Genomic DNA, 140,865 nt, shown 5'->3' with positions numbered 1-140,865 from the left:
CATAAGCCGCCAGAACTGGAAGACTCCCGATTGATTTATTTTACATATGAGGAAACTGAGGACCAGAGACGAGATGGGTCTCGCCCAAGGTCACACACAGCCAGGTAAGGGAGGAACCCTCAGGTCTCCTGAATTGTAGAATGTTCTTTTCCACTAGGCGGTCCTCAGGCTTTATTTTAATCGTTGTGTGTTTTGGGGGGCGGCCGGGGGGGGGGAGGCAGGGGCGCCCTGGTTGAATCTAGGGTAGAAGAAGAGCCGTGGCTCCCTGCTCCCGGCTGAGCAGCTTCCCCGGACGGTTGCAGCAGCAGCAGCGGTAGGAAAGCGGGGCCCAGTTAGATCAATGTGCGGTAATTATACTGTGCAGCCACTCGGCTCGGGGCGGGGCGGGAGGGGGGGGAGAAGGATGTGGGAGAGAGAAAAACCCGAGACCCACGTTACTTTGATTGACAGCCCGGGAGGGGCTGGTTCGCATGGCCTTGTGGGGCTTGTAGTCTTTCGGGCTTGGGCCAGCCCAGAGCAGAGGTTGGGGTGCAGAGGAAGCGACCCCGTTTTCTCCCTCTCCCCTCTCTTCTGGCCGATTCTGTGCGGCTGCAAGGAAGCTGGGAGCCGAGGACGTTCGAATCCTCAAGAGTTTAGAAAGGCAGGGCTTCCCTTAGCTATCTCCAGCCCGCCATGACTGGGCCCCTCCTGCCCCCTTCCCCCAACCCTCGGTCTCTAGGATTCATTCTAGCTGCCTGCAGCAGCCCGTAGTTAAGCCTAGGCAGCTTAGAGATTCTCCTCCCCCGCCCGCGGCTCCCCTAGGGTCACATCCTTCAACTCTGAAGTCCCACTGGATTGGCCCAGAAGACCTGAGATTTGGCTCGTCATTGGCTGGCCGAATTCTACCTCTCATTGGTCAGCTTCCATTGCGGTGTCACAGACCCATGTGGGAGCACTGCCAGCTGATTGGCTAGTGCGGTTGGCCAACCGCAGCCCAGGGATGGAATTTCCACAGTAGCTAGGGTTGCAAAGCTCTTTTAAGGTGGTCCCTCAATCCGTCTCCTGGGTTCCTTCTTTCTTCCTCCCCCCTCCTTTTTTTTCTCTCTTTAAAACTGAATCCACATAATAAAGTCTGGGTATGGAGCCAGGAGGAGGCCGACAGCCCAATGTACTAGAGGGCTCTAGGGCCAGCGGGGAGCTGCCAGATGGAAGACCCAGAGAGGATGGGTGAATCTCTCAGGGTCACACGCCTACTTAGGGGCAAGGCCTTTCCCCTCTCTGGGTTTTACCTCATCTGTCAAATAAAAGGAGTTGCAGGAGCAAGAAAGGGTAGAACGATCTGAAAGACTGTCTAGACACACTCAATGTGAGGGGAAACTTCCTAACAATTAAAGCACAGTGCAATGGGCTGCCTCAAAAGTAGTGAGCTCTCCATCGCTAGACATATATGCAGGCAGAATTTGGGTGACTCTTTGTCGGACACGTTGTGGCTCTAGAGGACCTGTTCAGGTATAGGTTGGACTGGATAACTTCTGTGGTCCCTTTAATTTCTCAGATTCTGTTATTAGGAAAGTTCATTTCTCCCTCCAGCTTTGACATTTTGCAAGACTTCCCCGGTCTGGGCTTTAGTTTCTCCATCTGTAAAATCAGGGAGTTAGACTAGATGATCTCTAAGATGTCTTCCAACTCTGATTTTGTATTCCATGTTATGCTAGTTTTCCCCCCCCAACTCTTAGCAGTTCCATGTACTATATTTTTAAATTCCATCCAATGCTATCATTGTGTTCCTTTAAAAGGAGCCCCCCCCCCCAACTTTGAAATGTGGTCTTCTGTATTCTGAATATTAAGTTCTTTTAGGTCAGGAGCTAACCCAGCACCTAGGACAGTGCCTTGAAGTACTAGGCACTTCATAAAAAGCTTGATGACAGCTCTATGGTGTGCAGAGAGCACCAAACTTCCTTTAGATAAAAAGGTGAGCTACAATCCTCCCTTCAAGGGGTGTATAGTTGAATATAAGCACAGAAGGTCTAAAGTCCCTTTCAGCCCTGACCTATTTTTATGAGTCCTTCTTGCTCTGACGTTCCTTTGTAAAAAGTATCTTATTTTTAATATTTTGTTACCTTCATTTCCGAATACATCCCCCTGCTATTCCTTGTGACAAAGATTTTAAAAAGAGAAAAAGGAATTTAGCAAAACTAAATAAGTCTGATGTTATATGTGATGTTTCACTACCTTCACCCATTTCTGCAAAGAAGGGAGGGAATATTCTCATCTCTTCTTGGAGACACTCCACTCTAATAACAACAGCTAGCATTTATTTATTATTGGGCTCTTAGGCTTGCAAAGCACTTTATATGTGCATGGTTTCATTTAATGCTCCCAGCAACCATGTGAAATAAGTACCACAGATATTATTACCCCCATTTTAAAGATAAGAAAATGGAGACTTAAAAAGATAAAATTATTTTCCCAACATCACATGGTTAATAAGTGCCAGAGACAGGACTGGTTTTTCAACACTAAATTCAGCATTCTATCTTCTACCCCTCCTAAAATTCTTCCCAGCTCTGACATTCTGTTTGCTCTTCTAAGGTTCTCTCCACCTTGGACACTGTGTCATCTAGAGTTTGTGTTTTGATGTTCTAAAGGCCTTTCTGGTTCTGTCATTCAGTGCAATGCAGTTCAATCCACAGAAAGCCATTCATGCTGGTTGAATTGAAGTTAATTTAATTTGTAGAATCCTAACATATCAAGATGGAAAGGAACCTCAGAGGTCTCCTTGTCCAACCTGTACCTGAAATAACATTTTGAACAGGTGGCCCAATTAGATCCTGCTTGAAGCTAAACAAAACCTAGCTAAACAAAGCCTACTATACATCTCTTCATCACCAATGAAATTCAAAGGTTTTATGTTCAATGCTGAGGCAACCAAGAAGGATTCAAATAATTCAGCAAACATTTATTGATTGCCCTTTGTGTGTAAGCCATAGTATTTGGCACTAGGAAACCAAGATGAAAAACAAAGCTGTCCCTGCTGTCAAGGAGCTCACCTTCTACAGTAAGGATGCAACATGTAAACAGATAAGGCAATCTGAGGAGGAAGAGACCAATATAATTGGAGCTATCAGAGCAGGCTTCACCAAAGAGGTAACACAACTGTGTGAACCTCTGAGCTAATAGCAATTTTACCTCTCTGTTTCTCTGTTTTCCAATAGCTGTCAAGTCAGTAAGCACTGATTAAGCACCTACTATGTGCCAGGCACTGTATTAAACACTGGGAATGAATGCCAAGAAAAGGCAAAAATAGTACCTGCCCTCAAGGAGTTCACAGTTTAATGGAGGGAGTGTGGGAAGAACCAGAGAGGGTTTTTAAGGAGAAAAATGATGTAGTCAGATTGTCAGACCTGTGCCTTATTTAGGAAGATTATTTTGGCAGCTAATTGGGGGACAAATGGGGAGGGAGAGGGGGAAAGACTGGAAGAGCAGACCATTTAGAAGACTGTTTGGGCAGTTCAGGTGAAATATGACAAAAAGCCTGAACCAGGATGGTGACTGAATGAGTAAAGAGAAGAGGATGCAAGTTCTTCGGTGTTTGGGAGATACAATTTTTGAAGCCTCACCTTCTGTCTTAGAATCAGTACTGGGTATTGATTCCAAGGCAGAAGAGTGGTCAGGGCTAGGCAATGGGGTTAAGTGTCTTGTTGGGAGATAGATTTGACACAGCTCTTGCTCTAAAGAAGCTTACCTTTGAATGGGAAGGAGAGACAAATAGAGAAACAACAGTGGTACCAGGGAGAGGGTGATCAGCGCAAAGAAGTGGTTGAGATTCTGAGCAGACAGAGCTGATTTTTCAGCTCAAGTTTCAAGAAAGGCTGTAATGGAGGAGATGGCACCTATCTTGGGCCTTGAAGGAAAGGAAGGACTTCAGTGGGAAGAATTAGAGGGAAGAAGAATCTATTTCAGGCACAAGAGAGGTTAGGAAGAGAATGAAGGATGGAGAGACAGCTTGACTGGAGCAGGGCACAAGAAAAAATAGTAACTAGATAAAACTGGGGGGAAATTGACCCTGGATCAGTCAGTCTCTTACCCTTTCACTTGCTCCTAGGCAGTTCTCTGAGCCTATAAATTGCAGATCAGGTGCCAAACCCTCATTAGCAGAGGGAGCTGTCTTACTAGGCAACTCTCTACACTCACAGGTCCAGATCAAAACAAAAATAAAGAAATAAATGAGTTAAAGGCAAATCGTATGGTTGACTGTAAGGCAAAGGAATATCTACTTTATTAAGTAGGCAATGGGGAGCTCCTGAAGGCTCTTGAGCAGAGGAGGGACACAATCAGAATACTACATTAGGAAAATTGCTTTGGTAGCAGGAGAACGGATTGGAAGGAGAAAGACTATAGGGGCAGTGAGGTCAGTTTGGAGGCTGGTGCATAGTTAACCAATATAGGTTTCCTATCTGGAAAGGACCTTAATGACAATGTAGTCCTACCCCCTCACTTTGTGGATCAGGAAAAGAAATTTATTCTAATCCAAATTAACAAGCATTTTTATTTGAGCACATACTATTTGCACTGTTTTGTGCCAGATTGGATATAGATACAAAAACAAAATGAAAAACTGACTGCCTTCAAAGAACTCATAGCGTATTGGAAACCTTGAGATTCAATGACTAAAGGTTTCACACTCAGGCAGGCCCTGGTCCACGAGCTCTCATTAAATTATGATAGTATTATATTAGGTGCTAGGGATGCAGCCATGAAAGGCACTCAGAGAGGACTTTGAAAACCCAGATCTTCTGATTCTAACCCCATTCTCTCTAGAGGAGAGGTAAAGACTGAGCCAGGGAGGTGGCAGGAGAACATGAAAGAATTGTACTGGGACCAGCTAAGTAGCTCAGTGGACGGAGAAACAGGTCTGGAGATGGGAGGTCCTGGGTTCAAAACGCACCTCAGACTCTCTTTAGCGATGTGACCTTGGAGAAGTCATTTAACCACAACTGCTGAGCCCTTACTACAATTCTGCCTTGGAAACCAATACAAAAGTGCTGATTTAAAGATGGAAGATGGGAATTAAAAAAAAAAAACAGATTGGATTGTATGAGGGAGGGTTGTCAGATCTAGAACTGAGTTGGGATGAGGGACATGAACCAAGCCCAACAAAACCTCTCTCCTGAAGTTTCAAATTCATGGGTGTCACCAATGGAAATATGAAAGTTGGGGTGGAAGGGCAGGTTTAGGGGATAACTAATTCAGTTTTGGATCAGAGAGATTAGTGACTGGTCCAAGGTTGAGCAAGTAGAAGGCAGCAGAGCAGGCATTTGAAGCCACATCTTCTGATGCTAAGCGAATGTCCTTTCTGCTACATCATACATCTCCTACCTAAAAATCGTAAGGAAGACTCTTGCCCCCTTTTCCCTTCCTCTCTTCCTTCTTTCCTCTATTCTCCTGTGAACAGGGCACTCTTGGATCCCTGGGGATGTTCTGTTCAGTGTGGAGTCTACTCTGCGTTCTAAGATTCATGCCAGATCTGACAAATTTGTTCTAGGGTCCCTTCTGGTGCTAACATATTGTGTTTTAACATCTTTCCCAACTCTGGCATCCTCCCTTCCAACAGCCCTTCCAGGTCTGACATTGTATAGGTTTTTCATAAAGACTTTTTAATTGAATGATCCTAATTTCTAAGTTACTTCCCAGTTCGGACACTTTGTGTTCTAAGGTCCCTCTCAACCCCCACAGAATGTCGGGATATTCTTCCAAGATTCTTAGGTTTCCATCCCCACCCCCACAACCCCCAGCTCTGGCATTCTGCATTTTAAGGCCATCTCACAGGTGGGGATGGATGAAGAGTTCACAGTTTATGAATCCCAATAAAAATCAGGGAGGGCTTCCTGGAAGAAGTGAGATTGGGCACCAGTCTTTTGAAGACTGTAGGGGGGGAAAGCATTGCCAAGAAAGCAGATCCGTGTCTCAGTCTCCTGGGCTCAAGCGATGCCTGCTTCATTCCAGTGAGCCCCAAATAGCCTCCTCAGCACCCTTTAGACACGCCCCACTCCTTAGCTCCTCTGAGGTACCTCCCAAGGTAATAGATGGAGGAGGCCCCCATGCCCGGGCAGCACCCAGTTCCAGTGGGGTTGTTGGCAGGTGGAGGCTGGCCAGGGTAGGGGGGAGTGGAATTGGCTGCATTGGGGTAGGCACGGGATAGCAGGACTAGGGAGGCGGGCCACCTTAAGGCCTCGATGCCAGCGGCGTCTCAGATAGAGCTGAACCCCGAGGCGGCTAGAGTGGGACGGACCGCGGCCCCTGGTCCTGCGGCTGCCTGTGGCGCCCGAGATCCACACCTCGCTCCTGACCTCCCCCACCCCACCCCCAACCCCGCGCGCCTCGATCTCCTCCTCCCCCCTTCCTTCCCCTCCCCTCTCTCCTGCCCAGTTCCTCTGGCACATCTCGGAAAAGAGGCAGCTGAGCTCACTCTCCCTCCCGAGCCGGAGCCCCAGGGCGCTCTCTCATCTCTCCATCCGCAGCCGGCCCCCAGGAGTCGGGGACGCCTGGGTTCTTGGGCCCTTTGCCTGTCTTCCCCGTGGCCCTTTCTCCTACTCCTGCTTCCCTCCCCGCCACTTTCCTTCCCTTCCTCCTCCCTCTCCAGCCCCGCTCTCACCGCAGAGACGTGGACTCCTGGGTCCCTCTGCGGCACCCCCTTTTTCTTGTCCCTCTGGGTTTCTCCCTAGTCCTGCTTTTCCTCTCTCCCTCATTCCTTTGGTTCTCCCCAACATTGGGCCAGGCCGGGGCTGGGGGCCCGGGGCCCGGGGTGCCCTCGGGCGCAGGGTGGAGCGGGCAGGGCTCCGCAGGATGTACCCCCAAGGCAGGCCTCCGGTGAGTGGCTTCCCGGGGGACCCGAGGGTCAGGAGAGGTCCTCGGGCTTCTGAGTCTGGTCCTGAGACCCATGTCTCCTTATCCTCCCGCCCCCGACCGTGCTCCCCTCCAGACTGGACAGCCCTTCAAGTTCTCTATATTGGAGATATGCGACCGCATGAAGGAAGAATTTCAGTTCCTGCAGGCTCAGTACCACAGGTGAGGCGGGGTGGAAGAGCTTGCTGGGCGGGAGGGCGGCGCCCCCTCCCTAGGGAGCCTAAGCCTCAGAGGGGGAGGTGAGGGCGGTGCCTCAGAAGGCCCAGGGCCAATGGGCTGGAGAGTGGAAGAGGCAGGTGAGGGGAGAACCTCGGGGAGCTAAAGGCCAATAGGGAGAAGAAACGGGGGGGTGTGGTCTAGGAGTGGGAGCAGCCAGGTGAGGAGAGAAGGGGCGTGGCCAAGGAGGGAGGGCAGGGCTGGAGCCTGAGGGCAAGTGAAGGGAGGGAGGCGCCAATGGGGAGGGAAAGAAGGCGGGACCCCCGACTCGAAGGCCCAATAGTGAAAGAAGGAGGCAGGGCCAAGGTAGGAGTGGCCAGGTGAGGGAAGTAGAGTCGGGGACATGCTAGGAATTGGCTTCGTGGTCGGAGGCATGCCCGGCCAGTAAGGGCTGGGAGCAAGACGGTTCCTGGTCTGGTTGAGGCCGGGACTGGGCATGGGACACTTCCTGACGCTGGGTCTGTCCTCTCCTTGGTCTCCCCAGCCTCAAACTGGAGTGTGAAAAACTGGCCAGTGAGAAGACTGAGATGCAGCGTCATTACGTCATGGTGAGGAGGGCGCACTGAGCCTTCTCCCCAAACCTCCAACCCTACCCTCATTTCTACTGATCGTTTTGTCTAAAGTCTTGGATTCCAGTCCCTGACTCTGCCATGAGCTTATGACGAGGCCTTGTTCAGTTGGACTCTATGACTCCATTTGGGGTTTTCTTGGCAAAGTTACTGGAGGAATTTACCATCTCCTTCTCTGGTTCATTTAACAAATGAGGAAACTGAGGCAAACAAGGTGAAGCGACTTGCCTAGAGTCTCACAGTTTCTGAGGCCAGACTTGAACTCATGAAGATGAGTCTCAGGCTCTCTATCCACTTAGCCCCTGAGCCACCTAGCTGCCCCTGTAAAGGGCTTAGGAAAGACCCTTTCTTCCCTCAGCCTCTGTTTCACTCTTTCTAAAATGAGGCAAGGAAGGGGAGTTAGACTTAATCATCTAAAAACGACCTAATATTCAAGCTGGAAGGGACCCTAGAGACAATCTAGTCCAACCTGCTGCCCCCAACACACACAAACCTACTCATTTTTCAGAAATGAAGCCCTGGAAGGAAAAGACCTTGGTCCAGAATCTTGCAATGACTGAGCCAAGACACCCTCTGATCCCAGGCACAGAGCTCTTTCCTCTGCACCCAGCTGCCTGCCAGTGCTGGCTCTCTGAGATTATCATCTAGAATAAGAACTGAGATTTATATAGTGATTGAAAGTGTGCAAAATTCTTTGCACAGATGACATCACTGGCCCTCCTTTCCCCACCCCTGCAGAAGACCTTGGGCTCTTTGAGAACTGGGAATGAGTCGTTCTAGAAGGGAGCCCCAGTGTGCCTTTATGGAGGATCTTGGGACATAACTGGGTTTTCTGGGAGGTGTTTGTGATCTCCCCAGGCTAATGGAGTAGGAGCTTAAGGTTAGAGGGAAATAGGAAGAAATAGGAAGTTGGGAAGCCAGAGACCTGCCTCAAGAGAATGGGCATCTTTCTCTCCCAGCCCCAGTGGGTCCTGGGGTAGGGAAAAAAGGGCTCAGTCCATGGTCATTAATGATGGAGGGAGAAGGTGTTAGGAACCTCCCCCTGCTTTTGGAGGTGATGGTAGGGGGTTTCCCCCCAATTCAATCTGGGGGGTGAGTGGGGATGAGCTGCTCCAGCAATGATGTCAAGATGGACTAGGCTGGAGACCTCTAGCCCCCAAGGATCCCAAGATGGGATAGTTTGGGGGATCAGTGGTGCTTTGGGGGAGATTTCTCTAGAATGTGGTATAGAACTAAATTCTATAAATGTGAGCCTGGTGGGACCTATAAATATGTTGTTGGGGGCAGGGGAACGGGGAGGGCAGTATCACAAGCTGCTCCTGTTAGTTCTGACCCAACCTTTGGTTTGGAATGATCTCATGGAACCGAAGGGAAGGCAGGAAAGGACATCTCCGGTGCCTTGTGATCCTGATGACTCTTCCTTGCCTTCCAGTATTACGAAATGTCCTACGGCCTCAACCTGGAAATGCATAAGCAGGTAAGGAGAGGGAGCAAGTGGGCTGTGGATTTCAGGATCCTAGCCCTACAGCCAGAGAAACCACAAGGAAGAGACTTTGAGATGAAGTATCTCACCCTAGAACCACGGATGGGATTGGGGTTGGAGCTAAATGGATTACTTTCAGCAGACCTGGGTCCCATTTCTGATTCTGCCTGAGCTTGATGTATGACCTTGGGCAAGTCCCTTCCCCACTCTCAGCTTCAGTTTTCCCCAGATATAGCTTGAGAACAGAGCCCTAGAAGGGGTCTTGGAAGAAGATATGATGCAGAGGAAAGTAAGGTGTCTTGGGCATGAAGACTGGCCTCTGACACAATATAGCTGTGTGATCCTGAACAAGTCACCTACTCTCTCCCCCCATGCAATTTCCCAAGACTAGAGGAAGTCTCACTAGGACCTCCTTTCAGCAGTGAAATCACAGTTCTGGTTTTATTTTTTCATTTTTATTTTTTCAAGGAGCTCGATGTCACCTTAGAGATTGCCTGGTCCGATTCCTTCATTTTACACGGGGAGAAATTGCGCGCTGGCTATTTGCCAAAGGTTACAGGGAGCCTGATGATCTCTAAGGCCCTTTGCAGGCCCGACATTCTCTAAAAGGAGACCGAGCCCTGCCCAGCCTCACTCTCTGCCCCCGCCTTTGCTCCCTCTCCCCCACAACTCCCCCTCCCCACCTCCTGTCCTCCTTCTCGTGGCTGCCTGCTTTGTTCCGGCAGTAATTTGCTGTCACTCTTCAGATTCATCAATCCCGTCATCGCGGGGCTGCCTGCCAGAGAAATTAGTTTGGAGCGGAGCCCGATGAAGTGGTGAATCCAACAGCCATATTTCTCCAGCTGGAGAGGCCTCCCTCCCAGTTTGCTCCTTTTATGATCGTGGGAGTGACACACACACACACTCATACACACACACACACTCACGGAGGCACAGACAGGCAGGTTCAAGGGCACAAATACATACCTACGTCCACCACCGACTCCCCCCCACCCCATCCACCACAGCTCCCCTGGGCACCTTCAGCCCAGGCCCTTCTCTGGAAAAAGCCAATCCTTTCTGGCTCTTGAATTGGGGGCTGGCCTTCTTCATCTGCCCTGCACTCGCCAAGGGAAAGCGATGGAGAGGAAGGGGCAGAGCTGGGGCTCCGACACCGGTCTCCCCATTGGGATGGAGAAGACATGGCTTCTTCTCTCTCTTTTCCCCCTGCCTCTAGCTTTCCTTGTAAGGGATGGCTGGGGGCCTGGGAGACTCTGCCTTCTTCCCCATGCCTCCAGTCTAACCCTGGTCTGTGTCTGTTTCTCTGCCAGGCAGAGATTGTGAAAAGACTCAGCACCATCTGTGCCAAGATCATCCCCTTTGTGAAGCAGGAGGTGAGCATGTTTGGGGCTTCTGGACAGGGAAGAGAGGATCAAAGATCTTCACAGCTGGGAGGGACCTTTGAGGCCGTCTAGTCCAGTGACTTCATTTTATAGATGAGTAAACTGAGTTTCAGAGAGATCTCATGGGTGCAAGGTCCCACAATCCCTCCATGCCAGAGGAGAGATTTGAACCCAGACCTTCTTGATTCCAAGTTCAGTGTTCCATCTACATTTACTCTCTGTTGCAGGTTTCTGGGGTGCTGGACTGTGGGAGGAGGGAGACTGACAAGGGACAGGAACCTTTATCTCTGATGCTATTCTGAAATTCCATAAACATTAAGCATCTACTTGGTTTGCTGCTGGACTAGGAGATCCTGAACTCATCAGTCTACTTTGAGGGAGGGGATTCAGGCAGTGGAAAGACATTCATAGATGGAGGGGAGGCTGGAGGGTCCTTAAAGTCCTCCAGTTCCAACCCACTCGTTTTACAGCTGAGATTCTAAGCTCCTTGAGGGCAGAGACTGTCTTCTGTCTCTTTTTGTATCCCTAGAGCTTAGCCCAGAGCCTGGCACATAGTAGGTGCTTCATAAATGTTGTTTGACTGATTGAAGAGTAAACTGAGGACCAGAGAGAGTATCAGCCTGAGGTTCCTCGGATAGTAAGTGGCAAAGCTAGGATCCACAGACACCTGGGCCTGATGGCTGGCTCTGGCCTTTGGCAGGCATCTACTGTTGAATTTAGCCAACATTTGGCTTTTGTGCTAGATCTGAGAGAAGGCAGGTAGGTGGAAAGGGAGGAAGGCGAGCAGAGACTCTGTCTCTGGTAAAGACCCATCTATTCCATCTCCCCCACTTTCTCCCACCTCAATGGGCTTCCTGTCCCAAGCACCAGCAGCACGTTCTTCAGGCTGTGGAGAGAGCCAAGCAAGTGACCACAGCAGAGCTCAACAGCATCATCGGGGTGAGTCAGCATCCATCAGGCTGGGGCTTTGTCCAGAGCTTGGAGCCAAGTCAGGAAGTTTTATACTTGGTTAGGTCAGACCTGGGATGCCTTTGAGTCCCTCTGTTCCCTTCAATACCCAAGACTTGCTGTAGATCTCCTTCTTCCTGTGCCTTAGTTTTCCCTTCTGTGAAATGGGGCCTCAAACTTCCTTGGGGCTGTCATCCCCCTTCCCAACTTGGACCCTTCTCCAATCTAGCAGCAGCAGTTACAGCACCTGTCACACCACATTCCACCTGTACCCTTGACCCCCCACCCTGCAGCAGGGCTGCTAGCCCTGTCTGGAGCCCTGGCCACCCAAGCCCAGCTGGCAGCTACTACCACTACCACTGATACTACTACCAAGGAGGATCAGAGGATCCCAAGCACTGGGGAACTTTCAGGTAAATGGCTTATTCTGAGGTTGAGAGAGAAGGATGGAGGGGATGAGGAGAGGGCTATTAGATTAGGAAGGGGCAGGAGGGTAGAGAAGGATGACAAAAATAGCGGGGGAAAAAGGACATGTTGGAATGGGAAGAAAAGGAAGCTGTCTTCACTCACAATTCCTTGTCTACCTCTCCTCTCTCTCTCCCTTTCTCCCTCTCTCTCTCCCTTTCTCTTTCTCTCTTCCTCCCCCCCTCTCTCTCTGTGTCTCCCTCTCACTATCCCTCCCTCTCTCATTTTCTCTCCCTCCCTCTCTCTCTGCCTCTCCCTTTCTCTTTCTCTCCCCCTTTCTCTCTCTTCCTCACCTCTCTCCCTTTCTCTCTTCCTCCCTCTCCTCTCTTTCTTTGTGTGTCTCCCTCTCATTATCCCTCCTTCTCTTTCTCTCCCTCCCTCTCTCTCTCTGTCTCTCCATTTATCTTTCTCTCTCTCCCCCTTTCTCTCTCTTCCTCCCTCTCCTCTCTTTCTTTGTGTGTCTCCCTCTCACTATCCCTCCTTCTCTTTCTCTCCCTCCCTCTCTCTCTCTGTCTCTCCATTTATCTTTCTCTCTCTCCCCCTTTCTCTCTCTTCCTCCCTTCCTCTCTTTCTTTGTGTGTCTCCCTCTCACTATCCCTCCTTCTCTTTCTCTCCCTCCCTCTCTCTCTCTGTCTCTCCATTTATCTTTCTCTCTCTCCCCCTTTCTCTCTCTTCCTCCCCTCCTCTCTTTCTTTGTGTGTCTCCCTCTCACTATCCCTCCTCTCATTTTCTCTCCCTCCCTCTCTCTCTCTGTCTCTCTCTGACTTTCTTCCCTTCTCCTTTCCTTTCTCTTCCTCTCCTTTCTTTTCTTTATCTCTCTCTCCCTCCTCCCCCTCCTCTGTCTATCTCATTCCTCCTCCTCTCCTCCCCTGGGCCTGAGAACAGCAGGCAGAGGCCACAGCAGCCGGGTGAGTGATGGGGCTGGGACTGGGACTCTCTCTTTTCTCCCAGAGCCACCCCGAGCTGAGATCACTTGGGGATTTGCTGTGGTATTTCCATCTCATTTGCATTCATCTGGTCTTTGGGCTTCTCCTTGGGCAGCTTTGACCCATGTGTATGTGTGTGTGTGTGTGTGGGGGGGTAGCTAGGATCTTGGCTCTGGGCTCCAAGTCTCCCCTCCATTGAGCACGGCCTCTCCTCCCTTCCCCACCCCCCTACCAGCAGGAGAGATGACTGAGCCAGTCCTCCAGAAGGAGCAGTCAAAGTTGGGGGGAAGTGAAGGGTCTCTCTGGGGATGGTGGAAGATAGCAGCTATAAGCTGACAGCTCGCTTCCCTCATCCCCTGTCAGGCTGGCCTCAGCTCCAGGCCCCCGTGCATTTGTGAGTGGAGGGCAGGTTGGCAAGGGAGGGATGGAGGCCCTTTCTGAGGTCCTTCCAGTGTTCCTACCTCCAAGAACTCCCACAACCCCCCTCTCGCCCCCATGGCCCATTGCTGGGAACAAAAGCTGAGACTGTCCTGGCTCCTCCCCACCTGAAAGACTGTGCCCAGGTCAGGAACCAGGATAGAAGAGAGCCCCTGACACCCTGGAGCTCACCCAGAGGAGACGGGGACAGGGCCAGAGAGCAGACCATTCAAGAATGGGCTGGAGGAGCTAGGAACGTTTAACTGGAGAAGAGAAGACTCAAAACTTTGTTCAAATATTGGAAGGCCTCTCATGCTGGAGAGGGATTAGACTTGTTCTGTTTGGGTCCAGAAGGGCAGAACCAGGAGCCATGGGCTGAAATGGTAGAGAGGGAAATTCCAGCTCAAAGTAGGGAAAAACATTCCCCAATGGAATGGTCTAGGGAGGGAGGGACCGAGCTCTCCATCACTGGAGATGTTTAAGTGGAAACTGTCAGAGATATTGTTGGGGCAGCTGGGTGGCTCAGTGGATGGAGAGCCAGGCCTAGAGAGGGGAGGTCCTAGGTTCAAATCTGGCCTCAGACACTTCCTAGCTGTGTGACCCTGGGCAAGTCACTTGACCCCCATTGCCCAGCCCTTACCACTCTTCTGCCTTGGAGCCAATACACAGTGTTGATTCCAAGACAGAAGGTTAAAAAAAAGAAAAAAGAGAAAGAGAGGAGTAAACAGGGTTGTGTGTGTGTGTGTGTGTTTATAAATAGGCTGTGCAGGGAAGTAGGCATGGCCTGGCACCCACTTCCCTTGACACCTCGAGAGGACACCGTGGCCCCCTCAAGAATCAGGGAGCACACAGGAGCTGAGGCCCCTTCCTCGAGGCCTCTATCTCTTAGAGAGAGTGAGGGTGATTTGGGGAGCTGAGAGACGCCCCGTGTCTAATGGATGGCCACATCCTCCTTCTTTTCAATTCCAGGAACGGGGGACACTTGTTGAGAGACTTGGGGCAAGGGAGGGATGTGGACTCCTTCCCAGGGCGGGCTGAGCCTTCATAGAGGCTTCCAGGATGCCTGATAATCCTGTTACATTTTCCTGCAGAGCCCATCTCCTTCACCCTCAGACAGCCTAGTGGAGGAAGAGTGGCTCATTGGTCAGACACACAAACAGGAAGAGAAAGACCTTCTGGGAAACTATGTGAGTGAGGCTGTGCCTTCTTGCCTCTTGTGGAGTCTCAGTTTCCCCATCTGTAAAAACAGAGGGCCAGCATTACAAGGCTCTTTAAAGGCCCCTTTCAGCTCTGACACTCTCTGGTCCTTATTCTTTTTTTGTTTATTTTTGATGTCTTTTGTGGATGCTTCAGTTTCCTTTCCAAATGGGTTCCCTTCCTTCTCAGAGACCGGTCCCTTGTCACAGAGAATAAAAAGAAGGAGAAAACGGATTTAACACAAGTCCTCAGGCTATCCTAGGTTTGGAGGGCTTCCCCCCCTCCCCCTGCCGTTTTGTGTTCTGGTTCTGATGGTCCATGTTCTATATTCTAGACTTTCTATGGTCAAGAGGGGAGCTGGGCTTCGCCTCTGATGCCAGCTCCCATCTAGTTTCCTCCCCCCTTTCTTTCTGCCAGGACAGTGACGGGGACAAGAGTGATTATAATCTGGTGGTGGATGAGGTGAGTCTGGCCCCAGGGGAGTGTGGGAGATGGAGGAGAGCTGGGACTTCCGGCTGGGGCAGGGGAATAGGGTTTGAGGCATCATCAGGAGCAAGATTTTTTTCTGGGAGGATGGGCTTCCCAGAATCCTGATGGGGATGGAGATACAAGTCCCATTTTCCTGGACAGGAAGGACCTGGAACAGGGGTCTCCCCCTCCTTTTTCTCTCTACCATTTCCCTAGAGGATCGGGGAAAGCTCAGTGACTTCTAAATGCCCCATCTTACCTTATGATCTCATTAAGATTATAAAACCCCAGAGCTTGAAAAATCTTTAAAGATTATCTAGTCTAGGGGGGTTTAACCAAGGGGTCCATGAACTATTTTTTTTAATTGGAGGCTGTAATTCAGAATAATGAGTCTCCTCCACAATCATATATTTTATTATATGTATTTTTTTTAAACCCTCACCTTCCCTCTTGGAGTCAATACTGTGCATTGGTTCCAAGGCAGAAGAGCGGTAAGGACTAGGCAATGGGGGTTAAGTGACTTGTCCAAGGTCACACAGCTAGGAAGGGTCTGAGGTCAGATTTGAACCTAGAACTCTAGGTGAGCCACCCAGCTGCCCCCTTATTATATGTATTTTAAAACATTCTGAAGGGAGGATCAGTGGAGTAGAATAAGTGATCTCAGCAAGAGAGTCTGTGATAAACCCAAAGACCCCAGCTTTGGGGACAAAAATCCACTATTTGACAAAAACATTCTGAGAAGGGCTTCTTAGACTTCTCCAAGCAGACTGCCAGAGGAGTCTGGGACACAATACTGTTAAGAATCTCTGATCTACGATGATACACGTAAAACCCAGTGGAATTGCACATCAGCTATGGGGAGGAGGGGAGGGCAAGAACCTGACTGATGTAACCAGGGAAAAATATTCTAAATTAATTAATTACATAAAAAATTTCAATAAAAAATAAGAATTTCTCATCTAGGGGGCAGCTAGGTGGCTCAGATAGAAAGGAAGTCTGGAGATGGGAGGTCCTGGGTTCAAATTTAGACTTGGGTATTTTCACACCCGCAGAGGTCCAGTCTTCAGTTTTACAACCATTTTTAGAGGTCTCAAGCAAGTCCCTTTTCCTCATTGAGCCTCAGGAAAGTTTCCCCCTGTGCCTCCCTTTTGGGGCTGAGGTGAGGAAGTGAGGGACAGGGGTGAGGGTTCCTCCAGGCCTGCAGAGACACCCTGAGTCCCGCTTTAGGAAGGGCAGACTCCCCAAGCTCTCTGGCCTTCTTGTCCCCAGGATCCTGTCTCAGAACCCCTCAGCCTGGTGCCCACACCCAGCCCAAAGCTGCTGACCCATGTGGATCTGCCTGACAGCCCAGCCTCTTTGGCCTCGAGCCAGGCCGGATCGACCCCCAGAGGCAAGGATCCCAGCCTGGTAAGGAATCAAAGAGCCATCCCTAGACACTCGTTCCTAGCTCTGGATCACTGCCCCCCACTTTGCCCAGAGCGCCAGGGCCAGGGAGGTGGCGGCGCTACCCCATAACAGGGGGAGTCTGTGCAGGAATCAAGACATCTGGATCTGAATCCAGACTTCCCCTCCCAAGTTCTGTGACTGGACAAGGGACTTCCCTCCACTAAGCCTCAGTTTCCTGATCTGTAAAATGGGGAGGGGAGTTCTCATAGCCGTGTATCACACATGTCCTCCCTCCCAGGGATCAGGAGGGACCCCAGAAATGGCAGCTGGGACTGCGCTCAGCTCTGCTCTCCTCCCACTCCCCACCTCAGCGTTTCAAGCCTGCATGGTACACGAGGGGTTAATGTGCCGTTCCTGGCACCGGGGCCCTGCAGGCCTCCCTGCCTGGCTGCTGCCTGAATTGCTTCCCCGGCCCTGGATCGATTGGCCAAGTCAGATCCTGGATTGAAACATCATTGGGAGGGCTGCCTTTCAGAGCCAATCAATCTGAGTCACACCGGCTCAGGCAGATGAGGGAGGAGGGACGGGGAGAGAGATGCTGAGGGGCGGGCGGTGGCAGGGCTCCCCAGAGATCCCTGGAGCTCCCCTACAAAATGGGGCCATGGAAAGTGAGGGGGGCTGGCCAACCAAAGGGACACCCCCATGGGGCACACCGGTGCCTCCCCCCTTCCCTATCCTGTCTATTCTCACCCACACAGCATTGGGGTGTGATAACATGTGAGATGTTCACAGGTGCACACACACGCACACACACACACACACTCCTGGGAAATGGTACCCTCCTGCATCTCATCCAGCGAGGCTTTTATGCTTCTCTGTGTGTGTCCATACACACATTCAGCGCCCTCACGTAGACGTGTATGTGGATATATGGGCCGTATGGGACCACCAGGTACATCCAGGGATGCAGGGCCTTACACGGGCACGGTTGCTGACATGTGTGCAGCGCACTGTCACACACATAAGCACACGCGTGTGCTCGCTCATACACATCCTTCCTGCCCAGTGCATTAGCTCTAAACGGTTCCCGACTGCTCCCCGAGCTCTCTCCCCCTACCCTGAATCTAACCGCTCTTCCCCATTCCCTTCTCTTTGCAGAAGGTACTTTGTGTCAGCTCGCCTCCAATGGGCAAGTCCAGCAGCCCCTCCTCCTCCCCAGACACTGCCACAGCCGGCTCCAGCTCTGGCAGCCACCTGGGCCAGCTTGGTGCCAAACCACTGGCTACCATGGACAGCGCTGGTGAGAAACCTGCCCTCCCCCAGGCCCTGCCAGGGCAGTCACCCTGCCATAACTGTCTGGTGGGGGCAGGATCACAGGCCCCTGCCATGGGCTAATAAGGGAGACTGACAACGAGGAGACCAGAGTTCTACTCTCAGTTCCATCCCTAATTCTTTGGGTCATCTCATGCAAATGTACTCCCTTCTCTGGACCTCAGTTTCTTTCCCTGTAAAATGGTGGGGCAGGGAGGAGAAGGAGGAGAGGTCTTTTCTAGTTCTAGCATCTCGTGTTCTGGGTGGTGAGGGTTCATTCAGCTCTGGCTGTGTTCTCAGGGCCCTCCCAGCTCTGACATTCTCTGTTCTAAGGTCCCTCCCAGCTCTGACATTCTCTGCTCTAAGGGCCCTCCCAGCTCTGACATGCTCTGTTCTAAGCTCCCTCCCAGCTCTGACATTCCCTGTTCTAAGCTCCCTCCCAGCTCTGACATTCTCTGTTCTAAGCTCCCTCCCAGCTCTGACATTCTCTGTTCTAAGCTCCCTCCCAGCTCTGCCATTCTCTGTTCTAAGCTCCCTCCCAGCTCTGACATTCTCAGTTCTAAGGTCTCCCAGCTCTGCCATTCTCTGTTCTAAGGCCCCTCCCAGCTCTGACATTCTCTGTTCTAAGCTCCCTCCCAGCTCTGACATTCTCTGTTCTAAGGACTCTCCCAGCTCTGACATTCTCTGTTCTAAGCTCCCTCCCAGCTCTGACATTCTCAGTTCTAAGGTCTCCCAGCTCTGCCATTCTCTGTTCTAAGCTCCCTCCCAGCTCTGACATTCTCTGTTCTAAGCTCCCTCCCAGCTCTGACATTCTCTGTTCTAAGGACTCTCCCAGCTCTGACATTCTCTGTTCTAAGCTCCCTCCCAGCTCTGACATTCTCAGTTCTAAGGTCTCCCAGCTCTGACATTCTCTGTTCTAAGCTCCCTCCCAGCTCTGACATTCTCTGTTCTAAGCTCCCTCCCAGCTCTGACATTCTCTGTTCTAAGCTCCCTCCCAGCTCTGATATTCTCTGTTCTAAGCTCCCTCCCAGCTCTGCCATTCTCTGTTCTAAGCTCCCTCCCAGCTCTGACATTCTCTGTTCTAAGCTCCCTCCCAGCTCTGACATTCTCTGTTCTAAGCTCCCTCCCAGCTCTGACATTCCCTGTTCCAAGGGTCCTCCCAAATTCCATGGTTTGAAAATTCCCAGCTTATAAGGTTCTAAATTCCTCAGATCATTCTAGGAGTAGAGTATGCTCTGAGTGGCAAAGGCTTGAAAGACCAAAATGAATACCATCTGTTGGTTGTGTTGGGCTATGGATTTGGAGGGGTGCTGGGGAGGGTGTGTGCTGAGGGCATTCAAGATGGGCCCTACTGAAGTGTAATGTACGTGGTTGGGAGTAATGAAAAACAAGATTGGCTAGGCAGGAGGGAAGGGGGTGGAGCATTGGAAGTTGGGAATGTAGACTTTTGATATATTAAGCAACAGAGGCAGCTTTGAAAGTTCTGAAGCAGAGACGAGATGGGAAGAAAATGTTATTTGAAGAGGATTCTAGGCAAGAAAGATTAAGTCTAGAGGCTAGGATGGCTCAGTGGATGGAGAGTCAGGCCCAGAGAGGGGAGGTCCTGGGTTCCAATCTGGCCTCAGCCACTTCCCAGCTGGGTGACCCTGGGCAAGTCCCTTGACCCCCATGGCCTAGCCCTGACCACTCTTGTGCCTTGGAGCCCATACACAGCATTGATTCTGAGATGCAAGGGAAGGGTTTATCAGTTTTCCTTCAAAGGATAGGAAGGCTAGTCATGGTGCCACACAAGGATGACGAGGTGGGCTGTCAGAAGACCTTTGGACATCTGACTAGACCTAAGTGGGAAGCTAGAGCTGGAAGGGAACCGCAGAGACCTAGTCCAATCCAGTCATTTGACATTTTGGGAAATTCAGGCGTCCAGAGGGGAAGGAGGCTTACTAAGACCCCGTAACCTCGGGGCAGTTAGGTTGGATGGCGGAGACATCAGAGGATGGCAGTGCCAATGAGCCAGGAAATTGGGTCAGGTCAGCTCAGTTGGAGAAGAAGGTGGCGAGTCTAAAGCAACCGAGGCCCGGATGTGGGCCCGGAGCCCCCCGGGGAGCCACGTTGCAGGGGGAATAAAGGAATGAACCGGGGGGAACGGGAACGGGGATGGAGAGGGGAGTCTGGGCAGACTTCCCTGACCTCTGAAGGGTCCAGGAGTCTCTGCTGAGCCCTCCTGGGGGCCCGAGTGCTTAGTTTAGAGGATGGAGTCCTTGGCGGGAGGATGCAGAGATCTGGGAACCCTGGAGAGAGGGGCCGGGAGTTCTTGGGGCTGGGGGAGGAGAGGATGTCTGAAGGCCTTGTCGCCTCCCCGCAGCCTTGAGGAGCCCCCTGCCCCTGCCTGGCGCCTTCGCGGCCTCCCTGGGCGCGGGAGCCCTACTCAGTGGGGACGCGGCCGTGCCCAGCTCCTACGTGAGCCTTCACCTGTCCCCACAGCTCAGCGGCCCCGTGGCGTACGGCCGCTCCCCCAAGGTGAGTCTGGGCATGAGCCACTCTAGATTCTCTCGGCCGGGCCAGGCTCCGTCATCAGGGCACGGGCGGCCCTGCTACCCTTCAGGACCAGGAGAGAGCGGAGGCTCTCCCCAGCCCAGAGTCTGTCCAGCTGGGGGTGACCGGGAGGAGCCTGACGCTCCCTTCTTCCTTCTCCCCTGAGTCAGCAGATAGACGTGGAATCTCACTCCCACCTCCGGGCGTCTGTCCTCTCCTCCACCTTGCCTGGCATTCCTGGGGGAAAGTCGTGAGTGCCCTGTTGGGGGATTAGGGCCAGGGGAGGGCAGGGGGCTTCCTGGAAGAGGCGGCTGCCTCTGGGAAATGCTCGGATTCCTTTGCCACCTCCTAGCTGAGGATACTTGGAGATCCTTAAAGGCTGGCAAGGGACCTGGGGACAGTCCCCCACCCAGGATCTGTTCTGGGAGGAGCCTTCCCCTGCCCTATGCGTGGGCGCAGCTGCATCCCAGGAATGGGGCAGGACCCGGGGAAGAGTCTCCAGGCGGTGCCACTGGTGATGGCCCAGTGGGGGCTGCTGGCTGCGGGATGCCCACAGGCTCCCCTCCCCCTCCAGGGCTTACTCTTTCCACGTGTCTGCGGATGGGCAGATGCAGCCGGTGCCCTTCCCCTCCGACGCCCTCCTGGGCACGGGCATCCCCAGGCACGCGCGGCAGCTGCACACCCTCACCCACGGGGAGGTGGTCTGCGCCGTCACCATCAGCAACTCCACGCAGCACGTCTACACGGGGGGCAAGGGCTGCGTGAAGGTGTGGGACGTGGCCCAGCCCGGCACCAAGACTCCCGTGGCCCAGCTGGACTGCTTGGTGAGGGGGCTGCTGGGAGCCGGGCCGGGCGGCTGGGAGGAGCCCCGCCTCGTGCCCCTTCCCTGCTCTGCTGCTCTGAGCCTGGGCAAGGCGGGGCGGGGGCCGCCGACTGCTGCCCGCTGGCCTGTCCCCACTGACTGCCCTGCTCTCGCCCTCGCACCCAGAACCGGGACAACTACATCCGCTCCTGCAAGCTGCTGCCGGATGGGCGCAGCCTGATCGTGGGCGGGGAAGCCAGCACCCTGTCCATCTGGGACCTGGCGTCCCCCACCCCCCGCATCAAGGCCGAGCTCACCTCCTCGGCGCCCGCCTGCTACGCCCTGGCCATCAGCCCCGACGCCAAGGTGTGCTTCTCCTGCTGCAGCGACGGCAACATCGTGGTGTGGGACCTGCAGAACCAGGCCATGGTCAGGTGAGGCCGCGGGGCCGGCGCCGGCGGGGGGGGGAGGCCCCGCTGGAGCCCCGCGAGCGCCTCCTCTCCCTTCAGGCAGTTCCAGGGCCACACGGACGGGGCCAGCTGCATCGACATCTCCAACGACGGGGCCCGGCTGTGGACGGGCGGCCTGGACAACACGGTGCGCTGCTGGGACCTGCGGGAGGGCCGCCAGCTCCAGCAGCATGACTTCAGCTCCCAGGTGCTCCTGGGCCGGGGCCTCCCAGCACCGGGGGGGAGGTGGGATGGCGCTGGGCTGCCCGCGTGACGCCTTCTTGGGCCCGTGGGAGTCTCTGAAGCACGGAAGGGCGGATCCCCAAATGGCAGCCATCGCTGCATGGGAATTGTGGGCTGGTCACATGACCTCTCTGAACCTCAGTTTCCCCATTTGTCAAGTGGACCAGATGACCTCTAAGGCCTCACGAGGCCTCCCCCACACTCTGCTCCAAGACTTTCAGGGCCACCAGGAGCAGTGCTCATGGTCCCCTCTGCTGCGAGTTCTGGCCTCTGTCTTCCCCAGGACAGGCCTCCATGGGATTGGGGACAGTGAGGGAGGCCCCCACAAGTCCGCTCTGGGCCGACCGTCCCCAGCTCCGCTAGTCCCTCTGTGGCTGGGGTTAGGGGCCTCCTTCACCCTCTTGGCCAGTGTCCTTCCTAAAATGGGGGCAGCTAGGAGGTGCCAGGGATCGAGCCTGGAGTCACAGACTCATCTTCCGGGGTTCGGCTCTGGCTCCAGATATGTACCCGCTGGGTGACCCTGGGCCAGTCTTTTAACCTGTTGGCCTCTGTTTTCTATTATAAAATGAACTGGGGAAGGAACCGCTCCGCTATCTTTGCCAAGAAAACTCCAACCAGGGTCACAGTCATATACTTGCTAGCTGTGTGACCCTGGATAAGTCATTTAACCCTGCTTGACTCAGTTTCCTCATCTGTAAAGTGAGCCGGGGAAGGAAATGGCCAACCCCTCCAGTACCTTTGCCAGGAAGACCCTCAACAGGGTCACAAAGAATCAGACGCGACTGAACAATGACTGAATTGCTAAAATTCAGGCCCCCAAGATCGAGGCGGAGGGCAGCAGGACCGTCCCCTCCCTTGGCCTCCCTCTCCACCATCTAAGACGGGTCTAGTTTTCTGGATCTCCCTCCCCCTGGGGGCAGGAGGGGAGTGTGGAAAAGTGGGGAGTCGGGCGTGCTGGTGGCGGGGGTCGAGTCAGTGTCCGAATGGGGGGGTGGGCTACTGGGGGGCCGGAAGCACGTTAGCCTCCACTCTGGCCCTGAGCCCCTGCTTTCTCTAACAGATCTTCTCCCTGGGCCACTGCCCCAACCAAGAGTGGCTGGCGGTGGGCCTGGAGAGCAGCAGCGTGGAGATTCTGCACGTGCGGAAGCCGGAGAAGTACCAGTTACACCTGCACCAGAGCTGCGTCCTCTCTCTCAAGTTCTCCTCCTGTGGTGGGTCAGGGGGCTGCCCCGCCCCGCCCCCCCCCCAGGGCAATTGCTTCCCTGCTCCGGGCCTCCTCTCCAGCTCTGGATTCTGAACAAGGGTGACAGCCTCTGGGGCTCACGGGAAGGCCGGGCCTCTCACGCCCGGACACTCCCGGGTCTCTGCCTGCCCTGGTCTGGGGGGGGGTCCCAGCCAAGCCCCTCGGCTCAGCCCTCCCCCTCTGCCCGCCAGGGAAGTGGCTTGTGAGCACCGGCAAGGACAACCTGCTCAACGCCTGGAGGACCCCCTACGGAGCCAGCATCTTCCAGGTGAGGGGGGAGCCCCGGCGTGCTCTGGGACACCCCAGGGACCCCGGGGGCCGGACCAGCTCCATGACTGGGGCGGCTGGGGACACGGAGGCAGGGAGTCCGGGGGCTCCTCTCACCCTCCTCCCCCCCTTTTCCTCTCCGGCCAGTCCAAAGAGTCGTCCTCTGTCCTCAGCTGTGACATTTCTGGCAACGACAAGTACCTGGTGACGGGCTCGGGCGACAAGAAGGCCACCGTGTACGAGGTGGTCTACTGAGCCCGGCCCCTCCTCCTGCCCCTCCCCCAGAGCTGGGGCCGGAGCCGCTGACCTTCTCCAGAGTAAATAAAGGCCTCCATCCCATGTGTTTGTCCTCCCTGGGCGCCTTCTCTTCCCCAGTCCGCCCTGGCCCCCCCCATGGACACAGAGTGCCTGCCGTGGGGGAGGGGACTCCAAGTGGCCACTTCCTCTTCGGCTCTTCCTGAGGCCAAAAGCCGCTGCCCAGAGGGACCCCCCCAAGCCTCGTGCTCTGGCCAGGAGCCAGAGTGGCCGAGGGGGAAGGGAGCGCGCCTCACCCACCCCTCACAGAGGAGGGGGTCCGGGACTCGCCCACACTCACACAGGGAGAGCCAGGACAGCCTCAGAGGTGAAAGCTGAGCCGATGGGGGCATTTCGGAGCTGGATAAAGGATGGACGGAGGGGGGAGGGGCTGCCACCTCTTACCCAGGCTGGGACACCTTCGTTGGGGACACCAGGGTGTGGGGAGGGAAGCATTCGGGTCTAAGAGCCCAGGAGGAACCCGGGGGCGGGGGACCCCGAAGAAGCTGACCAAGCCCCACGTGCCTCTGGCATTTTATTAAATACAACCTAAAAGACGGGGGCCTACAAACCCTCCCACCAAAAAACAGAATCCATGGAGTAGAAAAATAAACACCAAAGACCACACGAAATGTCCAGAGTTCCCACTGAGGGGGGCGGGAGGGGGCCGGGCCCCGAGCTTCCTCCCGAGCCCCCGAGATTCTTTGGGACGTCGCTGGCGGACGGGCTCGGGCGGGGGGCCCGACGCGGAGGCCGGCGCCTCAGTAGATGACTTCATAGACGGTGGCCTTCTTGTCCCCCGAGCCAGTGACGATGAACTGGTCGTCCGTGGAGATGTCACAGCTCAGGACCGACGAGGATTCTTTCGACTAGGGCCGGGGAGAGGAGGCAGGAGAGAAAGGGACGGAGGTTACTGGGCCGGGCTGGGGGGCACGGCTGCGGGAGGGAAGGACCCCCCAGACAGCGCCTCGGTCAAGAGCCCCAGGGGGCCCTCACCTGGAAGATGCTGGCTCCGTAGGGGGTCCTCCAGGCGTTGAGCAGGTTGTCCTTGCCGGTGCTCACAAACCACCGCCCTGGACAGAAGGGGGAGACAAGAGATGGGGCAGTGACGGGGGACAATAACGAGAACAGCTGGCATGTATGGAAGCCTGCCCGAGGAGGCCGTGCTGCTATCCCCATTTTACAGATGGGGAAACTGAAACAGGCGACACGTCATACCCAGGGTCAGGGTCACAGTTAGAATGTGTTTGAGGCTGGATTGGTCTTCCTGATTCCAGGCCCAGAGTTCTATGCTTTGAGTACCCTACCTAGCAGTGGGAAGAGGTCTATGGAAGGGGCCAGAAAGCTGGGATCTAGCTCTGTCAATGCCATTTACCCTGTGTGACCCCAGCTTCAGATTCTCCATGTGGAAAAGAAGGGTTTGACATCAAAGCTCTGAAAGCCCTTCTGACTCTGGCATTCTGGGCTCTGAGGAGCCCCCCCCACCTTCTCTGTTCTAAGGACCCTCCCAGCTCTGACATTCTCTGTTCTAAGCTCCCTCCCAGCTCTGACATTCTCTGTTCTAAGCTCCCTCCCAGCTCTGACATTCTCTGTTCTAAGCTCCCTCCCAGCTCTGACATCCTCTGTTCTAAGCTCCCTCCCAGCTCTGACATCCTCTGTTCTAAGCTCCCTCCCAGCTCTGACATTCTCTGTTCTAAGCTCCCTCCCAGCTCTGACATCCTCTGTTCTAAGGACCCTCCCAGCTCTGACATCCTCTGTTCTAAGGTCTCTCCCAGCTCTGACATTCTCTGTTCTAAGCTCCCTCCCAGCTCTGACATTCTCTGTTCTAAGAACTCTCCCAGCTCTGACATTCTCGGTTCTAAGCTCCCTCCCAGCTCTGACATTCTCTGTTCTAAGAACTCTCCCAGCTCTGACATTCTCTGTTGTAAGAGTCCTCCCAGCTCTGACATTCTCGGTTCTAAGCTCCCTCCCAGCTCTGACATTCTCTGTTCTAAGCTCCCTCCCAGCTCTGACATTCTCTGTTCTAAGCTCCCTCCCAGCTCTGACATTCTCTGTTCTAAGCTCCCTCCCAGCTCTGACAGTCTCTGTTCTAAGCTCCCTCCCAGCTCTGACATTCCCTGTTCTAAGGACTCTCCCAGCTCTGACATCCTCTGTTCTAAGGACTCTCCCAGCTCTGACATCCTCTGTTCTAAGGTCTCTCCCAGCTCTGACATTCTCTGTTCTAAGCTCCCTCCCAGCTCTGACATTCTCTGTTCTAAGAACTCTCCCAGCTCTGACATTCTCTGTTCTAAGCTCCCTCCCAGCTCTGACATTCTCTGTTCTAAGAACTCTCCCAGCTCTGACATTCTCTGTTCTAAGCTCCCTCCCAGCTCTGACATTCTCTGTTCTAAGAACTCTCCCAGCTCTGACATTCTCGGTTCTAAGCTCCCTCCCAGCTCTGACATTCTCTGTTCTAAGCTCCCTCCCAGCTCTGACATTCTCTGTTCTAAGCTCCCTCCCAGCTCTGACAGTCTGTTCTCTATGTTAGCTAGGAATATACAACTCATCACAGACAAGGCCACAGGCTTTTTTCTCCAGCAGCTCACCCACTGATGCCACTCATTCGTTTAACAAACGTTTGCTGACGCAGAGCCAGGCTCTGTGCCAGGTGGGGAAGGGTCAGCACTTCCTGTCTTGCTAAGCCAGAAGCTGCTAGGAGCTGGGGACAGGCCAGAGACCCCAAGGCAGGGCTGTGATTTCGAGCCGGTCTAAAGGCCTCCCCTGGCCCCCTCCCACAGCCCCGGGCACCGGCGGCTCCTACCACAGGAGGCAAACTTGAGGGAGAGGACGCAGCTCTCGTGCAGGTGCAGCTGGTACTTGTCCGGCTTGCTGACATGAAGGATCTCCACAGTGCTGCTCTCCATGCCCACTGCTAGCCAGTCGCCTGTGGGGCAGTGGCCCAAGGAGAAGATCTGGAGGGCGGGGGAAGGGCGGCTTTCAGAACTGGGGAGCGGGAGGCCCATGCGAGAAGCCCGCCCTGGATCCCGGCCCGCCCCAGGCCCAGAAGAGCCAGAGGGCTTCGTGCGGCTCCGGGCGCCCTACCGTCCCTCCCAGAGGGAGCCTAAGGCCCGGGGGTCTGGGGAGGGGCTGTGCAGGCGCGGGTACCTGGGAGCTGAAGTCGTGCTGCTGGAGCTGGCGGCCCTCCCGCAGGTCCCAGCAGCGCACCGTGTTGTCCAGGCCGCCCGTCCACAGCCGGGCCCCGTCGTTGGAGATGTCGATGCAGCTGGCCCCGTCCGTGTGGCCCTGGAACTGCCTGAAGGGAGAGGAGGCGCTCGCGGGGCTCCAGCGGGGCCTCCCCGTGGACGTCCGATCGTGCCCCCCGCCGGCGCCGGCCCCGCGGCCTCACCTGACCATGGCCTGGTTCTGCAGGTCCCACACCACGATGTTGCCGTCGCTGCAGCAGGAGAAGCACACCTTGGCGTCGGGGCTGATGGCCAGGGCGTAGCAGGCGGGCGCCGAGGAGGTGAGCTCGGCCTTGATGCGGGGGGTGGGGGACGCCAGGTCCCAGATGGACAGGGTGCTGGCTTCCCCGCCCACGATCAGGCTGCGCCCATCCGGCAGCAGCTTGCAGGAGCGGATGTAGTTGTCCCGGTTCTGGGTGCGAGGGCGAGAGCAGGGCAGTCAGTGGGGACAGGCCAGCGGGCAGCAGTCGGCGGCCCCCGCCCCGCCTTGCCCAGGCTCAGAGCAGCAGAGCAGGGAAGGGGCACGAGGCGGGGCTCCTCCCAGCCGCCCGGCCCGGCTCCCAGCAGCCCCCTCACCAAGCAGTCCAGCTGGGCCACGGGAGTCTTGGTGCCGGGCTGGGCCACGTCCCACACCTTCACGCAGCCCTTGCCCCCCGTGTAGACGTGCTGCGTGGAGTTGCTGATGGTGACGGCGCAGACCACCTCCCCGTGGGTGAGGGTGTGCAGCTGCCGCGCGTGCCTGGGGATGCCCGTGCCCAGGAGGGCGTCGGAGGGGAAGGGCACCGGCTGCATCTGCCCATCCGCAGACACGTGGAAAGAGTAAGCCCTGGAGGGGGAGGGGAGCCTGTGTGAGAAGGGAGGCTTCCACGCAGCCTCCTGATAAGGCCTCCTCGGCCCGGAAGGCCTCTTTCAGCCCCCCCTTATCCCCCAGTTCTTCCACAGCCTCAGGGCCAGCACTGCTCTTTTCCCCTTCTGGCCCCCAGGACCCCCCTCGGCCCCCCACACTTACGGTTTTCCTGAGGAGCTGCTGGGCAGGTTAGCAGAGAGACTGGAAACCCGCATGTGGGAGTGAGGATCATAGCTGACCTGGAGACACAGCCCAGGGCAGGGGTGGGTGTGGGGTGTGGCTCACCAGCCCCTCCCCCCTCCCTCCCACCCCCGAAACTGGCACGGGTCAGAGGGGAGCCTCCGGAGGAGGCTAAAACCCAGATGCCCTCACCGAGGCAACGGGGAGTTCAATAGGGAGAGTCCACGTGCCGAGCCCCAAGGACAGGCCCGGAGCGTCCAGCCTACTCACCAGGGCAGGACGGCCATAGCCGGAAGTCCCTCCCATGGTGGCGGCCCCGTTGAGCTGGGAGGAGGCCAGATGGAGCCCGGTGTAGGCCCCGGTGCCGGCCAGGTCTCCATTCACTGCCGAGTGCACCATCCCCATCCCGAAGGGGCCCGTGTAGGAGCCGGCCATGGCCAGGGGGCTCCGCAGGCCCAGCGCTGGGAGGGGACCCACAGCCCGTGGTCAGGTGTGTGTACAACATGGAGGCGCCGAGCCCCGCCCCATCGCCCCCAGGCCCTATCCCGGCCCCAGCTCTGCCCCAGAGCCGGCTCACCCAGAGAGTCCACTGCGGCCTTGCCCAGGCCAGGCCGGAAGGGCTGCGTCCCGAGGCTGCTGCTGCTGCTGCTGCTGCTGCTGCTGCTGCTGCTGCTGCTGCCGCCGCCGCCCCCCGGCCCCAGCCCGTCTCCCTGGGATGTTGGGGTGCTGGACTTCAAGCCCGGAGTCCCGGCCTTCTCCACCTGCAGCGGAGGGTCAGGCCGGCTCTCTCCCACTCCCACAGAAGCCTCTCGTTTTTGCCATGGCCTTTGGAGCCCCCCGGCTGGCTTCTGCTCACTTCCTCGGCGCGATGCGCCTCCTGAGCTCTACTTCTGGGCGCTCGAGGAGGTTTTTGAGCACAGCAGCCTCCTTCAGGGAGCCCCCCAGCCACCCCTCCCCCCACATACCGGGGTCAGGTCCTTGCTTCGAGTGGGCGAGGCGCTCCGGGACGACGAGACGGACGGGGGGCTGCCAGGAACGGCCTCCTTCCGAGGCAACGGGGTCTTGTCCAGCCCGTTCTCCCTCGAGGAATAGGAGTGAACGCTGTGGGGGGACTGGGGGTCCTGGAGAGACAGGGGAGAAGGCTCGGCCTCCGCTCCCCCCCGCCCCAGCCCCCCCCACACGTGAGGCCCCGGAGGAGGGCAGGGAGGGCCCACTGACCTCATCGACCACCAGGTTGTCCTCACTCTTGTCAGCATCGCTGGCCTAGAGAGGACGAGGGGGAGGCCCGCGTCAGGCTGCCCGGACCCTCGCAGGGGCCGGCCCAGCCTCCCGGCCCACCCCCTTACATAGTCAGGAATAAAGTCTTTCTCCTCGGCTCTCCTCTTCTTGCCGCCGCTCAGGTACTCCGAGATGTTCCGGACCCGGTCGGTGCTCGGGAGGGCCAGGGAGCTCTGACAGAGACACGGAGAGGCACCCTCAGACAGGCAGAGGGGACCGCGGAGGAGGGCTCTCACAGGCCTCCTCGTTGGCCAGAAGGGGAAACAGAGGCAGACCAACAGAGGGTGACGGACTTATCCAGAGCCTTACAACAACCAAGTGTCTCAGATGGGATTTGAACCCAGGGCCTTGCGGTATCGTCTCCCCACCGTCCCCACCAAGGGCAGCACCGACACCAAACACCTACCGAGCCTGCGTCTCTCTCTGCGTCCAGGGCAGCGGCACAGGGTGGGGGGAAGCGGCCGGCGGGCGGACCAAAGGAGACAAGAGAGGGCCTGGTGAGGGCAGGAACCCCAGCGCTCGCCTTCTCGGCCTCCCCGCCGACCCAGCCCACGCAGACCTACCTCGGTGCTCCAAGTCCGCCAAGCCTCGGTCGTCCTTGGGCCCGGCCTGGGCCGGAGCCGCCAGCGCCCCCGTTAACGCCAGCAGCCCCGACGCGCTGCCCAGGCTGGCCAGGCCCGAGGGGTGCGGGGTCAGCGGAATGGGGGGCGCAGAGTGGGGCAGGTGCTGGGCCTGCAGCTGGTGCTGGGGAAGAAAGGGAGGCAGGTCAGGGCGAGCTGGGGCAGCGCGGGGCCGAGGCGAGGATGTGGGGAGGCCTGGGGGGGAGGGGGAAGAGCAGCGAAGGGGGAAGCAGCCTGGGAGGGGGCCTAATTTAATTTAATCCTTTCCGCTCCTCGGTGGAAACGGAGGCCCGGGGAAGCTTGGGGACTGGTTCCAACGGCAGGACTAGTGAAGGGTGGCGCCACCAGGCTGGTTTTTGCCCCCAGTTCCCTCTTTCTACCAGGCCTCATCCCTCCCCGCCTGTGAGCATCCGCCTACCCCGATGGCAGCATTCAGCTCCGCCATGGTCACCTGCTTGGCTCTCTCCACGGCCTGGACCACCTGCTGCTGGTGCTGGGGAGAGAGGTAGACCGGGTGGGGCGCGGCCCGAAGACCCCTCCCCTAACCCCCAGGCTGGCCAGGAGCCCCACCGGCTGCCCTGCCGGCCACCTACCTCCTGGGAGAGGAACGGGATGAGCTGAGCACAGATCACGTTCAGCCGTTTGGCAATCTCTGTCTGGAAGAAGCACAAAGCCAGCTGTGGGGGCGCCTGAACCACGTCGCTGCGGCTCAGGACCTCAGAGCTAGAAGGGCTATCAAGGACACAGACGACGCCCTCATTCTGGAGATGGCAGAGAGGAGGCTCCGGGAAGGGAATCGATGGCCAACATCTATTGAGTCGAGTGGCCGAGCCAAGATGAAGGCCTCATCTCCTTGAGGGCCAGCCTGTCTATAGCTCCCGGCTCGGATGCTGTCCTAAGGGCCCTCAAAGCCCCGACATCCTCTGCTCTGAGGGTCCCCCCAGCTCTGACATTCTCTGTTCTAAGCTCCCTCCCAGCTCTGACATTCTCTGTTCTAAGGTCTCTCCCAGCTCTGACATTCTCTGTTCTAAGCTCCCTCCCAGCTCTGACATTCTCTGTTCTAAGGTCTCTCCCAGCTCTGACATTCTCTGTTCTAAGCTCCCTCCCACCTCTGACATTCTCTGTTCTAAGCTCCCTCCCAGCTCTGACATTCTCTGTTCTAAGGTCTCTCCCAGCTCTGACATTCTCTGTTCTAAGCTCCCTCCCAGCTCTGACATTCTCTGTTCTAAGGTCTCTCCCAGCTCTGACATTCTCTGTTCTAAGCTCCCTCCCACCTCTGACATTCTCTGTTCTAAGCTCCCTCCTAGCTCTGACAGTCTCTGTTCTAAGCTCTCTCCCAGCTCTGACATTCTCTGTCCTAAGCTCCCTCCCAGCCCTGACATTCTCTGTTCTAAGGTCCCTCCCAGCTCTGACATTCTCTGTTCTAAGGACTCTCCCAGCCCTGATATTCTCTGTTCTAAGCTCTCTCCCAGCTCTGACATTCTCTGTTCTAAGCTCCCTCCCAGCCCTGACATTCTCTGTTCTAAGGTCCCTCCCAGCTCTGACATTCTCTGTTCTAAGGACTCTCCCAGCTCTAACATTCTCTGTTCTAAGGACTCTCCCAGCTATGACATTCTCTGTTCTAAGGTCTCTCCCAGCTCTGACATTCTCTGTTCTAAGCTCCCTCCCACCTCTGACATTCTCTGTTCTAAGCTCCCTCCTAGCTCTGACAGTCTCTGTTCTAAGCTCTCTCCCAGCTCTGACATTCTCTGTCCTAAGCTCCCTCCCAGCCCTGACATTCTCTGTTCTAAGGTCCCTCCCAGCTCTGACATTCTCTGTTCTAAGGACTCTCCCAGCCCTGATATTCTCTGTTCTAAGCTCTCTCCCAGCTCTGACATTCTCTGTCCTAAGCTCCCTCCCAGCCCTGACATTCTCTGTTCTAAGGTCCCTCCCAGCTCTGACATTCTCTGTTCTAAGGACTCTCCCAGCCCTGATATTCTCTGTTCTAAGCTCTCTCCCAGCTCTGACATTCTCTGTTCTAAGCTCCCTCCCAGCCCTGACATTCTCTGTTCTAAGGTCCCTCCCAGCTCTGACATTCTCTGTTCTAAGGACTCTCCCAGCTCTAACATTCTCTGTTCTAAGGACTCTCCCAGCTATGACATTCTCTGTTCTAAGCTCTCTCCCAGCTCTGACATTCTCTGTTCTAAGGACCCTCCCAGCTCTGACATTCTCTGTTCTAAGCTCCCTCCTAGCTCTGACAGTATCTGTTCTAAGCTCTCTCCCAGCTCTGACATTCTGGGTTCTGTGGTTCTAGACAGGTCACTTGAATAGTGGATGCTGCCAGGCCTGGGCTCAGGGTGCCCCCTCCTTCCCCTGGCTCAGAGGCTGGGTGCTGAGTGCTAATTGATGCTCTCAAGGCTTGTCAGGAAGCCCTAGAGAGGTCCCTCTTCCTCCCAGCTGTGGTTTTCCCTGCTATACCACTTGTGCACCACAAGCAATCAGGGCCTGGATTGGCAGCAAGGATGGTTGGGGGCGGTGAGGGTCGGGAGTGGAAAAGGATCTGAGCTTTGCTCAAAGCTTCTGGCGGATGAAGGGTGTGAGAATTAGCTCTCACTTCCTCCCCTGCTACCTGGGCTGGAAGATAAAGGGAACAGCTGGAAAGGGCAGCAAGCAGGGCTGAGGGGGGCCAGAGGCCCTTGGCTGCTTGTACCTGGGGAGGGGGGAGGTATAGCCCTGGGCAGCCCTCACAAGGCTAAACAGAAGCTCCTCTGGGGTCGCCATGGGAGCCCCTCCACTGGCCCCGCCATCTCTAGGGGAATTTTTCTCTGGGAAGGGCTAAGCAAGCCAACAGCTCCCAGCTAAAGGGAAGGGGGGGGGGGTGTTCCCAGGCCTCAGCCCCTCGGCCAGAGGCAGGCAGCCCCCACTGGGTGGTTTCTGGGCAGGCGAAGGCTGTCTCCTGGGGCGGGCAGGCGGGCAATGACGGATCCTCCTGCCTGATGCACTGATGGGCAGGGCCCCGGGGGAGGCAGCCTCCAATTCACTGGGGCTCGTTAATGTGCAATTTACGGGCACTTTAACGCTCTCAGCATGAAAAATGATCCTGCTGCTCTGGGCTCCCTCTCCCTCACTCCCTCTCTTCTGCTGTGCACTCAATGGCTCCCCCCCTCCTCTCCCTCCGAAGGAGGTCTTTGAGGAGGAGGCAGGCAGGCAGGCAGGGGTGGGGGGAGGAGGGGTGGGATTTTTGTTCCTTTTTTAAAGGCCAGGAGAAGCAGGGATGGGGGGGCAGGGCAGACCAGAGACAGGCCTAAGGAACAGGGCCCCCCAATAAAGCCCAGAACGTCAACCTCAGCAAGGCCTTTAGAATTGAGTGTCAGTCCTAGAAGGGCCTCAGAACATAGACAGTCTGGGCTGGGAGGGCCCCCAGAACAGGGTCAGAACTAAGAGAACCCTTAGGGCTGGGAGTATCAGGGCTGGGAAGGCCCCTAGAACAGGGTCAGAACTAAGAGAACCCTTGGGGCTGGGAGTATCAGGGCTGGGAAGGCCCCCAGAACAGGGTCAGAACTAAGAGAACCCTTAGGGCTGGGAGTATCAGGGCTGGGAAGGCCCCTAGAACAGGGTCAGAACTAAGAGAACCCTTAGGGCTGGGAGTATCAGGGCTGGGAAGGCCCCCAGAACAGGGTCAGAACTAAGAGAACCCTTAGGGCTGGGAGTATCAGGGCTGGGAAGGCCCCTAGAACAGGGTCAGAACTAAGAGAACCCTTAGGGCTGGGAGTATCAGGGCTGGGAAGGCCCCTAGAACAGGGTCAGAACTAAGAGAACCCTTGGGGCTGGGAGTATCAGCACTGGGAGGGCTCCTAGAACAGGGTCAGAACTAAGAGAACCCTTGGGGCTGGGAGTATCAAGCACTGGGAGGGCCCCTAGAACAGGGTCAGAACTAAGAGAACCCTTAGGGCTGGGAGTATCAGCACTGGGAAGGCCCCTAGAACAGGGTCAGAACAAAGAGAACCTTTAGGGCTGGGAAGGTCCCAAGAACAGGGTCAGAACTAAGAGAACCCTTAGGGCTGGGAAGGCCCCTAGAACAGGGTCAGAACTAAGAGAACCCTTAGGGCTGGGAGTATCAGCACTGGGAAGGCCCCTAGAACAGGGTCAGAACCAAGAGAACCCTTAGGGCTGGGAGTATCAGCACTGGGAAGGCCCCTAGAACAGGGTCAGAACAAAGAGAACCTTTAGGGCTGGGAAGGTCCCAAGAACAGGGTCAGAACTAAGAGAACCGTTAGGGCTGGGAAGGCCCCTAGAACAGGGTCAGAACTAAGAGAACCCTTAGGGCTGGGAAGGCCCCTAGAACAGGGTCAGAACTAAGAGAACCCTTAGGGCTGGGAGTATCAGGGCTGGGAAGGCCCCTAGAACAGGGTCAGAACTAAGAGAACCCTTGGGGCTGGGAGTATCAGGGCTGGGAAGGCCCCTAGAACAGGGTCAGAACTAAGAGAACCCTTGGGGCTGGGAGTATCAAGCACTGGGAGGGCCCCTAGAACAGGGTCAGAACCAAGAGAACCCTTAGGGCTGGGAAGGCCCCTAGAACAGGGTCAGAACTAAGAGAACCCTTAGGGCTGGGAGTATCAGGGCTGGGAAGGCCCCTAGAACAGGGTCAGAACTAAGAGAACCCTTGGGGCTGGGAGTATCAGGGCTGGGAAGGCCCCTAGAACAGGGTCAGAACTAAGAGAACCCTTGGGGCTGGGAGTATCAAGCACTGGGAGGGCCCCTAGAACAGGGTCAGAACTAAGAGAACCCTTAGGGCTGGGAGTATCAGGGCTGGGAAGGCCCCCAGAACAGGGTCAGAACTAAGAGAACCCTTAGGGCTGGGAGTATCAGGGCTGGGAAGGCCCCTAGAACAGGGTCAGAACTAAGAGAACCCTTAGGGCTGGGAGTATCAGCACTGGGAAGGCCCCTAGAACAGGGTCAGAACCAAGAGAACCCTTAGGGCTGGGAGTATCAGCACTGGGAAGGCCCCTAGAACAGGGTCAGAACAAAGAGAACCTTTAGGGCTGGGAAGGTCCCAAGAACAGGGTCAGAACTAAGAGAACCCTTAGGGCTGGGAAGGCCCCTAGAACAGGGTCAGAACTAAGAGAACCCTTAGGGCTGGGAGTATCAGCACTGGGAAGGCCCCTAGAACAGGGTCAGAACCAAGAGAACCCTTAGGGCTGGGAGTATCAGCACTGGGAAGGCCCCTAGAACAGGGTCAGAACTAAGAGAACCCTTAGGGCTGGGAAGGCCCCTAGAACAGGGTCAGAACTAAGAGAACCCTTAGGGCTGGGAGTATCAGGGCTGGGAAGGCCCCTAGAACAGGGTCAGAACTAAGAGAACCCTTGGGGCTGGGAGTATCAGGGCTGGGAAGGCCCCTAGAACAGGGTCAGAACTAAGAGAACCCTTGGGGCTGGGAGTATCAAGCACTGGGAGGGCCCCTAGAACAGGGTCAGAACTAAGAGAACCCTTAGGGCTGGGAGTATCAGGGCTGGGAAGGCCCCCAGAACAGGGTCAGAACTAAGAGAACCCTTAGGGCTGGGAGTATCAGGGCTGGGAAGGCCCCTAGAACAGGGTCAGAACTAAGAGAACCCTTAGGGCTGGGAGTATCAGGGCTGGGAAGGCCCCCAGAACAGGGTCAGAACTAAGAGAACCCTTAGGGCTGGGAGTATCAGGGCTGGGAAGGCCCCTAGAACAGGGTCAGAACTAAGAGAACCCTTAGGGCTGGGAGTATCAGGGCTGGGAAGGCCCCTAGAACAGGGTCAGAACTAAGAGAACCCTTGGGGCTGGGAGTATCAGCACTGGGAGGGCTCCTAGAACAGGGTCAGAACTAAGAGAACCCTTGGGGCTGGGAGTATCAAGCACTGGGAGGGCCCCTAGAACAGGGTCAGAACTAAGAGAACCCTTAGGGCTGGGAGTATCAGCACTGGGAAGGCCCCTAGAACAGGGTCAGAACAAAGAGAACCTTTAGGGCTGGGAAGGTCCCAAGAACAGGGTCAGAACTAAGAGAACCCTTAGGGCTGGGAAGGCCCCTAGAACAGGGTCAGAACTAAGAGAACCCTTAGGGCTGGGAGTATCAGCACTGGGAAGGCCCCTAGAACAGGGTCAGAACCAAGAGAACCCTTAGGGCTGGGAGTATCAGCACTGGGAAGGCCCCTAGAACAGGGTCAGAACAAAGAGAACCTTTAGGGCTGGGAAGGTCCCAAGAACAGGGTCAGAACTAAGAGAACCCTTAGGGCTGGGAAGGCCCCTAGAACAGGGTCAGAACTAAGAGAACCCTTAGGGCTGGGAGTATCAGCACTGGGAAGGCCCCTAGAACAGGGTCAGAACCAAGAGAACCCTTAGGGCTGGGAGTATCAGCACTGGGAAGGCCCCTAGAACAGGGTCAGAACTAAGAGAACCCTTAGGGCTGGGAGTATCAGCACTGGGAAGGCCCCTAGAACAGGGTCAGAACTAAGAGAACCCTTAGGGCTGGGAGTATCAGGGCTGGGAAGGCCCCTAGAACAGGGTCAGAACTAAGAGAACCCTTGGGGCTGGGAGTATCAGGGCTGGGAAGGCCCCTAGAACAGGGTCAGAACTAAGAGAACCCTTAGGGCTGGGAAGGCCCCTAGAACAGGGTCAGAACTAAGAGAACCCTTAGGGCTGGGAGTATCAGGGCTGGGAAGGCCCCTAGAACAGGGTCAGAACCAAGAGAACCCTTAGGGCTGGGAGTATCAGGGCTGGGAAGGCCCCTAGAACAGGATCAGAACTAAGAGAACCCTTAGGGCTGGGAGTATCAGGGCTAGGAGGGCCCTCAGAAGCCAGAAGGTCAGGGCTGGGAGGATCCTCAGGCCCAGAATGTCCGCTTGGGGACCTTCCTCGGAGACCCCAGCCCCTCTGTAGTACAAAGGGCTCCGGGTCCGGGTTCTCGTTCCTGGCTCTGCAGCCGCACTGACAGAGCCTGGGTAAGTCCCTGAGCTCGTCTGGGCCCCCAACGCCCTCCTCATCCAAAGGAAGGGCCGGCCTCCCAGTCGTGCTCCATGCCTGTCATTCAGGAAGCCCCTTTCCACTGTGAATGTTGGGGAGTTTAGGAGAACTTAATTATAGGCTCTGGAAGCCCACACGGCATGCCAGGGAGGGGCTGGCAGCAGCCGGCCCTGAATCCCCGACGCCCTCGGGCACCCCTGCGCTAAGCAGCCCTACACAAAAGCCCTGGGGAGGGCTGGGAGCGCAGCACCCCGACAAGGCCCAGCTCTGTCGCTGCCTCCCTCCACTCTCCCTCAGCAGCCAGTGCCTGTCAGCCCAGCCTCGTCTCAGGCCCCAGTGAAAGCACAGACAGGGCCCTGGCAGGCAGCCAGCAGCACCTGGGATCGGATCTCCGTAAATGCTGCTGCCTGGGAGCCCCTGGGCCAGATGAGACAGGGATGGGCAGGCAGGGGAGGGAGGGGATGGGGGGAGATGGTGTCAGCTCTGCTGGAAGGGGAAGCCACAAGAAGGCCCAGGAGGCCCCCTACCTGCACCCCCTCTCCAAGAGGCTGCTGGGTGGGCTGCCGCCCACCCCCAGAGCCCTTCCCGGGGAGGGCCGAGGGCCAGACGCCGGGCTACTCACCTGCTTGTGCATCTCGATGTTGAGGCCGTAAGACATCTCATAGTACTGCAAAGAGGGGAACAGGGAGATGGAGGGAGGACAAAGGCTGGCTCCAGCCCCCGGGCCCCCCAAGGGCTGTCGTGAGGACCCCCCACCCCGGCCGGGCCGCTCACCATGACATAGTGCCGGTGAATCTCAGTCTTCTCGGACGCCAGCTTCTCACATTCCACCTTCAAGCTAAAGGGCAGATGCAAGTGCTGAGTGAGGGCGCCAGAGGCAGCCCAGGCTCGGCGAGGGGCCCCCCCCAAGGGGGAGGGGGAGGGGCTCAGGGAAAGTTCACCGCCATCCTTCTAAAGCTGGAAAACCCTGGGCCAGAGAGGGAAACGCTCTTCTCTGACATCACCCAGCAAGGCAGCAGCAGCTTCCCAAGGGGAACTGACATTCTGTCCAGGGCTCTCCACTGGACCACACGAGGCTGGATCAGGGAGGGAAGGGGAGTGGAAGGGAGAAACGGAGGCCCTCGGGAGCTTGAAGACCCCAGGATTAAAGCTGATCGGAGGATCGAGGGGGAGAAGAGGCCCTGGCCCCAAATCACAGGGCTGCTATCAAGAGTCAGGCGGACAGAAAGCCAGGCCTGGAGACAGGAGGCCCTGGGTTCAAATCCGACCTCCAACCAAGTCACCTTAGCCTCAGTTGTCTAACCATAGCTGCTCTCCTGCCTTGGGCCAGATACTCAGTACTGATTCTAAGGCAGAAGGTAAGGGGCTCCCACCCCCCGAAAACGTCATCGCACTCAAAACAACTCCAAAATCCAGGACTTCTCCCAACCCCAAGCAGCTAGAGCTCAGCCAGGATTCCAGGCCAGAATCTTCCTTCTCCAAAGCTGTACCTGTGGTATTGGCTCTGAAGGAACTGGAATTCTTCTTTGATCCGATCCAAAGTCTCTGGGTAGGTGAGTTTGAGGGTCTGGGGGGTCGTGGCCGAAGCATTGGTGGTCACAAGCACAGCTGCGGCGGAGGCCACTGGTGGGGCCTGAAGGTGGGTCTATGGGGAGGCAGGAAGGGGCACAGTCAGCCAGCGCCCACTCCCGAGAGACTGGGAGATGGAACTCTGGTGCCAAGAGGGCAGAGGGTAGAAATGAGAGTCTGGGGTCTCCCCTTCCCTCCTCTTCCCATTGGAAAAAGAAATCAACAGTCTCAGAGAGGAAGGGACTTACCAAAAATCATACCACTCTTAAATGAGTGAGTCAGAATTTGAACCCAGTGCTCACCCTAAATTAAAAATCTTTAAAAAGACCATTTTGGGACACTGGGTTACCCAAGGCCAGAGCTAGAATTTGAAAATGGTTGATGCCAGGAAGTACGTGAGCTGGAACGCAAACCCACCGCTTATGTACGTTGCCTGAGCTAGGAAAGGGTCTTGGGGACCCTCTAGGTCAATGTCTTTATTTTACAAATACCCAGATCCCAAGGGGTGGGGAAGGGATTCGTCTGAGGTCATAAGAGCCATTTATTACTCCGAGTTGGGGTTCCTTTTCTTCTCCCCCCTATTACTACCTTCCAACCCAACGGGAGTCGCGCACCGAAAGTGTCAGGGATTAACCAGGGGTCCCCAGAATGGCCCCGAAAGCAGGACTCACCAAAGGCGGCCTGTTCTGGGGAAACATCTTCAGCCAGAGTGAGCAGCCCTCCGTCTTATCCACCAGCCACCTCTCTGGTTACTAGATCCAATCTCTGGCCCTTCGCCCAGGCCCTCGGACAGGCTCCAGCTCGAAACCGCCAAGGCGGCTGCCAACGGGTTCTGAAAGGCAGCCGGCAGCACTGGGCTGGAAGAGGGAAAGGGGAAGGGGGGAGGTGTCCCTGCTGTGCCACCCTCAGTGCCTGGGCCTAGGTGCTGTTTGGGGACAGCCTTTGAGATAATCACCCCCCTGGCTGCACTCTGAACTGAACTGGGAGCTTTCTTATCCCCCTTCCAGCTCCTGCCAGCAGCCTCTCCACCTGCTGTCCAACTCCAGCCTGGCACAGGTCCACGGCTGGCCAGCCTGGGGCTAGCAGGCCACTTTGGCCAGCATCCCTCTTCCCCAGCTCAGCACTGCTCTCCCCAGTGCCAACCCACCCAGCTCTGGCTCCAGCCAGACAATGGGCCCTCCTCCTTCCCTTTTTTCCCTTTTTCCTCCCCCCTTTCCTCCTCTCTTCCCTTCTTCCTTCCTTTCAGCTTCCTTTCTCCTCCCTTTCCTTTTCACTCCTTCATTCCTTCCTGCTTCCCTCTTTTCTTCTCATCCCCACCCTTCTCTACTCCCACCTGTATCTATCTTCTCCCCTTTCCTCCATTCTTCCCCTCCCCCACTCTCCTCCTTTCCTTACTCTCCCCTCTCTCCATTCTCTAGCCTCTTCCCCAGTCTCTGCCTCTTTCCCTTACTCTCTCTCCCTCTTCCCCCAGCTTCCTCACTCTCTCCCTTCTCCCTCATTCTCTCCATTAGTCCTCTGCTCCCTTCCTCACTCATTCTCCTCAATCTCTTCTCCCCTCCTCACCCATTTCTCCCCTCTCCCCCATTCTCTTCCCTTCTCCCTTACTCACCCATTCTCCCCCACTCTTTCCTTTCCTCCTCCGCTTCCCAACGCACCCCCCCCCCGGCCCCGCCTCCTATCTCCCTCTCGGGGAGGGGAAGGAGCAGGCAGTCGTCCCCGCTCGCTCCCCCAGGACTCACCGGGCAGGCTGGGGCACGAGGGGAAAGCAGGCACCGCCGTCGGGGGGCGGAGGCTTGGCGGCCCCAGCCCAGCTCTGCCGGGTCCGGTCCGGCCAGGCCCGCTCAGCTTGGCGCCCGCAGGGAAAGGGAAAGGGGAAGGCGAAGGCCGAGGCCAGGAGCGCTCCCCCTCCCGCCCCCGGGCTGGCCTGCGCCGCTCGGCCCGCTCAGCTCCGCCCGGGCCCGGTCCCGGCCCCGGCCCCAGCCCTAGCCCCAGCCCCAACCTCGGCTCGGCCTCCCCGCCCCCTCGGCCGCCTCGGCCGCCGCTGTCGCCGCCGCCGCTGCCTCCTCCTCCTCCTCCTCCTCCGGGCCGCCCTCCCCGCTCCGCTCCGCTCCGCCCCCGCCCGCCCCGCCTCCCCCGCCTCCCCGGGCAGCAGAGGCAGCAGCGGCTCTGCGGGGAAACTGATCAATGAACGCGCGCCAGGTCCACGTGGGCCGGGGCTCGTGCGGGCCAGCGCCGAGCCGGGCCGGCCAATCAGGGTGCCGCGGGGGCCACCGCGCCCCCACGTGGGGCCCCCGCGCCGCCGCCGCCGCCAGCGCCCATTGGCCAGCCCCGGCGTTCCGCCCCGGGAATGTGTCAATCAGCCCAGAGCCTGCGGAGCGAGCAAGCCGGGCTGGGGCTTTAACCCTTGCCTGGACGGTCTGGGCTGGAGGTGTTTTGTTCCAGGAAAAGGGAGGAGGGGGGTGGGTGGGAAGGAGAGAGGATTGTTGGACAATTGTGGGAGGAAGCCGGGGTGTGAGCCTAGCACTGGCAATGTTAGAATCGAGATCCAGGATGGGCCCTTACTGGGAATCTTAGAAACCAACCCATTGTTTTTCTCTCTGGGGAAACTGAGGTTCGGAATCCGGAAACGATTTACCCGAGGTTGCTCGGCTACTGAGTGGCAGCTTCTGAGCTGGATCTCCTGGCTCCTGGCTCTGGGCCCAGAGTTCCCACTCCACTTAATCCTCCCCCACAGCCCTGTGAGGTCCTGAGGGCAGGGATGGCTAATCCGTTTGACAGAGAGGGCAATTGAGGCCAGGAGCCGGGACGCGCCTGGGCTCAGGTCGCCGAGTGTAGCGGGAGCGAAGCCCGGGTAGAACTCGGGTCAGCCTGACTGCGAGTTCGAAGACTTGACTCCTCCCCAAAGGTTGCCCCTCCGCAGAGAAAGAGAGAGGAGCATCCCGCGTTCAGCTTTTCCTTCTGGGCTTTCCTTAAGAACTCGCGCGGCGCTAAATGAGTCCGTCCCGGGGGCGGGGGGCGGGGGAGCCGTGGAGGAAGGGGCGGAATGGGAGGGGGCTGGGTTTCCAAACGAATTAGCCCCGAGATGGCCAGTCCCACCAGGGCCCTGTTTCCCAGGGCTAAGGCCAGTCCTTCCTCCTTCTCTGGATAATTACTGCTCCCCAGGGCCAGGGCTGGGCCAGGATGGATCGGGGGACGGATTAGGGAGGGGAGAGGCAGAGGGAGGAAGGGCGTGCTCCGTGCCTCGGTCCAGGCTCCATCACCTGCCCTGGCTTAGGCCGGCTGGAAAGGCTGGCTCCCAAGATGAGCCAGCCGGGCTACAATCCCCAGTTCCCTGGCGGGCTGGGGCTTTAGGCTTCCTCGAGATGTTGAGAGACCCAAGAACAACAACAACAATTTCAAACCCTTACCACCTTCTCTGTCTTGAAATCAATACTATGAACTGGCTCCAAGGCAGAAGAGTGGTAAGGGCTAGGCCATGGGGGTCCAGTGACTTGCCCAGGGTCACACAGCTGGGAAGTGTCTGAGGCCAGATTTGAACCCAGGACCTCCTGTCTCTAGGCCTGGCTCTCCATCCCCTGAGCCACCCAGCTGCCCCCACAACATGCAATTATTAATCCCCTACTGGGTGCAGGGACTCTGGGAGAAATGCAAAGTTGTTCTACAGCCAGGAGTCCTGGATTCTATTCCTTGTTCTCTCTCAAATGCTGATCCGTAGGATCCTGGACTGTGTACATACCATCTCCCTTTCTTAGGGTTACTTTATTACGGATTAATTTTCTGGGTGATCTCTAGCCAATACTTCCCCCCTTGGGGGGCTCTCCTCTGGAAGATGAGGGTGACCGAGGCAGCACAATGCACTGGAAAAAGCTTGGGGGAATTGGAATCAGGGAACCTGGGGTGGAATCTCACCTGGGATACTTGCCACCTTCCTTACCTGCTGCCATTTTCTTCACCCGGATGGATGCCCTTTTCTTCTGCTGCGCAAGGAAAGAGCTGGACCGGATGGTGTCTGACATCTCTCCTGGCTGTGAACCTCTGAGCCTCATCCTTCCCATCCTTCCCATCCTTCCCAGGGCCGGTGTAGGGAAATGACTTCATGAGCCGCTGTCTGTCCAGTTATTATCTGGTAACAGGACCCAGGCCCCCCAAAGGGCCCGGCTCCCCGATTCCTGGCCCGTCTCACAGTCAGAATAAGTCTGAGCCCGGAGCCACCGGACCTGGGCCACAGCAGGATGGAGTTGGAACAGCATTTGCTTTTTTGTGGCTCTTGGAGGCAGCTTGGGACCACATAAAGGGCACCGACTCCGGAGACAGGGAGGTGAAATAAGTCTCCTCTAGGCCTGCTTCTAAGATAAAATAGGGCCAGAGGGAGAATTTCAGGCCATTTTAAATGGGTCTCAGTGCAGAGTTTTCCAATCATCGTTTTAAGTTCTTTGTTCATTCTTTCCTCCTACTTGGAGAGGAGGAAAAAAAAACCGAAAAAGGTTAATTAATATACAGTCCTGGGTTCAATTCTAGATCCTTCCTAGCTGTGTGACCCTGGGCAAGTCACTTAATCCCATTGCCTAACCCTTCAGTGATCTTGGAACGGATACTTAGTATCCATTCTAAGATGGAAAAGGGTCTTTTTTAAAAAAATTCTAAAGATATTTTATTTTACCAGTTATGCATCATAACAAATTTCCACCCAAGTTTTCCAAAGTTATATGATCCAAGTTGTCTCCCTCTCTCCCTTCCCTCCTCCCTCCTAGAACTGGCAAGCAGTTCAATCCGGGTCATTCATAGATTATCACGTAAAACATATCTCCATGGTGTTCATTTTTGTAAGAGAATACTCACAGAAAACCAGAGCCACCAAAGCAAAACCTAAAAAAACTAAAGTGAAACACTGCATGCTTTGATCTGCATCCGACTCCCACAGTTCTTCGTCTGGAGGTGGAAAGCATTCTTTCCTGCATCCTTCAGAGCTGTCCTGGATCCAGGGCATCTGGGTGGCTCAGTGGATGGAGAGGCAGGCCTGGGTTCAAATCTGGCCTCAGACACTTCCCAGCTGTGTGACCCTGGGCAAGTCACTTTGTTGTGGGGGGGCTTGAGGTGAACCCCCGGGGTTCGGGAAGGGTACCCTTTGCCAGGATGTAAGACCCCGAAACTTAGCTTAGAAATAAAAAGAGAAATGTATTAATTTAGAAGGCGATGTTGAATGTGGCCAGGAGGGTAGCCTGGATGGAAAGCTGCCTCCTAGAGGACATCAGTTCTGGGTTTTTATCCTCTTTACAACAGTGAAGATGTGACTTCAGAGTGGTGTGCACTGAGGCCCAGGGGAGGGGGAGGTTTGCCTGAAGACACAGGGGTGAGCCTCTAGTTTATGGGACAGATGGAGGTCTGAGACACAACCTGGTGGTATCAAGGCATAGCCTGGAGGTGTCCCTCTTGTCCATCTCCAAGCCAAAGGACAGTCCAAGGAGGGAAATCCTCTCAGGGGCTTACCCCAGTTTTCAGCTGTTTGGGGCTAGGAGTCCCAAGGATGAAGGGAGCAAAGGAATGTATAATTTGGGGGTACAACGTCCAGGCCAACTTCACCCCCCTTGCCTAGCCCTCACCACCCTTCTGCCTTGGAACCAATATTCAGTACTAATTCTAAGACAGAAGGGGAGGGTTTAAAATAAGAGAGAGAGAGTTGTCCAGGATCACTGGAGTAGCTAAGTCCATCACAGCTGACCATTCTACAGCACTGCTGTTAGTGAGGGTTTTTAAAAAACAAGGGAGATTTAAAAATGTAGTAGCAACTCTAAGACAGAAGGGCCAGGGCTAGGCCACAGGGGCCAAGTGACTTGCTCAGGGACACACAGCTGAGAAGTGTCTGAGGCCAGATTTGAACCCAGGACCTCTCCTCTCTGGGCTTGGCTCTCCATCCACTGAGCCACCTTGCTGCCCCCAAAGGTGACTTTTTAAGGAAATGGAGAAGGAAGGATGAATTAAACAGGCAGGAGGAAAACCAAGAAAGAGTAGCAGCAACAGCAGAACTCAAGGGAGGGAAGAGGACCCAAGAGAAAGAAGGAAGAGATCATCAATGTTGGAAACTTGTAGAAGAGTCAGGACAGATAAAAATTAAGGGAATGACATGGAATTTAGCAATGGGGACCTTGAACTCCTTGGGGAGAGCAGTTTCAATAGTGCTGAGGTCAGAAACTCCATCATGAGGGATAGAGAAGTGAAGAGGTGGTAAGAAGCCTGGTATATATAGGGTCTTGTCCCAGTTGGACAAGACAACCCAGTGGTCTTGGGTTCCAATTCCAAGTGACTCTTTGCTGGCTTATTATCCATGTCAAATCCACTAACTGTGGATGTCTTTTAAGGAGTCTACCTTGAGCCTTCTTCTATCATCCCTCTGTAATCTCCCTTGGTCATCTCATGGACTCTGGGTTCAGTTATCATCTGGATGCAGATGACTCCCCTTTCTCTGTCTCTGTCTCTGTCTCTCTGTCTGTCTCTCTGTGTATCTCTCTCTCTCTCTTTGTCTCTGTCTCTGTCTCTGTCTCTGTCTTTCTCTCTGTCTCTCTCTCTGTCTCTGTCTCTCTCTATATATATATATTATATAGATATAGATTTAGATATATAGATATCCTGGCCTTCCCTGTCCCAAATAACCAGCCACCTATTGGACATTTGGAACTGGATTTGTTTTTAATTGTGTCTGACTCTGTGACCCAATTTGGGGTCCCCTTGGAATTTATCCTTAAGTAGTTTGCCATGTCCTTCTCCAGCTTATTTTACAGATGAAGAAACTGAGGCAAACATGGTGAAGTGACTTGCCCAGGGTTACACAGCTAGTAAGTATCTGAGGTCAGATTTGAACTCAGGAAGATGAGTCTCCCTGATTCCACGCCTGCCACTCTATGCCCTAGTTGCCCCAGATATATAGTACACATCTTAAACTCAAAATGTTAAAAAAGGAGTCATTATTTTCCTCACACACATTATTTTCCTCCCCTTTTCCTGACTTCCCTATTTCTGGTGGGAGCACCTCCAGCCTTCTCCTTACCCAGATCCACAACCTCCATGTCATCCTCAGCTCTTTGGATTCTCACTCAGCCCATCTATCAGCCAGTCGCCATATTGGGCCATTCCTGTCTCCAGAATGTCTCTCCCATCTGTCCTCTTTCTCTATATACACCCACTGCATTGCTTAAGTCCTTCCTTATAGCTTGGCTAGACTTGACTCCTTTTCATGTGGGGTGTTCACGGAGGACCAGAGGCTCTGGTGTGAGACCCTGCCAGACCCTTTTCAGGACTGCTCATCCTCTTTGGTGTCCACCTGCCCCCCAGCTCTCACCTGTGGCTCCAAGAAACTGTAGCATGAGCAGCGGCCACAGCCTGGAAAAACTGTCTTGGCAGATGGACTCAAAGCAGGCTGAGCCTAACCAAAGGGCCTCACACCCATCAGTGAGTTGGGGGATCTCCTAGCCTGAGCATGTGAAGACTTCCCCTGGAATGGGTGGAGGAGAACAATTTGTGCCAATGGCCACAAAGGCAGCTGAGACAGGTGCTGTGGAGCCCTTAGAGCTTGGTCAGACCCAGAAGACTCCCAGATCACCCGCAGCATCCTGAGCCAAAGCCAGCTTCCCGATTTTGGTCTGGCCACTGGACTTTGATGACCGAAAGCCAGAGAGGCAGACAGCTTCGTCCCTTTCTGTCTCACTGTAATCCAATTCGTGGCCCAGTCACAACATCACCCCATGACATCATTGGTCCTCTTGGAAAACAAAGGAAGACAACAGCAGTCTGCTCTGAACTTATCTTGAATGTGTGCAGCCTTGGTTTCCACCACTAGAATATAAGCTCCCGAGGGCTGGGACTTTGTTTACCTCCTACCCCCACCCCCTTTTTTTGTATCTCCAGCACTTAGCACAGAGCCCTGCACATAGGAAGTACTTAAAAGATGCCTATTGACTGACCCATTGACTGTCTAGCCTCTAGCCTCTCCCCACTCCAGTTCATCCCCCATACAGCTCCCAAAATGATTTTCCCCAAAGCTCTGATCTATGTCACCCCTTCTTAATAAATACCAGTAGTTCCTTGTTACCTCTAGGATCAAAGAGAAATTCTCCTATTAGGTAGTTTCACAACCTGGCCTCATCCTACTCTTTGAGTCTTGTTATATACACTAACCCCCTCCATGTAACCTTCCTGCTATTCCTTTATCTCTCATCTCTCCTTCCTTCCTTCCTTCCTTCCTTCCTTCCTTCCTTCCTTCCTTCCTTCCTTCCTTCCTTCCTTGCTTCCTTCCTTCCTTCCTCTCTCTTTCTCCTCCCTTCCTTCCTCCCTCCCTTCCTTCCTTTCTCTCTTTTTCTCTCTTTTCTCCTTTCTCTCTCTCTTTCTCTCTCTCTCTTCCTTCCTTCCTTCCTTCCTTCCTTCCTTCCTTCCTTCCTTCCTTCCTTCCTTCCTTCCTTCCTTCCTCCCTTCCTTCCTTCCTTCCTTCCTTCCTTCCTTCCTTCCTTCCTTTCTTTCTTCCTTCCTTTCTTCCTTCCTTCCTTCCTCCCTTTCTTCCTTTCTTCCTTCCTTCCTTTCTTTCTTTCTTTCTTTCTTTCTTTCTTTCTTTCTTTCTTTCTTTCTTTCTTTCTTTCTTTCTTTCTTTCTTTCTTTCTTTCTTTCTTCTTTCTTTCTTTCTTTCTTTCTTTCTTTCTTTCTTTCTTTCTTTCTTTCTTTCTTTCTTTCTTTCTTTCTTTCTCTCTTTCTCTCTCTCTTTCCTTTCTTTCTCTCTCTTTCTTTCTTTCTTTCTTTCTTTCTTTCTCTCTTTCTCTCTCTCTTTCTTTCTTTCTCTCTTTCTTTCTTTCTTTCTTTCTTCTTTCTTCCTATTCTTCCTTCCTTAATTCTTTTTTTCTTTCTTTCTTTCTTTTCTTCCTTCCTTCTTTCTATTCTTTCTTTCTTCCTTCTTCCTATTCTTTCTTTCTATTCTTCCTTCTTTCTATTCTTTCTTTCTATTCTTCCTTCCTTCCTTCTTTCTTCCTATTTTTCTTTCTTCCTATTTTTCTTTCTTTCTTTCTTTCTTTCTTTCTTTCTTTCTTTCTTTCTTTCTTTCTTTCTTTCTTTCTTTCTTTCTTTCTTTCTTTCTTTCTTTCTTTCTTTCTTTCTTTCTTTCTTTCTTTCTTTCTTTCTTTCTTTCTTTCTTTCTTTCTTTCTTTCTTTCTTTCTTTCCCTCCTGTCCTAGTATCAATTCTAAGCCAGAGGAACAGCAAAGACTACACAATCCAGATTAACTGACTTGCCCAGGATCACATAGCTAGGAAGTGTTTGAGGTCACATTTGAACCTAGGTCCTCCAGACTCCTGCCCTTGAACTCTATCCACTGTGCTCCATAGCTGCCCCTCTAAATACCTCTTATTTTTATTTTGTAAACCCTTACCTTCTGTCTTAGAATTGATACTTAAGGGCTAGGCAATTGGGGTTAAATGACTTGTCCAGAATATGTATGAAAGCACTGGTATAACCTATAACAGGCCATTTACCCCCTTAGGGAGTTGGGGGGAGAGAATCTATATAACAAAATATCAGAAAACAACTGGGAGAAATTATTTCTTTTTGTAATTGGAAAAAAAATAAAAGAAGTCTATAAACAGCAGTAGCAGCCAGCTATGAAGTGTCTGAGGCTAGATTTGAACCCAAGACCTCCCATTATAAGTCATGGCTCTATCCACTGATCTGCCTGGCTACCCTAAACATTCCCATTTCTATCAAAGGCATCACCTTGGTTCCTAACTCCATCAGCCTTGAACACTGATTACTAATCAGTGAGATTCCTGAAGCCCCCTAGCTTGGGTCAGGCACTGTGCTAAGCAATCAGTCTTATCCATGCTGGCCTCTCTACATCTCTCCTGTCTGTGCCTTTCTCTCTATTCATTTGATTGGTGAGGCCACCAACAGGCATTTATTAAATGCCAACAGTATACCAGGCATCATGAAAAATGCTAGCCATATAAAACAGGCAAAAGCACAGTCTCTGCCCTCAAGGAGCTCCCCTTCCAATGGGGCAGAGGGAGATGCAACCTCAGTGGATTGAGTGTCAGGCAGAGAGTTTGGAGGTCCTGGGTTCAAGTGTGGTCTCAGACTTTTCCTAGCTATGTGACCTGGGCAAGTCACTCAGTCCCCCTTGTCTAGCCTTATTGCTTGTCAGCCTTGGAACTGATACTGGGGAGTTTGGGAAACTAAGGCTGAACTCTGGGCGTGGAGGCAGCCCATACAAATTCAGAGTTGGGAGATGGGATTTGAGGAACTGCTGACCAGTTTGTGTAGACAGCAAAGTGGGCTACTGGTACTCAGTTTGCCATTTCCCACCTCCAGGCATTTTCATAAACCTTCCCCTGCAGGGTCACCCCCCTCCACTGCCTTCTCGAAATTAAGGCTCCACTCAGGGGCCACCTTCCTCTCCAAGGCTTTTCCTGATCCCCCATTCCTACTTGTAACGTGCACCCCCTCCACAAGTGATCCAATATTTACTTTTTTCTGTTGACTTTTTATAAGCCCAATAGGAAATGGCAAACCACCCCAGTGTCTTTGCCAAGAAAACCCAAAACATGGTCACAAAGAGTTGGACACTGCTAAAAATGACTGTACAACAGCACTTACTGGAGTTGCCCACCTTTGCAAAAAAAGGAAAGGAGGCACATTTTCTTTTACTTTCCCATATTAATTTCTTTTCTTTTCTTTTTTTTTTGCTTCATAGGACTATTTTTTTTAAGTTTTGGAAATTTTTATTTGATTAATTAATTTAGAATATTTTTCCATGGTTACATGAATCATGTTCTTTCCCTCCCGTAGCCAACGAGCAGTTCCACTGGGTTTTACATGTATCATTGATCAAGACCTATTTCCATATTATTGATATTTCCACTAGCGTGATAATTTCATATTAATTTCTATCTGTTGACCATACTTGATTTTCATTTTCAAACCATACCCCCTCTATTCACTTCCCAGGTAGCCATCTTTTATATTAAAGATTAAGAAATTATAATAAAAATTTAGAAAGAAAAGCAGTAAATCAGCCAAGTATGACAATGTATGAAGGATTCTGTACCCACAGTCCTTGGCGTCTGCAAAAGAAGGAGGGAGGAGGATTTTCCTCATCTCTCCTTTAGAGCTGAGATTGGTCAGGGTGAACACAATAACTGGATTTCACTTTTTTCTTTGTTTCTACTTAGGATTTTATATTTGTTCTTTCTGATTTTAATGGCTGGCATTTTTCTGGTTCTGATCACTTCATTCTGCATCACCTCATATAAGTCTTCCCATGTTCCTTCCTCTGCATTCTTCATATTCACGTGTTCATAGATCTAGAGTCCCAGAGGTCATCTTTCCTTCCACAGATGAGGAAACTGAGGTCTAGGGAGGTTCAATGACTTGCCCAGGGTCATACAAATAGCAAGCATCATTTCTCATAATGCAGAATCTTTCCTTACATTTGAGTACTGCAGTTTGTTTAGCAGGTCTCCAATCAATGAACATCTATTTTGTTTCCAGGTCTTTGCAACCACCAAGGAAAAAAAATGAAAAAAAAACATCCTCCTGAGAACATTTTGGTGCTTGTTGAATCTTTATATCTGTCGGGGAAACTAAATATACTCACATTTTAAGAAAATCAGCTTTCCAAGGACAAACCGAGGAGCTGTAGCTTGTCTGCTCTTGGTTTGGCAAAAGGATGTTGTGGTTTGAGAACAATGTAACCTCAATACAAAGCAAAGAGTGGGATATGCAAAGCCACTAGGGGACGCCATAGTGCACAGAGCAATGGGATTGGGAGCCCTGGAGCCTTGAGTTCAAATAGACAGTTCCTAGATGAAGGGATCCAGGACAAGCTATTTAAGGGACTCATTTTTATATCTGTAAAATGGGGATAATCGTAGCCTCTGTATGCAAACCTGGATTCTAGGGTGGTTGTGAAGATCCATTGGAAATAATATTCCTAAAGAGCTTTGCAAACTTGTGGTTAGTCCTTCATTTCTTTCTTTCTTTCTTTCTTCTTCTTTCTTCTTCTTTCTTCTTTCTTTCTTTCTTTCTTTCTTTCTTTCTTTCTTTCTTTCTTTCTTTCTTTCTTTCTTTCTTTCTTTCTTCTTCTTCTTTCTTTCTTTCTTTCTTTCTTCTTCTTTCTTCTTTCTTTCTTTCTTTCTTTCTTTCTCTTCTTTCTTTCTTTCTTTTCTTTCTTCCTTCCTTCCTGCCTTCCTTCCTGCCTTCCTGCCTTCCTTCCTGCCTTCCTTCCTGCCTGCCTGCCTGCCTTCCTGCCTGCCTTCTTGCCTTCCTGCATTTCTTCCTCCTTCCCTCCCTCCCTCTCTCTCTCTTTCTCCTTTCTCCCTTTTTCTTTTCTCTTTCTTTCCTTCTTTCTCCACCCTCTTTTCTTACCTTCCATCTTGGAATCAATACTGTGTATTAGTTCCAAGGCAGAAGAGTGGTAAGGGCTAGAAAATGGGGGTGAAGTGACTTGCCCAGGGTCACACAACTAGGAAGCATCTTTGAACCCAGGTTCTCTCTGGACTCCAAGCATGGCACTATATCCATTGAGCCACCTTGTTGCCCCTTGGTCCTTTGTTTTCAACAAGGACCAATGACATCCCAAAGGTGATGTCTTGATTTGTGCATGAATTTAATTTAAATGAGGTGAAATTGCCAAAATGGTCAGCTTCACTCTCTTTCAGAGTCATGGAAGTCTAGGGTCAAGACCAAAGTCACGATACTTGTGATGGCCCCAGGATGCAGTGGATGACCTTGGCATCTTCAGCGTCTGACCAAGCTCAAAGTGGTCCACAGTGCCTACTTCAGCTGCCTTCATGATTGAAACAATTTGTTTTATCCACCTAATCTGCCTAAGGAAATCTTCACATGCTTGGAGTAGACGTCCCCCGAAGTCACAGATGGGTTAAGGCTTGTTGGTTACTCTCAAACTGAATTGAGATGGTTTTCTTGCAATGTGGTTGCTGCCCATGCTACAGCTTCTTGGAGCCATAGGTGAGAATTGAGTGAACACCCAAAGTGGATGAGTAGCCTTGAAGAGCGATGGGCAAGCTCTCATGACAGAGGTACTGGGCTTCCCTGGGAAGCTAGGTGGCACCATAGAACATGGGACACTGGCCCTCCCACCAGAGTTGCTGCTCCTCCCTGAACACCTCATACATCTATGCAAACCTTAAAAATAGAAATAAACATTAGTTATATTTTTATGGCAGCAAAAAAGGTAAGGTGAGACCAAGAGTTAGAGGAGCCTGTGTTCAAATCATTCAAATCATAGCTCTGCCACTTTCTTTGAATATGTCATTTAATCTAGACAAGAGGCATCTGTCCAACCCTCTCATTTTACAAATGAAGAAACTAAGTTCTAGGACCAGGATTTGTGATTCCCAATCCATCACGCATTCCATAGTACCATCCAACCTCTCTAGGCCTCAGTTTTCTTATTTTGTAAAATGAAGTGTTTGATCATATTTGAGGTATCAAAGTCTTAAAGTCAATACTCAAGTATTCCCTCAGATTTCTAGTGTTAGTCTGATCTAAATTAAATGTAATTGGGAAATGTTTAGCAGAATTAAGAAGAATACAGTTTAGATGTTAATTTGTGGTTTTCCAAGTCAATATGTGGCACACTGGGTTCCTTTTCTCTTTCTTTCTTTTGTTTTAACTTTTTTCTATTTAAATTTTTATTTTATTTTCCTCAAGTTACTTGTAAAACTGTTTCTAATATTTTTCAAAGATTTTTGAGTCTCAAATTCTCCCCTCCACACCCCAGACAGTAAACAATCTCATTAGATTTTTCATGTGCAGTCATGTTTTCTCTTCCTCCCTTCCTCCTTCCTCCCTTCCTCCCTTCCTCCCTTCCTCCCTCCCTCCCTCCCTCCCTCTTTCTTTCTTTCTTTCTTTCTTTCTTTCTTTCTTTCTTTCTTTCTTTCTTTCTTTTCTTTCTTTCTTTCTTTCTTTCTTTCTTTCTTTCTTTCTTTCTTTCTTTCTTTCTTTCTTTCTTTCTTTCTTTCTTTCTTTCTTTCTTTCTTTCTTTCTTTCTTTCTTTCTTTCTTTCTTTCTTTCTTTCTTTCTTTCTCTCTTTCTCTCTTTCTCTCTCCTCTTTCTCTCTTTCTTTCTCTATTTCTTTCTCTCTCTCTCTTTCTTTCTCTCTCTCTCTCCCTCCCTCCCTCCCTCTCCCTTCCTTCCTTCCTTCCTTCCTTCCTTCCTTCCTTCCTTCCTTCCTTCCTTCCTTCCTTCCTTCCTTCTTCCTTCCTTCCTTCCTTCCTTCCTTCCTTCCTTCCTCCCTCCCTCCCTCCCTCTCTCTCTCTCTCTCTCTCTCTCTCTCTCTCCTCTCTCTCTCTCTCTCTCTCTCTCTCTCTTCCTTCCTTCCTTCCTTCCTAAAAAAAAAAAAACCTAGTGGGCAGCTGTGTAGCTCAGTGGATTAAGAACCTGGCCTACAGACAGGAGGAGGTCTTGGGTTCAAATCTGGCCTCAGACACTTCATAGCTGTGTGACCCTGAGCAACTCACTTAACCCCAGTTGCCTAGTCCTTAACAGTCTGTTGTTTTTTTTTCAAAGCCTTACCAATGCTGTGTATTGGTTCCAGGCAGAAGAGTGGTAAGGACTAGGCAACTGGAGTTAAGTGACTTGCCCAGAATCACACAGTTAGAAAGTATCTGAGATAAGATTTGAACCCAGGACCTCCTGTCTTTGGGCCTGACTCTATCTACTGAGCCTCTCAGCTGCCCCTGGGTTTCTTTTCAATGTCACACTGGACAGGATGATTTTCCAAGGTCCTTTCAGATCTAAATTTAGGATTTAGTCTCCTAAGGGAGGCATGGTATATACTGAAGCAAGGTGGTGCGGGTCCCCACCATACTCTGCCCTGACCAGGCCACACCAGGATTGGTCTGCATCTGCAGCATCCAAGAGGCAACATCTGCAGGATACAGAATGCTAGAGGAGGTGTCCTTGTCCTCTGAGGACCGTTTGGGGGAGATGGAGCTTTTTCCCAGATGGAGGAGAGAAGATGGGGGGGTGGCAGGCTATTTGAGAGGCTGTCACATGGAAGAGGGAACCAGATTGCTCCACTTGGCCCCACCAGGAAGAACTAGGAGCAGTGGGTAGAAGTGTGAAGAGGCCACTTTAAACCTGATGGCAGGCAAAGACCTTAACAACTAACAATCAGAGCTGTTCAGCAGAGGAAGTGGAGGTGCTCCCTCGGCAGGGGGTGACTTCTCCCATTCGGAGAGCTTCAAGCGGGGGCTGCTGACTCCTTGTTCAGCAGATTGTGGAGGGTTTTCTTGGTGGGTCCAGGTTGGACTTGAGTCGTGGGATCCATTCTCCAGACTAGGGTTTTTTCCATTCTATGAACCCCCGTCCCTTCCTGAATTCCCACCCCTTTCCAGGATCCCTATTTGCACATGGAGCCTCCTTTCCTTTTCCTGATGTTGATTTCTCCTCCAGTGAATCCTTATCCACTTCACTGACAAATTTTCACTGAGCCAGGGGTGATGTGTAGTAAATATGTAGTAACCAGGTTCCCCTTCCTCCCACCCACATATATATTTAATTTTTAAAAATTTGGTCATTTTAATTTAATTAGTTAATTTAGAATATTTTTCCCATGGTTCCATGATTCAGGTTCTTTCCCTCCCCTCTCCCTCCTGGAGCCAACCAGCAGCTCCACTGGGTTTTACATGTCATTGATCAAAACCTATTTCCATATATATATATATATATAACAGACTTGTAAGTTTGATACACATGATTAACATTCTCTATCACTTTCTTAAGTCTCAACAATCAACAAAACAATAAATCAAACGCTGATTTGTAGTTTACTGATTTCTTCCCTATCCGTGCTCACAAAGAAAAATTTAACCATTGGCCCTCCAGTTGGAGCGGGCTCCTTCTTATCCTTTTTGCTATTTCTTATATTATAGAAGCATTCCATTCACATACCATATTGTGTTCCGCTATTGCCCGACGGACAGGCATTGCTTTTGTTTCCGACTCTTTTGCCGATAAAAAATTGTCACTATAAATATTTTTGTACATATGGGATTTTTCCTCTTTCTCTGATCTCTTTGGGAAATGATATGTTCTCTACTGAGGAACAGCAGGCAGACCCATGAAGGGACAATAATGGGAAATCATTCTAAAAAAGGTGGGTAGGAGCCAGATCTAGAAGGGTTTAAAAATGCCAAAGAGAAGGATTTATATTTTATTCTGAGCACAGTAGGGAGCCAGAAACTTCTTGAGCAGGGGGGGTGACTTGTGCACTAGGAATACTAATTTGGAAATTACATGGAGCTTGGTTTGGAGAGAGGAGAAGCTGGAAGCAAGGTGACCAATTAGGAGAATATTATGGTAATGTAGGTTTAGAAGTGATGAGAGCTTGGGAGCAGCTAGGTGGCTCAGTGGATAGCGAATCAGGCTTAGAGATGGTAGGTCTTGGGTTCAAATGTGACCATAGATACTTCGTAGCTATGTGACCCTGGGCAAGTCACTTAACCCCAATTCCCGAGCTTTATCACTCTTTTGCCTCAGAACCATATTGGTTTCTAAGACAGAAGGTAAAGGTTTTTTGTTTGTTTGGTTTGTTTTGAAAAAAGAAGAAGAAGAAGAAAGAAGAAGAAGAAGGAAGAAAGAAGAAGAAGAAAGAAGAAGAAGAAGAAGAACGAGAAGAAGAAGAAGAAGAAGAAGAAGAAGAAGAAGAAGAAGAAGAAGAAGAAGAAGAAGAAGAAGAAGAAGAAGAAGAAGAAGAAGAAGAAGAAGAAGAAGAAGTAAGAAGAAGAAGAAGAAGAAGAAGAAGAAGAAGAAGAAGAAGAAAGAAGAAGAAGAAGAAGAAGAAGAAGAAGAAGAAGAAGAAGAAGAAGAAGAAGAAGAAGAAGAAGAAGAAGAAGAAGAAGAAGAAGAAGAAGAAGAAGAAATGAGAACATGGACTACAGGAACAGAGGACAGGTGCCCAAGGTGTTGGCAACTGATTGAATATAGGAAGTGGGAAGAGTTCAGAATGAATCTGAGGGTTGCTGTAATCATGATTGGCTATTGGGATGGTGAACTCAGTAGAAAGAAAGCAATTAAGAAGAGGACTGGGGGTTTCTGGAAATATAACCAGTTCTCTTTTGGACTGGATGCCTCTGGAACATCCAGGTGTAGATGACAGGCAGGGAGTCAGCTGGAGGGGGAGGACTAGAACTTGCGAGATAGAGGTCACTGTCTACCCTGCTTGGTTTCAATTCCATCATCATTTTCAGTAAGCCATTGGACCCTCTTCCTTTTTGACTTTTGTATATTGCCTTCTCCCCCTAGATGGTAAGTGCCTTGAGGGCAGGCACCATCTTTCTTTTGCTCATTGTATTCCTACTTGCTTTGGCACAGTGCTTGGAACATTAAAATAATTAAAACCATTAAAGATTTTTATTGAAGTCAAACTCAGATCCTGTGACCCCAAGTTCAGTCATTCCGTTTGTACTACACTGCCTCCTTTCAATCAAATTATGCTATACAGAAGACTTCAATACATGCCCAAGATGAAGTGAACGAAATAAATTAAAGTTCAGTTTCTCTCTAAAAAAACATGTTTGTTGAATCATCTTTAAAGACTAGATAGATACACAGGTATCTAGAAAGATAGAGAGGGCAAGAAAGATAGATAGAAGTGTCATCTCTCTTTTTTTTTTTAAACCCTTACCTTCATCTTAGAATCAATACTAGGTATTGTTTCTAAGAAGAACAGTAAGGGCTAGGCAATGGGGGGGTGAAGTGACTTGCCCAGGGTCACACAGCACAGCTGGGAACTATCTGAGGTCAAATTTGAACCCAGGACCTCAAATCTCTAGGCCTGACTCTCAATCCACTGAGCCACCCAGCTGCCCCCGAATCATCTCTTTTTGTTGTTGTCCTTGAGTTGTTTTCCACTCTTCTTGACCCCATTTGGAAGTTTCTTGGTAAAGATCCTAGACTGGTTTGCCATTTCCTTCTTCAGATCATTTGATAGATGAGGAAACTGAGGCAAACTGGGTTAAGGGGCTTGCCCAGGGTCACACAGTTAGGAAGTGTCTGAGGTCATATTTGAGCTTCCTGACTCCAGGCTTGCTGCTCTGCACTGTGGTGCCACCTGGCTGCCCATAAAAACAACCTCTCCAGGTGAGGAGTCATCTCTACCTAGCCACATCAGTGATAATTTAGTACATGGCAGCTGATGAGGTGAGTGTAGGGAGAGAAGGAAGAGGACCAAAGATACAGCTCTGAGCCTCCCTATACCAAGGAGGGGAAGATGAAAGGTGGTCCAGATAAGGAGTTTGAGAACTGAGAGTACAATCAAGAAAACCCAGAAAGGAAAGAATGGCTAGGAGAAAGGGGTGATCAGCATCAGATGCTGCAAAAAGGTAGAGAAAGATGAGGGCTAAGAAAAGTGAAGTGATTGGGGCAGCTATAGTAGCTACAGTAGACAGAGCACTGGGCCTGGAGTTCAGAGGATTTGACCTCAGACACTGCCTAACTATGTGACAAGTCATTTAGCCCTAATTGCCGCCTTTGCTGGTCTTCTGGTTTAGAATTAATACTAAGGCAGAAGGTAAGGGTTTGTTTTTAGAAAGAGAGCAAGAGGGAGAGAGAAAGGAAGAAAGAAAGGAAGAAAGGAAGAAAGAAAGGAAGAAAGGAAGAAAGAAAGAAAGAAAGAAAGAAAGAAAGAAAGAAAGAAAGAAAGAAAGAAAGAAAGAAAGAAAGAAAGAAAGAAAGAAAGAAAGAAAGAAAGAAAGAAAGAAAGGAAGGAAGGAAGGAAGGAAGGAAGGAAGGAAGGAAGGAAGGAAGGAAGGAAGGAAGGAAGGAAGGAAGGAAGGAAGGAAAGAAGGAAAGAAGGAAAGAAGGAAAGAAGGAAGGAAAGAAGGAAGGAAGGAAGGAAAAGAAAGGAAGGTAGGAAGGAAGGAAGGAAGGAAGGAAGGAAGGAAGGAAGGAAGGAAGGAAGGAAGGAAGGAAGGAAGGAAGGAAGGAAAAGAAAGGAAGGTAGGAAGGAAGGAAGGAAGGAGAGAGAGAGAGAGAGAGAGAGAGAGAGAGAGAGAGAGAGAGAGAGAGAGAGAGAGAGAGAGAGAGATATGAAGAGACTGTTGGTAGCCCTAGAGAAGGGAGTTTCAGCAAAGGGGTGGGGTTGAAAGGCATGAAGAAACAAGTGAGCTTTCTTAAACTCCAACTATGTGCCAGGCACTGTGCGAAGCACTTTATATATCCTCAGAACAACCCTGGGAGGTAGCATTATTGTAACCATCTAAAGGAGGGAAATAGAGGCAGCCAGAAGTCAGATGATTTCCCCAGGGTCACACAGCTAGTCAATGTCTGAGGTTGGATTTGAACTTAGATCTTTCCATTTCAGGTCCTGTGCTCTACTGCACTAGCTAGCTGTCTCTTAGGCAGGGTTAAAAAGTGAGCAGAGTAAGAGGAGGCAGGTAATGCAGGAAGCTTTTTTTTCCTAGAAGTTTGGCTGAGAAAGGAAAGAGAGATAAAGGATTACAGCTTGAGTGGATGGAATAATGGTTAAGATATTTTAAGGCCAGGGAAGGGGCAGCTAGGTTGTGGCTCAGTGGATGGAGAGCCAGGCCTAGAGATGGGAGGTTCTGGGTTCAAATTTGACCTCAGACACTTCCTAGCTGTGTGATCTCCATTGCCTAGCCCTTTTGGCTCTTCTGCCTTGGAACCTATATTTAATATTGATTCTAAGATGGAAGGAACGAGTTTTTTTTTTAAAGGGTGGGGAGATCTGGACATGTGTTTGAGTGGCAGGAAAAGTCCAGTATATAAATATATTGAGAAAAAATGATTAAAGAGGCAAGCTCCTTGTGAGTGTGTCAATACCCCTTCTAGGAGCTTGCCTCGTTTAAATGAATTTTTATTATATGATATATTCATAATATAGAATAATTATTATATACTAATGGCTACATGCGCACATACATACATGTTGTTCAGTGGTCATTTCAATCACATCTGATCCTGTTTGGGTTTTTTTTGGCAAAGATACAGAAGTGGTTTGCCATCTCCTTCTCCAGTCATTTGACAGATGAGGAAACTGAGGCAATCCACGTCACCTCCTCCTAACTGCCCCAGCACATAATAAATGTTTCTTGATTCGTCCTGAGGGTCACTAGTTAACAATCACAATATCTGGATGGGGTGAATCTTGAGAGAAATGAAGTTCCTGCATATGGGGCGGAGGGAGGAGGGTCTGGAATGGCCTCCTGACCCAGTTGGGGAAGGGAAGGCCTGAGTGTGGGAGGATGGGACAGAAGCCAGGCCAGTTAGTTAACCACAGAACAGGGCTTCCAGTGGGCACAATAGAGAGGGAGGGCAGGAAGGCCCAGGAGAGCACAAGTGGACATGAGAGAGGGGAGGAGGGGGCTGGCGAAGTTCCCCCCTCCACAGCCTTCGCTCTGGCCCATCAGAATCCCTAAGGAGGAGACGTCAGCCTGACCCAGGCTAGCCGCCCCCTCTCCAGTTAGCTCGGCCCCAGGCAGATGATGTGATATTAATTTTTTATTAATTGTATTTTCTCATCAGTTCTGGAGGAGGGGCAGGTCCAGATGGCCAGGCTGGGAGGGTCCTGGTGTCTGGTCTCACAGAGCCATGGTTTCCCTCGACTTCTCTCATCCCTTCACTGACCCCAGCCTTCTTCCTGAGCCTTTAATCCCTTCTCTGAGCCCTCATTCTTCACTGACCTCCCAGGCCTCTCTTCTGCCCTGCTCCCTCGAGTGAGCCCTGGTCCTTCTCCCTGAGCCCTCTCCCCCTTGCCTACGCTGGGCTCCTTTCACCTACCGAGGGGCCATTCCTCTGAGCTCTCATCTTCTCAGGGAGCCTCTGTGTTTGTAAAAGGAGGCCCCCATTTCCCCTAAAAGGCACCCCTCTTCCTTTTAAAGCCTGATTCAAACCCTGGGCCCCCAAGTTCCTCCTGATCTGCCTTACTGCCCCTCCTCCAGTTTTCATTCCTTTATTAAAATTCTCATCTTCTAAGTCCTTCGTACTAGACCTTCATCTTCCAAAGAGCCCCCATCCTCTTCGTGGAACTCTCAACTGGACCCCCTGACTCTCATTGAACTCCCATCCGTTTCACTGACCCTCATCTCCTTTGTCGAGCTCCTATCCTCTTCATTGGGTCCCTACCCTGACCACTGAGGCCCCATGTTCCTCACTGAGCCCCCATCCTCTTCACTGAACCCTCATTCTCCTGACTGAGCCCCCATCCTCTTCACTGAACCCTCATTCTCCTGACTGAGCCCCCATCCTCCTCACTGAACCCCCATTCTCCTCACTGAGCTCTCATTCTCCTCACTGAGCCCCCATCCTCCTCACTGAACCCCCATCCTCCTCACTGAGCCCCTATCCTCCTCACTGAACCCCCATTTTCCTCACTGAGCCCCCATCCTCCTCACTGAGCCCCCATCCTCCTCACTGAACCCCCATCCTCCTCACTGAGCCCCCATCCTCCTCACTGAACCCCCATCCTCCTCACTGAGCCCCCATCCTCCTCACTGAGCCCCCATCCTCCTCACTGAACCCCCATTCTCCTCACTGAGCTCTCATTCTCCTCACTGAGCCCCCATCCTCCTCACTGAACCCCCATCCTCCTCACTGAGCCCCTATCCTCCTCACTGAACCCCCATCTTCCTCACTGAGCCCCCATCCTCCTCACTGAGCCCCCATCCTCCTCACTGAACCCCCATCCTCCTCACTGAGCCCCCATCCTCCTCACTGAACCCCCATCCTCCTCACTGAGCCCCCATCCTCCTCACTGAGCCCCCATCCTCCTCACTGAACCCCCATTCTCCTCACTGAGCTCTCATTCTCCTCACTGAGCCCCCATCCTCCTCACTGAACCCCCATCCTCCTCACTGAGCCCCTATCCTCCTCACTGAACCCCCATCTTCCTCACTGAGCCCCCATCCTCCTCACTGAACCCCCATCCTCCTCACTGAACCCCCATCCTCCTCACTGAGCCCCATCCTCTTCACTGAGCCCCCATCCTCCTCACTGAGCCCCCATCCTCCTCACTGAGCCCCCATCCTCCTCACTGAGCCCCATCCTCTTCACTGAGCCCCCATCCTCCTCACTGAGCCCCCATCCTCCTCACTGAACCCTCATTCTCCTCACTGAGCCCCCATCCTCCTCACTGAGCCCCCATTCTCCTCACTGAGCTCCTGGTTCAGGCACTGATTATCTTTTCAGACTGATTTCTCGGAAGCCCTGGAAGAGCTTCTGGCCTCCAGTTCTCCTCAGGCCACAGCAGTCCCAGACTTCCTCTTCCCCAAGTCTGATCCCTCTGGAGCCCTGGGCCTCTGTGGTCAGGCCGGGGAGAGAGCCAAGGGCGGGAAGAGGAAGGAAAACTTCCCCCTGTTTCCCTGGGGAGCGGATGAGGCATCAATCATTGGTCGTCAGGAAGCCGCTGACCTCAGGGCTGGCCTGGCAGCCCCAGAGCCCAGCAGCCTCTGGGAAGGGCTGGGGGCCAGCAAGCTGGGATTCCCACTGGAAACAGGGCCCGGATGGGCAATCTTTCCAAGCCTTGGCTATTCAGGAACGAGCCCCACCCCAGGAGCCAAAGGAAAGGGTGCCGGGCCCTGCTAAAGAGGCATGCCAAGGGGGCAGCTGGGTGGCTCAGTAGATAGATAGCCAGACCTGCCAACAGGAGGTCTTGGGTTCAAATCTAACCAGAGACATTTCCTAGCTGGCTGACCCTAGACAAGTCACAATCCCTGTTGCCTAACCATTTTCACTCTTCTGCCTTGGAACCAATGCACAGTATTGATCCCAAAATGGGAATATAAGAATTTTTAAAGCATGCCAAACCAGAGAAGCTCCCAGGGCCCAGAGGTGGAGGGGGAGGGTAGAAGAGGATGAGAAAAATACTCCCCCACACTAACCCCTTCCTGTGTCTGCTCCCATGTGGAAACCTGGGAGATGGGACATCCTTAGCTCAAGGGAGCAGAGCATGAAGAAGGGAAGGTAATCTCTCTCTCACTTCTACCTTCTTTCTTTCTCTCTTCCTCCCTTTTTCTTTCTCTCTTCTTTCTCCTTTCTCTCTTCCTTCTCTTTCTTCTCCCTTCTTTCTTTCTTCTCCCTTCCTTCCTTCTTTCTTTCTTCTCCCTTCCTTCCTTCTTTCTTTCTTCTCCCTTCCTTCCTTCCTTCCTTCCTTTCTTTTCCTTACACTCTATCCTAGAATTAATACTGTGTATTGGTTCCAAGGCAGAAGAGTGGTTAAGAGTTAGGCAATGGGGGTGAAGTGACTTGCCCAGGTTCACACAGCTGGGAAGTGTCTGAGGTCAGATTTGAACCTAGGATTTCATGTCTCTAGGCCTGACTCTCCATCCACGGAGCCACCCAGTTGCCCCCAAAGGTGATATTTGGAGAAAGCCTGGGACCCTGGACGCAGGCACTTTGGTGATCCAAAGCTCCAACCTCCTCATTTTATAGCTGACCCCAGTGGAACTCCCTAAGCATCATGGTCTCCCCACACTTTCCTCCTGGGGCTCCTCTGCTCCTCCACCCTCAGGGCTGGCACCCCAAAAGGCCCAGGGCCCCACAGGAGCCCCCCCACTTCAGGGCTTAGGCTTATTCCAATCTTTGTACTTGTCCGCCCTCAGCACCTGGGACAGGGTCAGGGACTTGAGAGCCCAAACTGAGGGGAGAAGAGGGGGAGAGAGTGCACCAATACTCTCTCCCCTTCCCACTCCAAGGCAAAATGGGGTTTGATGGGGTAGGGGGAGGCTGCAGCAAAAGTGCATTTTTTGGAGAGGCCATGATGCTGCAGTCAGGAAGACCTGGGTTCAAATCTCATCCTTAGACACTTGCTATTCCATCCCACCCCCACCTCCCCATTCAATAAACATTAAGAGTACACTATGGGCCAGCTGGGTAGCACAGTGGATAGACTACCAGACCTAGAGATGGAGGTTCTGGGTTCAAATGTGGCCTCAGACACTTCCTAACTGTGTGTCTCTGGGCAAGTCACTCCACCCGCCATTGCCCAGGTCTTACCTTCTGTACTAAGTATCGATTTCAAGGCAGAGGTAAGGATCAAAAACAAGAGCTTACTCTGAGCCAGGCACTGTGTTCAATACTGAGAGTACAAATAAGGAAAAAGGCAGTCTGTGTCCTTCAGGATCTTTCCATCTACGGGAGGAAGAGGGAAGGAGGCTGGCAGGGGAGGGGAACCCGATATTCCCCAGAGTCCCCACCCAGCAGAGCTTCTGAGGGGAAGTTCGGATTGTAACCCTCTAGAAAGGAAAGCTTGGGGTGGGGGGAGTTGGCCAGCGGTGAGACCTTGGGCAAGTCACTTCACGCTTCCATCATGGTGATGTATGATGACCTCTGAGGTCCCTTCCAGTCCTCCATCGATGACTTTTATTCCTACAAAGTCCTTTCTGAACGTACATTAGCATTATTAACCCTATTTAAAAAGCAAGGAATTGGGGGCACTGATTGGCCAGACCCTTTGACTTTCTGTTCTAATGTCCCTTTGCCTTTGGGAAGCCCCCTCTTTGGGGTTAAGACAAAACCCTCATCTCAGGGAGCTTCTGCTTTTGGGGGAGATGCTGCTCCCCCCATCTTAGATCATATGCTGCAATACAGCAGGGAAAGACCTCCCATTGTATATGTTATGGGGTGAGGGTTCCAGAGACAATCAGAGGGGACTTGCTGGAGGAGGTGGGCTTCTGATACCAAGCATGGAATTTCTAAGGGCAAAGAGTTGGGGTGCTCACGGGCCTCCCACGTGGGGCCAGAGAAATATCACAGGACGGAAGGTTGTTCAGGGCCAGTCTTAGGCAGTCCCCAAGGGTCGAGCACAGGAAACGGAAGGCTGAGTCAAGAGGCATCTCCAGGCTTGGTTCAACCCTGCCCGGCACGGCCCAGAGTCCCGAGGATGGAAATCTGGGCTTTTGCTGCCCCCTCCTGGCTCTCTTGCCTCTTTCTCTAAGAAGGACCACCCATGGCCTGATGGGCGAATCCTAGACCAGGGCTGAGACATCATAGCCTGGAGCTGGCCTCAGTCTCAGCCTCTCTTCCCTGGGGGGGTGCTTTCCTTCCACCCTCCCCTCTCTCTAGCCCTTCGACAAGCATTTAGCCACCTACTACATGGCAGGGAGCGTCTCACTGCCCAGATCTCAAAGGAAAAAAAATAAAACGAAGCTGTTCTGGTCATCAAAAGAACTTGTATTCAACAGAGGGAGACCCAGACATATCAAAGCAGGTTCCAAACAGCTGATTTATGACTTTCATTCTGTCCTCACAACCACCCCGGGGAGAGGTAGGTGTGACTATTATCTCCACTTTACAGATAGAGAAACTGAGGCAGAAGTCGGGTCATTGCCTCATTCCTATAGCTAGTGCCAGTAACTGGAGTTGAACTCAAATCTTCTTGACTACATGTCCAGCATGCTATCCACTGTGCCTTATTTTATACATAAAATATAAAAGGAAATTTTGGATGGGGAAGGGGAAGCATTAGCTAATGGAGGGAACAGGAAAGCTCTCAAAAAGGTCAAGTATAGCCTCTGACTGGTCCCTGATGATGGGGCTCTCCTTGGTCAAGTCATTCAAACTTCAGCCCTCCAGGAAACTCCCAAGAAGGCGAGCCCTGCATGGGTAGGGACATGCCCTGAGAAGCACAGGTCCCAGCAGATTCTGAAGGAAGTGAGCTCATTCTTTCTGGGGCTAGGTGGCAGCCTGTGTCGGCATGAAGGTCTGCCATGGAATTTGAAAGGTAGAAGGGGCCTCGGCAGTGATCTAGTCTTATCTAGATCCTGGGAAGGAGCCTCATCTTCTATCATTCCACTCTGGAAAGGTTTCCTGAAACTCAGCCTCAGTTTGACCTTTTTGCAGGCTCCAGGCCAAAAAGAATAAATCTAATCTCTTGCTGAGGACAGACCTTCAATCCCCGAAGCAAGCAAGCTAGTTAGCTAGCATGGCCACCGTCTGCTCTCCAGCTTTGTAAACCTCTTTGGGTGCTTCAGATTGATTCTTCTCATGTGGCACAGACTCAAGGCAGGCCCTTTACCATTCTGGACCCTATTCAGCTCATCTGTATTTTTAAACTGTAATTTAAAAGTGAACTTGGTCCTCCAGACGTGCTCTAAGGCAGAGTATTACCCCTCTTACCCCTTCTCAATGTAGCCCAGGATGGAAAAAAGGTTTCTTTTACCATCTTCTCCCTCTGCTGATTTATTCCATTTGTGAGACACTCTAGCCTCCTAGGTTTCTTCAGGCCTTTTGTCTATGACTCTCCCTATCCCAGAATTGGGAAATCCATTTTTTGAACCCAACTGTAATACATTACACTCACCCCTAATGAATTTCATTGGATTTGCTTTGGACCCAATGCCCTCAAGATCTTTTTGCATCTTGTCACCTGATGGATTACTATCCTTCCCAGCTTTGTTTTGGGGAAGTCTGACAAGCAGGCCATCAAGGCTATTAACTACCATTGATAAAGATGTTGAATGGCACAGGGCCACAGATGTACCCATTGGGCACTCAACTGGGCACCTCTTGCCACAGTGACATGAAATCATGACAGCCAGTTTTGGCCCTAATTGTGTGACCACCTAGTCCACATTTCTCCTTATCCTCCAGAAAAAGCATGTCAGGGACTTTCTCAAATTCTGCCAAAACCTAGGTTAATCATTTCTATAGAATCTCCTCAATGACCAACTTGTTCAAAAAAAGAAAATGAAGCAATTTTGGCATGAGCTAAAGCCTTGTTGGCTCAGATAATCACAAACCATCTCTAATGTACATTCTAGAATTTCCCTGGGAATCATTCAAGACCCCTGGCCTACGTTTGGAGGTTCCATTCTCCCTTTTCTAAACTAGAACATTTATACTTCTCTTGTTGGCTGTAATTGTCCAAATAGTGTAGACAGTGGCTCGACAACCTATTCTTGCCATTTTGTTCAGTGGCAGAGGATGTCATTCAACTTGGGTTAGGTGAGAAGGGTTGTGAATCATATTGGCAATAGTAGGAAGGCCAAATTGGCTGGACATATCGGAGATGGGAGCACTTCCCTCCCTGAAACTCAACCTCTCAGTCTAGAGGGGTGAGATGAGCCATTCCCTTGCTCTTAGATTAGGACAGCAACTCTGATCTTTCCTTTAGGCTCTAATCTCTGCCACTTCAGAGGCATTTTTAAGAGATGGAGCAGGGAAACTGGCAGCCCAAGTTCTAGGACTGGCGATGCTGAGTGACCCTAGGCCAACAACTTCCCTTCTCTGATGTCTCCCTCCTGGCTGTGAAATACTAGAATCCTGGTCTTTGGTGCCAGCTTGTCTCTTTGGCATTGTTCCCTGTAGCTGCCCAAATATCCTTAAATGACCCACTGGAGGCTCAAGCCCAGCCAGTTCCAGCCCCAACTGTCCAGGACAATCAGAGCTATTTTCTAGCTCCTCTGGGCACCTGATAGAGGCTAATGCATGATAACAGAACTGTTACCCTACCAGAAACAACTGTGCCACTTACCAGGGACCTTCTGGAGACAGCATCAAAGCTTCGGGAACAATTCAGATGGGAATGCTTTCAGGCTGGATTTAAAAGTCTAGAGGGGAAGTGGATCTTTTGATTCTGGCTCTCAAGAGCAGACCCTCTCCTTCCTGATCATAGTTTGCACCTTTGGGCTTGCACAAGGTTGTATGTTCTCCTTACAACAACTCTGGTAGTTGGGTGCCCTTATGATCTCCCTGCTACAGATGAGGAAATCAAGGCAGATGGGGACAAAATGCCTTGCCCAAGGTCACACAGCTAGTAAGCTTTTGGACTCCTGGTTTACCTGGCTTTTCTTTTTGCTTTGCCCCATTCCTCTTCTCAAGAGCACGGGAGGCACACATGTAAGACTCCCTTGTAAGAGAGTCACTTCCGAAAGTGATCATTACAGAATCCCAGAGGAAACAGGCCAGAGAGGGCGCCTGCTTAAGGCGAGCCAGCAGAGCTGGGACCCACAATGCTTACTGCAAATGTCCGGGTCTTTTTTGGGGGGCCTCATAGACCTGAGAGATTAGGGGGAAACAAACTAAAGAATGGAGCAGGACATTCTCCAGGCTAGAGGAGTCTCTAGGACGTCAGGAGGGGTTTTCCACTACCTCTCTCCAGAGGCAGGGAGACCCCTCCAAATCACCAAGCTCTAAAGGCTATTTCTGGCCTCGATTCCTAGTCGGATGGGGAAGGGGGCCAGCAAGCAAACACTGTTCCCTTCCCCAGCCCTTTGCCATGCCCAGACAGGTGTGTCCAGCTCCAGACCTAGGGCCCGGGGTCAGGGAAGCCTTAAGAGAAGGCCTAGGAGGAGGGGAGCTCCCCTGTCAGGTTAGAGAAGGTGCCCTGGGCTAGGATTTGGGGAGACTAGGAGTTCCTGTTCTTTATCCAATGCAGTGACTCTCTAGGTGACTTCGGAGCAGTTCTGCCTCTTCCTGGGCCTCAGTTTCCCAATTATAAAACAAAGGGGTCATCGGCCTCTGAGATCCAGGTCACACATCCCCCACCCTCTGTTTGGATGTTGTCCTCTACCCTTCCAGACTGGGTAAGAATTTCAGTGCCCCACAGGAGGCTGAGCTAGAAGTGGTGGACGGCAGATACTCTTCCTGGTAGTCCTCTTGGGTGGAATCACAGGGTTCAAGTGGACAGAGGGCACTCGGAGGCCAAGGGTTTCATTCTCTTGGGGGGGGGGCTCTTTGGGCTTTGGGAAGAGCCAGACCCCTCTCCAGTTTCTGGGAAACTCTTGAATCCAGAAGCTCTAGAAAAAGTGAGGGGCGATGGGATGGGGCTGGAACGAGAAGATGGGGGCCTTCCTTCCTCCTTCCCCAAGTTTCAGAGGACAGCCCAGGACTGAGGAAGGGAACCAGCCCCTCTTTTCCCTCTTCCCCCCTACAGTTGTTCTCATTCAAGAAAAACTCACCTATGTTACACTACAACACAGCAAAGATACAGACTCCAGCCTGGCCCTCACCCTAGCAAACAGGGAAGGCTGCTGGATTTCTACAGCTGGGATCCCCCGGCCCAGCCTCCCGCCTCTCCTCCAGGCTTTTCATTTAGCTCCTCCGTCCCCAAGGAGGCACAGGGGACAAGACCCCCCCCCCAAGCGCAGTTCGCTAGAGTGGCTCGCACCCCCCCCCCAAACAGCAGGACCATGCTGGGAGGCAGGAAGGAAAGAGGCTACGGAGGTCCAGGCAGGGGATCCCTGCTCTGGCCTGGGGTGGGGGAGGGGTGGGGGAGACCACTCAGGAGGGGCCGGCGTAAGTGAAGTGATTCCGGTCCCCCTCGGTGAGGGTCAAGGCCAGGGCCAGGTTGGGCTTCCGTTCCAACTCCTCGTTTGGGCTGGGCTGAGGGGGGCGAACCTTGAAGAAGTCTGAGACGTAGCGAACCTGAAAGGGGGACAGGCCGGAGAGGGGAGCAGATGAGCAAAGAGCGGATGAACACTTTGAGGGCGTACCGTAGGGGAAGCTGGAAAAGCAAAGGGTGTTGGGGTGCCTCACCGTGAGCCCGGCCACGAGGGCTCCCTGGAGGAGACCGGTCAGCACGTCGCTCCAGTGGTGCTTGTAGTCGGCCACACGCGTGTAGCCCACGTAGAGGGCAAAGGCCACCAGGAAGAACTGGACTGTGGGCCTCAGGAGCCTTGCCCACCGCCAGCACAGGCGGGCCTGGACATACAGCTGCGAGGAGACGGGAGCACTCAGGGGGCTGGGCACAGGGCCCCTCCTCTGTCTCCCCTCCCTTCCTTCCCCATCCTTGTCCTGCCGCCCAAGCAGGGGCCCAAGGCGCTCACTTACCGCCAGGAAGACCATGCAGTACATGCCGAAGGAGGAGTGGCCCGAATAGAAGGACAGCCTAGGGCAGGAGGAGAACCAAGTCCTGGAGGGCCACCAGGCTCCCCAGCCCGAAACGGAGCCACCCAGCACCCCTCACAGAGAGCTGCCACAAGGATCCTTAGAAGCCTTAGATCCTTAGTCAGAGCTGGGAGAGACCTTAGAACAGAGAATGTCAGAGCTGGGAGGGTCCTTAGAACAGAGAAGGTCAGAGCTGGGAGGGTCCTTAGAACAGAGAATGTCAGAGCTGGGAGGGAGCTTAGAATAGAGAATGTCAGAGCTGGGAGAGAGCTTAGAACAGAGAATGTCAGAGCTGGGAGGGTCCTTAGAACAGAGGATGTCAGAGCTGGGAGGGAGCTTAGAACAGAGAATGTCAGAGCTGGGAGAGAGCTTAGAACAGAGAATGTCAGAGGTGAAAGAGTCCTTAGAACAGAGAATGTCAGAGCTGGGAGGGAGCTTAGAACAGAGAATGTCAGAGCTGGGAGGGAGCTTAGAACAGAGAATGTCAGGACGAGGAGGGCTGCTGGAGCCCTGAATGTCAGCGCTGAGAGGTGCTGTAGAACAGTGCCATCCCTCCTTCCTGAGGGGAGTGGAGTCTTGGGGAAGGACATGGATCTCCTGGGGCAGAATGTCCTGTGGGCTCTGGCCCCCTCAGCTTACCTGGACTCAGTGATATTCCTTGGGCTTCCTCGGCACACAAACTCGGGCTGAACGTAGACGGAGCAGTTGACCCGAGTCCAGTCGGGGTCACAGACATCGAGGAAGTTGGGCCGAAGGCGGCCGATCATGTACTTGGCGAGGTCAGTCAAGGACTGGCTCACGCTTGCCCCAAAGAGGAAGGTGCCCAGGACCTTGTACAGGGCAGCCACATAGTTGTTGAAGTCTGAGCGGGAGTAGAGGCGCTCGGTGTAGACCAGGTAGGCCTCTCCAGTCGAGACCTGCCGAGTGGAAGCTGGTGAGGGACGGAGATGGCTTGGGCCAGGGCTGGCCAAGGGTCATAAATGAGGAGCGGCTCTGCTTCTCAGGGACGTGGCAGCGTAGTGGACCTGACACTGGACTGAGTGGGGAGGGCCGAGTTCCAATTCAGCTTGCTATGCTGCCTCCCACTTAGATTTCTGGCTCTCTTCTGGGCATACCCAGTGCTTAGTCGTATCTAGCACATAGCAGGTGCTTAATCGATGTTGACTGACCAACGCTGAGCACGTGACTTAAGTCTAGGCCTCAGTTTCCTCATCTGTAAAATGAGGAACTTGGCTTCAATGGCCCGAGGTCCCTTCAAGGTCTACATCTGGAATCCTCACATGAGGTCATCGGCGGGGCGGACCCACAGGACGGACACACCGTCTACTGAACTCAGGCCAGCGGCTCTTCTTCGATCTGTCGTCTATGGCTTCAGAGACTTATCTGAAGGGGTTAATAGGACTCCTGGGTCAGAGGACTCATCAGCGAACCTCTAAATCCACCTATCATGATGCGTCTCCATCTCTGTGGTCTCCATCCATTTTATGGACAAGGAAACGGAGGTCCACAGGACGGAAAGGACGTGCCTTCAAGAATCAGTTAGGAGGGGGGCCAGGCCTCCCGCCCCCTACCCCGAGCCTGTAAGCTGGGCCTCTTCTGCCAAGCAGCCCTGGGGACCTTCCCAGCCCTCCCCGGTGTTCCTGCCTTAGGCCTCCCCCTCCCATTCAGGGAAGGCGATGGGGGGTGGGGGGTGGGCAGAGCCTCCTTACGATGATGACGCTGACAGTGATGGTGATGCCCGCCAGGAGGCCGTGGGTGATGGTATCGGGGCGGTATGGGTATCGGATGGTGTCATCGTTGCAATAGAAGCCCCTCTTGTACGGAGAATTCACCAGGGACAGGATGGCAAAGGGCAGAGCAGCTTAGAACAAAGAACAGAGAAACATCACCATTGCAAGAAGCCTTATCAGAGCTGGGGGTCCTTATAGGGCAGGATATCAGAGCTGGGAACCTTAGAACATGGTGTCAGGCTCAGAGGACCCTCAGAACAGGGAGTATCAGAGCTGGGAGGGTCCTTAGAACAGAGCATGTCAGAGCTGGGAGGGAGCTTAGAACAGAGCATGTCAGAGCTGGGAGGGAGCTTAGAACAGGGAATGTCAGAGCTGGGAGAGACCTTAGAACAGGGAATGTCAGAGCTGGGAGGGAGCTTAGAACAGAGAATGTCAGAGCTGGGAGGGAGCTTAGAACAGAGAATGTCAGAGCTGGGAGGGAGCTTAGAACAGAGAATGTCAGAGCTGGGAGGGAGCTTAGAACAGAGAATGTCAGAGCTGGGAGAGACCTTAGAACAGAGAATGTCAGAGCTGGGAGGGAGCTTAGAACAGAGAATGTCAGAGCTGGGAGGGAGCTTAGAACAGAGAATGTCAGAGCTGGGAGGGAGCTTAGAACAGAGAATGTCAGAGCTGGGAGGGAGCTTAGAACAGAGAATGTCAGAGCTGGGAGAGACCTTAGAACAGAGAATGTCAGAGCTGGGAGGGAGCTTAGAACAGAGAATGTCAGAGCTGGAAGGGAGCTTAGAACAGAGAATGTCAGGGCTGGGAGGGAGCTTAGAACAGAGAATGTCAGAGCTGGGAGGGACCTTAGAACAGAGAATGTCAGAGCTGGGAGGGAGCTTAGAACAGAGAATGTCAGAGCTGGGAGAGAGCTTAGAACAGAGAATGTCAGAGCTGGGAGGGAGCTTAGAACAGAGAATGTCAGAGCTGGGAGGGAGCTTAGAACAGAGAATGTCAGAGCTGGGAGGGAGCTTAGAACAGAGAATGTCAGAGCTGGGAGGGAGCTTAGAACAGAGAATGTCAGAGCTGGGAGGGAGCTTAGAACAGAGAATGTCAGAGCTGGGAGGGAGCTTAGAACAGAGAATGTCAGAGCTGGGAGAGACCTTAGAACAGAGAATGTCAGAGCTGGGAGGGAGCTTAGAACAGAGAATGTCAGAGCTGGGAGGGAGCTTAGAACAGAGAATGTCAGAGCTGGGAGGGAGCTTAGAACAGAGAATGTCAGAGCTGGGAGGGAGCTTAGAACAGAGAATGTCAGAGCTGGGAGAGACCTTAGAACAGAGAATGTCAGAGCTGGGAGGGAGCTTAGAACAGAGAATGTCAGAGCTGGAAGGGAGCTTAGAACAGAGAATGTCAGGGCTGGGAGGGAGCTTAGAACAGAGAATGTCAGAGCTGGGAGAGACCTTAGAACAGAGAATGTCAGAGCTGGGAGGGAGCTTAGAACAGAGAATGTCAGAGCTGGGAGAGAGCTTAGAACAGAGAATGTCAGAGCTGGGAGGGAGCTTAGAACAGAGAATGTCAGAGCTGGGAGGGAGCTTAGAACAGAGAATGTCAGAGCTGGGAGGGAGCTTAGAACAGAGAATGTCAGAGCTGGGAGGGAGCTTAGAACAGAGAATGTCAGAGCTGGGAGGGAGCTTAGAACAGAGAATGTCAGAGCTGGGAGGACCTTAGAGCAGAGGATGTCAGAGCTGGGAGGACCTTAGAGCAGAGGATGTCAGAGCTGGGAGTGAGGAGGTGGGGAAAGGAAGCCTCAGGGGCTGCTGGGCTCCAGCCAGCAGTGAAAGGCAGGCCTCAGCCCAGGCGTCTCTCCCCAGAAGCTCCCTTCCTACCCTTTGCCCTCAGCAGTCCAGGTGGAACATTCCTGTCGGGTTTCAGGTGCGGGCCAGGGCAGGGCCTGCTGCACCCGCCTCAGCCTCACCGGGCCCAGGCCCAGGACTTCCCTTTCCTTAGGGGTCATAGGTAAAGAGCTGCTGCTCTCCCCTTCACGGACAAGGGATCTTGGGGGAGGCTGCCCGGGCCGGGGTAAGGGAAGGTAGGTGCCCGGGTCACCATTTCTCTCCAGAGCCCAGTTTTCTCCTCTTTAAAAATCTGGGTCTGGTTGTCACCTTCTCCGTGGAGCAGGGACCTTCAGAGAAGGAAAAGACTTCATGGATCGTTTAGATTTATAAACAAAATCGTTACCTTCCGTCTTACTATCTTCTCTAAGACAGAAGTGCGGTAAGCGTTAGGAACCTGGGGTTAAGTGACTTGCCCAGGGTCACTCAGCGAAGAAGAGTCAGAGGCCAGATACGCCCGGGGCCCTCCCGGTTCTCTCCAGGGTGTTACCAAGCTGCTCTGGACCATTCAGACTACTATAACTTCCCTTCGCACCCCGCTTCTCTCCATTTTACAGAAAGGAAGACTGAGTCTCAGAGAAGGGTGGAATCAGCAGAAGTGCCGGGACTAAAATGCCAACCAGCGGCCAGGCCTGGGAAGCCCTTTGTCACCTACCCCTCCCCTCCCCGGAAAAGAAAGCCCGACTGTGCCCCCTCCCCCCCGGGAAGGAGCTACAGAGTCGGGTGTATTAACTCGCCGCCCGGGCGGCCTCCATTACAGAGGGATTAGGGATTAGCTCCAGCCGGCCCAGGTCGGTAGGCTTCCCCTCCCCCAGGCCACCTTAAAGGGCTACCTTTAGCTGGGGCTCGCACAGCTCCCAGGCCATTGTCTGTCAGCCCCACAGTAAACACTCGTCCTTTGTCTGGGCCCTGGGGGAGGGGATGGGGGGCCCTCGGGCTGTCAGCACCCCCCTCCCCCTTCCGGGAAAACCAACCAGTCAGACTGGTTTGGGCTAGGCAGAGGCTAGGGTCCCGGCTCGGACGGCCCCTCCTTCCCCAAGCCGCGCGGAGCTCCGGTTACCCCGGAGCCGTCCCTGAGCCCCACAGCCTCCATCTCCCATCCTGGGGCTCCCCAGAAGTGCATTTCCTGCAGCGGCCAGGACCAGGAGGCTCCGCGCCGGCCGCGCTCCGTCCCGCGGGCAGGTGGCTGGAGGACATGGGCGCCGCGGAGCCCCGGCTAGGACCAGGGGAGCCCCGGGTAGGTCGAAGCGCCTCGGGGACCGCGGGAGAGTCCCTCCGCGTCTCCACGCTCCGGGTTCCGTGTCCGGAGGGCGGAGTGGCTGGCCCGAGGACCTCCATTTTAGCGCGGACACTCTCCGTTTGGTAGTCTTCCGAGGCGGCCGTGGGGTCGGCTCAGAGGAAGTCCCCAAAGTAATCCTCCAAATGGGAGTCGCTCCGTGTCCAGGGGAGGGGAGGCACCCCAGAGAGCCGGCTCCCAAGTATCATTCATTCAGCAAGTTCGACTTCCACCCCGCCGGATCCCGGCCCTCCCGGGTTCAGCCCTCAGCTCTCCCTCCTTCCAGACACTGGGCAGACTCCGGCCAAGGCTCCCAGCCCGCGATGATTCACTGCCCCGGGCAGAAACGAGAGGAAGGGGGGCTGGCACAACCCACCCTGGCTGGAAGAGGAGCCAGCTTCCTCCCCTGCCCGGGGAACTCCCCGTTAGAGGTCGGGGTTTAGTCATGGAACTCTAGGCTGGAAGAGCGCTAGACACAACTCTTTCTTTTTACAGATGGGGAAACTGAGGCTCGGAGAGGAGAGGGGGTTACGGCTCAGGCCAAGGTCATGGAGCTAGTCAGAGGCAAAGCGGGGGGTTTCTCCCGTTTTCTCCAGAGGTCGTCCCCTCCACTCCCGCCCTACAAGGGGTCTTCTTCATAGGGGAATCCTTCCTCAGTTCCCTGGGGAGGGGGGCGTTGCCCAGGTCTGGGCCCTTGGGGCACCTCCTTTGGTGCGGAAGTCCAAGCAGGAAGGCCATTTCTCCCACTCCCCACAGGTGGCGGGGTCCTCCCCAGCTGCCCAGAGGAGCGGGGCACAATCGATCGGGGGTGGGGGTGGGGTCCGAGAATCGGAGGAAGGCGCTGCACCGCGCGGCTTACCGACCACAAGGCACACCACGTCGAGCACCACGAACACCTTGTTCCTCTCCATGCCCGGCCCCGGACGGCTGCCTCCGAGCGCTGCCCCGGGACGCCGACACGGACAGGGACGGGGGCTCCGGGGCCGGAGGGGGACAGAGGGAGGGACGGAGGCCGGCCAGGCTGGGCCAAGGGGAGGGGAGGGGAAGGGAAGGGAACAGGGTCACATGGCGGAGGATCTGGGGCGGGCGCCCAAGAGGCGGGGAGCAGGCGGGGAGGCTGGACTCTGGCCCTGTCCCGCCCCTGGAGGGAGAAGCCAGGGGAGGAGGAGGAAGAAAAGAGCAGGTTCCTGGGGAACCAACGTTAGTAGTGGAAGGGCCCCCGGGAGGTCCGCCCCGTCCAGTTATCGCCCATCAAACAAGAAGACACTGTTTGCCAAGGGCATGGCACGGTGCCCGGCGCATGGTAGGCGCCATGTAAATGTTTATTCCCCTCATTTTGTAGATGGGGAAACTGACACCCAGAGGGCTGCTGGGAGGCGGGGGAGTTAGTGGCAAAGCCGAGTCTCCGGAAAAAACGCAAGGCGTTTACGCCGCTGCCTCCCAAGTCATTTTGGCCAATTTACCGGGCAAGCCCCCTTTTCGCCTCACTCCCCGCCTCTGTAAGTTGAGGGGGTTGCATTCTATCAGCCGAAGTTCCTTCCAAGTCGGTCCTCATTCCTCGACCCCTCAAATGTGTCCCGTAATCCCCTTTTGTTCAGGTGGAGAAAGGGGAGGAATTCTGGAATCTAGGAATACGTTTCGACTCCTCTTTCAAAGGAATCAGGCGCTGGGGTGGGCCTGGACCCGGGAAGGTCCAGGTTCTAACCCTGCCTCGACACTCACTAGCTGTGACCTTGCTCAGATCACTTGGGTTTATGTTTCCCTCACTGTAAAACAGGGATACCAGCAGCTTCCTGTTTTCAGGCCTCCTCTCTGCAGTTCATTCTGAAAGGCTCCGTTCTGGAATCACCTCCATAAAGCCTTCTTTAAGCCGTCTTCCACTCCGACCCCTACCCAGGTTCCCTGCAGAGTCCTCTTCCTTCCCCAATTTTCTGGGAGAGTGCCCAGCCCTTTATCGGGGACACACAGTACCTGCAAAGTTTCAGGGGAACATGCCGTATGGCCTCTTGTAGGCTCCACAGCAAGGATTTCTTTGCTGATTTCTAGGTGGCCAGAATCTAGCACAATACTTGGCAAGGTCTAAGGTCTTAAGTTCCATCTACTTCTGCCCTTTGGTTCTGGATCTCTAGAGCCTGAGGCGGGGCAGGACAATAATAGAACTGGATGAGAGCAACCCATCTCCCAAACCAAAGGACATCAATCAGCCTGGTAGATTTCATCCCATGACCCTTGCAGGTGTGGAAGGCCCAGAAGAGACCGAGAATGGATGTCTCTCGTACAGCCTCAGAAATGGCTTAGTCCAACACCAGTTGGGAACGAGGCAGGTGTGGCGAGGGGACTGAGAACCAGATTTGTTGACACATCGTTGGCATTTCCAACACAAGACTCTTGTCACTCCAGGAACTGATGGGGAGGCAATACCAGCCAGAGGATCTGGATTCAAATCCTGGCTGGTGACGGTAGCTGTTTCCCCATCTCTCTTTGCCTCAAATTGTTCATGTTAAACAATGGATTTGGACTAGATTGGGCATCAGGATGGGCAGGTGCGAGAACCATGTTTCCAAGAATTGTGTCCTCTCATAGCAATTCTAGGCTGCACTATCACCTTAATTTCCACTACACAGTCTTCGGGTGACAACACCCCTTTTCCAAGGATTTGCCTAAGTGGTCTATCTTACTGGTAACCACATGCTCTTGGAAGCTGTCCCAGTAACTAAGGGAAATGACAGCCTTTGGATAGAAGCTTGTTTTTCCAGCCTGGGAAGGGCAGGGTCATGGATTCTGAGGGGGAACCTCTATAGAAGAGGGAAGACCCAAACTCAGCAAGGAAAACATACTTCTTTCAAGAAGGGACTTTTCCTCCAGAATAGCAGCAGCACATAGTCATGACAAGCTATTTCTTTCCTCATTCATGGCAGGGACAGTGGTGCTGGGAATATGATTAGAGGAGTAATATAATCTTTCAACCTGTATGCCCCAAGGCTTGACACATCCTTGCAGATCAAGGAAGGGAATTTGTCACACTTAGAAGGCAATGAAATGAAAGACCAGCTTAGTTTTCACTAGACTGATGGGGTCAGTCCAACAGGAGTCTCCTAAAACCTGGGGGAAGTGAGAGGTGGTCCCTGGACAAATTTTACCCATCTCCAGGGATCCCCATGAGGCCTATACTCAATACTGCATTTAAGAAAACCGGTTATATAACCGAAAAATTCCTGAAAAAGTTTGTGTGAACCAAACAATTTCAAATGTCCACAAGGACAAGTAGTCTGAAAGGTGTGGGGAGTGCCCCAAAATACCCATACCCCTTTGAATCAGTTTTCACTGGTAGCCAACAAGAGTCCAAGAAGGTAATGGCTTCCCGGAGTCAATGCTGGTTTCCAGCTCTGGCTAGCCTCCCTCCCCTTACTCATTTCATTTAGCTCGTGCAGTAGTAGCTGGCAGAAAGGTACTCTGGAACTCCTGCTCCTCCAAAAACCCTGGAACCACTGAAATGCTAAGCTGCAAAGGCCTTCCTACCCTGTGCTGGGGCCTAAGACTATCCCCAAACTGTCCCAGTTCTTTACTGTTCCCGGCAAGTACAAACTATCAGCTGGAAATAAATGTTTGCTCAGTTGGACCTGTTCTTAGCCATATCCATTGCTTCCGGACCCTTTTCTAATAATTTTCCTAGGACTAACTGCAAAAAGGTTTAGTAGTAGCTACTTATTTCTACAGGTGGCAAAGGATTACTAGAGAAAAAAAAAACACCTCTTCTAGGCCAGATTACAAATGACATCTCTTGTGATTCTTTCCAAAACGGGGCAGGAACTAGTTATCCATCCACCCCTCCCAAAACATCAAAGACCAAACTATTTGAGGAAGACAAGTCTAAGGCTTGCTAGGACTCAACCCTGGACTACCTTGAGTCAGGGAACCCAAGTACTGAGCTCACAGGCTCTCAGTAATGCCCAAAGGTATGTGGTCAGTGGTTGCCCAAGAGGACCTTTGCTCTGTTTAGACATGGCCTGTCACCGCTTTGGTACGGCAGCATGGCTTCTCAATTTCCCTTATGACAAGGACACAGATTTGACTTCAAATCAAATTTAATAAATAACGGCGAGGGCTATTGAAGGCAGTTTTCACTTCACAGTGTGGTCCTTGGGGGAGGGTTTGAGTCTGGCCCTCAGGAACAGCTCAAGGGAGAAAAACAAATGTGCTTCATGACATATGGACCTTAGGGGGGCAGAAGAAGCCATGGCCCCTGCCTAACCTTCAGGAGCCCACTGATTTGTAAACAACAGAAATATAAATAAATGGGGAAAGAGGGATAGAAGAAGAGAAAAAAAGAACAAGGCCCTCCAGCCATTCTGCAGAAAACAAAATCAAGGCTTGGAGGAAACATGGGCATGGATAAGTGCCCTCTCTATATTGCCAGGGGGAGGAGGTCACTTGCCTCCTTCCCAAGAGCCTGCAGCGATTCTGAAATCGAGCTGTGGCTGCAGCTTGCTTTATGCAAGCCAAGAGGCTGGACACTCCCATAGGGTCCCCAGCCCTGTTGCTCAGCCCTGCAGGGGAGGGCAAGAAGAGGGTTTAAAGCCAGCCAGCCACCCCTCCCTTCCTCCCTCCATTTCACATGGAGTGGAGAACTGGAATCTCTGGGCCTGCTGGGCACTCTAGAGCAGAGGAGGCAGTGGGCTTGGGAGGTGAGGTCATTTTTGACCAGGGCCAGTGGCCACTGTGACACATGGGTGTGGGAGGCGCAGGGAGTGAATGTAAAGTGCTGCTTGACCTGAAGTGGAGGGGAGCTGACAGGAGTCACTAAGGGCCCAAACACAGTCAAGAGGTATATGGCTCCAAGTCCGGCCCTGCCCCCCCCTTGCCCCCCACATTATTTGGCACCATGAGCAGCAGCTGGCCATCCTGCTGTCCTCTCTCCACATGCCCCTAGGGAGGTCCTTCTCCAGAAGGGAGTCTTCCCCTTTGCCCAAGCCTTGATGCTGACAAAGTCAGGAGCTGCCATCAGGCTGGGGGAGATTGCTGGTGGAAGGGGCTGGGCCAGGTCCCACTCACCCCCAAAGGCCGCCTTCCACCCCCATTGGGGGGAGTGACTTTGACCTTTTCCAAAGGTCCTGGGGGTCCCTCTTCCGGGCCAGGCTGGCAGTCTCAGCAGACCACTCCCAGAGGGCTCATCCTTACAGTGGTGGCGCTGTCCAAGAGGCCATCTTGTCCGCTGCCAGCAACGGAAGTCCAGGGCGGGGGCTGGGAGGCCTGGGTCCTCCTTCCCACCCCCAACAGGCTGCTCTCTAGCGCCCACTCTACTCTGCCCTGGGAGTTGCTACCAGGCCTCAAGTTGAGCTGAGGGGCTGGGGACCCTGCCAAGCACTGTTTCAGGGAACCTTCTCTGTCCCAACCCTGGTGTGTGGCTGTGTGGCTGTGTCTGGGGACGGGAAAGGTCAGTCATTGAGGGCCCAGCAGGCCCAGAGTTCCTCGTCCCCCCTTAATTCCACCTTCCAAAATGGAGGAGCTAACCAAGGCCTGGGAGGAGCAGGATGGAAGTGGGGGTGGGAGGGCTCTGACAGAGGCAATAGCAGGACAGGCCTGGCACGGGCAGAATGGGGAAGAGAAGTTGTTGGCCAGAGCCCTACAGTCTGAAAACAGTGACGCGTTAACAGAGAGGAGTCTTGGTGCACACACCTGCCCCCAGATGAACAAATCAACAGGTCATCACGTTACAGCTGTCAGAAGAAAAGAGAAAGAGGATTATTTTCATTCCAGCAGGAACCACCCCTGTTTGCCAGCGTGTCCTCCCACTAGTGCCAGGGTCACAAGAGACTCTGCAGTCTCCTAGCCCCCCACATCCTGAATGGCAGGTCAGGTGGAGTTCTAGGGCACCCTCTGACCTGCCTGCTTTTTGTCCCACACCTCCCAGGGACCAGGCAACCAGAGAATAGGTTTGACTGGGAGGAGGCTGGGGAAGGAGAGAAATCTGTTTGGGGGACTTGGAACGGGGGATGCTTACTGTGACAAGGGCTCAGGGTGCAGCACAGGGGCTGGGCAGGCAGGGTGGGCAGCCAGGAAAGGATTTACATCCCCAATGCCAAGAAGTCCAAAATCTGTGACTGACAGGGCCACTTGGGCAGGGGCCACAGCTTCCTCTGGGTCTCTGTCCAAATCCACATGGCTGGAGATGAGAGGCAGCTCCTCTCCAGGGAGTGCTGCAGGCAAAGCCAAGTCCACTGCCAGTCGCCCAGCAGGGGCTGGACCCAGCTCTGCCTTGTCAACTTCTGGCAGTGGATAGAAGCCTACATGAGCTGGGGTAAGGGAACGCTGGGGCAGAGGAATGCCCGAGGGCTCCTCAGCTGGGTCCAAGGAGCAGTTGGCCTCTGAGGGTGTGCTGCATTGACCAGACTCACTCAGGCTGCCCAAGCTGCAGGCTGTACTCTCCACACTGAGGGGTTCTGGGGGGAAGGGAGGGGAAGACACAGGGATTGGGTAAATAGGAGACAGTTCCACATGTACACACCCCTCAGGTCCCCCTGGCACCCTTCCTTCCCTAAGACTTACAGTCCCAATACTGAGGCACTGATTTCTTTTTGAACACTTTTGAATGATGGGGAATTCACTACCTCACAAGGCAGCCCATGCAATTTTCTGTCTCTCACTGGCACATTTCTTGAGAAGCAGCCATTGTAGAGAGGAAAGAGCCCAGTGTCATAAGTCGGATAACCTACATTCTAAGTCCAGCTCTGCCTTGGCAGAGCCCAGCTTGGCCTTGGGCAGGAGATAGCCTTTTCAAATGTACCCACAGTAAGGCAGGATGGGAAGAGGAGAAAGAAGAGTGTAAGTCGACAGAATTAGGCAGTAGAGCTGCAATGGATTGGTAGAGAAGGAGAGGCAAAAACAGCAGGAAGCTGCTCCCTGCCTTTCCCCAGCCTTGGCTTGGCCTGGTCTCCTCAGAGGTCTGCCCTACTTCTGGGGTATGATGCAGGGCCTGAGGTCAGGCTCACTCCCATACTACCTCAGGGCACTTTAATCAGTGTTGCTAGTAAGCAGCAGAACCAGGTCTTCTGTCTCCAAGTATAGAGTTCCTTCCATTCCACCGTATCTCTACCCCCCCCCCCCCTTAGGGGGAGCTACCTGTGCTCTCCATCGCTAGGTGGTCCTGGGGAAAGGCCGAATCTAGGCAGTGGGTGGCAGAAGGGACGGGTGGGGAGCTCCGTGATCGACCAGAGCCTTCTACCTCACCACTGTCCAAGTCGTTGTCGGCAAAGTCCCTGCAGAGGAGAGAGGGCACCATGAGGGCACAGGCTAGGACCTCCCCAAAAGCTAGTCAGGCAGCTTCTTTCTCATCCCTTCTCCCAAAGAGCTCCTCCCAGGGAATGGAAGTGGGGGACCCCGGGAAGCTCCCCTCTGGCCTAGCAAAGGGGTCACAGTTAGGGAAATTCCAACCAGGAGCCCAGCACCAGTGGTTCCCTGGGGCCTTCATGACATTACTGATGGTACTGTGAGAAGCTTTTCACGCACGTGGCTCCGGGCTGGACGTACTTCTTCCGGCCGAAGCGGGTCTGCTGAGTGAAGTAGTCGTATCGATCAGACTTCTTCCACATATAGTAGTATTCCACACACTCACCCACTGACCGTGTGCGCACCTGGGGTGAAACCACAGAATCTAAGAGTTGGAAGACCCTACTAGTCCAACCCACATCTCACCAAGCAATCTTTGTCACATTGCTCAAGTGATCATCCAATCTCTGTTTGAAAAACTTCTGTTAGGAGGCCCTCACCAGCTCCCAAAATAGAGCATTGATTTTACTCTGGGACAGCTAGAATTGTTAGGAAATATCTTCTCACCACACCTAAATGAACGTACCTCTGTGATTTCCTCACTGATAGCAATACTTCCCTAGCAAGGGATAGGAGAACAAGTCTCATCTCTCTTCTACCTGACAACTTTTTTAAAACTAAAAAAAAAAAAAAAATCTTATCTTGTTAGAATTGATACTAAGTAGCTGTTCCAAGGCCAAGTAACAGTAAAGATTAGGCAACTGGGGTAACTAGGGACTACAACTTACCCAGGGTCACACGGCTAGGAAGTGTCTGAGGCCAGAATTGAACCCAGGATGTCCCATCTCCAAGCCTGGCTCTCTATCCACTGTGCCACCTAGTTGCTCCCTGAACCCTTCAAATACTTTGAAAAGAGTTATGATTTAAGGTTCTAAGGTGTGCCCCATCCTCTGGCCCTGACTCTTAACATTCCATGTATGTGCTTATATACACACAGACTGTATGCCTGTCTCCTCCCTATTCCAACTTAGACTCTGGACCTTGTCTGTTCCCTTAGCTGTGACCTGGACTCCACCCTTAGCTTCCTATGCTTTCATGGCACCCTTTCTGTTCTGTTTCTATATTCATCTTGTGGCCATACTTGCCATGATTACTTCATTTCTATGTCCTACTGTCATCTAGCAATAGGTGCTAATGAATCCAGCCAAGGACACAGATTTATGTTTAAGATCTGTTATCCTTCTTCCACGCCCTCCAATGAAGATGATTTTGACTTTTGTAGCTTCAAATACAACGAAGAACAATGAAAATGGAAGTATGTGTTAGGTTAATTAGCTAATTTCACAACACCTCAAAGTTTCAGTATCTACAGCCCTTAAGGGAACAAGAAGAATACTTGATCATACACAGTAATTCCTTTTTGGGAGGGGAAGGGTCAGACTTTAGAACCTTGAGGATTCTTGGAAAATTTTGTTTAAATCTAACAACTTAAAATATTCCAGGAAAAGCAACTCTGAATTACTCAAGAGAGGGATTAGGAGCAGGGGTTCTGCTCCCACTCCAGGCAGCAAAGGCAAAGAGAAAGGGCCAAAATATTAACAGCATCTTTTCTGGTAACAAGTACTAGAAACAAAGTAGGTGACCCCCCACCCCACATAACCCCCTGCCAGAGGACTGTCTAAACAAATCCTGGCATATTAATGGAAGAGAACATTATTAGGCTATGAGAAATGCAGAATATCATAAATACAAAGAAATATGGAAAGGAAATAAAATGAAGTAAAAAGAACCAGGAAAAACAATATGCAAAAGTAAACCAAGAATGAGAATAACAAAACAAAGTAGAATCCTACAAAATCAGAACCAAAGAAACATGAGGCCTCCCCTTCCCTGTCATACCCTACCTTCTACTGCACATCACAACCTTTTCAATGTTGTTTAGTTTTGCTGAACTCTTCCCCCTTGTAAAAATTCTTTATTTCATAGGATGAGAAGGCAATGACTATGAAATGATAGGTGATATAAAAACCAAAGTTGGGGGTAAGGCTGGAACCACAATCTTGAGAACCTTCCCTGCCTACTGGGGCAGGCTCCCTCTTGAAGTTCACACTCTTTTAAAAACCCTTACCTTCTGGCTGATTCTAAAGCAGAAGAGCGGCAATTGGGTTAAGTGACTTGCCCAGGGTTACAGAGCTAGGAAGTATCTTAGGGCAACCCAGGTCTTCCTCACTCCAGACCTGGCACTCTATCCACTGGGCCACCTAGCTGTCCCTTGCAGGTCACACTCTCTTAAGAGCAGCAGTTCTTAACCTGCAGTCTGTGAACTTAAAAAATTTTTTTAAATGATTTCAACATAATTAGATTCCTTTGTCATCTTATGCATTTTATATATTTAAAAACTTTTTTTTTTTTTTGAGAAAGGATCCTTGGGCTTCAGCAGACTCACTGCCAAAGGGATCTAGCCACAAAGAAGACAAAGAGTACTGAGAGGCTGGAAGATACTTGCCCAGGGTCAGGATGTGCCAAAAGGGAACACATTAACCCAGATCTTCCTGGTTTGGAGGATAGTTCTCTATCCACTCTGCATCAGCTGCCTTTCCAAAATGTAACATCAATAAAAACTTAAATTACAACTTGTTAGAACAGCAGATAAATTTTTATGAATTAAGAAACCATCACCACGACCAAACAGGATATTGCAAAGCACAAAGGCAATAAGTTCTGATCCCGTCTTTGGGAGCTCTGCTTATTTGGCCTCAGATTTCACGCCTTTAACAAGGGCTTGAAGATCTCTTCTGGTTTTATACCTAGTCACTGAAAGGCCTAGATGCTGCCATTCTATTTCTAGGGTTTCTTCCATGTCTGACTTTCTGCTTAATTGTAGATTTGGAAAGGAGTTCAGAGGCCATTGAGGGCCAACCCAACCCAACCCATACCTGACAGATGGCTTCTCCACAATGTCTCCCACAAGTGTGGATCCTATCTGTTTGAAGACAGCTAGTAATAAACAATATCTACCCAAGGCACTTTGGAACAACTGGAAGGATGTCTTCCCAGTTTTTTCCTCTGAGATTCAACTCAGCATACCCATATCTTAATCTTCCTAAGGGATATTTGATATCTCCCTCTTCCCTGATCTTTCTGTGGCATGGAGTGTGCGTGGCTCTTCCAACCTCCCCTGGGGTGCTGCCTCTCTTCAACAGCCATACTTTAATGCAGTAGACTAAATACAAAACTCCAGAGGGCTTAGTGAGGCCATCAGGATTGACACCTCTCTTTATGTCATATGCCAAATTAGGATCAAAATAGCACTTTCAGGACTTTGGAGGATCCCAACAGTGAAATAAAAAAAGGTGAAGCACTTTGTAAACCAATAGTAGCTCTTCTTATTTCCAACATATGGCTGCTCTTAATGAAACTTAAGATGAACAGGATCAGAAATTCAAATACAGGAAACTTGGACACTACCTACTCCTATTCCATCTCAGTTTTATAGATGAGGAACCTAAGGCCTAGAGAGCTGGAGGGTCTTGTCTCATAGCAATGATAAAGAATTGACATTTGAACTCAAGATCCCCAGGTTCAAGGGCAGGGGAGGTGGTGGTGAAAGATATCCTTATAATATTCCACTTGTTAAGCTGAGCTGTCCACCTGCTGGTTCCTGAATCTCTTGATTCAGCTTTCTTTTCCTAAGGTCTGCAACTTTTAGCTATTGTTAGGCCTAGTGACAAAAACATTAAAGCAAAATAGAGAGGGACCTCTCCAGCTCTGTTTATAATTCTGTGACAAATTGTAACCAAAGAGCACATGTCCCTTCTCAGTGTGCAAGGGGGACATTCAAACAGCCCCATTCTTATTCATCTATATGAGAGCAGCAATCCCCTCCCATAAAGCCTCCCTAATTTTTCAGGGAGAATCAGTTCTTTTAACCTTTCTTCTAATCCTGGCCCTCTTCATGGTTCTATTTATCAACTCAGCCTATTAATTTCCAAGGTCTACTCTCCTCTGCTTTCCTCATTCATTGTATTCTCAGGAAATCCTACTCTACTCAAAATTTCCTTTCATCCTATATTTTCCAATTATCTGCACTTCTATCTTATAGTTGAATCCTAGCTCTCTCTCAAATATAGTATATCCTTTTCTACAATTAATACTAGCTGCCTCTCTAATACCAAATTATATAACCTGGAAGCAATTACTATATTCTTTGTTCCACACTGCCACTCCCAGACAGTGTGTGTCACTACCATTTGGCAACCTTCTCCTTCGACATTCATACCTTCCATTTATACCATCCAGTGGAGAGGTTGCTGTCACATGCCTAGTTCTAGGGCAAAAGCCTCACTTTTTCTATGACTTCAGTATTTGGCTTGGGCTTCTCCATTCCTATCTTTGTGCTTGCCCTTGGTGACTTCAATATTCACACTCATAACCCTTTTCCCACCTTTGGCTTCACCATCACCTGACACTATTCCATCTCTTCTTCTTTGGTTGTAACTCTGGCCTTCTAACCCCCACCAGCCATCTTCTCTTGAATTTGTACTTTATTTTGACTGAAAGTCCTGGCCCCTCAGTCATTCCCAGTTCTTTCAGGTGATCATCTCTTTCTAGTCTCTGACCAGTTCAGCAATTCTATCCTTGAATTGCTCAATCTTGTATAACCTTTTTAATGAATCCTCAAACCCGAGTCATCTCAGCCTTTCTCAGAGAATATGAACTCTGCTCAAGGGAGTCACAAAATCATGTAAATTAAATCCAACACAAGTTCATCTTGTCTAACATCCACTGGACCAAATTTACCTCAGATTTGACTCCCTATCAGAATCCCAAAATCCATCCCTTTCTTGATTTCATATTGCTTCCTTGCAGATGACTTCCCTTTTGTCTTTTCTAAGACAGATGCTCTGAGACCCTCCCTACATACCTAAAACCTTAGTACCCTAGATACTATATTCCAGTCACTGTGCTTAAATCTCCCCATTTTCCTGCCATTTCTTCCAGCCATGGCCTGAGCTTTTTGCCCAAGATTCTAGAAAGAGGCTTTGACCCAGATTATCTCTACTTTCTCACTCTCTTTACTCATCCATTCCATATCATTTGGCAATCCTGACCTCAATCACTTCACACGAACTGTTTTCTCTTAAAGGTCACTCACCTTACTCACATACTTCAGAATGGCTAAATCCTTCATTTCTCCCTCAGTTTTCCTCCTCCAGTTCTCAGTATCTATCTCCTGTCCAGACTCCTAGCCTTCCCTTCTGGAAGGCTATTCTCTCTTGATGCTCAAACCTCATTTCCTTTGTTGGTTCAATGCTTTCCTCTCTCCCTAAGTATGAGTATTCCCTGTCCTATGTTCAAGGGCCTATTCTGTCAGTACCTAGTCTCTTTTTGCAATTTCATCTACTTCCATTCAATTTTCACCTCTATGCAGACAGACTGCTAAATGTAAAAATTTTTCCTCATATCTGACATTAACTTCAGCCCCTTTTCTCCAACTATCTGCTAACCTCCTCAAACTCAACATATTGCAAGACAAACTCATCTTCCCCTCTAAAAAAAGTTCTCCTCTTCTTTCAAATTGCTATCAACCAAGCTTAGGCATTTATCATCCTTTGCCTGGACTACTAAAATACATCCTATCAATTCTGAGATCTTGGGTTTCACCCCTTTGCCCTATTCCTCCTTCCAAATCTTTTGGCCATTCAAGCCATTTTATACAAAGCTGACAAAACAATTGTCCCAGGGCAAAGGTTGCATCTTTTCCTGTTCAAAAAGCTTGGTTGCTCCTTATTACCTATAAAACACAGACTTCTTTTCTTTTTTCTATAATCAGAGTGTTCATTAATGTGGTACAATTAAACAATTATTTTTGGGAACTTCATTATGTGCACAGATTAAACTGTATTGTTATCCCTACATTTAATTTCAAAATCTTAATTCCCGACTCCCCCTCCACCCCATTTTACTGTAAAGAAAACAAATTAGTTTAGAAAATATAACTGAAGAAAAATAATTTGAAAGGATTGACTATTATTACATTTTTGCCACACAACAGAAGGCTAAAACCACAATAACTTATAAATGAAGAATACAGTCATGATTCTGAAAATTCATTTGAGCTTTTTTCTGGCTTCATTTCTTTTTGATGCCTTTTCTTGAGTCCTATCCATGCCTGCCACAGTAATAATCCTGGGATCAATACTCACACACCATTAAAAAACACCAGATAAACCCAAGGATAAAGCCAGTTGCTTGTGTTAAAGTGAGATTCCAATAAGCCAATCTGGACAGATGGCCATCCCCCCCAGCCCCAGCCATACACTTCACATACACAGAGGGTAATCTGAATGAAATGCCAATAGTACTTCTCTTTTACTATGGCACAAATGAGGACCAAGGCTAGAAAACCATCCAGAATAAGTCAGCATCTCCAGGGATACAATGGTGGGATCCGAACGAAGCCATCTTGCATCTGCTTTGCCATACTCTTTCCATAATGAAGCAATTATGCCATCCGAGTCTGCCACACTTCCTACTAAAGACAAGTAAACAAAGGGACCCTCCAGTGTGAAATGCACTAGGGCCTGAATGCAGAGCCAGACTAGCCCAGAGATCAGCAGCACCCACCCCGAAAGCCCAGTGCATAGCCCGCCGCCAGCTGAGCGGCACACAGGAGCATCAAGCTGGCTACTACTGAGTTGCCCAGCTCCTCAGGCCACCACAAACTTCTTTTCAAAGCATTCAAGGATCCAACTTACCTTTCTAGACTTATTTTACATTATGCACCACCACGTACTCGATAAAGTACAATTGTCTAGCCAATTAGACAATTGGTTATTACCTAGATTCAACATGTCACCTCTATTTTTAGTGCCACAGGCTGTATCCCCATGCCTAGGATACATTAAGCCCAAGGTTCAGTTCAGGTGCAATTTCCACTACGAACTCTTCTTTGATTCCCTGAGCCTGAGGTGAACTTTCCCCCTTACCTCCCACAGTGCTCTAATTCAGACCATAATTCTGTGTGTTACTCCCCCCTTCCCTCCCCAAGTAAAATATAAATCCATCTTAGGGCAGGCAGGCCCTGTGTTATTTTTTTATCTCTGTGCCCAGCAGAGAACAGGAGCTTAAGAATTATCTGTGGAATTCCAAACTATGGGCTCTGTACCTTGTTTGCCTGTATCAGATGGAAATTTTTCCCATGGACCCTGAAGCCGTGCTCAAAATTCCTACATTCTTCATCACTCCAAGCACAAAGTTCATCTGTAATAAGAGAAGAGTGGGCTGTTGGCTGGGACTCAAAGGACCCAAGTGAGCCAGGTAGCCACAGGCAAGACCACTTACCTCGGATCACTTTCACATTGAAACGCAGGCGCCGAAGTGCCTCTTCTACATTGAAGTTGCATTTCACCAGCTCATATAGGGCCTGGGGAGGACAAAAAAGGCCAAGTTGAGTCCTCCATGTCTCAGACCTCTAGGATCCCAAGTTGAAAACAACCAAGTAACCACCCTCAATGACAAATCCCTGGAGCTATGACCACAAAGAACCAGGGACTGGGACTCCAGGGAATGGAGTCATGTGGTTTTGGGGACCTGCTCTCCACTTCCTAACTCAACTCTGATGGTCAGGGAGATAATCCTGGGAGGTACAGATTGTAGAGCTAACCTGATGATATTAATAGCCAGGGCCTGGGCTCTAGTCTGGTGCCTTACTTCATTATTAGTCTTGATAGAGGTATAGCCATATGGTTAGGCCCCAGGTATTATGAAGTACCTCCAGTTAGGTACCAAAAGAATTATAGAATCACAGCACTAGAAAGGACCCCACAAACCATTTGGAATATCCCTCTCCTGCTTCACTATAAAGGAAAATGAAGTCCTGGGCCTACAAGAAAATCTAACCATATGGTTAAGATAGAGGTAAGGAGGGAATCTAGGCAATTTTTCTTTGATTTATTATAGAGAGAGGGATGCTCTAGGCACCATCAAATACTCTCTCATTAAACCCAGACTTAGAACTTTAGAACACAAGGCACAAGGCCATCAGCAATGCCCCAATAGGTCAAGCTTTGTGCACCTTCCAAGTTGCTATGTTGGCTCTGAGTGTTATGGTCTGGGGAAAGTCTTGGCTGCCTTTTATGATGCCAAAGGACAGAGTAAAGAGAGGCCCCACACATGCCTACTTCCCTATAGTCCATTATGTGTCACACATCCAGAAAATCATCAAGCCTTTTGTTAACTGGTTCACATTTAGATTGTCCTAAATTAGTTCTCTACGCATTTACTCCCAACTAAGCAAATTAAGACAGATGACTTAATTGTTAAGATTATAGACTCCAGAGCTGAGACATCTAGTCCAATTTCTTCATTTGAAAGATAGGGAAACTGAAGCCCAGAGAGACTGAATTGTCTAGGATTATACATGCAAAAAGAGCTAGGATGTAGATCCAGGTTCTCTGATCCCTAGCACATAATGCCTTGTTCTAAAACAGGTTCAGGTACTCTTCCTAGAAGTGTGGGAGCATCTTTCCTCACACTCAGGCTCACCTGCTCATTGTCTTTCACAGTTACCCCAACAGGGATCTGAGAGTTGGCCATCTCTTCCCACTGCCGGTTCACTGCCCGGTATAGAAACTCTTCAACTTCCCCTTCAGGAAGGACATTGGGATCCCAGAGCAGCTGGTCTTCTTTCTCATAGACTGAGGAAAGAAAAAGAAGGGATACATTGTCAAGATGATAGCTCTTGCCTAATCGGACCTAAATAGGCAGGGGTTCCAGGGTCAAAGGGTATAAACAGGAAATTAGTTCGCAAGGGCAACATGTTGAAAAGCATCAGACTTAAGGTTGAAAGTTTATCCTCAACAAAAATTTTGTAACAAATTGAGATAATTTTCTTCCTACAATAACCAGCATCACTTCTAGGTTTTCCTAGCATTACTCAGCAAGGATCTTTTTGACATTTCATGTTAATGAGCCATATGCCAAATCTTTACCATGGATTACTATACTCCTCATCCTTGCATTCAAGGTATCATCAACCTCTCACCTTCCTCCCTTTCTAGTCTCATACGCACTACACTCCAGATAACTCAAATGCCAATGCCATCCACTAACTTAGTGGCATGCTGAATACATCCTGGATTTAACTACTATTATTTTTCTATTCCTGTTGTTCCATATCCTTGGAACAACTTCACATCCTGGAAAGGAGGGAGACATCTGGAAGGGTCTGCTTATTTTACTCAATAGGAAGAGGATAGATAATAGAAGATAAGGAGGGCAGAGAGCCATTGTCTATTAAGATAATTTACTCCTATGAAGAGATTCAGAGAATTGGGAAGGAGGTACAGGTGGAGAAAAGATAGGGAAACTGAAGGCTAAGCAAACTGAGTAAAAGCAAGTGACACTCCAGTGCCCACATTCTGCTCTGGGTCTACTTTTAAATTCATCTGCCCCAAGCTCTGCCAGGCCCAGCTGGAAGGGTTAGAATAAGTGAGTCACCTCTGTAGAGTCTGTATTCTGCCAGCCAACTTTTAGTTTCTAGAAGACGTTATCTCTACCAATTGCCTGCAGTCTCATGCTGGCAAGCAGATAAATGACCCTAATTTCCATATAGGGTATGCTGTTGCTTTAAAAGTCAGAAAGTTTGGTTAAAACCCATTTGATGGGAGAAAGGATGATGGGAGATAAATAGTTTATTTTCAAATCCCTGAAAACATGATTCCAACTAGAAGGTGACACATTCCTTTATGATCTTTGTACCTGAAATATCCCAAAGGGGGAGAACAAGTGAGCCTCTCAGAAGTCAAGTTTACAGGTTGAGTTCAGGTCAAAGCAAGGGAAAAAGACCTAATAGGGCTACCGGCCCAGGAAGGGATGCTGAAAAGGAATCTCAGACCTCAGAAATCAGAGAGATAGATGCATAGCCATCTCAGAAGTGATTAAGTTAATCCATGACTAGTAGTCATCCAATTTTTGTTTAAAGTCTTCCAATGAAGGGAAGTGCACTAACTCCTGAACAGGCACATTTCAGTTTTGGACCTTTGTTAAGATGTTTTCACTTATATACCTCCCCACTATTTCCACCTTTCTGTAAAGACTAATAATCAAATCCGCATTACCTTGGCTACTGCTACAGTGCTATGGGTCTTCTTAATATTGCTAATTCTAAATTGTATGTTGATCAGATGGAAGTCAGTCCCTGGCTCCTTTTTCCTTACCATTTCACTGTCTCATTGTACCTTTTGCAATTGCTGTTCTATTAATTAACTGATAGCCCTTCATGTCAACCCCCCCCCCCAAAAAATTACTTTATATATATTATACATTTATGTATATGTTGAATGTGTTTGTTCCCTCCAACAAAATATAAGGTCCTTAAGGGTGAGGAATAGTTTATTTAGCCTTTGAAACTCCAGCTTCCCAACACATACCCACAACCCAATAGGTGCCTAATAAATGCCTAAATTAAATTGGCCTTCTTCAGCTAATTCCTCAATGTGAAGCCTAGAAGAAAACTAGGTCCAGAAAACATCTAGGATATGGTCTCCTGCTGAGAGAAAGGAGTGTCTCCTTTTGTCTAGCACAGTGAGCATAGCCTTTTTAAGATGACTGTTTAAATGAAATGACACCAAACTGGCTGGGACCTCTCAATCCACTCTCATTATTGCAACCACTTATGAGCTCATGAGTGAGTTTCAGAATAAGGGTGTAGGGAGCTAAGGGAAGAGCAGTTTAGACCTGTAATTTAATTTCATCAGAGGATGGAGGCTGATGGGCACCTTGTAATACCACAGTCTCAAGAGTTGGAAACATTAAGGAAGAAGAGGATCAAATACACAGTCTTCTAGCTCAGGCTAGCTTCTCTCTATTCATTAGGGTATACTGCCACCTCTCTAAATCTTTCTTTTTGCCTTGGACCAGTGATTGCATTAATGTAAGAAAACTCAATGCAGAAAAACAATTGCTCAACACCTCACACCCTACACCGAGATAATTTCAAAATGGGTGAATGACTTGAACGTAAAGAAGGAAACTATAAGTAAATTAGGCAAACATGGAATGGTATACATGTCAGACCTTTGGGAAGGGAAAGACTTTAAAACCAAGCAAGACTTAGAAATAGTCACATGCAAAATAAATAATTTTGACTACATCAAATTAAAAAGCTTTTGTACAAACAAAACCAATGTAACTAAAATCAGAAGGGAAGCAACAAATTGGGAAACAATCCTCATAAAAACCTCTGACAAAGGTTTAATTACTCAAATTTACAAAGAGCTAAATCAATTGTACAAAAAATCAAGCCATTCTCCAATTGATAAATGGGTAAGGGACAATGGGCAATGAATAGGCAGTTTTCAGATAAAGAAATCAAAACTATTAATAAGCACATGAAAAAGTGTTCTAAATCTCTTATAATCAGAGAAATGCAAATCAAAACAACTCTGAGGTATCACCTCACACCTAGCAGATTGGCTAACATGATAGCAAAGGAAAGTAATGAATGCTGGAGGGGATGTGGCAAAATTGGGACATTTATACATTGCTGGTGGAGTTGTGAACTGACCCAACCATTCTGGAGGGCAATTTGGAACTATGCCCAAAGGGTGACAAAAGAATGTCTACCCTTTGATCCAGCCATAGCACTGCTGGGTCTGTACCCCAAAGAAATAATAAGCAAAAGACTTGTACAAGAATATTCATAGCTGCGCTCTTTGTGGTGGCAAAAAAATTGGAAAATGAGGGGATGCTGTTTGGTGACTGGTAGAACACATTGTGGTATCTGTTGGTGATGGAATACTATTGTGCTAAAAGGAATAATAAAGTGGAAGAATTCCATGGAGACTGGAACAACCTCCAGGAAGTGATACAGAGCGAGAGGAGCAGAACCAGGAGAACATTGTACACAGAGACTGATACACTGTGGTATAATCGAACGGAATGGACTTCTCCATTAGTGTCAATACAGTGACCCTGAACAACCTGCATGGATCTAGGAGAAAAAACACTATCCACAAGCAGAGGACAAACTGTGGGAGTAAAAACACTGATGAAAAGCAACTGCTTGACTACAGGGGTGGAGGGGATATGACTGAGGAGAGACTCTAAATGAACACTCTAATGCAAATACCAACAACATGGAAATGGGTTCGAATCAAGAACACAAGTGAAACCCAGTGGAATCGTGCATCGGCTATGGGGGGGGGGGGGGGGGAGGATGATCTTTGTTCCAATAAATAATGTTTTGAAATGACCAAATAAAATATTGTTTAAGAAAAAAACAAGAAGAACAATTGCTCTGGTGCTTAGTTTGAGAGGAACCAAGAAGTCAAATAACTTGCATCCAAGGTCATAAAGTCAACATTTGCTAGAGGCAGAATTGGAATGCAGGGCTTTGTACTCCTTGCTACCTTTCTAGCTTTTACTCTCTGCTGCCTCTCAGTCAATCACTACTAGATTTCATCCTATGACATGTGGCTCAGTGCTCTAGCCTGCTGAATTCTAACTGTATCCTTTGTAACTGAATGTGTGAGTTGCACCTCCCAGCTCTGGGTTAATAGAGCTGCTAAGCATGCTCTCCATGTTATTCAAGTCACTGATAAAAAAATGTTAAACAGCAGAGGGCCAAGCACATACAGTCATCCAGTAAAGACTTTTCCAAACTGACATCAAACCATTAATGGCCAGTCTTTTACACCTCATTCCCCTCCACATACTGGACAGTCTAATAATAACATGGACTTTGTTTTCTTCACTGTATCTCCCATCTCTGGACCTTTCCATTGGCTGTCTTCCATGACTGGAAAGCTCTCCCTCCTCACTTCCACCTGCTGGCTTCCTTCAAGATAGCTTGTATCACAAGATACCTGTCCTCATGCCACTCTCCCTCCAACCCTGACTAGTGTCTTTCCAGAGAGATGACTTCTCCAACTGACACTGCCTATAAGTTGCATGTACAGAACTGTTTGTACACTGTCTCTTCCATTAGAATGTGAGTTCCCTGAAGATGTTTTTGCCTTTTGTATTTCCAATGAGTAGTGGAGTGTCTGGCACATAGTAATTGATTAGTAAGTGCTTGCTGCCTGCCTGACTACTCTTTGGATTCAACCATTCCATTATTTCTAAATAGACCTAATGATACTATCTTCTAACCCACATGATTCCAGCTTTTCCCATAAGAATAGCAGTAGACATTTAAAAATGCTTTAGAAGCAGCCTTCTCCTAATCTACCGGCCTAGTTATCCTGCCAAAAAAGGGAAATGAGGTTATTAGTCTGGCATGACTTGTTCTTTCCCCCAACGATTTATTATTTATTTACTTATTACATTCATAAAATTTTTTTTGAGTTTAGAATTCTCTTTCTCACCCCTCCACCACTTATTAAGGTAAAAAGTAGAACATTAATTATTCATGTGAATTTATGCACAACATATTTCCTTATTAGCCATGTTTGAAAAAAAGGCAATAAAAATAAAGAAAATACATTATTCTATGAAAGACTTCTGGAGAAAATTATCTGCATTCAGACTCTTAGTTCTTTCTCTGCAAATGTATAGCATTTTTCATCATACATCCTTTGAATGTGTCTTAGATCACTAAACTTCTTAGAACACTTAAGTCTTTCATAACACAATATTATTGTTGTAACTATGTAGATTGTTTTCCTGGTCCTGCTCACTTTGCAACAGTTCATATAAGTCTTCCCAGATTCTTCTGAAACCATACTGCCCATTATTTCCTATATGACAATAATATTCCATTACAATCACATACAACTTGTCCAGTCACTCCCCAAATGATGACTATCCCCTTGGTTTCTAGTTCTTTGCCACCACAAAAAGAGGTGCCATAAACATTTTTGAACAGAGGTCCCTTTCTTCTTTTTTTTTTGGTCTCTTTGGAATACAAATCTAACAGTGGTGTTATTGGGACAAAGGGTATACACAGTTTTATAAGTTCAAAGTTCTAATCTGATCTCCAAAAAGGTTGGATCAGTTCACAATTCCACCAATATAGTGCATTAGTGTCCCAATTTCTGATTTGCTGTTGATAAAACTATGCTGATCATTGCTTCCTCTTATAGAGGTTCATTAAACATGCTTTTTTAAAATCCTAGAATTTAGCTAAGAATTGAAGTAAAAATAACTTCTTCACTTATTAAAAATAAGAATTGAGTAGCTCTAACAACTATACCCATCCATCTTTAGCAATAGTCCTATCTTTTTTCTATGATCTTTCTTTTCTCCCACAAATAGCATGGGCTTTAGTATTACTGATTGTTACAGAACTATGCTGTTTTTGTAGTCATCATCCATTACCTGCCCTGACTTCCATCTTCCGTATGTCTCTTAAAACCCAAGTTGGTAGGGAAGAGCGAAGTCAAGATAGCAGAATGAAAGGTCAAAGCTGCCAACTCTCCCAAAACTTTTCCTACAAAAATGACCACAGAAAACCAAAAAGAATTCTGAGCAGGAAAACACTTAAAAAAAGAAAGATGCAACAAGTCATTTTCCCTACCTAAAACAGTTTAAGAAGATAGCAAGGTCTGAGGATACTAAGGTAAGGGCTGGCCAGGAGTGCCAGCATGATAGAAACAATGCTAGCTATTAAGCAGTAGTGGTCAGAAAGAGATCCAAGAGGATTCCCAAACTTGTACTGGATGCAGAACCAGAAGCTTTTTGACAGTTTCAGTAGTAGTCAATCAATCGCTGTTTTGAGGGAGTAGGGGCCCTACCTTGGCAATGACCAAGAGGCAGTGACCAGAATACTCTCTGATCGCACCAAAACAAGAAGCACCAAAAAAATTGAGTACACAGAAACAGTAATCTGAAATAAGACTTTTTTGAACAGGGAAAGTATAAAAGGAGAAAGAGTAGGATAAATGGGAAATATAAGATACAGGGGAACATAGTAATCATAACTGTGAATGGGATGAACTCTTCCATAAAACAGAAGAGCATCCTATTATAATGGATTAAAACCCAGAATCCCACAATATACTATCTATAAGAAACACAATTAAAGCAGGAAGATACAGTGTAAAGGTAAGGGGTTAGGGTAAAAGCAGGAGTAACAATCATGAGCTCAGATAAAGCAAAAATAAAAATTCATCTGAACAAAAGAAATAAGGAAGGAAATCACATTTTGATAAAAGGTACCACAGACAATGAAGTAATAGCAATATTAAACATATATAAACCAAATTAGCAAAGCCAAATCCCTAAATGAGAAGTTACATGAATTATAGGAGGAATAAAGAAAGTAAAACTATATTAGTAAGTAAGGGACTTCATATAAATCCAATGAAAAAAAGAAACAAAAGTTAACAAGGTGAATAAAATTTTAGAAAAGTTAACTATGATATACTTTTGTAGAAAACTGATGGGAATAAAAAGGAAAAAACCTTTTTTTCAGGAGTACATTGCACCTTCCCCAAAAGTGACCATGTAATAGAACAGTGACTTTGAACCTATAGCACAGGTGCCAAAGATGGCATGTAGAACACTCTCTGTAGGCATGTGGGTATCTCTGTAGGCACATGGCTTTCCTACCCACTTCCCTTTGTTATTAGAAAAGCATAGGGACTCTGGTGGAACTGATCCCTTCCTCCTCCTCCATCGTGCCTGATGAAATTTTTTCACATCACCCACCCCTCTGCCCAGCAGTCCAATGGGAGCACACAGCAGGTAAGGTTGGCAGCTCACAGGTGGCAGAGTTAGAGGGGAGCAAAGTGTTTGGGCCCCTCCCCTCCCCCTCTCTATGTTCACTGAGGGATATTCCTCACTTCACTCACCCCTCCACCCAGCAGCCCATGGGGGTGCTTTTCCCCTCCCCTGTGTGGGGTGGGGGGCAGGGTGTGCCCAGCATTCAGGGAGGGGGGGCACGGCGGCACTCTGTCTCTAAAAGGTTCACCATCACCATAATAGAATAATAAAAGCCTCACAAGCAAATGCAGAAAAGCAGAAATATTGAATGCATCTTTTTTGGACCATAATGCAATAAAAATTATCTTCAACAAAAGGCTGGAAAAAAAAAGATTAAAAATTAATTGAAAATTAAATAATCTTTCGGTTATTAATTGAATGAGTCAAAGAACAAATAAAAACATCAATAATTTCATTAAAGAGAATAACAAAATTTCCCTGGATATCCTTGATCTTTTGTTCTTCCAAATGAACTTTGCTATGATTTTTTTCTAATTCAGAAAAAAAGTTTTTTGGTAGTTCAATGGGTATGGCACTAAATAAGTAAATTAATTTGGACAGGATTGTCATTTTTCTTATGTTAGCTCATCCTACCCATGAGCAATCAATGTTTCTCCAATTGTTTAGATCTAGTTTTAATTGTGTGGAGCGTTTTGTAGTTGTGCTCATATAGTTCCTGTGTTTGTCTCAGCAGATAGATTCCTAAGTATTTTATACTGTCTAGGGTGATTTTAAATGGAATTTCTCTTTCTAATTCTTGCTGCTGAAATGGGTTGGAGATACATAGAAATGCTGATGACTTATGTGGGTTTATTTTGTATCTTGCGACTTTGCTAAACTTGCTGATTATTTCAACTAGCTTTTTGGTTGATTCCCTAGGATTCTTTAAGTAAATCATCATATCATCTGCAAAGAGTGATAGCTTGGTCTCCTCATTGCCAGTTTTAATACCTTCAATTTCTTTTTCTTCTCTAATTGCTACTGCTAGTGTTTCTAGTACAATGTTAAATAATAGAGGTGATAATGGGCATCCTTGTTTCACTCCTGATCTTATTGGGAAAGTTTATCCCCATTGCAGATGATGTTTGCTGATGGTTTTAGATATACTGTTTATTATTTTTAGGAAAGGTCCTTCTATTCCTATACTTTCCAGTGTTTTCAATAGGAATGGGTGTTGTATTTTATCAGAGGCTTTTTCTGAATCTATTGAGATAATCATGTGATTTTTGTCAGTTTGCTTGTTAATATGGTCAATTATGTGGATGGTTTTCCTAATAATAAACCATCCTTGCATTCCTGGTACGAATCCTACCTAGTCATAGTGAATAACCCTTGGAATGACTTGCTGGAGTCTTTTTGCCAGTATCCTATTTAAGATTTTTGCATCTATATTCATTAGGGAGATTGGTCTATAATTTTTTCTGTTTTTGACCTGCCTGGTTTTGGGATCAGTACCATATCTGTCGTAAAATGAATTTGGTAGAACTCCTTCTTTGCTTATTCTGTCAAATAGTTTGTATAATACTGGGGTTAGTTTTCTTTGAATGTTTGATAGCATTCATTTGTGAATCCATCTGGACCTGGGGATTTTTTCTTAGGGAGTTCTTTGATGGTTTGTTCAATTTCTTTTTCTGATATGGGGTTATTTAAGTAATCTATTTCTTACTCTGTTAGTATAGGCAACTTATATTTTTGTCAGTAATCATCCATATTACCTAGATTGCCATATTTTTGCCATACAATTGGGCATAATAGTTTATAATGATTGTCTTAATTTCCTCTTAATTAGAGGTAAGGCTTCCCTTTTCATCTTGGATACTGTCAATTTGGTTTATTTCTTTCCTTTTTTTAATTAGACTGACCAGTACTTTGTCTATTTTATTTGTTTTTTCAAAGTACCAGCTTCTAGTCTTATTTACTAAATCAATAGTTCTTTGACTTTCAATTCTATTAATTTCTCCTTTGAGTTTTAGGATCTCTAATTTAGTCTTCATCTGAGGATTTTTAATTTGTTCACTTTCTAGTTTTTTAATTTGCATGCCCAATTCATTGACCTCTGCTCTGACTAATTTATTAATATATGAACTCAAGGATATAAATTTCCCCGAGTACTGCTTTGGCTGCATCCCATAGGTTTTGAAAGGATGTCTCATCATTGTCATTTTCTTCAATGAAATTATTGTTTCTATGATTTGTTCTTTGACTAACTGGAAGCAGGACTTGCAGTCCCAGATCTCAAACTATACTATAAAGCAGTGGTCATGAAAATAATTTGGTACTGGCTAAGAGACAGAAAGGAGGATCAGTGGAATAGACTAGGGGTAAATGACCTCAGCAAGACAGTCTATGATAAGCTCAAAGATCCCAGTTTTTGGGACCAAAATCCACTATTTGATGAAAACTGCTGGGAAAATTGGAAGACAGTATGGGAGAAATGAGGTTTGGATCAGTATCTCACACCCTACACCAAGATAAACTCAGAATGGGTGAATGACCTGAATATAAAGAAGGAAACTATAAGAAAATTAGGCGAACACAGAATAATATACTTGTCAGATCTTTGGGAAAGGAAAGACTTTAAAACTAAGCAAGAGCTAGGAAAAAAAAAATCACAAAATGTAAAATCAATAATTTTGATTACACATAAAATTAAAAAGTTTTGTATAAACAAAACGAATGCATCCAAAATTAGAAGGGAAGCAACAAATTGGGAAACAATCTTCATTACAAAAACCTCTGACGGGGGCAGCTGGGTGGCTCAGTGGATTGAGAGCCAGGTCTAGAGATGGGATGTCCTAGGTTCAAATCTGACCTTAGACACTTCCAAGCTGAGTGACCCTGGGCAAGTCATTTGACCCCCATTGCCTAGCCCTTGCCACTCTTCTGCCTTGGAGCCAATACAAAGTATTGACTCCAAGATGGAAGGTAAGGGTTTTAATTGAAAAACAAAAACAAAAACAAAAAAAACAAACCTCTGACAAGGGTCTAATTACTCAAATTTATAAGGAACTAAACCAACTGTACAAAACATCAAGTCATTCTCCAATTGATAAATGGGTAAGGGACATGAATAGGCAATTTTCAGTTAAAGAAATAAAAATATTAATAAGCACATGAAAAAGTGTTCTAAATCTCTAATAATCAGAGAAATTCAAATGAAAACAACTCTGAGGTATCACCTCACACCTAGCAGATTGGCTAACATGACAGCAAAGGAAAGTAATGAATGCTGGAGGGGATGTGGGAAAGTCGGGAAATTAATACATTGCTGGTGGAGTTGTGAATTGATCCAACCATTCTGGAGGGCAATTTGGAACTATGCCCAAAGGGCGCTAAAACTGCCCTTAGATCCAGCCATAGCACTGCTAGGTTTATACCCCAAAGAGATAATAAGGAAAAAGACATGTACAAAAATATTCATAGTTGAGCTCTTTGTGGTGGCAAAAAATTGGAAAATGAGGGGATGTCCTTCGATTGGGGAATGGCTGAACAAATTGTGGTATATGTTGGTGATGGAATACTATTGTGCTCAAAGGAATAATAAAGTGGAAGAATTCCATGGGGACTGGAACAACCTCCAGGAACAGATGCAGAGTGAGAGGAGCAGAACCAGGAAAACATTGTACACAGAGACTGATACACTGTGGTACAATTGAATGTAATGGACTTCTCCATTAGTGGCAATGCAGGGATCCTGAACAACTTTGGAGGAATCTACAAGAAAAACCACTATCCACATTCAGAGGAAACACTGTGGGAGTAAAAACACAGAAGAAAAACAACTGCTTGAATATATGGGTCAAAGGAATATGGTTGGGGATATAGACTCTGGATGAACATCCTAGTGTAAACAACAACATGGAAATAGGTACTGATCAAGGACACAAGTAATACCCAATGAAATTGCACATTGGCTATGGGAAGGGTGGGTGGAGGGGAGGGAGGGAAATAAAGTGAGTATTGTAACAAAAAAAAAAGAGAGAAAGACAAGGAAATTTTAAAGCTCTAAATGCCTACATCAATAGAGGAAGAGAAAATTAATGAATTGGGCATGCATCTAAAAAAACTAGAAAAAGAACAAATTAAAAATCCCCAATTAAACACCAAAATTGGAAATCTTTAAAATCAAAGAAGAGCTTAATAAAACTGAAACAAAACTATAAAACAAAACAAAGAGCCTGTTTTATAAACACATGCAAAATAAAACAAATCACTGGCTAACTTGATTTAAAAAAAAGAAAGGAAACCAAATTACGAGTATTAAAAATGAAAAAGACAAATTCACAGCCAATGAAAAGGAAATTTAAGTAATTATCAGGAATTATTTTTTCTAATTATGACAATGAATCTGACAATCTAAGCGAAATAAGTGAATATTGTTAAAAATAAAACTATCCAGAGTAACAGAAGAAGAAATAGAATAACTCCATCTAAGAAAAAGAAATCAAACAACATATCAATGAACTGTATAAGAAAAAATCCTCAGGATGAAGATGAATTCACAAATAAATTCTACCAAACATTTAAAGAACACTTAATTCCAATACTATGTAAATTTGAAAAAAATAGGTGTAAGAAATTCTACCAAATTCCTCCTATGGCACAAATATGGTGCTGATAGCAAAACCAGCAAGAGCAGAAAGAGAGAAAGAAAACCATAGACCAATCTTCCTAATGAATATTGATGCAAAAATTATAAATAAAACATTCGCAAAGAGATTACAACAACAATTTATCACAAGTATACACTAGGACCAGGTGGATTTTATACTAGGAATTCAGGAATGGCTCATTATTGGGGAAATTGACCAAGTAATGAAACGAACAGAAATCACATTAGTCTCAACAGATGCAGAAGCTTTTGACAAAATACAATTTGCTATCCTTATTAAAGACACTAGAGAATGGTGGAATAAATGGAACATTCCTTAAAATAATAAACAGCATCTAACACCACCAGTAAGCATTATCTTTAATGGGATAAGCTAGAAGCCTTCCCTATATGATTAAGAGTGAAGCAAGAATGAAGATGGCAGCTTAGCAAGCGGCAAAAGTTCAGACCTTGTGGAAGACCCTTCCTTACTGATACAGACTGAATGCTCCTAGGGCACCGAAATTCAATCTGAACAACAGGACAGAAGCAGGGAACCCTCCTTCTGGACTCAAATCAAAAGGTACACCCCCCAAAAGCCGGAATCTGAGAATACTCAGGGCTAAGGGGAAGGCAGACCGAAGGTCACAGGACCCCTCCCCCACAACCCAGAGGTCCGAGCCCCCAGCAGCAGCTGAAACCTCTGAGCGGGCAAAGGTGCTGGTTTGCAGGGTCTACCTTGTGAGCAGCGGGGCGCAGGGCTCGGAGCATCCAGCTTGGACAGGGGGGAGGAAGCCAGGGAGAAACGGGTGGTGGCTTGGTCCCTCCATTGGGCTCTAGTCTCACCCTTGCCTCGGGCACATCCAGACCAATCCAGTTGAACTAATCCCATCAGAACTCCTCAGAGTTTAGGGAGGTGGGCAAAGGCACTTCCAGACAGTGGAGAAGCAGCTGGAGAGAACTGGAGAAAGCCTGGGCGGCCCAGCCTTCCAGGAGTCTTCAGAGCCTCAGTGCTTCATACCACATACAGCCCAACCCAATTGAACTCAATCCAATCAAAAGCCTCCAGAGGACAGGGAAGCTAACATTCCTCCCCTAGAGACTGTACCAAGAGATCTGACAAAGCTCCAAGAGGGGAGACTGACAGCCCCAAAACCAAAACAAAATGAGAGGAGCAAGAGCACAGCCAAATATGGGGAGCAAAGAAGGGATAAACTCGAGCAAACAACAGAAAAAGAAGAAAGAAATTACAATAGACAGCTTCTGCACAGGTAATGACCAAAGAGTGAATGAAACAGAGGGGGAGGACCCAGCAAAGGAAAAATCAGAAATCCCAGCAAATTGGATACAGGCTTTGGAAGAACTCAAAATGCAATTCAAAACACAATTAAGAGAGGCTGAAGACAATTGGGAAAAGAACTTAAAAACTAAGATAAGTCATCTGCAAATAGAAAATAGTGTCTTGAAAGCCAAAATCAGCCAGCTGGAAAATGAGGCAAAGGAGATGAAAGATGAGGCAAAGCAGATGAAAGATGAGGTGAAGAAGATGAAAGATGACCTCCAAAGAAAATCTGACCAAAAGGAAATGGACGACCAAAAAACTAAGGATGAAATCCAGTCTTTAAGAACCAGAATACAACAACTTGAATCGAGTGACCTCACAAGGCAGCAAGACACTATAAAACAAAACCAAAAGAATGGAAAAATTGAGGAAAATATGAAGCATCTCATTCACAACAGAGGATTTAGAAAATCGTTCAAGGAAAGACAATTTAAGAATTATTGGCCTACCAGAAGACCATGACAAAAGAAAAAGCCTGGACATTATATTACAGGAAATTATTAAAGAAAACTGCCCCAAAATCCTTGAACAAGAGGGAAAAGTGGAGACTGATAGAATCCACAGATCACCTCCTGTACTTAATCCCCAACTGACAATAACCAGGAATGTTATAGCCAAATTCAAGAACTATCAGACCAAAGAAAAGATATTACAAGCTGCCAAGAAGAAGTCATTCAGATACCAAGGAACCACAGTGAGGATAACTCAGGATCTGGCTGCATCCACACTGAAAAAAAGAAAGGCATGGAATACGATATTCCGGAAAGCAAGGGAACTAGGCCTACAACCAAGAATCAACTACCCAGCAAAACTGACTATATTCTTACAGGGGAAAGTATGGTCATTCAACAAAATAGAAGAATTTCAAGAATTCATAAAGAAAAGACCAGATCAGAACAGAAAATTTGATGTCCAAGCACAGAACAAGAGAATCATCAAAAGGTAATTAAAAAAGAGGGGAAAAAAGAAAAAAAATTTTTAAGAGACTCAATAAGTTAAAATGATATGTATCCCTATAAGAAAAGAGGTCATTGGTAACTCTTAAAAACTGTTGTTATTAGCTGGGCAGCAAAAAGAAGTATACTTAGAGGGAACAGCAACAAACTGTATAGGATGAAAGGACAAGACATAAATAGGTATATAGATATATGCATGCAAAAATACATATGCATGAGTATGCATATATATATATATATATATATAACTAGAGCTTAAAAATAGGTTAATATTAAAAGAAATGGGAAAAGAAACAAATGGGGGTAAATTTATATGTCATAAAGAAGCTCATGGTGGGAGGGGGGAGAACATCAATACGCTGGAAGGGTAAAGAGGTCAGAGACAGGAAATACTCAACTTTTACGTGCTTTGAAAGTGACTCAAAGAGGGAAAAACAATCCAATCCATTGGGGGCAGAGAATAGATTTGCACCCTATAGGGGAGTAGAAGGGTAACAAACGGTCTGGTGGGGAGGGAAGCAGTACAAGAGAGGGGGGGAGCAGGGGGGTTAATTTTAGAAAGACTACAGGGAAAATAAGGGAGGGATAAATAGGGAGGGGGTAGAAAGGGAAGTAAAATAAGGATGGGAACAAGGGGGGACTGTTCAAAAGCAAACATTGGTGTTGAAGGAAATAGTGAAAGAAGAAAAGGCAGGTAAAGGAGCAGATATCAAAATGCTGGGAAATACACAGCTAGTAATCATAACTCTGAATGTGAATGGAATGAACTCACCCATAAAACGCAAGCGAATAGCAGAGTGGATTAGAGTCCAAAACCCTACCATATGCTGTCTACAAGAAACACATATGAGAAAGGTAGATACACATAGGGTGAAAGTAAGAGGGTGGAGCCAAATCTATTGGGCATCAACTGACAAAATGAAGGCAGGAGTCGCAATCATGATATCCGACAAAGCCAAAGTAAAAATAAATCTAGTTAAAAGAGATAGGGAAGGTAATTACATCCTGATAAAAGGCAGTATAGACAGTGAGGAAATATCTGTACTCAACATGTATGCACCAAATGGCATAGCATCCAAATTTCTAAAGGAGAAACTAGAGGAACTCAAGGACGAAATAGATAGAAAAACTATACTAGTGGGAGATCTGAACCTTCCTCTATCTGAACTAGATAAATCAAACCAAAAAATAAATAAGAAAGAGGTAAGAGAAGTGAATGAAATCTTAGAAAAATTAGTAGAGTTAGTAGACATGTGGAGAAAAATAAATAGGGACAAAAAGGAATATACCTTCTTTTCTGCAGCACATGGTACATTTACAAAAATTGACCATGTATTAGGGCATAAAAACATTGCAAACAAGTGCAAAAGAGCAGAAATAATAAATGCAACTTTCTCAGATCACAATGCAATGAAAATAATAATTAGTAAGGGAACATGGAGAGGTAAATCAAAAATTAATTGGAAATTAAACAATACGATTCTCCAAAACCAGCTAGTTAAAGAACAAATCATAGAAACAATTAATAACTTCATTGAAGAAAATGACAATGATGAGACATCCTTTCAAAACCTATGGGATGCAGCCAAAGCAGTACTCAGGGGGAAATTTATATCCTTGAGTTCATATATTAACAAATTAAGAAGGGCAGATCAGAGGTCAATAAATTGGGCATGCAAATTAAAAAATTAGAAAGTGAACAAATTAAAAATCCTCAGATGAAGACTAAATTAGAGATCCTAAAACTCAAAGGAGAAATTAATAAAATTGAATAAATTAATAAAATTGAAAGTCAAAGAACAAAGAAATTGATTTAATAAATAAGACTAGAAGCCGGTACTTTGAAAAAACAAATAAAATAGACAAAGTACTGGTCAGTCTAATTAAAAAAAGGAAAGAAATAAACCAAATTGACAGTATCCAAGATGAAAAAGGAGACCTCACCTCTAATGAAGAGGAAATTAAGGCAATCATTAAAAACTACTATGCCCAATTATATGGCAACAAATATGGCAATCTAGGTGATATGGATGAATACTTACAAAAATATAAATTGCCTAGACTAAAAGAGGAAGAAATAAATTACCTTAACAACCCCATTTCAGAAAAAGAAATTGAACAAGCCATCAAAGAACTCCCTAAGAAAAATTCCCCAGGTCCAGATGGATTCACAAATGAATTCTATCAAACATTCAAAGAACAACTAATCCCAATATTAAACAAACTATTTGACAGAATAGGCCAAGAAGGAGTTCTACCAAATTCATTCTACGACACAAACATGGTACTGATCCCAAAGCCAGGCAGGTCAAAAACAGAGAAAGAAAACTATAGACCAATCTCCCTAATGAATATAGACGCAAAAATCCTAAATAGGATACTAGCAAAAAGACTCCAGCAAGTCATTCCAAGGGTTATTCACTATGACTAGGTAGGATTCGTACCAGGAATGCAAGGATGGTTTATTATTAGGAAAACCATCCACATAATTGACCATATTAACAAGCAAACTGACAAAAATCACATGATTATCTCAATAGATGCAGAAAAAGCCTCTGATAAAATACAACACCCATTCCTATTGAAAACACTAGAAAGTATAGGAATAGAAGGGCCTTTCCTAAAAATAATAAACAGTATATATCTAAAACCATCAGCAAACATCATCTGCAATGGAGATAAACTAGAAGCCTTTCCAATAAGATCAGGAGTAAAACAAGGATGCCCATTATCACCTCTATTATTTAACATTGTACTAGAAACACTAGCAGTAGCAATTAGAGAAGAAAAAGAAATTGAAGGTATTAAAACTGGCAATGAGGAGACCAAGCTATCACTCTTTGCAGATGATATGATGGTTTACTTAAGGAATCCTAGAGAATCAACCAAATAGTTACTCGAAATAATCAACAACTTTAGCAAAGTTGCAGGATACAAAATAAACCCACATAAGTCATCAGCATTTCTATATATCTCTAACCCATTTCAGCAGCAAGAATTAGAGAGCGAAATACCATTCAAAATCACCCTAGACAATATAAAATACTTAGGAATCTATCTGCCAAGACAAACAAAGGAACTATATGAACACAAGTACAAAACACTTTCCACACAGCTAAAACTAGATCTAAACAATTGGAAAAACATTGATTGCTCATGGCTGGGACGAGCTAACATAATAAAAATGACAATCCTGTCCAAATTAATTTACTTATTTAGTGCCATACCCATTGAACTACCAAAAAACTTCTTTACTGAATTAGAAAAAAACATAACTCAGTTCATTTGGAAGAACAAAAGATCAAGTATATCCAGGGAAATCATGAAAAAAAATGCAAAGGAAGGAGGACTTGCAGTCCCAGATCTCAAACTCTACTATAAAGCAGTGGTTATCAAAACAATTTGGTACTGGTTAAGAGACAGAAAGGAGGATCAGTGGAATAGACTTGGCGTAAATGATCTCAGCAAGACAGTTTATGACAAACCCAAAGACCCCAGCTTTTGGGACAAAAATCCATTATTTGATAAAAACTGCTGGGAAAATTGGAAGACAGTGTGGGAGAGATTAGGTTTGGATCAACACCTCACACCCTACACCAAGATAAATTCAGAATGGGTGAATGATTTGAACATAAAGAAGAAAACTATAAGTAAATTAGGTGAACACAGAATAGTATACATGTCAGACCTTTGGGAAGGGAAAGATTTTAAAACCAAGCAAGACTTAGAGTCACAAAATGTAAAATAAATAATTTTGACATCAAATTAAAACGTTTTTGTACATACAAAACCAATGTAACTAAAATCAGAAGGGTAGCAACAAATTGGGAAACAATCTTCATAAAAACCTCTGACAAAGGTTTAATTACTCAAATTTACAAAGAACTAAATCAATTGTACAAAAAATCAAGCCATTCTCCAATTGATAAATGGGCAAGGGACATGAACAGGCAGTTCTTAGCCAAAGAAATCAAAACTATTAATAAGCACATGAAAAAGTGTTCTACATCTCTTATAATCAGAGAGATGCAAATCAAAACAACTCTGAGGTATCACCTCACACCTAGCAGATTGGCTAACATAACAGCTATGGAAAGTAATGAATGCTGGAGGGGATGTAGCAAAGTAGGGACACTAATTCATTGCTGGTGGAGTTGTGAATTGATCCAACCATTCTGGAGGGCAATTTGAAACTATGCCCAAAGGGCGACAAAAGAATGTCTACCCTTTGATCCAGCCATAGCACTGCTGGGTCTGTACCCCAAAGAGATCATAAGGAAAAAGACTTGTACAAGAATATTCATAGCAGCACTCTTTGTGGTGGCCAAAAATTGGAAAATGAGGGGATGTCCTTCGATTGGGGAATGGCTGAACAAATTGTGGTATATGTTGGTGATGGAATACTATTGTGCTAAAAGGAATAATAAAGTGGAGGAATTCCATGGAGACTGGAACAACCTCCAGGAAGTGATGCAGAGCAAAAGGAGCAGAACCAGGAAAACATTGTACACAGAGATTGATACATTGTGGTACAAGAGAACGTAATGGACTTCTCCATTAGTGGCAATGCAGTGTCCCTGAACAATCTCCAGGAATCTAAAAAACACTATCCACAAGCTAAAGATAAACTGTGGGAGTAAAAATACCGATGAAAAGCAACTGCTTGACTACAGGGGTGGAGGGGATATGACTGAGGAGAGACTCTAATGAACACTCTAATGCAAATACCAACAACATGGAAATGGGTTTGAATCAAGAACACATGTGATACCCAGTGGAATTGCGCGTCGGCTGTGGGAGAGGTGGTGGGAGGTGGGGAGGGAAGAAAAGAAAATGATCTTTGTTTCCAATGAATAATGTTTGGAAATGACCAAAAAAAAAAGTGAAGCAAGAATTCCCATTTTTACCACTATTATTCAATATTGTTCTACAAGTGCTAGTTACAAGAGAAGAAAAAGAAACTGAAGGAATTGAAATAAGCAATAATGAGGAAACAAAGCTATAACTCTTCAGGTAATATGATATACTTAAGAGAATTTTAGAGAATCAACCAACAAATTAATCAACAACTTCAGCAAAATTGCATGACATAAAATAAACCCACATAAATCATCAGCATTTCTATACTTTACCAACAACGTCCAACAGCAAGAGATAGAAAGAGAAATACTATTTAAAATAACTGTGAACAATTTAAAATCCCTGGGGACAAACAAGAAATATACAACACTATCATAAAACACTTTTCAGATCTAAACAACTGGCATAACATCAATTGCTCATGGATAGGACAAGCCAATGTAATAAATATGTAATATGTAATAAAAATGGCAATAATATAAAAATTAATTTACCAATTCAGTGCCATACCAAACTACCAAAAAATTATTTTATAGTTAGAAAAAATAATAAAAAGTAATCTAGAAGAACAAAAGGTCAAGAATTTCAAGAAAATAAAAACAATGAAAAAAAATTAAGGAAGGTGGTCTAGCTGTTCAAGATTTCAAACTAAATAATAAAGTAATATTCAACAAAACAATCTGGTACTGGCTAAGAAAGTAGTGGATGGTACTCACAACATACAACAGTGAATGACCATAGTAATCTAGTGTTTTATAAACCCCAAAATCCAAGATTTCAGGGGAAGAACTATTTGACAAAAGTGGCTGGGAAAATTATTAAACAGTAGGTCAGAAACTAGAAACAGACCAATATCTCAAGTCATATGCCAAGATGAAATAAAAAATGGAATATGATTTAAAGGGTGATACCATGGAAAAATTAGGAGAGGCCTGGAATAGTTTACCTCTCACAGACCCATAGATAAGAGAAAAGTTTGGAACCAAATGACATTGAGAACATTATGAGTTGTAAAATGGACTGTAATGATTACATTAAATTAAAAAGGTAGCACAAAGCCAATGCCACCAAGATTAGAAGGGAAACACTGAGGAAAAAATTTTATGGCAAGTGTTTCCAACAAAAGCCTAATTTCTCAAATATAGAGAGAACTAAGTCAAATTTATAAGAATACAAATAATTTCCCAATTGATAAATGGTCAAAGGATATGAACAAGAAGCTGTTAGATGAAGAAATTAATATTATCTATAGTCATAAGAAAAAATAATTCAAATTACTATTAAAAAAATGAAAATTAAAACTCTGAGGTACCATCTCAACCTATCAGATTAGCCAATATGACAGAAAAGAAAAATGATAATAGAGGGGATATGGGAAAATTGGAACATTAATACACTGTTGGTGAGTTATGAATTGATACAACCATTCTGGAGAGCAATTTGGAACCAGTCCCAAAAGACTACATAAACTATGTTCCCTTTGACCTAAAATTGATAGTAGATAAGTACCTCAAGGAGATTTAAGAAAGGAAAGGGACTCATACATATAAAAATATTTATATTAGCTCTTTTTGTGATGACAAAAAATTGGAAATTGAGAGGATGGCCATTAATTGGGGAATGGATGGACAAGTTTTAGAATATGAATGTGATGGAATACTACTGTGCTGTAAGTAAATAAAGGAAATTTCAGAAAAACCTAGGAAGACCTACATGTATTGATGTGAGCCAAGCTGAAGTAAGCCAAATGAGAATAATTTACACAGTACAACAATATTATAAAGACAAGCAACTATAAAAGACAGTAACTTTGATCAATACAATGATTCACCACAACTTCATAGAATTCATGATAAAAACCCCACCCCCTCCAATTTATTTTTTTTCATCCTTTTCCTCCCTGAAGCATGGCTAATGTAGAAATGTCTTGAATGATTTTATAAGTATAATGGGGACTGGGATTTCTTGCCTTCCCAATAGGTTGGGGAGGAGGTAGAAGGATGAAGAGAATTTGGAATGGAAAATGAAATTAAAACAAAATCATCCCAAGTTGGTTGAATAGTTCCTTGAGCATCCATTATCTTCTCCTTGGACATTTCCCCTTTTCCCTCCTTACTGGAATTATTTCCCTTTGTCTCTCTGGAATTTCATTCTTCCATACTTCCCTCCTGGATAGAATTCTCTAAACTCAAATTTATAGACTCTATCTCTAAATCCTTTGGCATCTACTTTCTCAAACTCATGGGCATATATCAAAGTATGTATAATTTTTGTCTTCTCAATCATAGATTCTAAGATAGTGGTCACTGTACTGTGAGGTTCCCGTCATTTCTACCTCAGTTATTTTTTTTATGAGAATCAGGTCAAGAATTTAAGTTCCTAAGTGCTTCTTCTATCATTTGAAAAAATGAAACCATCAAGTTAATCAAGAAATAAGCTCTTCTATTTGGATAGAGATCTAACAGATATCCAAATATCTAGTCTCCCATCACTTTTAACAGGCTGGTGTTGTTGCATAGATATTTCACGTATTTACACTTTCTGTTCAGGTTGTACTATGTTGCTTCTACTTTTGTCTCCTCTGATGTTCAAGAAAACATTCTCTGTGAGTCCTTTCCCTAAAATGTATGAATTTCTTAATAGTATTTAAAAGTATAACTCACTGTTCCCTCCACCCCCCCTTTACATATATATACATATGTATATATATATACATATATATATACATATGTATATGTATATGTGTATATATATACATATCCTAGTCATACCTCACATCCCAGCTAGTTTCAGTGATACTGAGATAAAATTTTATTTTTGCATGTTAGGATCTTCAGCTTGCTTATATGCATTTGTGCATGGCAATCATTGGTCTTATTGTTACCTTCCTTCTTAAATTTTCTGGATGTCTTTACTGCTAGTCTTCCTACATAGTAGCTACTCTGAAGAACAGAGTGTTTTGAGACCCTGGAGGTAAGATGGCTTTTATATTTCTAAATAAGGTTTAATAGCAGTTAAAAATGTAAAAACTATTCTTAGCTCCCAACTCATACTTTAGGATATCAAAGCTGGTGGATATACAGAGGGAATTTCACCATTCCTTTTCATTTAAAAACCCATTTCATTAGATATGCAAGACACAAGGCCAATGCATTCTTCTTAGCCTCTGTTTAGGTGCTCATTGTATTTTGACATAGTTCAGAAATCCATATCTCCTTCTCAGGTACCCTCCTCTTAGACAACAACTTGCTCTCTAAATCTTGATTCTCTTCTGATGCACTTTCACTCAGCATAAAACATTACCTGGGCTAAAGCTGTTTCTTCTTGAAGGCTTGATCAATTTGAGCACTCTAGGTTACTTATGGCAGTGTCAGTTGTGCCCACAGGCATCAAGACAAAATGGTGGTAACCATCCTGACAGTGGTAAAATGTTTTCTGTTTTACATCCTAGATGTAGTCTCTGGGAAGACATAGACCATTCATATCATTTACTGGACACCAAGGATCGGTCTCTGTATCATTGAGCACAGACACCCAGGATTTACATCTTTTACTATAGAATAGTGTCTCCAGATAGATAAAGATGCCTTCTTTGGAGGACAGAGAGACTCTAGTTCTTTCCTCCTGAGACTGAGAGTATTATCTATTTTTTAACACAAAGTGTTTAATGATCCTTCTCTTTCTTCTGCTTGCACAGGTCAAGATTCTTCCCTATGAATTGTCAGATCCTTTTTGTTCTTTGTTTCCACAGTATTACTCTTCTGTATTTCTAAAATACCTGGGAAGTCTCTTTACTTTCTCTTCTACCTTCCAGGACAGAGAACAGCTTATACTCAGAGCAGGTAAGTCACTTGGCCATGGCAGAAAAACAAACACCATCTATTCTATGCAGATCACTGAAAAATGATAAAGTTCCCACTTTCTGTACTTGCTGAAAAGGAAGCAGCACTCAATATTTCTGGTCATTCTTGAAAGAAGCTCTCCTGGAGAAATGCTGTGGCAAATTCCTTGTAGGGAGCTACACCACCTGATGTCAATTTCTTTCTAACCTAGTGGGCCAGATTTAACTTTCTTTCCCTTTACCTTATAACCAACCTTTTAACTTGTCTTCTTATCAACTTCCTTCTCCATTTTAGTATCATAGTGATATAATAAATCAGTGGACATAACTGGGTTTAAATCCTGCCTCAGACACTTTGCAGCTATGTGACTCTGGGCAATTCATTCAGCATGAGTGTCAATTTCATCTGTAAAACGGGTAGGTGTTCTAATAAGAACACCTACCTAAGAGGGTTATTATGAGTATCAAGTAAGATAATGTATGTAAAGCACTTTGAAAAGTGAGAAATGCTATATATTTTCCCCATGTTACATATAGCACTAAATACAAATGGACTGAGGTGTGCCAAAGTCTCCTTCACTAATTCAACAATAATACAGGACCTATCTGTTCATCCTACAAGGTTGAGAAATAAGTCGAAATAATGAAATATCAGCTCACCTCTATGAATGGTAACTTTTTAACTTGCTGTGACATCTAGATGTGTGTTATAAACTTTCATCCTCAAGGCCCAGAATCTCTATTCCAGGCCACTTAAGAAAAGAGAGATCATTTGGAAGCTTGCTAAAAAAAACAAAACTCAATGGGCATCCCATCTACCCAATACTATTGCTCATCCAGGCCTTCAACCTCAGATTTACAGATTTTCACTTTAAAATATTCTTTGGGGCAGTTAGGTGGCTCAATGGATAAGAGAGCCAGGCCTAGAGAGGGGAAGTCCCTTGGGTTCAAATCTGGCCTCAAGCACTTCCTAACTCTGTAACCTTGGGCAAGTCACTTAAAACCCAGATTATATACTTCTGACTGCTCTTCTATCTTGGAACCAATACACATTATTATATATTCTAAGACAGAAGGTAAGAGTTTAAAAATAAAATAAAAATCTAAAGATTGACATTGAAAGAGAAGAGTGGTACATTGATTATACTGATAATCTTTAATAAAAGAAAGCTAATCTTAAAAAATGCCTTTCTGATTCTGAATGAGCCATATCACTCCTTAGGAAAGTATTATACTGTCATCATTTCATTTTTGTGTTTACCACTGATGTTTCCTTTGAAATATATTATGAATGGGATACTAGATCATCATGTTACCCCTGGGAAAACAATTCAAAAAGTTTTTGGAAAGTTAAGATAGTGATGTGACAGGGAATCTTAAAAAACTCCCTCCAATAAATATTAAAAATGCATGAGGCCAAATTTTGATGAAGAAAGCCAGAAAAAGTAATGGAGTCATTTGTTCAACTAAGTCAACATAAAGAGACATATGCTTACACCAGGAATAGGATATGGCCAAGAGCATGACACTTCTAGAGTACTGCAGGGCTCAGGGAAAAGGCTAGGCATGAGGTAAAGGGGAGATCTCAAACTCATACAGGGTACTGCAATGGGGATTGTATACTGAGAGAAATAAGCAAGTTCAGGAACAAGTTGACAACAGAGCAGCTCAGAGCAGAGCAGAATCTCATTCCCATCATTTAGCTCAATCTACAGAGGAATAACCAGGGCAAGAATCCCAAATCAAAGAGGAATCAATAATTGTCACTGAATCAACAGCACTTTCCAGACGACTGACAGTTGCCCAATCCAGCAGCATCTACTGTTGCTTGGACCCAAACCCAAGTCAAATACTTATAGGGAATTCACCAATTAACAAAAAAGGATAGCAGAATAGATTAAAAACCAAAATCCTACAATGTGCTGTCTATAAGAAACACATTTAAAGAAAGGAGACACACAAAGTAAAAGTAAGTGACTGGAGCAGTATCTAGTATGCTTCAGCTAAAGTAAAAAAAAAGCATGAGTAGCAAACATGATCTCAGACAAAGAAAAAGTAAAAATCAATCCAATTAAAAGAGGCAAGGAAATCAGATCTTGATAAAAGGCATCACAGACAACAAACAGTATCATTACTGAAATATATGCACCAAATGGCAGAGCATACAAATTCTTAAAGGAGAAGTTACAGGATTTACAGGAGAAAATAAAGACTAAAACTATACAGGTAGGGGGACCTTAATCTTCCCTTCTCAAAAGTAGATAAATACAACCAAAAAATAAATAAGAAAGAAGTTAAATAGAACTTTAGAAAAGTTACATATGACAGACTTCTAGAGAAAACTTAATTGGAATAGAAAGGAATATACCTTTTCCTCAGCAGATGATGATCCTTTCGCAAAAATTGACCCTATAATAGGGTAAAAACAATCTCACAACCAAATGTAGAAAGAAAAGCAGAAGTATTAATGCATCCTTTTCAAACTATAATGCAATAAAAATTACACTCAACAAAGGGCAGCAGAAAGACTAAAAATTAATTGGAAACTAAAGAATGAATGGGTCAAAGAAAAAAATCATGGAAACAATAACTTTATTTAAGAGAATGACAACAAGGAGACACCAAATTTATGGGAAGCAGCCAACACTGTACTTGGGAGGAAATGTATATCTCTAATATTTACATTAATAGAGAAAAAGCAGATCAATGAATTGGGCATATAACTAAAAAAGCTGAAAGAACAAATTAGATAAAGCCCCCCAATTAAATACAAATGGGAAATCCTGAAAATCAAAGGAGAAATAAAATTGAAAGTAAAAAGACCACTGAACTAATAAAACAAGGTGATTTTTGTGAACTTAATTAGACTATAGGTTAATTTGATTAAAAAAAGAAAACCAGTATAAAAATGAAAAAAGGGAAATTAAAACAATTATTGGAAGTTACTTTGTAAATAAATCTGGAATGGATGAACAAATTATGGTATATGATATGGTGATGGAACACTATTGTGCTATAAGGTATGATGAACTGATTGATTTCTATATGAACTGCAAAGACCTCAATGAACTGATGCAGAACCAAGAGAACATTGTACACAGAAAGTGAAACATTGTGGAACGATCCAATGTAATGGACTTTGCTACTAGTAGCAATACAATGATCCATGACAATTCCAAGGGACTTATGAGAAAGAATGCTATCCACATCAAGAGAAAGAACTGTGGAAGTAGAAACACAGAAGAAAAACATATGACGTATTGCTTGTTTATATGGGTATATGACTGGGGTTTTGGTTTTAAAAGATTACTCTATTACAAAAATGAATAATATGGAAATAGTTATCAAGTAATACTACTTGTATAACCCAGTGGAATTGCTTGTCAGCTCCAGGAGGGGGAGAAAAAGAAAGAAAAAGAAAAGGAGAGGAAAAGAAAATGAATCATGCAAATATGGAAAAATAAAAAAAAATCTTTAATACAGAAATCAAATTAAAATAATAATTAAATAAATAAAATAAAAACCTAGCAATGGAGAAAGTCAATAAATAAATAAATCTGATCTAAGTGAAATAGATGACTATTTAAAAAAAATATAAACTGTCCAGATTAACAGAAGAAACAGAATATTTAAAACTCCATCACATAAAAGGAGGAAGCTGGGTGGCTCAGTGGATTGAGTTAGGCCTAGAGCTGAGAAGTCCTAGGTTCAAATCTGGCCTCAGACACTTTCTAGCTGTGTGACCCTCAGCAAGTCACTTAACCCCTATTGCCTAGCCCTCACAGCTCTTCTGCCTTAGAATCAATATACAGTATTGCTTCTAAGATGGAGGGTAAGGGTTTAAAAAAATAATAATTACCTAAGGAAAAAGTTCTAGGACCAGATGGACTCAGGCGAATTCTACCAAATATTCAAAGAACTTGCAGAACTCCATTTGGGAATAAAAATCAAACTTTGCTCTAGATCAAACCACTTTGGGAACAATAAGGGCAAACAAAAAAAGAATCTCATAATAATGAGCTTTTGCATTGGCAGGGTAGCTTAAGACCCAGATAGAAGTGAATGGCTCTGAAATATCTACAAGCAATCTCAGAGAAAAATACAACTTGGGCACAAATTCAATGAGAATTCTTGGAAGATATAAAAGCTAGGTAGCAGAGTTGATTAGAAGTTCTAGCCTAGCCTGGAATCAGGAGGTTCTGGCTTCAAATTTGACCTCAGACACTTCTTAGCTGTGTGACCCTGGGCAAGTTGCTCAATTTGTCTAGCTCCTGCCACTATTCTATCTTAGAACTGATACTAAGACAGAAAGTAATGGCTTCAAAAAAGAAAAAAGAAAAGACATCTCTAGAAGAAATAGGTTTTGTTTTTCTCTAGTTTTCAACTGGGGGAAGGGGGCTGAACAGGTAGGGGGGTAAAAATGGTTTTTACTGAATGAAAAAAATATAATTAAAAAAAGGCAATCCAAATGTCCCATATTGCTAATGCCAACAGAACCAACTAAACTCTGCTCTAAATCATCAGCAGGGTTAACTTATTTTGTTAGGCACAATCTCTTAGGCCTATAGATTTATTTATTATGATCTCAAGTTGATCCAGTGTTTATGCTGACACATCAGCATATATCATAGAAGTTTTGAACAAATGCCATCTGTCACTTAGAAGTACTAGGTAAGCACTGTTCCATGTTAAAGCAACATCCCAGATATATGTTGCTAGGATGTTTGTGGTAACAACAGTGAACAGCACAGGAGTTCTGGAGCCATAACAGGAATAGCCTCACTCATTTCCCACTTTGTCCTGTTTAACCACTTTGAATAATAAAATCATCTGACTGTTCAACCACAGCCCTGGTTATCATAGGTAAACAACATGAAGTTATGAATTGGATATTCAAAATTATTCCCAGATGCTAATCCTTGTTAATCCAGTAAAGTGAATCTCAGATCACATATGACACCTCAGATCAGACTCAGATCTGACACAGGTCCAATGTTCTAACTAACAAAGTACCACCTGCTCCTTTTAAGTACAGTGCTCACTGCAGCAGACACTGCAAATACCTTAGGGTATTTCAGGGTCACTATCTCTCTAAATCCAGTGATAAGAGGGGGGAGTAGCTTTCATACAACAATCAGCCAGTTTGCAGGAGTTTTCCAGATCAGAGCTAATGTGATTCCTGATTCCTCTAAGCTCAAGCATTCAGATGAGGGGGGTATAAAGGCTATTCAAGTAAAATAGCAGGTGACCATCAACTAGTAAGAAGCACTCTAAGAAGCTGGACAGATTTAAAGGTACCCTTGCCCAGTGCTTCCCTCGTGTGTCCGAATGGAGAGGGCATAAGGAAAAAGGTGCTCAAGAGATATAAACATGCCATCCACATGAAACAACTGGAAAGGAAGGAAACCAGCATTTATATAATGCCTACCTATTTTTCAGATACTGTGTTAAGCTCTTTACAAGTATCTCATTTCATCCTCACAATATATCTGGAAGATAGGTGCTACTATTACCCCATTTTAAAAATAAGAAAATTGGGATAAACCATTTGTGACATGCCTAAGGTAACACAGCTAGTTTAAGTATCTGAAGCCAGATATGAACTCAGTTCTTCCTGATAAGGCCCAGACTCTTTTCCACTGTGTCACTGAGGACATTAATTTCTTTAAAATTTTCTTCTGTAAGCTCAATAGTGCTATTTAGGCTTCCTTTTTTTGAGAGGTTTTAAAATGAAAAACCTATAAAGGCAAAACAAACATCTCATTCCCCACCATGAGGGTTGCTCTAAACATAAAAGTCTGCAAATATTTGTTATACAGTTATTTTTAAGTCATACAGGACTCTTTGCAACTCCATTTGTGATTTCTTTGGTAAAGAGACTGAAGTGGTTTTCTACTTCGTTTTCTGGATCATTTTACAGATGAGGAAACTGAGGCAACAGGGTGAAGTGATTTGCCCTGGGTCACATAGCTAGTGTCTGAGGTGAAATTAGATGATGAGATGCAAATATGTGGACTAGTTTGGTTTTTTTTTTAAATGCCAAAGAGTTATTACTGAATTTGCAACTACTTGCATTTGTGAACTAAAGCTTTTCCTTGTAAACCAGCTATCCTCTTACAGCTGCTAGATTTTAAAAAGGATTTACAAAGGAATATAGGCAAATTAGGGCACTAATGCACTGTTGATAGAGTTGTGAACTGATCCAACCATTCTGTAAAATAATTTTTAACTATGCCACTGTGCATACCCTTTCACTCAGCAATACCATTATAGAGCCTATATCCCAAAGAGATGAGAGAGAGAGAGAGAGAGAGAGGAGAAAAGGGACCTAATCTGAAAAAAAAAATTTGTTACAGTTCTTTTTGTAGTAACAAAGAATGTGTTCCTTATTTGGTGAATGGCTGAACAAGTCGTGGTACATGGTTGTAATGGAATTACACTATTGTGCTACAAGAAATGAGAGGGGGATGATTTCATAAAACCTGGAAAGATTTACATGAACTGATGCAAAGTGAAATTAGCAGAAGCAGAAAATTGTACATAGCAATATTTTTTGATTAACAACTGTGAACGACCCAGTTAATCTCAGCAATAGTGAGCCCAGAGAATCATGATGAAAAATGTCTACCACCTCCGAAGAACTGATGGAGTCTGAATACAGACCAAAATATACTATATCACTTTCTTCTTCTTTTTGAGATCTTTCACAAAATGAGTAATATGGAAAAATGTTTTATATGATTACACATGTAAAATCTATATCAGACTGCTTACTGTCTCAGGAAGGGAAGAGGATGGGGGATTAGAACATGAAAATTTTTTTTTTGAAAGAAAAATTAAAAAAAAAAAAGAAATGCTTTGTTCCTACTGCCTGCTCATTTCTGAGGGTGCAGAAAACTTGGCCTCACAGCAAAGCTAAGAGACTCTCATGTCATGCTGTATATGAAAGCCAGACAGACTTCATCATTTTCATATCAAAGAAATCTCCAATTAACAGATGAGACTGTGCTAACTATAGTCAGTAGCGAATAAAATTAATTATCTCAATCACCAATAACTATCAGAAACTCTAACTACCTAGTAATGGTAATCCTAGCAGCAACCTCCAACAAGACGACCAGGTCTACCTAAAGAGGCCCCATCTCTATGAGAGGGGAAAAAAACCTTTTAGCTCTACAAGAGCCCCTCACCCCCACCCCAGTCTTATAAATCCATAATATTGCTATTTGCTACCAGGGTTTTCAAGCCTGAATAAATACCAGATCTGAACACACATATTGTAAAAAAATCTAATTCACCCTTGGAACCAACCAGTTGCCCCTGTCTCCTACCCTGGACTTCTTTGCTCCACTAGAACCAATGGTTAAAAGAATCACAGAATAAATGTACCATGTGTAGAATCCCTGCAGGATGCATTTACTTAGGAAACCACATATTATTTATCTAATATTAATCTGGGTAGCTAGGTAGAACAATGGATAGAGCCCAGAGTCTAGATGACCTGTGTTCAAATCTACTTCAGATACTTTCTAGTTGTGTAACCCTGAACAAGTCATCTAACCTTGATTGCCTAGCCCCATGCTGGCAAACCTATGGCATGTGTGCCAGAGGGGCCTGTTCCCTGCCCCCTTTCCACCACACCTGAGAATGCTTCTCACATGACCTGCCCTCTGCCCAGTAACCCAATGGGAGTACTTCTTCCCTCCCCAGGTGGGGGGGGGGGGGTGCACAATGCCACAGACAGACACAGATGGCCCTCACATGCGGCATGAAGGTACAATTTGGGCACTCTGTCTCTATAAGGTTCACCATCACTGGCCTACCTCCATGCCGCAATTCTGTTTCAGAACCAATAATAAGAAGGTATGGGTTAAAAAAAAAAACAACTCTGTTCACTGTATTTTTCTTTATTTTGTGAAACATTTTCCATGTACAATTTAATCAGGTTCAGGCTATAATGGGGAGTGTGGTGGAAGGCAGCCTGGTTATCTGACGCATCTGGATTAGGCCTTGTTCCCCAGTTCTCTAACTAAGGGATCTCATCCTAGATCCCTAACCATAGCCAAACCTTTATTCCTAAACTCATGGTCTTTTAGTTTTTCCTGGTCCTACTGTTTTCCAAGTATATAATTCTTGCTCCATCATCCTGGTATTGTTTTCCTGCCTCCTACTGAGAACCTGAGTGTTGATTCTTTGTGGAGCTACTGGCCGTTGATATGAGTGAAACTAATAGCAGAGATTCAGAGGGGGGAAAGTGGAAGTAAAAATGGATTCTGGCATGAATGACTCCCTTCTGAAGCCAGCCTTCTATAACCAATCACTCTGAAAAAGGATTCCCATATTAAAATATTAAACTGTAAAAGGAATAGGCATGTCCAACCCCAGTGTTTATATTATTGCTCTTCTCCAGTGCTCCTACTATGTTGGCCATAGAGCAAAAAATAAAGTTGCCTTCTGGTGCTCCACAAGGCTAAGGACAGATTTATAAGCCTCTGTATCACTTCCAAGATTCGCTGCAGATCTGGAATGACTGCCTTCCACTTCTTCTGTTTCCTACATTATACCTACTAGCTGAAATTGTTAGTATTCAGAATTTGCTCAGCTGACAGAAGAATGCTGGCTATCAAATGATCCTTTCCATGACTTGTAATAATAAAAAAGCTTCTCTACCCAAATTCCCTCCAACTCATAAACTGTGGTGTCTGAGTCACAATAAATGCTTCATCCAGAACCCTAAGCAGCTGGCAAGTGGCATAGCCAGCACTCATTCAGGCTCTTGCTCCTTCCACTTCAGTAAATCTGTCTCCATCTGGCCACCTTTGTTGATCAGCTCCTCCTCTGCCTTGGTTCTTCTTGGATAGGTCTTCTCGTAGTCCCTTTAATATGATGAACTTCCTCTCCCTTCCACACCACTCCACCAATTTTATTTCATTTCTAAGACCCATCTCCTTCATAAAGTCCTTTCTCCTCAGTGCTAAACCAGTCCAGAATTCTAACTTTTCCCTTCTAAATTCCTATTGTATAATATAGTTCATGCCATACCTTCTAATGCTTCTTTCATCTATGGGTATTTGTCTTTCTTAAAAAAATGAATATTGTTGAAGGGATACTTATTAAATGCCTCTTATATGCCAAGTATTGTACAATTATTGTCTCATTTCATCCTTACAACTGACTTGGGAGGGAGGTTCTATTATCCCCATTTTATAAATGAGGGAATGGGGACAGAGGTGAAGTGACTTGCCCAGTGTCACTTTACTAGGTAGTAGCTAAGGCTGGAACTAAACCTCACCTAGTCTCCCTAACTCCAGACCCAATGCACTATCCACTCTATCTAGCTGCCTCTGAAGGAATTAATTCGTTTAAATGTTAAGTGCCTACTCTATGCAGAGTACTTAGGCATTAGGGATAGTAAAGATAGATATTTTTGAACTCAGATGCATCTGCCTACTCTCTAAACAGGCAGACAAGGGAAAATTTATCATTCTTCTTGGCCATCCCACCATATAATTCAGGGGTCCCCAAACCGTGGCCCTCTGAGGCCATTTATTCGGCCTCCACCTCATTTTCAGAAGAGGCACCTTTCATTGGTGATCAATGAGAGGAGCCACAAAGCTCAGCATCGCTCACATACAATACTACTTCTGGTGACATAATCCTTTGCGTGGCACCTTGTTCTGAGAGTAACTGAAGGAGAATGAGGCGCTGCGCTAAGGATTATGTGGCTGCACAATGGAAGATGTCAGCATGGTGAGTGGTGATCTGGGGGAGGGGATTCCACACTGTGTATACTGCTGCCTGGTATAGTGGTGGCATTGATGGGCCTGTGAAAGGTGTGACAGGCCCATCACAGCCAGCACTGTAGCCTCCGCTATCCCACACAGCAGTATACAGATTTGTTCATAGTTTATAGTCTGGCCCTCCAACGGTCTGAGGGACGGCGAACTGGCCCCCTGTGTAAAAAGTTTGGGGACCCCTGATATAATGCTACCCTGGTTCACAGGCCACAAAAATCTTATTGCTTACCTTTCTCATTGTGTCTGTTTAAGTGAAGGGCAGGAATAACAGCCTGATACTGAGGTCCAATCATGATCTCCTGAAAAATCAATTCGCCAGAAGAATTATCCACAATAATGGGGCACAATGGGGACTTCTTGGCACTCCACAAGCATCTTTTGCTTGCTTTTTCCACAAGTGCATACAGGTTAATTCCCTTTGTGGGGCCTCCCAGGTGTGTATATTTGTTGGTTACTCACCCAACCCTATCCCTTTTCTGATAAAAATAGAGTACTTGATGTTGTATTGTTATCCCCATTTTCACAGAGGGAACCAACCTCAAAGAAGTGGACTGACTTTACCAAAGTCATACAATCTCTAAGAGTAAAAATCAGGCTCTGATTCTCTTTCCCTCATGCTGAGCTCCTGCTACCTGCCACAAAGTGATTCTCAGAAATGCACGGGGGATTCCATTGTTGTGGGCCTGGGAATCTCTTGGGCTCCAATCTCACCTCAAAGTGTCTGTTCTCAAAGAGCCCCCCATGGATCACTTACTTTCTTACACTCGTTGGAAGGCAGAGAGTCCTCTTCTGAGTCAGATGAGGAAGAAGAACAAGGCTCTTTATCTTCATCAGCAAGGAAATGTGCTTTGGGAAAAGGAAAACAATAACACACATGCAAGTTATGCAAGTTATGACTTGGCTCATGGCACTGCTCTATTCTATCCTACGGACAGGGCCATAAATAATAAAAGAATGGCAGCTCATACTTCTGGAGACAATAGAGCTGCATATATTTTTCTACAATGTGAGTTTGGGAGTAGAAGGTTTATCTTCATTTTCTTCATGAGAACTAAAATTTAGAGGAGGTAAATGATTTGCTTAAGACCACAAAACTAAGGGGGAGATTCAGGTCTTCTGATTCCCCATGACCAATGCACACCCTTCTCTGTCAAGGTGAGATAGATCATCTATACATAGATTAATAGATATAAGATATATAATCTATCAACCTATACTGATAATCTAAATCTACTTATCTATATTAATATGATCCACCTATCTCAATATGGCTCAGTCTACATATATGGCTGCACTGGATTCTAATTATGTGATTCTGACCTGGGGAAAAAGGAAACCAGATAATATGAGCAACAGCTCCTCCTTGATTAACTCTCCTGACAGTTTTTTTCTGAACTGCACCCCCATACCTTGCCTTACCTCTAACTAGTGGGCAGTGAGACTGAATTTAAGTTTAACTCCTAGCATCTCTTTTGGTGAAGCTGTGCTTTACCCCTGACACTTATCAAAACTCTCAAGCAACACTGGTAGTAAAACTAAAACCTACAGCTGGCCTGGTTGGGGAACAGGTCCGATGCATCATGGGAGGTGACAGATGGAGTCAGGTCATCAGCTGATGATTGTGTCTCCTCCTCTTCTTCCCCTGAAAGCAAATCCTTCGCTATTTGTTCCTTTTAACAAGAAAGCGAAAAACATTTTTTTTTCAAACTTAAGGTTCAGAATGAAGCAAATGTTTACCTTAGGTTCTAGAGGGCTTAGTGCCACCCACATCCCAACCTCATTTACTCTCCCAAAGAATCTTTTTCAGGATAGTCCCATGAATGGGTCTCCTTGAAACTTTTCTTTGGAAGATCCAACTGCCTCAGGTCCACAGGTCATGATATTCTACAGAAATCTCTCTGTTCCTTTCTTCAACCAATCTTCCCTTCAGGCCTCATTTCTTATCCAGAGTGAGCTAACATTCCCAAGGATGAAGGCAATTTTTATCAATTAATCATTCTAAATCCAGCTTGCAGACTCACACTGCCAAGGTGAAAGTTTATTTGGAGAATAATGGCAAGAAACAGCCTGTCAATTTTACAAAGTTGTTACATTTTTAAAATTTGTTTTCCAAGTTGTTACATTTTGGACAGGATTTACAAGGTTAGTCAAACAAAAAACTGCCTTGAAATGAAGAGCAAGGTCAATTGAATCCCTTGGATTTTAGTTTCCACACCAGTCCACACACTGTGTCCACTCACTCCCAATCTTTCTGTTCTGCAGCTCTCGCTTACCTTATCCAGGGTCATATCTGGGAGGTTGGGGGCAATGTCATTTCCTTCACTCTCCTGTTCTGAAATTGGATCTGATGCTTCATAGCCATAGAGTGCAAGCAGTTCTTCAAATGGCATGTCGCTGCTCTGAGGGAGAAGACAAAACATCACCAAGGGAGACAGAAAAGCCCAAGACCAATCCCTTCAGGGTACTATGAGCTTTTCTCATAAGCCAGGATTTGAGAGGAAAACCCAGGATCATGGCACTTACTAAGGAGAGCTGGACACATGCAGGTATTTTAGGTACATTTATCAGAATATTCCCTATCCTCAGTGACCTCTTCCTTTTCTGAATTCCCTACTGTGTATATCACAACTCTGAGTACTTTGTTATACTGTTTTATTGTCTAATTGTTTCACAGAATATACATTCTCATTCAAATGAGACCAAGATCCTCAAAACCATGGAAAAGAACATGGACCCTTCATCAATGGTAGATGTGGCCTTCAATAGACACCTTTTGAATCTTAGTGCAAATTAGTTCTTAATGCACATTGACAGGAATGATGGGACCAGGTTAACAAAAATTTTCACTCCACAACTCTAAGTTTTTATATACATTTGCATAGACATCATTCCCTCTTTGAAAATGATTAGAGAAACACTAGAAATGAATGGATAGAATTCAAAATAGTCATGAAAGGGCCAAATAAAAAAGGTTTTGTTGTACCAATTTAAAGAAATTTTGGAGTGTGGGCAGAAAGGACATACATAATGCTCTCCTGGCTTATCCTCCACTATACAATTAGCCCCATAGCCTTGTCTCTAAAAATGACGCCAGGGAATGTTTTATAGGAGGGCATGGGTTATTGTCCATAATGTCAACATCAAAGATGTCCTGTGGTCTCTTTGGGAGCTGGTTCCTAGGATCCTCTGGGAAGTAGATAGGGTGTCAGCTTCCTGAGTTCCCCACCATCCTGCCCCATATCCCCTGACTCCAAAACACTAAATAGGAAGTTCTGGAGGAGTCTGGGATCCCAAACATTCCTGTTAATGGACTATTGCTCCAAGGTATTTTGGCAGGGTGAACTGAATCTGTTATCTTTAGGACAGGATTCTAGAAACCTGGTCAATCTTCCAAGGACTTTTTTAGAGGGCAATATCTCTTTATTTCCCCTAAAAAGAAGCAACTGAAGATTGCAGTTTGTTGAAAGTTTCCACTCTCCCAACTGCTGACATACATGCCTTGGAATTCCAAGTCAGACTATGATGCCCTCTTCCCAGTGGTGAGGACAAACTGGGGACTATCCAAGGGTAGATTTTTCCTGGCCTGTACTGACTCATCTTACTATGTACCTGGGATGTATTGAAGCTTTTCTCCAGTTCTTCTAATGACTTTTCTTTGTCCCGTGTTTCACCTTCTTGTTCTTCTCGGATACCGTAGTTGTGGGACAAGATCTCTGACAGGTTGAATCGGTGGTCATCAGAGCCCATGGACACAACTGTGAAGGATAGCAATCTGAATGAGTTTCCCTGACTTGTAGAATGGCTAGTAATTGGAGCAAAGACTCTGCTCTCCCCTAATTCTACCTTTTGCCATCCCACTCGTTCTTTAAAAGACCAAGTCAAATGTAGCCTCTCCTCACAAATTTGCCCATGTTCCCTCAGTTGGAAGTGATTCCTTTATCATCTTATTTCACACCAATTTATACTCTTATACTCTTCTTATATACTTGTTCTAATCTGAATATTATCTGATATTTGTCCTATTAAACTGAAGTTCCTTAAAGCAAGGAACCATGTCATACTTATCTTTGTATATTTCCCTAGAGGCACATGTCCTTAATATATATTTGTTGAGTTTAATTCTATCACATCAACCACATGAATGACTCCCAGAAAATATACCTGGGCTTCTCTAGTATTAGATACTAAGAAAGATGGGAGAAATTGAAACCATTAAGGCAACTGGGAAAAGAGTCTTAGAAATCTGTTGGAATGACACAGAAGCATTATTTTTATAAATAACTTCATTTTGGACAAACTGTCCATCAGCTTCTTCCTTGACCAGCACTATTCCCCAGAAAGGCCAATCTAGGCCCCAGTCCTGCCCCAGTTCTGCTCAGATTACCTTATGTCAGCTCGAGTAATATTCAAGTTGAGCTCTATAATACCACTTGCTACTGCACAGATTTGTATAAACCACAAATCAATCAATCATTTAAGGGCTGGATCAAACCCATGAAAGAGGTTTGAATCTTATCCCTTGACATCAGTTTTATGTAAAAGGTTGTCATCTGCTTTTGCCATCATGTTTCCTAACTGGAATAGAAAACTCCATATAACCAGGCTCTCTCTTTGCTCCCTTTGTTTGGCCAAGCAAGCCACAAGGCCAAAGAAAGCTGTGCTTGCCCATAAGGAGCAAAGAATCTAGACAGAACCCAGTTTTTCTCTTCCTTGGGTTCTCACTAGCTTAGAATGGAGAAGGGGTGGGTGAGTCCTGTCTGAGCCCTGGGCAGTCTCCACTCACCAGTCTGTCCCAAAACAAATAAACAGCACAGAAGTTAGAGACTCAGCTGCCAAGTGACAAATGGGGAAGGGGATTGGCCTCAGCCTTGGCAGTCAAGTGCCAGGGTGCCCGTGCCCGTGGCTGGAAGCAGAAAGGAAAGCCATGAAAACTCGAGGGCAAATACCTGCTGCTGTCTGCAGGCCAGGCTCCCCGGGGCATAGGCCGTGAGCTGGGTAGGAGACCACCCGCGGGCTCTGCCTCCCCGCCGAGGCCTACGGAAGGAAACAGACACCAATGGATCATGTGATGGTCTGCCAGCAATTGTTCCCTACTTTCTTATGCCCAGAAACTTCTTGATTGTCAGTCCACACCTCCCTCACCCCCCACCCCACCTCCACTCCCCACCATATACTTTGGACTCTGGGAAAATTGGTGCCGGTGAAGTCTAAATGAACTAACAGATACAGTGACCTGGTAGGCTAAACTTTAGGAAAGTGAAAAGTGACTGCAATGGTGAGTCATTCACCAAAGGGGCAAAAGACAGAAAGTACTTTTCCACAAGTATATACTAGAAGCCCCACTATAACAAAAGGACCTCACTTTGCCACGGGACCCTATTATACGGGAGATGACAGCAATCCTTGACATGTAGGCTTTTTGATCTATTAGTAACTAAATCATCCTAGGCTGGACCTAGGAAGGAACCTGCCTTTTATACAAGAAGTCCATACAACAGAAAGGGTAAGAGACGCTAAATTATGTAAAAGAAAAGACTTTTTGGTGTTTAACTCCCTTCCAACTTCTAGCAGGGAGAGAGAGGAGGAAGAGGGAAAGAAGGAAGGAATGATTCATTAAGTACCTATTATGTGCCAGGCACTCTGCTTTACAAATATCCACATTTGATCATCATGACATATCTGGGATTGAGATATAATCCCATTGCAGATGAAGAAACTGAGATATATAAAGGTAGTTCCCATGGGTTACACAGCTAGTATCTTAAAAATGGATTTGATTTCAAATTTTCTTGACTCCAGGCTCAGTGCTCTATCTACTGTACCACTTTGCTGCCTCTAATCATAAAAATAACAGATCATATCCACTATCCACTGAGAACAAGGGATCTTCTTCTTTCTGCATATCTCAAGATATCAGACAAGCTATTTCATCTCCCCCCCACCTTTTACTCTATAGATTTTGCTCTAAAATGAGGCCAACCTCTTTAATGATGCTGTCTCAAAACTTGCCTTTGGGAATTGCTTTCAAGACCTGTTATTCTATTTTCTAAATATCTTCAATAGTGGCAAATCTTTGTTTTGCAGGCATATATGGATTTTAGAAATAATGTCTTCTGGAACCAAATCTGAACAATGAAGCAGAGATAAGAATGTGTGTATGCTGTATAAAAATAGGACTAGATTTAGGAGCTGAAGGGATCTTAGAGGTTAAGTGACTTGTCCAGGTTCACAGAACTATTGCCTCAAATGAGTTGTATTATGCTGTGTAAATTGCAAAAGGAGACAATGAAAGCACTATATATTCTAACAGATCGTTGGAACTAGATTTCTTGGAATTCATCAAGTGATTATAATAAAAAATCTTATATGCTTCCTATTCCTCATGAAAATAACAAATTTGAGTAATAATTTCAAGATCCTTTAAAATAATCTTATCTAGTTTCCTTCAAAGCTCAGCTCAATGATGCCTCCTACATAAAGTTTTACCAAAGACCTCAACGGTGCCCCTCTAATTACTTTATATTTACCCTGTCCTTATATGTTTGTTTCTACTCATTTAATGTAAGCCCCTTGAGGGCAAGGATTATTTCTTTTTTGTCTCTGCATTGCCAGCACACTGAAGAGGTTTAATAAATGCTGCCGATAAATTGATATTTTAGATAAAAGTCACATGACTGATTTTCCTGTGTCTTCTGGACTGCCTGTAAAAGCAATTTTAAATGTGATTTTAGCAAAGCTGGGTAACTTGTCCCAGGGTGCCAATGGCCCTAAAAACTCAACTCATCTTTCTAAAACAACATTCTCACTTGGTTCTGAATCTTTTGGAAATCTCTACTCTAAATGATCCAGGAAGAAAGCAAATGTGAGCCCAAAGGTCCTCACCACCTAAAGACTGATTTTATGACAATAACAAAGGAAAAGTCCAGTTTTAGCTAACTCTTGGGTCCAAGCATTCAACAAGCATTTATTTAGCTAGGCAAACAGTAGGGGCTGGAAAAGTTTAACCAAAGTGGGCTCTCAAAATTCAACTTCTTTCTCTGAGCCAGCTCACTTTACAAGAATTCCCATGTAGGGTTCCCACCCAATACTGTTTCTCTGCAGTAGCTGCTCTGCCAGCAATTGCTTTAATGCCTTGGTTTCTCTTCATTTTTGGTAGTAGAGTCAAGTGGTCTCTTTGTAAATGCAGGCTCTGTAGCCATGTCATTATTTAGGAATACTCTTTTGACATCTGGTTCTGAACCAAGTGCAAAGTTGTCTGGGATCTTCACAGAGTAGCATATTCTATGGAAGTGGAGCTCACGGTATTGCTGAATCCCTGAATAAATGATGGGTTAAAGTAGCACCATGAGAATACATGTAGCCTCCAAGAGTGGCTACTTGGACATAACTGAGATACTGAAAAGTCTTCATGTAGTTGTTTTAAAAGCCATTCACATAACCTGGGAAGTCAGATCTAATACGTTTATTATATATTTTATTCATATCTTGTCTCCCCAATCAGATAATAGTCCATTCACGAGTAGGGGTCATGCCTCCTATTTCTCTTTGCCTCCCCAAAAATCTGGTCTAGCAGAGTTTTTGTGCAGAACCCAAATATCTGTTAACTGAAAAAATGTGGGAGAACAAGGCAAGGCACAGAGGTACAAGATGTTGACAGAGAGAACAATGATTCTTACTCCCCATGGTTGGGACCTTCACTGATTCAACCATGCCTTAATAACAGGGCAAAGCTGCTGATGGAATTGTCTTCTGATGTAAATCACTTTAATTTTCCCATGAAGCTGACAGTACTGACCTGCCCAGCTAGTAAAACTGATGAAGACGCTACCAATAGCAGAAAGATTTATGGACATTTCTAGGACTAGAAATCGAGGGAAAGTCTCATTGTTACTGGTGGTGCTCACAAGTCTTGATGCCCTCCCTAAAAAAAACTGAGCTGTTCTAGAGAATCACTGGCAGAAAGGCCCATTCTGCAACACCGAATAGAAGGATCTAGTGGAAACAACTATCCTTCACAGAGCTCTTCCTCAGAACCAATCATGCTCTAAGGTCATTGGCCATTAGGTAATGCAACCATTCATTGTTATGGAGGTCACTTTGCAAAACTATTCCTTTTCATCTAAACACCAACTAGACTTTCAAGAAGTTCATTAATGTGGCATCTAAGCCACTCTTCTGTCTTCATTTTGGAATACCTACGTCGGGGAAAAACAGTGGAAAACCAATCGTGTACAACTCAAGATACTTGGTATAAACTAAATGACGATATTCCCAATAGATCCTTTAATCATAGTATCTGGTGGTAACCCTGGATCAATCATTGTTGGTTGGTATAAACAATCAAAGTGTTGGGAAGGCTGTAGTTTTAATTCCTTCAGGAACTGATTTACACTAGCTGGTCTATACCTGTGTTAGGCCAAGACTTAGGCCATTAGCTCTAAGCTTCAACTGAAGAACTACAATAGTTAGGAAGGAAAGAAAAGAAAAGAAAGAAATCACCATTCAAAATCCTCAGACTTTCCAATGACCAAAGAATAAACCTAAACTCTTTAGATGACCTCATCAACCTGAGAAGCACCCTACTTTTGTGGTCTTCTTTTCCTTTTTCTCATGTCCCAGCTTCACTGGAGCACAGTATACTTACTCACATACTGGTCCTATGTAGGCATGACCTTTGATTTCTTGTCTCTGAACCTTTGCTAACACCTTCCTTTAGGCCTTGAAGGTCTTCCCTGGGACACTAAGTCACTTGCCAAGATCCCTAGCATTTATTCTTTAAAACCTAGCCCAAAGAAAACCTCCCTCTTGAAGTCCTCCTTGAATCTGCCAAAAGGAAATAGCTTTCATCTTTGAATCCCCACGGTACTTTGTATTACTATTAATAATAAATGCTAATATTTAGCCTCTGACATAGTGGTTGTGTGAATCTGGGCAAGTTGCCTAACCCTTCTGTACTCTAGGTAGGTCTCAAAAACTTCAGGTGGCAAAAAAAATGCAGTTTGTATTAATAGAAGTTCTCTACCTCAAAGAAGTCAGGGTTCCAGTCTCTTATCTCTTTAAGGATTAAGAACATTAATCTTACAGAAAAACATAGACAAGAGCAAGACGAACAAGCAAGGATGGATTGCAACCTTTATTTTTGGAAGGGGCATTCAAATCAATGGGATCACAAATCCATTCAAATGGGAATTTTTAGACTTATGAAGCCTTTTCTGTATAATGACCCTGAGGGCAATCATCATCATCCCACTTATATAAGTGAGGAAATTTAGATTCAAGGTACAGTTAAAGATAACAGTAATAATAGCTAACCATTTACTAATGCTTTAAGTTTTGCAAAATGTCTTATTTGGTTTTCACAACAATCTCCAGTAGGTGCTACTATTATTCCCATTTTATAGATGAGGAAACTGTGGCAGAAAGCAGTTAAGATACTTGTCCAGGCCCACACAGCTGTTATGAAGCTAGATTTGAACTTAAATCTTCCTGACTACAGGTCAAATGTTTTATCCACCGTCACATGCCTTCTTTAACACCTGTATCAGAACTAGAACTCAAGTGCCCTTACTCTATTCCTAGAGTTCTTTTGGCTACATCAGACAGCCTCCTCACAGACCTTTAAGAATAGTGGAGAATGACTGATTTTAAAGCTTCTTAATATTTAAGACCCTAAACAATCTAGCTCAGGCCTGCTTCTCTCATAAAATACTCCCTTCCACATATTCTTAAATTCCAGTATAACTGAATTATTATATTCTTAATCTCATGTCCTGATCTTCATTCTCCCAACTCTCCTTCCACTTCCTTCAAAGTCTCGCTAAGGTGCCATCTCTTAATGAAATCCTTCCTGCCTTTCCTGAAATCCTCTCTTCCAGACCTCAAAGTAATCTTTCCTTCCTTAAATTTCTCATAATATTTTATCTGGATTTCTTATTGTCACTGTGAATATCTTTTCTCTATTAGATTGCAAGTCTCTTGAAACCAAAGTATAGAAGTATACAAAGTATAGAAGCTACTTTGTATCTCCAAGGACAGGCATATAGTAGATGCTTAATGTTTGCTAAATGTACAGAAGCTTAAATGAATTAATATGGTGTTGGATGCAAGAGCAGAGTAGGTGACCACTAGAATTTGCAGAAATTGACTCAATGACTCCAGTATAACTAAATGCCTATCTCAAATCAATTCATTCACATTTTACTCTAATGATTAATGACCTCAATCAATACAAAACTGTCAATAGGACACTAGCCTCTAGGCTTTGCCAAGAAAACAACCCAGGTCCTGAGCAACACTTACCTGCCACCTTGTCAGGGAACAAGCTCCCTCTTACCCAGGTAGCTTTAATACACCACAGGACATCAACCACTGAGTCTCTTAGACTACTGCTACCTGCACTGTTGATCTATGTCATTACCCTGGGGTCCCCAGAAAACCCACTTCCCTGGTGTGAGAAGCAGAATGGTGAAATGGAAAGAGACTGGGCTGGAGGGAGGGAACAAATTGGCTTATAGTCCTGTTCCCAACCTCTGATTCACAATGGGAACTTGAGAAATCGCATCTCTTCTCTAAGGTTTTTTCCAGCGCTGCATTTTTGGGATCTCAGATCCAAAAGCCCCTTTCTCTTTACACCACCACCCCAGTCCCGCATTTGCTGCAAAGCCTAACCCTAGGAGCCAGGTTCAAGTGTAACGGCTTATGCAAAAGTTTCTTCCATGGAGAGGAGAAGGGGGGAGTATAGGAATCCAGGCACCTCCGCTGCAGCAAAACGCAAAGCTCGCAGGTCTGCGAAGCAGCCGCGCTCGCGCAAAGAGCAGGGAGGGTAATGCAGCGCCGCAAACATTCCCTCCCCTCCCCTCCCCACCCCACCCCGCGTAACTCCCTCGCAAACCCCGGGAGAGCCCCGCCCAGCCCCGCCGCACCCGGCCAATGGCCGGCCTAGCTGGACCCAGGGCGAGCGCTCCTTTCTCAGCGCAAACAGCGCGGAGAGCGCTCAGTAAAGTTTGCAAAGGCGCCGCGACTCTTAAGATGCGCGGAGCGTCACCTGGAGAGCCGCGGTGCAAGAGCGGGGGTGGGGGGGGGTAGCTCATAGAGAAGGGGGGAAGGAAAAGCCTTAAGATTCCCGCCCCCCCCGCCCCTTTTCACCGGGACGCTAAGCCTCACTGCACTAGGCTTGCTTCGCAAAGTTTGCAAGCGCCGGGTAGGTGCGCGCCGACCCCTCCTCCCATCCAGCACCCCCAGCGAGAGCGCGCGACCCGCCCCCCCTCCCATTCTCAGCCCCAACCCTGCTCCACCCCCCACTCGGCCGCCCGCAGCCGCCCCGCTCCTCCGCCCCCCCCTTCCCCCCTGCCAGCCCAGCAGCGCCGAGGCCAGCCGCCGCACATGCGCACCCCGGCCCGCAGCTCACTATTGCGCCGCCGCGGAGCTCGGCCCGTGGCTCGCTATGTGGCAGCCGGGGGCGGTTGGCGGTTGGGGGGGAAGAGGAAAGCTGCGCGCGGCCCCCGGCGGGAGGCGGCCCGCCTCGGGTCCTCGCGCCCCGCCACCAACCCTTTCCCCCGTCCCGGCTCTTGTCCCCGTCTGTATCTCGTCAGCGGCGGGCCAGAAGGGGTCACGGCCCCCGGGAAGTGGGGGGCTGGAGGGATACGGCAGCGGCGGCGGGCGGTCCTCGGCCAACCCCGGTTCACTCACCTCCGCCATGGCCGTGTGTGAGCGGGAGGCGACGGCCGCGCCGGGAGCCCCGGATGTGAAGCCGCCCGCTCATTGGCTGCAGCCGCCTCCATCAGGAGGCAGGGGGAGGCTGCAGAGACTGGGAGGGAGGGGTGGGGGGAGGAGTGAGGGGAGGGGCCAGGAAGGGGAGGGGCGGTAGGGGGAGGGGCTACAGAAGGGTAGGAAGAGGGGCGGGACCAAGAGACTGTGAGAAGTAGGAGGAGCAAGGAGGGGAGTAGGTAAAGAGTGGGAGAATCCTGGAAGGGGAGAAAGGAGGGGCTTGAAATTAAAAAAAAAAATTGGAGAGAAAGTAGCGGGGCGGGGAAGGGGACAGAGCACTAGGAGCCGAGAAGGGGCGGGACTTCAAAGGAAAAGGGTGAGGGTCTAGAGAGTCAGGTTCCTGGAGAAGACTTGAGAGAGGAAAGAACCCTCGAGGGCAGAGAAGAGCCCTTCTGCCCCCAATTCACTAGATGACTTTGGACCATTCCTTTCCCCTTTCTGAAAGTGTTTTCTTTTTTGGAAATCCACGGAGTTGAACTCCCTGCTCCAAAAACCTATGGTGATGGGAAGATAGCTTGGTACAAACAAAAGGATTTGAAACTTGGAGTCTAGAGGACTTAAGTTCATATTCCAGCTTGGAATTACTTTTCTGTTTGGATAAGCCCAGAAAGTCACCTAACCTCACTGGCCCTCAGTTTCCTCATCAGTAAAATGAGAGGTTGGATCAAGGCCCCTTCCAGCTCTAACTCTTATTGGCCCAGTAAATCCTATGATCCTCTGAGTCCTTTCCCTTGAGAACATCCCCTTCCCCTCCCTTCTCAGTGCTTATTCCAAATATAACTTACTTAACCCATTGATCCCTTTCCCGTCCCTTCTCATGTCTTCTAAATATAACAATTAACCCTTTGATCACCTTCCCCTCAGTCCTTCCAAATATAACTTACTGAACCCTAGTGTTGTGAGTAAACTTTACACTGGGTGGGTCTGGACTCACAATCTAATTATATGCTTCCCTGAGAGCAGGGATTCCTCAGTATTCCCGAACTAGCTTGAGGCACTGCCTCTTCATGATTGGTTTACAATTTTTTTAAATGGCCCACAATCTAGCTAATGCTTTTAGGTTTTGCAAAAAACCCTTTTCTTACTCAATCTCATTTGAACCTTGTAATTCAATAGGGTAAGTCAATCAGTCCATCAATAAATGGTAGCTCAGTGGATTGAGAGCCAAGCCTAGAGATGGGAGGTCCTAGGTTCAAATGTAGCCTCAGACACTTCCCAGCTGTGTGACCCTGGGCAAGTCACTTGACCCCCATTGCCTAGCCCTTACCACTCTTCTGCCTTGGAAACAATACACAGTATTGATTCCAAGACGGAAGGTAAGGGTTTTAATTTAAAAATAAATAAATATTTATTAAATGTGAAGACATGAGAAGGAAGAGCATTCTAAGCATGGGGGGGGGGGGGGGGGGAGCCAAGAGATAGTGTCTTTCTAGGAAGGGCAAGGATGCCAGCATTAAGAGATCACAAAGTATTGGGGCAGGGGAGAGGAAATGGAAGGAAGAGATTATAATCTTAGTGTATTGAGAGCCAGGCCTACAGACAGGAGGTCCTAGGTTCAAATTTGACCTCAGATACTTCCTCACTGGGTGACATTGGGCAAAGCACTTAACCCCCATTGCCTCCTTACCACTCTTCTGTGGAAGGTTAGGGTTTAAAAAAAAAAAAGAGAGAGAGGGAGGGAGAGATCAAATACCTCCAATGTCTAGGAAATACCCCTTTTTTCCTCAAGATTTCCCAATAATCATTAGTAAATAGGGAGGCCTAGTCCCCTGATAGAACAGAATACTAACAAATAAACTTAAAATAAGCATGAGAGGAGATATTAAAAATTATAAGAGAAATAAACAGGAAACAAAAAATAGAAGTTAAAAGTAAAAGCAGGTTCTTTGAAAAGATTAATAAAATTTAACAAACTTTTGGTGAAACTGATTAAAAAGAAGAGGGAAGAAAGTCAAATCAATAAAACACAAGGAGAAATCATAATGAAGCCAGAAGAAATAAAGGAATTATCAGAACTCCTGTGTGCAGTTATATATAAAAACTGAGAACACAAAAGAGAGAAATACCTTCGAAAATGTAAACTCAAATTAATAGAAACTCAAATAGAGATCTTAAATAATCTAATATTCAAAAAGAAAGAAAGAGTTGGTTGGAAAATAACTACCAAAATAAAACAACTCCTGGTCCTGCTGAATTCTATCAAACTCAAAGACTATTTGATATCAATACTATACAAATTATTCTCAAAAATTAAGAAAGACAGCATCTAACACATGCCTTTCATGTGATAAGCATAGTTTTACTGTCTAAACCTAGGAAAAATAAAGTACAGAATGATAGTATAGTTATTATTAATGATATAGATTTAAAATTTTAAAATCCTTGGAGAGAAAGTAAATGGACCCAATGGCTACCCTCACAAGGTTTAGCCGGCCTGTCAAAGCTGTTGCCTGGGGTGTGGCCTCTGCTGCATGCTAGCAGCTACTAGGAGCCACAAGTGAGAGCTGGGTGTCAGGTGAGGGTCAGTGGCTGGAGAGCTGCCCTAGAAGGGCACGACAAGCCCTCCATACCAGAGATACTACCCTTTCCTGAACACCCCATACACCCTATTAAATAAACTGGAAAACACAAATTACTTTGGGAAAAAATTTCTCTATTGGATCAGAACTATTGAGGAAACTGAAAAATAGTCTGGCAGAAATTATACTTTGACCAAAACATTATACTGTATCCCACTTTAAATTCTCAATGGATACATGATCTTCACATTGAGGATCATAAAATAAAATCAGATTACAAGAGGAACAGATCATATACCTTTTACAGGTATGGAAAGAAGAATTATTTGGATTCAAACGAAGAATAGAGTCAATTTCAAAAGATAAAATAGATTACTTATTTCATGAAACTTAAAGCTTCTGTAAAAACAAAATTAATACACTTAGAATAAGAAAGGGAATCATAAAAGGGGGGAAATTTTAATATCAAAATTTTCTGATGAGACTAGTTATATATATATATATATGTATATATATATATATATATACATATATATATATATATATATAAACAATTAACAGACATATATAAGACCAGAATATATATATATACCCCAGGAGGGAAGTGATTAGAATATATACACAAATAGTTCTGTGAATCTTAAAATTTCTCAGACTCTACTTTGGAACATTTGGTTAAGGCTATTCCCCATTTTAAACAATGAAGGTTCTTGGTCAGGAATGTATTGGGAACTCTAACATTACTCCACCCATACTTAGGCATACTTTAAGGAAGATAAAGTTGTAAACTCCTGATGGAACAATGAGAAAAAGTCCCCAACCCATACTTATAGTGAGGCAAAAGCCCTTAAGCTAGGTCTATTTTTAGATCTAATACAAAAAGGTGCTAAGTACCTATGAAGGTCAAATTAATCACTAAAAGGTCAAGCAACTTACAAAGGGCAGGCTTAGCAAAGAGGTGTGAAGTATTCAGAAGATAGTATCCAGAAGTTCTCACCCAGAGAAGGTGAGAACTAAAGAGTGGTGAAAACTAAGAATGGACAGTCCTAGGAAAAGCGTCTACTGTGATAGGTAGATGTGAAAATTTAGGGGAGATGACCCAAGAGAAAATTTTCTTTAAAAGGAAGGAGCTTGAGACCTCTGAGTTAGTTCAGCTTTGGAAGCTGAATTGGAGGTCAGGAGTCAGAGCTGGCTCTCTGAACTCAGTTCAGGAGTTGAAGATTTCAGTGAAGAATTGGAGTCTTGCTTGGGACAAAATCTTGTGGTGAATGATTAAAGACTGACTTAGTTTCTCTCCTAAAGAGAAAGGCCTAGGCCAATTAGCCTAGGCCCTAGCCTTTTCCTATTATTTCCTCTTACTCTGTCTCTTTCCCTTCCCTTAATTCCTTCATTTGTATTAATTAAAATCTCCATAAAACCCAGCTGACTTGGGTATTTCATATTTGGGAATTTTTCCCATGGCGACCACTTATTTTTGATTTAACTCAAGACACTAAAAAATTATCTTTACAGTTTTGGCAATTCAAAGTCTTGAAAACCACATTTTCCCGGTCACAGTTCTCAAAAGAAGAATTGCAAACTATTAACTATATGCAAATCTTAACAGCCTTATAGCTTCACCTTATTCTCTGAAAATTGACAAAAGATGGTTATAGTCAATAGTGAGGGAATGTCAGCAATATAGAAGTCATTGCTGTTGGAGCAATCAATTTGTATAACCATTTTGGAAGGCAATTTGGAATTATGAAAACAAAGTGATTAAAATTGCTATATTTTTGTACACTAAAATATTTATAGCAACACTTTTTGTGGTAACAAAGAACTGGAAATAAAATAGATGTCCATTGATTGGAGAATATCTAAACAAATTCTTGTACATGAATAGGATGGAATATTACTGTGTTGGAAAAAGTAATGAATGTCAGGAATAAAGAAAAGCATGGGAAGATCTACATGAACCAATGCAGAGTGAAGGAGAGCCAAGAAAAGAAGATATGTAATAACTGCAGCAATGTAGACGGAAAGAACAACCACACACAAAAAATCACAAATGGAAATTGCAAGATTATAAAAAGAACTTGAAAGAAGAGATGTAAGAAAACATACCCACATCCCTTTGCAGAAGTAGGAAGTCTACATGTTGTACATTGCAAATAGTTATACTTTTTCTATATATTTATCAATAATGTTTGGTTTTTCCTCTTTCTTTTTTTGTCTTAAAAATACTTTGTTATTTGGGATGGCTCTCTTGGTAAAGGTAAAGAGACAGTTCTTCCAAATTTCATTCCATGATGCAAAAATGACATTGATATTTTAACATGGAAATTCAAAATAGAGAAAGAAAATGATAGATAAATATCCCTAATTAATATATTCATAAAATTTTTAATAGAAATCCTTACCTTCTGTCTTAGAAAAATATTAAATTTTGGTTCCAGACAGAAGAGTAGGAATGGCTAGACAAATTTGAGCTAGATGACTTGCCCAGAATCACACAGCTAGGAAGTGTCTGAGATCAAATTTGAACCCAAGACCTCCTATCTCCAGGTCTGGCTCTCTATCAACCTAACTGCCCCCGTGCAAAAATTTTAATTAAAATATTGGTAATGAACCTAATACAATATCTCAAAAAACATTATATCCTATAAGTATCCTGACTTTATGATGCAAGGATGGTTCAATATTAGAAAATATAATTGACCATATTAATAATAAAAACAATAAAAATCATATGGCCATTTCAATAGATGCAGAAAAACCTTTTGCCAAAATACACCAGTTCCTATTAAGTATGTTAAAAAGGATACTAGAAGCCTTTCCAATAAGATCAGGAGTGAAGAAAGGATGTCCATTATCACCATTATTACACAATATTATACTAGGAATGCTAGCTATAGGAAAAAGGCAAGAAAAAGAAATTGAAGGAATAAGCTTGGGCAATGAAGAATCAAAACTCTCACTTTTTGTAGACATGATAATTCACTTAAAGAACTCTTGAGAATCAACTAAAAAATTTAAACAATTTTAGAGAGTTTCAGGATATAAAATACATCCACAGAAATCAACATTTCTGCAAATTACCAACACTTCAGCAGCAATAGATAAAAAGACAAATTCCATTTGAAATAACTGCAGACTGCATAGAATACTTGGGAGTCTATTTGCCAAGACAAACTCTACAAGCACAATTATAAAACTCTTGATACAAATAATGATAGATATACATTACTGGAAAAATATTAATTACTTATAGGTCAGCTAAAAAGCCAATATAATAAAAGTGATGATACTACTTAGATTAACTTATTTATGCAATCAAACTACTAAAAGACTGATTTCTAGAACTAGAAAAAGCAATTACAAAATTCATTTGGGGGCAGGGAAAAGTTCTAGAAGGCTGATGGAATCAGTTTTTCCAAAATGGGAAAGAAGGGCAGCTAGGAGTGCCAAATCTCAAACTATACCACAAAACATTGGGTAAGAAATAGAGATATTGATCAGTGGAATAGGTTAAGTATACAATATGCAAAGCAAATTATCACAGCAACCAAATGTTTGATAAATACAAAAAATCCAGCTACTGGGGTAAGAACTCACTCACTCGTCAACAGAAATTGTTAGTAAAACTGGAAAGTAGTCTGGTAGGAACTATGTATATAAACCAATATCTCACAACGTATACCAAGAGAAGCTCCAAATGGGTACTGATTTAGACATAAAGAGTGACATCATAAGCAATCATGAAGCTGTAATCAGTTCAACTGTCCTAGAAAGCAATTTGGAACTATGTCCAAAAAAATTGTTAGACTGTGCCTGCCTATTGATTAGGTGAAACAGCTATTCAATCCACACACCAAAGAGATCTTTTAAAAAGAGGAAACAGATCATAGGAACAAAAATTGTTATAGCAGCTCTTGTTCTTTTTTTTTTTTAAATAAAAACCTTCATCTTCCATCTTGGAATCAATACTGTGTTCTAAGGCAGAAGAGTGGTAAGGGCTAGACAATGGGGGTTAAGTGACTTGCCCAGGGTCACACAGCTGGGAAGTGTCTGAGGCCAGATTTGAACCCAGAACCTCCCATCTCTGGGCTTGGCTCTCAATCCACTGAGCTACTTAGCTGCCCCTTATAGCAGTTCTTCTTGTGGTGATAAAGAATTGGAAATTAAGGGGATGTCCCTCAATTGCAGACTGTCTAAACAAGTTACAGTATATGAAAGTGATAGAATATGATTCTTCTATAAGAAATAAAAGAAGGGATTGGTTTCAGAAAAATTTGAGAAGACATATGAATTGATGCAAAGTGAACAGAATGTGTCTTTCAGTCATTTCAGTTGTCAGACTCTTTGTGACCCTATTTGGGATTTTCTTGGCAAAGATATTGGAGTGGTTTGCCATTTCCTTTTCCAGCTCATTTGACAGATGAGGAAACTAAGGCAAATAGGTCTAAGAGATTTGCCCAGAGTCTGAGCCTGTATTTGAACTTAGGTCTTCCTGTCTCTAGGTCTAGCATTTCTATCTACTGAACCACCTAGACCTAGGAGAACAATTTATATCATAACAACAATATTGTAAAAATAATAAACTTTGAAAGACTTAGGAACCCCGAGCAACACAAAGAACAACCACAATTCCAAAGGATTCATGATGAAAATATTCTCTCCACCTACAGATAGAAAACTGGTTTAGTCAGAATACAGACTGAAGCATGTTTTCTTTTCTTCCTTCCTTCCTTTTTTTTCTTCAAATGATTAATGTGGGCATTTGTTTTTCATGACTATATATATTTGTAATGACTTTTGTTTTTCTCATGTCAGTGGGTAGAAGAAGGAGAGAAGAAAGGGAGAGAATTTGGAAAATAAAATAGAATTAAAAATAAAAAAAATACTGTAAGCATCCAGAGAGGGTTTCAGGTTTTAAGGAACTACATCCAGAATCACATAAAACTTAGTGGCATCTACTAAATACCAAAGGAGATCTTGGAATACAATATTCCGAAAGGCCAACATATAGACTTACAACAAAGAATAACTTACCCTTCAAAGCTGAGTATAATCATATAAGGAAATAAACTGATCTTGAACAGAATAAGTTACTGATGAAAACACAAGAACCAAGTAGGCATGTTGAAATATAAACAAAAGATCCATAAGAAATCTAGAAATTTTTGAGCAATTAGAAGATGCTGTATGATAATGTAGTATGAACTTTCTAAAGACAAAACAAATGTTCTTTTAGAGTGTTAATATCTTCAAAGAGTATTGAGGGAGCTAAAAACAAAGAAACCAAAGGAGCAGAGGTCTTGGGGGGTGGGTGGGGCAGGGGCTTCTTCTGATCTGAGGGAT

General features: G+C 47.0%; 4 protein-coding genes and 1 long non-coding RNA gene across 13 annotated transcripts; 2 read left to right on the top strand and 3 right to left on the bottom strand.

Moving 5' to 3' along the window:
* The first annotated feature begins 6,409 nt into the window (after positions 1–6,409).
* Positions 6,410–23,528, top strand: LOC100026188 (TLE family member 2, transcriptional corepressor). 2 transcript variants are annotated; one of them, XM_056822104.1, is made up of 20 exons: positions 6,410–6,849; positions 6,962–7,047; positions 7,586–7,649; positions 9,103–9,147; positions 10,464–10,526; positions 11,400–11,474; positions 11,713–11,896; positions 12,834–12,856; positions 14,383–14,478; positions 14,906–14,950; positions 16,226–16,363; positions 17,501–17,642; positions 20,016–20,170; positions 20,356–20,435; positions 20,760–21,009; positions 21,174–21,421; positions 21,497–21,644; positions 22,740–22,890; positions 23,114–23,190; positions 23,337–23,528. In XM_056822104.1, the coding sequence occupies exons 1-20, from the start codon at positions 6,826–6,828 to the stop codon at positions 23,442–23,444; spliced, it is 2,202 nt and encodes a 733-aa protein (XP_056678082.1). In that variant the 5' UTR covers positions 6,410–6,825; the 3' UTR covers positions 23,445–23,528. The 2 variants fall into 2 exon arrangements, with proteins under 2 accessions (XP_056678082.1, XP_056678081.1); XM_056822103.1 differs by lacking the exon at positions 6,410–6,849 and having other exon boundaries at positions 6,961–7,047; positions 11,716–11,896.
* A 474-nt stretch (positions 23,529–24,002) lies between these two features.
* Positions 24,003–40,245, bottom strand: LOC100026206 (transducin-like enhancer protein 1). 2 transcript variants are annotated; one of them, XM_056822101.1, is made up of 21 exons: positions 39,901–40,245; positions 38,833–39,018; positions 38,083–38,237; positions 37,367–37,430; positions 37,215–37,259; positions 30,223–30,285; positions 30,048–30,122; positions 29,573–29,753; positions 29,416–29,432; positions 29,078–29,182; positions 28,950–28,994; positions 28,697–28,852; positions 28,309–28,492; positions 28,002–28,192; positions 27,714–27,790; positions 27,281–27,530; positions 26,869–27,116; positions 26,628–26,775; positions 26,284–26,434; positions 24,480–24,556; positions 24,003–24,352 (listed from the first exon to the last, which is right to left on the bottom strand). In XM_056822101.1, the coding sequence occupies exons 2-21, from the start codon at positions 38,857–38,859 to the stop codon at positions 24,245–24,247; spliced, it is 2,367 nt and encodes a 788-aa protein (XP_056678079.1). In that variant the 5' UTR covers positions 38,860–39,018; positions 39,901–40,245; the 3' UTR covers positions 24,003–24,244. The 2 variants fall into 2 exon arrangements, with proteins under 2 accessions (XP_056678079.1, XP_056678080.1); XM_056822102.1 differs by having other exon boundaries at positions 38,833–38,993.
* A 23,077-nt stretch (positions 40,246–63,322) lies between these two features.
* PLPP2 (phospholipid phosphatase 2) lies at positions 63,323–73,972 on the bottom strand. Its single transcript, XM_056822100.1, has 6 exons — positions 73,736–73,972; positions 69,709–69,860; positions 68,639–68,916; positions 67,943–68,000; positions 67,649–67,825; positions 63,323–67,537 (listed from the first exon to the last, which is right to left on the bottom strand). Exons 1-6 carry the CDS (start codon positions 73,785–73,787, stop codon positions 67,394–67,396), a joined length of 861 nt encoding a protein of 286 aa, XP_056678078.1. The 5' UTR covers positions 73,788–73,972; the 3' UTR covers positions 63,323–67,393.
* Positions 72,482–76,495, top strand: LOC130458248 (uncharacterized). Its single transcript, XR_008917356.1, has 2 exons — positions 72,482–72,837; positions 74,654–76,495. It is a non-coding gene; the product is annotated as an uncharacterized LOC130458248 (long non-coding RNA).
* Positions 76,496–76,943: 448 nt separating this feature from the next.
* On the bottom strand, positions 76,944–133,068 carry MIER2 (MIER family member 2). 7 transcript variants are annotated; one of them, XM_056822092.1, is made up of 14 exons: positions 132,926–133,057; positions 126,184–126,271; positions 124,847–124,992; positions 123,511–123,636; positions 122,784–122,907; positions 121,992–122,083; positions 121,467–121,536; positions 88,690–88,841; positions 87,487–87,568; positions 87,311–87,405; positions 80,353–80,507; positions 79,996–80,132; positions 78,878–79,316; positions 76,944–78,593 (listed from the first exon to the last, which is right to left on the bottom strand). In XM_056822092.1, the coding sequence occupies exons 1-14, from the start codon at positions 132,932–132,934 to the stop codon at positions 78,572–78,574; spliced, it is 1,737 nt and encodes a 578-aa protein (XP_056678070.1). In that variant the 5' UTR covers positions 132,935–133,057; the 3' UTR covers positions 76,944–78,571. The 7 variants fall into 7 exon arrangements, with proteins under 7 accessions (XP_056678070.1, XP_056678073.1, XP_056678072.1 ...); XM_056822095.1 differs by having other exon boundaries at positions 80,404–80,507; positions 132,926–133,026; XM_056822094.1 differs by having other exon boundaries at positions 80,383–80,507; positions 132,926–133,024.
* Positions 133,069–140,865: the final 7,797 nt, after the last annotated feature.

The sequence above is a fragment of the Monodelphis domestica genome, chromosome 3 (assembly GCF_027887165.1).
Source record: "Monodelphis domestica isolate mMonDom1 chromosome 3, mMonDom1.pri, whole genome shotgun sequence".
NCBI classification, from domain to species: Eukaryota; Metazoa; Chordata; class Mammalia; order Didelphimorphia; family Didelphidae; genus Monodelphis; species Monodelphis domestica.
The sequence above is the reverse complement of the archived record's forward strand: the minus strand, read 5'-3'. Positions and strand labels throughout refer to the sequence as shown.

Excerpts from the sequence above, each read along its gene's own strand:
- LOC100026188 (XM_056822104.1), top strand. The coding sequence starts at position 6,826 with ATGTACCCCCAAGGCAGGCCTCCG. Across the intron at positions 14,479-14,905 it reads AAGACCTTCTGGGAAACTAT|GACAGTGACGGGGACAAGAG; the intron begins GTGAGTGAGGCT and ends TCTTTCTGCCAG. Across the intron at positions 21,422-21,496 it reads CAGAACCAGGCCATGGTCAG|GCAGTTCCAGGGCCACACGG; the intron begins GTGAGGCCGCGG and ends CTCTCCCTTCAG.
- LOC100026206 (XM_056822101.1), bottom strand. The coding sequence starts at position 38,859 with ATGTTTCCCCAGAACAGGCCGCCTTTG. Across the intron at positions 37,260-37,366 it reads TTCACCGGCACTATGTCATG|TACTATGAGATGTCTTACGG; the intron begins GTGAGCGGCCCG and ends CCCTCTTTGCAG. Across the intron at positions 30,123-30,222 it reads TCCCGTTCCTCTCCCAGGAG|CACCAGCAGCAGGTGGTCCA; the intron begins GTAGGTGGCCGG and ends CTCTCTCCCCAG.
- PLPP2 (XM_056822100.1), bottom strand. The coding sequence starts at position 73,787 with ATGGAGAGGAACAAGGTGTTCGTGGTGCTCGACGTGGTGTGCCTTGTG. Across the intron at positions 69,861-73,735 it reads CGTGGTGTGCCTTGTGGTCG|CTGCTCTGCCCTTTGCCATC; the intron begins GTAAGCCGCGCG and ends CTTTGTTCTAAG. Across the intron at positions 67,826-67,942 it reads ACTGCATGGTCTTCCTGGCG|CTGTATGTCCAGGCCCGCCT; the intron begins GTAAGTGAGCGC and ends GTCTCCTCGCAG.
- MIER2 (XM_056822092.1), bottom strand. Across the intron at positions 122,908-123,510 it reads CAGATATGACCCTGGATAAG|GAACAAATAGCGAAGGATTT; the intron begins GTAAGCGAGAGC and ends TCTTGTTAAAAG. Across the intron at positions 87,569-88,689 it reads CTGTGAAAGACAATGAGCAG|GCCCTATATGAGCTGGTGAA; the intron begins GTGAGCCTGAGT and ends TGTCCTCCCCAG.